Source organism: Falco cherrug, chromosome 5 (genome assembly GCF_023634085.1).
Source record: "Falco cherrug isolate bFalChe1 chromosome 5, bFalChe1.pri, whole genome shotgun sequence".
In the NCBI taxonomy this organism is placed as follows: Eukaryota; Metazoa; Chordata; class Aves; order Falconiformes; family Falconidae; genus Falco; species Falco cherrug.
The window spans coordinates 35,177,990-35,307,247 of record NC_073701.1 but is presented as its reverse complement, the minus strand read 5'-3'; the positions used below and the strand labels follow the sequence as shown (position 1 = coordinate 35,307,247).

General features: G+C 51.9%; 7 protein-coding genes and 1 long non-coding RNA gene across 16 annotated transcripts; 6 read left to right on the top strand and 2 right to left on the bottom strand.

Moving 5' to 3' along the window:
- The first annotated feature begins 20,730 nt into the window (after positions 1–20,730).
- On the top strand, positions 20,731–37,246 carry CBX7 (chromobox 7). 3 transcript variants are annotated; one of them, XM_055711359.1, is made up of 6 exons: positions 20,731–21,053; positions 22,437–22,480; positions 26,509–26,574; positions 27,087–27,153; positions 27,762–28,101; positions 30,803–37,246. In XM_055711359.1, exons 1-6 carry the CDS (start codon positions 20,985–20,987, stop codon positions 30,835–30,837), a joined length of 621 nt encoding a protein of 206 aa, XP_055567334.1. In that variant the 5' UTR covers positions 20,731–20,984; the 3' UTR covers positions 30,838–37,246. The 3 variants fall into 3 exon arrangements, with proteins under 3 accessions (XP_055567334.1, XP_055567332.1, XP_055567333.1); XM_055711357.1 differs by having other exon boundaries at positions 20,735–21,053; positions 30,154–37,246; XM_055711358.1 differs by having other exon boundaries at positions 20,737–21,053; positions 30,157–37,246.
- Positions 37,247–42,165: 4,919 nt separating this feature from the next.
- CBX6 (chromobox 6) lies at positions 42,166–56,792 on the top strand. 2 transcript variants are annotated; one of them, XM_055711710.1, is made up of 5 exons: positions 42,166–42,257; positions 42,410–42,453; positions 42,626–42,691; positions 42,885–42,951; positions 50,917–56,792. In XM_055711710.1, the coding sequence occupies exons 1-5, from the start codon at positions 42,189–42,191 to the stop codon at positions 51,832–51,834; spliced, it is 1,164 nt and encodes a 387-aa protein (XP_055567685.1). In that variant the 5' UTR covers positions 42,166–42,188; the 3' UTR covers positions 51,835–56,792. The 2 variants fall into 2 exon arrangements, with proteins under 2 accessions (XP_055567685.1, XP_055567684.1); XM_055711709.1 differs by having other exon boundaries at positions 50,863–56,792.
- Positions 56,793–63,467: 6,675 nt separating this feature from the next.
- NPTXR (neuronal pentraxin receptor) lies at positions 63,468–74,372 on the top strand. The gene is given in 6 exon segments (XM_055711708.1): positions 63,468–64,164; positions 64,166–64,289; positions 71,073–71,295; positions 71,438–71,682; positions 72,033–72,212; positions 72,629–74,372. Coding segments are annotated over 6 exon segments (1,440 nt in total). The 5' UTR covers positions 63,468–63,721; the 3' UTR covers positions 72,854–74,372.
- A 6,174-nt stretch (positions 74,373–80,546) lies between these two features.
- Positions 80,547–85,430, top strand: DNAL4 (dynein axonemal light chain 4). Of its 2 annotated transcripts, none has more exons than XM_005446746.3 (4): positions 80,547–80,618; positions 81,967–82,188; positions 83,050–83,133; positions 84,270–85,430. In XM_005446746.3, the coding sequence occupies exons 2-4, from the start codon at positions 82,117–82,119 to the stop codon at positions 84,432–84,434; spliced, it is 321 nt and encodes a 106-aa protein (XP_005446803.1). In that variant the 5' UTR covers positions 80,547–80,618; positions 81,967–82,116; the 3' UTR covers positions 84,435–85,430. The 2 variants fall into 2 exon arrangements, with proteins under 2 accessions (XP_005446803.1, XP_027671877.1); XM_027816076.2 differs by having other exon boundaries at positions 81,964–82,188.
- Positions 85,431–89,872: 4,442 nt separating this feature from the next.
- On the top strand, positions 89,873–95,281 carry LOC102055520 (extracellular serine/threonine protein kinase FAM20C-like). The gene is made up of 10 exons (XM_055712036.1): positions 89,873–90,394; positions 91,848–92,023; positions 92,109–92,187; positions 92,688–92,780; positions 92,964–93,079; positions 93,383–93,563; positions 93,687–93,796; positions 94,475–94,556; positions 94,701–94,760; positions 94,846–95,281. The coding sequence occupies exons 1-10, from the start codon at positions 89,925–89,927 to the stop codon at positions 95,078–95,080; spliced, it is 1,602 nt and encodes a 533-aa protein (XP_055568011.1). The 5' UTR covers positions 89,873–89,924; the 3' UTR covers positions 95,081–95,281.
- Positions 95,282–97,226: 1,945 nt separating this feature from the next.
- SUN2 (Sad1 and UNC84 domain containing 2) lies at positions 97,227–107,724 on the top strand. 2 transcript variants are annotated; one of them, XM_055711018.1, is made up of 18 exons: positions 97,228–97,337; positions 97,674–97,839; positions 98,359–98,531; positions 98,694–98,828; positions 99,030–99,125; positions 99,322–99,415; positions 99,627–99,697; positions 99,959–100,083; positions 100,407–100,637; positions 100,722–100,799; positions 100,888–100,931; positions 101,383–101,548; positions 101,635–101,862; positions 102,925–103,009; positions 103,119–103,234; positions 103,420–103,587; positions 104,033–104,125; positions 104,242–107,724. In XM_055711018.1, the coding sequence occupies exons 2-18, from the start codon at positions 97,712–97,714 to the stop codon at positions 104,353–104,355; spliced, it is 2,145 nt and encodes a 714-aa protein (XP_055566993.1). In that variant the 5' UTR covers positions 97,228–97,337; positions 97,674–97,711; the 3' UTR covers positions 104,356–107,724. The 2 variants fall into 2 exon arrangements, 1 of the variants encoding a protein (XP_055566993.1); XR_008732350.1 differs by lacking the exon at positions 104,242–107,724 and having other exon boundaries at positions 97,227–97,337; positions 103,424–103,587.
- Positions 107,725–108,528: 804 nt separating this feature from the next.
- On the bottom strand, positions 108,529–128,278 carry GTPBP1 (GTP binding protein 1). Of its 4 annotated transcripts, none has more exons than XM_055711023.1 (14): positions 128,072–128,212; positions 126,585–126,748; positions 122,400–122,511; positions 119,724–119,904; positions 118,314–118,662; positions 117,760–117,883; positions 115,719–115,833; positions 115,120–115,264; positions 114,807–114,989; positions 113,867–114,002; positions 113,109–113,287; positions 112,397–112,594; positions 111,227–111,268; positions 108,529–110,788 (listed from the first exon to the last, which is right to left on the bottom strand). In XM_055711023.1, the coding sequence occupies exons 3-14, from the start codon at positions 122,503–122,505 to the stop codon at positions 110,696–110,698; spliced, it is 1,851 nt and encodes a 616-aa protein (XP_055566998.1). In that variant the 5' UTR covers positions 122,506–122,511; positions 126,585–126,748; positions 128,072–128,212; the 3' UTR covers positions 108,529–110,695. The 4 variants fall into 4 exon arrangements, with proteins under 4 accessions (XP_055566998.1, XP_055566996.1, XP_055566994.1 ...); XM_055711021.1 differs by having other exon boundaries at positions 126,585–127,044; positions 128,072–128,191; XM_055711019.1 differs by lacking the exon at positions 126,585–126,748 and having other exon boundaries at positions 128,072–128,278.
- LOC129736139 (uncharacterized) lies at positions 123,068–126,578 on the bottom strand. Its single transcript, XR_008732351.1, has 2 exons — positions 126,409–126,578; positions 123,068–125,394 (listed from the first exon to the last, which is right to left on the bottom strand). It is a non-coding gene; the product is annotated as an uncharacterized LOC129736139 (long non-coding RNA).
- Positions 128,279–129,258: the final 980 nt, after the last annotated feature.

Genomic DNA, 129,258 nt, shown 5'->3' with positions numbered 1-129,258 from the left:
AGGCAGACGGGAGAACGAGTTTGTGAGCTATTCAGGCATAAAAAGCAAATCCCTGTATTTTAAAACCAGGCTTCAGGCTTTTTCGCGCCGACAATTTGCAATGCTAAAGCTGTTGCATGGCTAAATGAAGTGAAAAATCAGTTTGCAAGAGTTTCCTTGCCAGGCCCAGGAAAACCCTTGACGGTTAGCTTATTTTATTGGCATTCAGGAATACAAACAGCTTCAGCTCACACCCATACCTGGCTGCAGATCGAAGGAAAAAACCTTCTTCAGCCCAGCCATGTGGAGCGAAGCCCACACAGGCGTTGTCCCCTCTGTGCTCAGCTCGTGCCTCCCTGCCATAAGCCATGCCCTCCGTGACAGCCGCCCTGTCCTGCTGCCTGACCTGCCCACACTCCAGATGCAGCTGGAGAGGGCTCAGTGGGAGCTATTGCCATCCTGCTGGATCCCCGGGTGGGACAGGAATGTGTCAGAGGTGGCCCCATCTCACTGTCCAGGCACCTGTGCTTGGTGGGCCCTAGGGGCGGAGAAGCCAGCTGCACCAAGGGAAAAGCAGGGTACAAAGAGGGAGGAAAATACAAAGAATTTAAAGCTATTTAGGAAAAACCAACAACAAAACCTCCCTTGGCCTCAGCATGCAGCTGTTCCCCACTTGCCTTCACGCAGCCCGTGACCAAATGGTGCCGCCCCCCCCGAGCCATGATCTGCCCGTGACCAAGTGAACTCGATGCAGGCTTGGGAATTTCCCATCTTAAAAGAGATTGTGAGGAAGCCAGGCAGCCTCAGCTGTTTTCAGCTTTCATCACAGGGTTAAAGGAACAAAAGAGACCCCCCAAAAAAAATAAGCAGGAAGAGGGTGGGAGTTGGAAGGAATCCCAAATCTGGGGCCTCCCTCCAGGTAGTGTCAGCACAGGGTTAGTGCGAGAGCCCCGGTCACAGCGGTGGGTCTGTGGGTCTGCTCCCAGCAGAGGAGCCAGGGGAGTGAAGAGACCAAAATACACAATTATGGCAGGGCTCACCTACCATTTTTCCTCCCCAGCCGGGCAGATAACAAACTGTACTCTCCAGCACGATGGGCGGCCTTAGTTTCACAGCAAAGGCTGTAGCAAAACCGGGAGGAAAGCAGCCTCAAGGGAAACTACCCCCTTGTAATTACTAACTCAATAAAAGAAGCTGTTTGCAAGCAATTAAGCAGCAACCCCAACACGGTGGGGACCCGGGCAGCAGGGAGGTTTGTGGTTTGACAATCGATGTATGTTTCAAAATGTTTGTTGTGATTATTTTTGGCATGTGCTGCAAAAACAAATGGTGGATGGTGCAGAGATGCCAGGCAAGCAGCTCTGCTCAAGGTCTTGCTCCAGCAGCTTTGGAAACTCCCAAGTTCCCAAAAGCCTTGACCTTTGGTCCTGGCCACTGCTGGTCAATGCAGTCAGTGAAGTGAAGTGAAGCTCTCCAAACCTGGGCCCTGCCAGGGTGTTTTCTGCATGAAGAGAAACTATTTCTCAGTACAAATCTTGGCACAGACCCAGACAAGAGCAGAGGAGATGGTATTGGCTACTGCTGGTCTCCGAGGCGCAGAGCTGGCTGTGAGAGATGACATCGGAGGCAGAAGTAAACGAGGTCAGCACAGGAAAAGTGGTGATTAATGAACCAAGATGTGCTCCCAGAAAGAAGCCCTTTTTCAGACATGCATGCCTGGTGGCAGCCCAGGGCACCAAGGAGGTGGCTGGCCAGAGGTCCCTGGATGTCCCATAGGTGACCATCTTCTCCCTCGGTCACATCAGATGTTGCCCCATGAGGATCCAGCACATGGACAACCCAGTGTACATGCATGGGGTCACATGTGAACAGCACCACGCACCCGCATGAGTGCTCTTGCTGCCCAGATTAGGCAGGCAGCTGTAAGGAGGCACTCAGCAGCACATTTCTTCTCCAGCGGGCAGGGGCTGGGGTCCCCCAGCAGAGGCAGGGCTGCACAGGAGGCAGCAGAGCTCAGCCAGACGTACACAGCTGGGCGCAGAGGAGAGCCTGGGGACAGCCACATCCCTGGAGGGGATTTCACCACTCCCCAGGCCTTGGCTGGGGATGCCAGCAGGCTCCGTGGGCATTGGTGGGTTGGCAGAGCACTCAGGAAAGCTGACATTTCCGCATGACGGGGTGTTAGCTGCTCCCAGAAAGGAAGGCAGGGAGGTTTGCAGGGAGGTTTGCTGTGATCCTGCACACACTGGCTTGATGTCTGCAAGGAAAAGCCCTGGGAGGTGCCTGTGTTCCTGCAAGGTGCCTGCAGTGCCCCAAGCTCTGGGCTGGCTGCACATGTCTGGGTAAAGTAGGATGGGGAACAGCCACCCCCCTCCTGCTCTGGTGTGACCCCGGGAGGGCATCTCTCGGGGAGGGGCGGGGGGGGGGGAGTCGGGCAATGCTGTGCAAAGGGGCCTTCCCCTTTAAAGCCTGCAGAGGTGTTATTTAGCTGGAAAAAATGGTTCACCGTGATGATGGAAATTGTATTTCACTAATTGTCCGTGGAGAGAGAGAAAGAGCGAGAGAAAAAGACCTTCCTTCCCTCTGACAGGTTCAGGAATTTTTTCCACTAATCAAGAAGAAAAACAAAACGCTTGCACTGGGAGGGGGATGGGAGGAAAAGGGGGGTCTCCCTGGTGTCCCATAAACCTGGTGGCTATGGACAAAACACCGCATTTGCAGCATAGCCTTGCCCTGGAAAGTTTGAAGCAGTGCTGGCCAGCCAGCAGAATGAATAGGGAGCACACCTCTCACTCACAGAGAACCCCACTTCGGAGCATCCCAGGATTTACCCAGGGGCAGCTCCCTCCCAGAAGGATGAACAAATCCAGATGAGGCTCTTGGTCTACAAAGGGCAGGACCAGCACCTGCTACAGCGAGGCAGACAGCTAGTGGTGCAAGTTTGTCCCCAGGGAGGAATGGGGGATGCTCTATTCATCAGAGCATCCCACTGGATTCATCAGCTGGTTGTAAAAGGACTGAAATGGGTGCTCTCCACATTCGAGTTTGGCTGGCTCTCCTGGCTCCACCAAGGCAGGTGTGAACAGCCTGGTAATCAAATAAAACTTCCCCAGCACAGCCACCTTCAAGTGCATTAAATGAAACAGAAAGGAGCAGTTGAACAGGATTTGCAGTTTTTTCCCCATGATACATATTTTCCCTTTTCCATGGATAGTCCCACCGGGTACGCTGCAACCTATTGTTGTAAGTATTTATTTACTCAGGTTTTGTAGATAGTTTCAAAGCTCATGGCCAGGAAGGAGCAACCAGATGCTGTTACCATGTCCCCAGTTTCCCACTCTGAACACAGATGCAGAGCCAGGCACAACCCCCAGACCCAGAGCTGAACCCCGTTCCCTTCCCTCCCTGCTGTAACCCAGCCATTAAAAAGCAGGATATTTGATTGTACGTTCATCCTGTGTGTTTTTTTCCCAAGCAAGAGGTTAGCTAGTTGGAGTGGTTTGGATTAAGGAACTGCTGCTCCTTTTGGAGAGAAGGTTGGGTTGGGTGGATGGGTGTAGGAGAAGCCCTGGGAGCTTGAAAGGTTCCCACTGCCATGGGGAGGAAGAGCAGGGGCTGATACACCACTGGTCTCCAAGGAAGGCCAGCCAGCAACAGGGGATTTTTTCTAGCTGGAAAACAATTCTAAAAACCCTCTAAGGAACCTGGATGCATGTGAACACCCATCCAGGAAGCGGGAGCCCTCGGGCAGCAAACAGCAGGAGCTGGTGCAGTGCTGCTGAGCCCACTGTGGTGCTCCACCTGCGCCATGGGTGTAGCTGGGGAAGGACATCATCGCTGCTGGCAGCATTTCTGGCATTTGGGCCATCTATGGCTACAAAGCCAAAGTGTCACAAGCTTGGCCGGCAGCCACCTTGCAGCTCGCAGCCCAGGGTCCCTTTCCTGGGTCGTGCCAGTTGAGTGTGGCAGAGACAGCCATTTTAGTCAGACAAGGCACAAACACTAGGATCTGGAGGAGACCTAGTGGTTGGGTTTTTCAGAAGCAGGAACATACATGTGTAGGTGACTCTACCTACACATCCAGGACTAGAAGCACCCAGCTGGGTCTACAGCATCCAGGAAAGACATTCCACTGCTCCCCACCTGTGTTCAATGAGCTGTCAGGTCCCGTGGAGACCAGGATATGACAACTTCCCTGCCAGGCCTCCTGCTGGGCCACGGGTAGGGCAGGTGGGCCCTCAGCCTCAAATGTAACAAGTCCTTATTGAATTGGAGTGGAGGGAAGCAAGAGCCTGGTGATACCTGAATGTCTATGCTCAGCTGGAGCAGGTACCATCTGGGACTTACTGCTGACTAAGGGCAGTGTTCACTGCAGTGCTTGAATGTGGGAAAGCAGCAAGCTCTGCTGCTCCCCAGGACTGGTAGGACCTGGATCCCTGGGGTGTCACTGAATGGGAGATGTCACAGTGCCAGGTTTTGGCTGTATCAGAGGTGCTTTGGATATGGGTGTCTGTATCTCAGGCCTCCATCTCTAGTATGGAGTGCCGGTAGTTCTCATTCACAGGTTTGAAAAAGGACCTGAGACGTTTGTCAGGAGCTGCAAGAACCAGCTACTGGGAGACAGAGTGAACTTGCAAAGGAGTAGGAAGATAAAGCTAAGCCCAAGAAAGGAAGGAGTTTCTTTTTGGGAACTTTTTCTTTCACTCCTTTCCACCCCTCACCCAAAGACCCCTCCTACTTGCCAGGAAACTTGGTGGGGGCAAGCATTTTGCCACCTGGCTTATGCACGCACCAGTCAAGGAAACAATTCTGCAATTGAAAGAGGAAATCTCTGTCCCGGCTATTTCCAACCTCTATTGTTTGTTACTCAACTCATGCATTACACAGACCAGTAAGCAAGGCAGCAAGATTGCAACACTATGCATGTGCTTTCAGACATTTAATTTTAGCACTGAAAGAAGGATTTGTGGTAGCGAGAAAGCCCAGTTCTAAGGAAAGAGGAAATCTGTGATTCTGACACTTGATTTTGACCATAAAAGGAGGCAGATCATGAGTGACCTAACAGGTTTAGTCATTTAGGCTGTAATCCTCAGGGAGTCCAGAGGATCCCTGGTGGGGTTTTCCCATCCTGAAGGAACCAGGTCGCTTGGGAGCCCGGGGCAGGGCTGAAGTCCTCGAGTGACTAGAGCTTTGTGCTTTAGATTAAGCTCCTGATCTTTGGACTTTTTCTCTGGGCAGCACGGGTCTCACACACACCCCTTTCCAAGCGGAAAGCACTGGACCTCGACACCATTCCTCCTACAGACCCAGATGTGTTTATAAAGGCACTTGTCAACGTGTTGTCCAAAATCTTCCCACCTTTTCCCAATACCAGGGTTCTCTTCAGCTGCAGGCATAAAAGGCAGTTTGAAAAGAAGTTGAATTTAAGGAATTTAGGAATAAATGATGCTCCAGAGGGAGATCCTGTGCAGCACTGGGGGCTGAGTTCAAAATGCAGAAGCCCCCTTTGCCTTGTCCTGCACCAGGTTGCCTTCTGCGGTGTGGCTTAGTCCCCTGCCAGTGGGGGCTTAAAAGGCAAAAGCTCTCTGCACTGGGAAGAAAATTGGGACTGATGCATGGCAGCTTTTCTCTGCAGAGACACATCCTGAGACAGCGAGACCTGCCTCCATGCTGAGCAAAGGCAGCTTGTCTGGTGTTGGCTGCAGTCCCACAGATACCCTGACTCTGTGTTGCAGGGGTTCTCCTACTAGAAATACAGCAAAGAAATACACAAATCTACCAAAATCCCTGTGGCTTAGGGGTAAGTCCATCCGTCTATCTGTCCCTGCCCCCACCCCCCACCTCCCCTAAACTGGTAAGCACAAAGCAAACCCCAAACCTCAACTGCTCCTCACCCTGCTGCTGCCAGGGCAAAGGCACCAGGTGTGGGGATGAGGCCGAGGTCCTTGCTGCATGCCCAGCTGTGGGTAAAACCTACACCCAGCATATCCCAGTTTTCTCCCCAGTGGCTGCAGGGAGGGTTAGTGCTGGGACTCCCTTGAGAGACTTCTGCAAGCCTGCCCAGGCCTCAGGAGCATGGTTGTACTAGTAGCTTCCTAAAATGCAGAAGCACCCTTGTGTTTTTTTGGAAATCTTGCAGATATAACATGCTTTCGATTCCTCAAAAATGGGGTTCTGCATGTGACCAGAGGCACTGTCCTCTTTCCTCCTGGTCCCTTCCCCTTCCACAAACACACGTGTGCACAGCTTGTGATGGGAGACAGGGAGTCTCCTCCTTCTTTTTAGTGGTCAGCAGGGCTACGTTTCATTCATCAACAGGTCAGCTATGCTTGTTTCATTCAGAAAGTTGCCAAATCCTGGCAGGTTGTGAAAGGGGAAGGCAGGAAGCTGGAGAAGGTGAAACAGGGGTGTGTTTTAAAAAAAGAAAGAAACCTTTCTTTTTTCTGAGTACCTGGTTGTGCAAGACCCCAAGGATCTTGCTTTGACTGTGAAACAAAACCATCATGATGTAGCTCTGGCCGAGGGTCAACATTGGCTGTGTTTGGTTTGTCATATCAATGAAAAAAAAAGGAAAGAAAAGAAAGAAAAAGAGCTCTTCTTGCTGCATCTCTTGAAATAGCTGGATTGCAGATCCTGGCTCACCTCTGCAAGGGTGGAGGGGATGGGAGCAGGTCCAGGCAGCTGGCTGAGGGGCAGCCTTGGGCTCTGTGCTTTTTTTGAGCTGTGGGTGCTTTTCTGCACCTCCAAGAGCTAAAGCAGTACCGACATCAGGAGGGTGTCCCATGGGCTCCTCCATCACTATGCTGGTTCCTGGTGGCAGCTTGGGAGCGGGAGAAGTGCCAAGCATTCTTTGCTTGTCTGGACCCAGCAAGAAGCCCAGTCTGGCTGACGGGTCAGGGTTTATGGAAGAGGAAGGAGAAGGAGAAACATACATATTGAGAGCTAAATTCAACTGTGCAGACCAGGGTAACTTTTACTCCTGTACATATCTGTCCTCCCCATGTACGACACCCCAGTGGGGAAGAGAGCAAGGCTTTCTCATCCAGTGAAATCCCGGACTGCAAGACCTGGGTGCATAGTCCTTGCAGTATATCTTTGCCAGCTGGCCAGGGTGGCCAAGAGCAGGACGCAGGGACTCAGCGAGGCCCCTCAGCCTTTCACCCTGCAGCAGATGCCCCCGACCCCAAATGGGTCCACGCAGAGTGCCCTGCTGCTGGGCTAGAGCATGGGAGCTGGGCTGGAAAAGGCACTCCTAGGACACAGCAGAGGTCAAACCGAGGGACAGGTGCTGGAAAAGCTGCCAAGACCATCATGGAAAGAGGAGACACTGAGGGGAGAAGGCTGCTTCCATCTGAGGACCTAGTGGCTGCAGAGGGGCAGCCTGGGCTGACCCCTTGCCCTGATGCCACAGGCAGGCTCACCGGGGAAGCAGTGATGGAGGTAAAGCGTGGGTGAGCAGGTGGCTGGGGTGACCACCCATGGGTGCCCCATCCTCCCCGCTGGGCTGTTTTGCAGTCACCAGCCAAGGCAGGAATGTCAGGAATGCAAAGTCCCGGCATGCTGCCCTGTCATCCACCACACACCCCCCCTCGGCTGCCCCCCACTTCTCTAGCAGTAAGAACAGGATATTCACTCGAATGAGGAGCGACATACACTCACACACATCTTGTTATCAGGAAAAAACACTCAGTCAGCGTCTGGAATGGGCTCTGATTAACCATGTGGCCACCAGGGCTTCCTTGTGGGGCCACAGGGAAAGTGCCCACTCATGATGGGGTACGGGCAAGCAGGCAGCAGTGGGTCGGAGCTGATGGGGCCACCGGCACGGCGAGGGCTGGAGGTGAGCATTGAATGCTGGCACAGCCCTGCCATGACCCAGTGGTCCCTTGCCCCCTGTCCTCCCTCCTGGCAGAGCTGCAAGGTAGCAGGGTGAGCCCCTACAGAGGGGAGCATCCAGCCTGTGGCCAGCGTTCCCCCCTCTTTGCTGTGGTGATGCCGGGACACCCAGGCTGAGTGGTGCCCCCAGCCCCCTCTGCCTGCGTTGGCCACCCTGAGTCATGTCAACACATCCCCGCTTCCAGCACCGGCTCTGCAAAGACGTCCTGTCTCAGGTAAACAGGATCTCGCCGCACTGCGTGACCTTGTTTACCTCCCTGAAAGAATTTGGCTGGAATTTTTTTTTATTATTTTTTTTCTTCCTAAAGGCTGGTGAGTCACCCTACAGAAATGCGCGCTGCCTTTCCATACTGACTCACCCGGCTGCCCGCACTCCCGCCTCTCCCTCCTGCCCCCCGGCTCCAGGGCAGGAGAGAAGCCCCCTCTCACCCGATGATACAACCCGTGTGCCAGTGCCGGTGGCCATGGTGGCGGTGGTGACAGTGGTGTCTCTGCCACAGGAAGCGTGGCTCAACACTTGGGCAGCCCCTGTGCCAAAACACAGGAAGAGCACCAAGAAATTACCCCGTGCATTGTCAACTCCAAAAACACCAAAGAAAACAAAACAAAGCAAAAAAACCAAACCAAAACAAAAAACAAAATTGGCCTCACTAGAACAATTGCCCAGGAGAAAAGAAAAGAAAAAAAAAAAAAGAGGCCAATGGACCTGGCCCAGTGCCAGAACCCTTGTTTTCCTTTCCCAACACAATGCACGTTAAATAATACTTCCTTCTTGCAACAAGGCCCTCCTGGGCCGGTTTTTGTTTTTCTCCCCTGCTGCACGGGTGTCGGTCATGGCAGCTGGCTTCTGTCATGGGAGCTTCAGCACTTCAGGGCTGCTGCTTCTCCCCACTGCCATGGATTGCCTGTTCCCAGCACTGTGGAGAAGCAAGGGCCTCGCGGCTGTGTTGCCCAGCTCCCCCCAGCTTTCCTGCGGGGACAGTGGGGCTCTTCAGTGCTTCTAATGACCTCCCCCACCCACCGGCATTATCCACGTTTAGCTGCTTTGCAGGATAATATCTCTTTAAGGTAAGCTAGGTTGCCATCCCAAGCCACCTCCATGTAGCCATACCCAAGTTACCAAGACATCCATACAAGCTAATCATGGCAGTCATATCATATATGTCAATTTATTGCCAGATTAAATAAAACAGAGTAATGAAACAAGATACATCGCATGTGGGATGAATGGTTTCATGACATTTCTGGTCAGGCTTCCAGGCTGGGATAAGGGGAACCCCTGTTACTTGCACCTTGTCTCTTCAGTTCCCATTCGGCTTGCACTCAGATTTCTTTTCTTTGGGATTTCTCTTCCCAATAACAGTGTCACTGGCACCCGACCGACTGTATTTAGACGTCTGTGTTACAGAGGAATCCACATAAAACTGTTTTTGTTTATTCTAACTTATTTCCTGAGAAATTTAGCATCTAAGACATCATGCCTCTCATTTGTTGGCAGTATCAATCAAGAGTCTTCAAGGGGCTGATCAGATCCATGTCTCTTAGAGGATTATTGGGTTTTCTGATTAAATGGCAGGTGCAAGAAGGAAAGGAGTTGCCCTTTTTTTTAAATCAAAATGGGGTCTTTGCACACGAAATGGCATTACTTCAGCTGTATGTATGTTTCCCCAGATTTCTGCTTGCTTACCTGAGGACACAGGATGCTGGATAAGATGGACCCAGTGGTTCTTGCTCAGAGATGTGGCACATCTCCATTACCGGCAAGTCTCGGAGCTCAGTCAATGGCATGCACAGCTGGCCAGCCTTGTCCTGGTACAAGGAAAGAGGGCCAGACTGCGGTGGAGGAGCAGATGGCAGGTCTACGTTGGCATTAGACATAAATGTCCACTGACACCCTGAGCTGAGCAAACTTGTTTCCAAGATTGACTTTGTGCACTGACATTCCTGAGGCAATCCAGAGAAGCCAGATCCAAGGTCCCGCCTACCTGCATTGTCTGAGCTTAAACTTCAGGTCCTGCCTCTGGGTGATGGATTTGTGTTCTGGGTAATAATAAATACCTTGTGAAGGTGACATCTTCTTGGCACTGTTTTAATCTGTTCTTCTCCCACCCAGAAAATAAGCCTGTCCCCTGCTACAGGGCGCACGTGGTCAGTCACAACAGTAGTCAGGTAACCTCTTGGTCAGCAAAAGCTGGCTTCTGAGCAATCACTAGCCATGTCAAAGAGGTTTTGGAGATGGATTAGTGGGAGGTCTTTAGGAAGGAAACTGAGGCAGAGCTGGGATGCAGCACGCAGCCTGGCAGAAGGCTGGGTGTTTGTACTTCCCCTGTGTTTGCTGTGCTCTCTGTGCATTCCCAAACCTGTCCATGTGTGGTAGTAACTCTGGTCACTCACCGGGGCAGAAAGCTCACCTTCTTGGCCAACGGTGGGATTTACCTCACAGCAGACATCTAAACATTGGCTCTGAACTCTCAGCCAGCTGTCTCAGCTCCCTCTATAGCCAACAGAGCAAGACAGGCAAGTCCAGAAATCAACTCCCTGGCTTAATTTTTTTAAGGTTGGGATGAATCATGTTGTGGCAGTGCTCAACGCTCTCCTTTGTCTAGAGAAGGAGACAAGAGCTGCTAGTGTTTGACTGCTTCATTTTCAGTCAGCTCAATTTAAGGTGCTTAATTTTTAGCTGGCAAACACCAAGCACAGTGAATCCCACCTCAGGAGAACAATGTGCGAGTGTATGACAAGCAGCAGCAAGTCCAGGAGCATAGCTCCCGTCTTGATTTAGTTAACTATAGTTAGTGCTAAAATTTGACCATGGGAACCACTGCTTCAGCAAAAACCTGCTTGGTCAACATGCAGAACACACCTGGTCTTCCAGAATGTGTCCCCTGGGGACCTTGAAAGATGTAGGAAAGAGTTGTTGGGGCTAGCAACTTGCTTCTGAGCATGGGGTTTTCCTTGGATCTGGCACAGCACTTGTTTTTATTAGCTACTAAACCTTTGGCAATTCATCAGCCCCTGATAACACAAGTAAAAACCTGGAATAGCCAATCCCAAACATTTAGCCCAAATCACTGTGTATATGTGTCCTCACACCTGGTGGGAGTAACCAGGTTGGCCATATTTGCTTCTATGTCCAGGTCAACCCCTATGAAGAAGTCTCAGTGATGGAGAGCAACACTGCTGGCAGATCTACCTTCCACTAGTGAGAACTTGGTGGAAACTTTCACCCAGCAAAATGTTTGTTGCTTGGCCTCCTCTGCTAAGGGAGCAGGTGCTGGAGGTTGTTTGGCTAGCTGATTAAACAAATCCCAGCATTCCTGCCAGACCAGGTGAAACCAAGGCTTTTCAGCTGTGTCGTCCCTACAAGCTCATCAAGCAGCAATCAGCAGCTCAGTTAGTGCTGAATACTTAGCTTAGAGACACAGAGTGTCATTCTGGTCATAGCCCTAATGGCAACCACGAGTTCAGCTTTGAAATGGCTCTCCAAAACACCGCACAACTAGGATAAATAAAGGACAATATTCACATCAAGATAGTCCAGGTTGTCTCAATATTGCTGTGAGCGTGCTCTTCAAACCATTTTTAATGTTCTTCAGGACTCAGGCTTGGAGGTCTATGTAGACAAGTGGTAGGCTCAGCTGGTTGTGGGACATCTCATATGCGAGCCTGTTGAAAACTTGTCAGTGTCATGCCAACTCACCAGTCTGAGGTATTTTCAAGGTGACTGTCAGCATGATCACTTCCCATAGCAACCTGCCACAGGGAATATATGCTATTTTAACTGGGAAAGTCCATCTCTAGCTCTATTTTCTCTGCACCTCATTTGTGGCTGCTCCACTAACTACAATGGCAAGTCCAGCAAGATCCCATTTTGATTATGGAGGCAGGTACACGTCTGGGATGTGTAAAACCCTCCAGGCTGATCTGTATCACAGAAAGTGGGAAGCAATGATGGTGACATCAGCCATGGCTGAGTGATGAAAAGTCATGCGAACATTTTTAAAAGGAATAAGACACTACCCCATTTATTTGGTATCCCCCAGCTCACTCAGGTATAAACATCCTGCAGATGATGGTAACCCTACATTGAATGAAAGATTGCTAGTTCAACAATCCACTGGTGCATGACCCATTCTCATCTTCTGTGAACAGAGGTTTTACCGGAGATACGTTTTTACATTCCTTGTGCAATATGTGGCTTTACTTAGTGTTTACACTACCATTTCTTTTGTACATCCTCTTTTCACAAATACCCACTTCTAAAACCACTGGCCGTGGACATGCAGAGCTGCAGCAGGTACATTGATAGTGACAGCTTTATGGTGACACCTATAACATTGATTGTCTATTTTTCCTCATGTTTAAATTATTTACATGTTTATTCTACAAAACAGTTCTATTGATTAGCAATTTCCTTTGCATGAACTTCGAGGTGTTATGATGACTAGTGACTTAGAGTCCTACATCTTTTAGGGGGGTTCAATTACCCATTTGACCAAATTGTACCAAGAACCATCCTTCAGTTGGGTTTTGCAAGTAGATGGTGCTGTATCTATCAATCAGGCTGAACGAACCTCAGCAACAAATCTGACTGTGCTGCGATTTCAGGCTCTTCCTAAGAAAACTTTCTGAAATGCAATCTAGGGCTGTACAATTTCAGATGGGAAGCGTAACTGCCTACTGAGAAAAATGAGAACATACACTCCATTTTAAGCCCATTACAGAAAGGAATTACTTAGACAGTCACGCGGACGCAAAGCTAATATCATCCCCTAGATAGTAACTGCTGCATCTAGTACTGCTCAGCAATGTGCAGAAATAGAAGTGGACAGAAATCCACCCAGACAAAAGCCAAGATTTTTTTTTCTGATGTCTTCGGGTGCCCAGACATGGCTCCTGAGCTGTGAACATCCTGTTGGGCTGCCTGTGTCCCTGTGCTCCCTCTTTGCCCCCATTCTCCCAGACACCTGCAGTTTTCTTTGAAGCAGGGACAAGGCGAACATTTCCCAGAGACATGTCAGGACGCAGAGAGAAAAGCAGAGAGATGGATTCTATCTGTCAACTTGCGATGAAATACAGTGACACCCCCCTCCCCCCCAGCCCCAAAAGAAAGCTTAATTTTCTCTCGTTAAAAAAAGTGTTTGGCTCAATCCCTAGACCAGCTGCTTCCTACATAAATAAGAGGCATGAACGGTGTACAGAAAAGAATATTTGACATTCCTAATCAATTAGATAAGGGGAAAAAACAGCCCATTTTCCTGTTCAAAATAAAATTATCATGGTTACTTCAGATTTCAAGGGCGTTTATCTTTCAGCTTCAGACAGAGGGGCACTCAGTAGGCTGCAGGTTGCTGACCCTGGGCTGAAGAATGACTAAGCTGCCAGCTGGGATGGAGAAGCCCAGACCTGGCTCTAGCAGGGTGCTGAGATGGGAATAGCCATGGCAGTTGCAAGCCAGGTCAAGTGTGTTTTGGTAGAGCCGGGCTTTTGCAAGCACTGTGTCAGACCGGGAATAACTGGCAGAATGGGGGGAAGGAGTTAAACCACCTCAAACCAGATTGTTCAAGAGAATCTTGCCTGTGCACTCCCTGGCTTTGAAAACTTGTATAAACATTTAACCAAGGAAATGCCAAGGAAATCAAGGTGAGGAAGAAGGTGGCTGGGAGGGCTGTAAGAGAACGCAGGCGCCTTCCCTACCCCAGTTCAGCTCAGGACGCTTCAGTGAAAGAGGCACAACCTGAGACATGTAGGGTATGTTCAACCCAAAAGCACAGAAGGCTCCAGAACCTGGGGCAGATGCTGGGCATTGGTGCCAGCCCCACAGCAGAGGCAGGAGGCACAGGCGCAGGGGCACGGTGCCCTCTCCTCGAAGAGCACATGTCTCTGCATCACCAGCATCCTTTGAGGCCTCTCCACAGACCGCTGGAGAAAGGACAAGATTTTTGAGATGACTGGCTCTGCTGTCTCCCAGTTCAGGGAAAAGCAGCAGCCCCACAGTGCTGCCCTTTGCAGTGCCTTGGTGCAGCCAAGGTTGGCGGGTGGACTGCAGGCACTTTGCATGTTTTTTTACCCCAAGCAGCTCCAGGTCCCCATGTGCAGTTCCTGGAAACTTCAGGCTGGGTGTCTGTATCGGAAGTCTTGATTGCTGCTGCTTTGCTTTTGCAATAATAATTCTCTGTTCTTCCAGGATTTGTCAGGACAGCATGTTTCTCCAGGAAAAAAAATACACAAATAGGGCAACAAAACGTCTGAGCCTGCAAACCCCTGCGCAGACCTAGAGGAGCCCTCTGGAGACTGCGCTCACCATGAAATCCTGGGCCTGTGGTGCCACCTAATGAACAAGCGCCGTGCAAAGTACGCGTGCATGCTGCTGTGCACTGGGGAATCAGGCGAAGGTGGTGGAAGGCTTCCTTACCACACTTCATTCCACTCTCATGCCGTTCGTCCCTCTCCCAGTGCTTAATTTATTCGATCCCTGCAATCCAGCCGTTAGGCAGCAGATAATACTAACCCTCTTCTGTGGACGAGTCACAGAGCAACTTTTTGCCAAGCCCAAATACACCAGACAAGTCAGCAGTAGTTGAGTAACAAATTAGAGTTAACTCCATTCTCTGCATCAGTGCTGGAAATACTGCTTCCAAGGGACAGGGCAGAGGGGTGACATGGTGCGGTGTTGTGACCTGCACCTTTGCCCTGGGCTAACTGGCTCGTTCCCCGTGCAGCAACAGCACCCTCCTGAGTGACAAGCCATGAACTTCCATTTTTTAGGAGGCAGAAGTTGGGCTTCATTTCATTGGTGAGGACATTGGTCAGGCAGAGGATCAGGAATGGCTCTAAAGGGCCTGAGGACATTCCTTCAGAGAGAAACCAGCTGGTGTTTGGGTTTTACACAGAAAATCATCAAAGAGAAGGAGAACAAATGCTCCACATGAAGTGCAAGCTTTGTGCTGGTCACAACAACCGCCTTATACTCACAGACCAAGACACTGAGGTGCTTCCCAGGACTGCACTCAGGTTTCTGGCCTCTGCTGATACAAGGAGGCATCCCAAAGGACAAACCATCTCCAGGGGCACGGAGCTGCCTAGAAGCAGCAGGCAGAAAATGTGTGAGAACTCAGTCCCTCCTCGGAGCTTAGAAGTTAGGGTTGTGCGTTCCTCCTGCTCCATTTACCTTCTCTGCCGTGATCTCAGGCCAGGCACCCATCAGAGCAGAGGCCTCTTGTAAAGGTGTTGTCACAGAGCACATCATGCATTAAATGGTAGCTGTGTGGTCAGAGCCTTCTCCCAGAAAGTGGGAGGTCTGAGCTAAGTGTTCTCCTCAGCCTGTAGGGACTGTAATTCACTCTTCCCACCAGCCTGGTCTGCTCTACCTTGCACAGCATGGCACGGCGGGGCATGGTTTGGTATGGTATGTCTGCAACATGGGTGAAGATCACCTCCTAGCTTCTGGACCCCAAGGGCATCACCCAGACGCGCCCTGCCGTGAAGGTTGGGTGCCAGCTTCTGGCACCAAAGCAGGAGATCTGAACACAAATGCCAATCACATCATGGATGGTGCAGATGTTGAAACCTTAGCTAAGTGTGAAACAGACTCTGGCCCCGTACCTGGTTTTTAAGTCTTTCAGAATTTTCAGACTGCTTCAGGCAGGAGGAAAGTGAACACTGCAACTCTGGCCCCTTCACAGTGGAAAGAATGGGAGACATGGACTGTCTCATGGAAATAGTCCTCTGTGGAAAGACACATTTTTAGGGCTGGGTGCTCTTGCTCTACAGGCAGGAGGTGCTATGAAAGGATCATACATGAGAGTGGGAGTCTTTGGAAGTTTTAAGCCATGAACAGCTGAAGAAGTTTCTATAGAGCATGTGGCAGCCAAGGCTTTTCAAAGACATATCATATGTCCACAGATAGGCAGGCTTTCACTAAAACAACAAAACTCAAATTAATTGAAACAACAAAACACAATTTAATTGAAACCACAAAAATATTTTTTTAAAAAACAAACCCACAAAAGCACTTATTTTCCCTTGCCCACCTACACTTCAAGCTAGGCTTGAAGTGTGAGCATTGAAAATGCTACTACAGTTTCCCATAGAGGAATTTATCTGAACTGTACTTTGTGTACCAAACCAGCGTACGTCACTCTTGCCGTGACAGAGACGAAGTACTCAGTACTCAGCACCCAGCAGCCAAAGAGAAGAAAGACTGTTCACTAGCCAAGTGTTTATCTTGGAAAGCAGAGACTGGCATTTCAGCACCTTCACTAGGACCTGTTTATGTATTTTGCATGAGTCAGGCACTGGATAACATGTACAGTCAGGGATCAGGATCAGGACACAGATCTCCTCTTGCCCAGGAAAATGACCATGAGGTGAGATGTGACACACCTGTTCCCTGGCCCAGGGAACTCTGAATTCTTCTTGCACCAAGTGAGACAACTTCTGTAAGTGAATGTGTATTGCTCTGGAGATAGACTATAGTCTGGTGTTTGGGGCAGTCTCCCAGAAGATGGGATTTCATGGCCCTGAAAGACAGAGGAAGGACTGGACCTTGATCACCCGCACTGCTGGGTGTGTGCTATAACTGTTGAGCTACTGTTTAACACGTAGGAAAACAACAAGACCTCTTCCAGTGGCATTTTAAAAGAAAATTTTCGTCACTGAATCTGCTCTGGGCAGTAGCTGAGCTTTTCAAGAAAGTCTGGGATGAAACACCTACCTGATGGTTCCCAGTCACACCTGAGTGTAAGCCAAGCTGTAGAGGAACACCGAGCTGCCCACCAAGTTGAGGTGCACTAAGGGACAAGTGCCAGTGGTGTGGTGTTTAGACAATCACCATCTGGGACTCAGTGGTTACCATCCCATTTAGTTGGTACTCCAGGTGCCTCAGATCTGCACCCAAGGCATGGCCACAATGAGACAGAAATGTGGGTGCTCTGATCTAAAGAGGATGAAAGGCTGAAGTAGAAAACTGTCATGTATGCCTTGTAAGGGGTAAAGAAACCCCAGGCGAGGAAAAAAGAGGTTAAGGATGAAAGAAAAATGGCATTGAAGCCACAGAAGGTATTTTTCTTCATGACAGACCCCAACCAGAGCTCTCAGCATGACTTAAGCTTGGGCCGGATGATCTTTACCGCCTAGGACTAGCTCCATCGGCCAAGGCAAGGTGACTTCCATGTTTGTTTTCCCTGTGTGTGTCGGCAGGAGGCGGAGCACTGCTTTGCACTGGGGCTGGGGCTCACTGGCCATCTACTGTCAGGAAATCCCTGTGCTGGGAGCAGTAGATCAGAGCCAGGTGAGGAACGCACAGCAGAAGTACAGCTTGAAACATACTGTTCACTGGCTGCTGTCACAAGGGTTCCGGGTAAAGCGAGATGCTGCCAACTCAGCAGGGGACAGCTGCTTGCTTTCCATGGGTTTTAAGGAACTAACATTAGTAATTGATGTGCACATACCAAGAGGTCAGTTTTTCTGGTGCCCTTGGGCTTAATGGCACCGGTACCCCGTGCACCCTGCCTGTGCTTTGCTGTGCTTCCAGCCAGCTTAGGGGTCTGGGCGTGCTGCTCTCCTGGGCCCGGGCAGCGCTGCCCGTGCCCGTTCACTGTCTTGAATTTCTGTGATGTGTTAGGAGGCTGCCTGCAGAAACCATGATCTGCGTGTGAAACGGACCTGCGCTTGCAGAGCAGCATGATGAGTGCCACCTACTGAGAATTAAACATACAGCACCACGGGGAGAGGCCGGTCCCCCCACCAAGCCAGCGGTACATCGCAAACGGCGTCGGCAGTGTGGCTCTCCATGGCTGCCAGCTCCCGTGACATTACGGAGTCATGGCAGCACCGTGCTCGCAGGCTGCCAAGGCTGCTTCTGCTGCAAGGTCGTTTCTTGAAGCTTCATCAAGCAACATTTCTTCAGGGATGTGCTGGGTTGTTTTGGAGCTATACTGGTCTTTGCTGCAGTATTCTGGGGGGGGGAAATCCCTGGCAGGATTAGGCTTTGTAAAATATAAATGACCATTAATAAATTTTTAGTGTTAATGTAAATGCTTGTATCAACTGGAAGCTAAATCGCTTAATCAGGCTAGTAGCAATTAAAATGGTAATTTTTTCTGTACTAGATTCTGCTTGCAATTTTTACCCAAGTAAAACCCTTTGAAGTTAATTGGAAATTTGATTAAAGACTCCGGGATCTGGGTCTTTAAATTTGTACTAAGGAAAGTTCAATATTTGCTTTGGTTTTCTGCACATTGAGTTCACTTCTATATGTTAGTGCAACTGTACAATTAGCCATAACGAGAACAACTCCAATAAAGATTTCTGTAATCTAGTTCTTGATATACTTTAAAAAAGGTCTTGTATCACAGAATGGCTTTTAAAGTACTGCTAAAACAAGCTAAAAGATCTGAAAAAAAAACCTTGATTGCTTAAATTGTTTAATTATTTCTAGTCCCTATAAATGGCTTAGTAATATTCACTTAATGGTAATTCAGAACTCGGGATGGCATGAAAGGAAGGGAGATGTTCTTACTCTTACCCTTTAGGCTCATTTTTCGGTTGCCGGGGGGGGTGGTGGGGTGGTGGAAACCAAACAAAAACACACTGCCAAAAAACCTACTCAAATTATATTATAACCATTAGTAGAACAAAAAGAAACTGTGGTGTGACAGCTTGAAAAAGTTACATTTTTGTCCAGAATGTTGCAAAAAAAACCCAAACAAACAAACCCTCTGAGACAAAAAAGTGACCAGACTATGGTGAGACACTTAGTAGCATTTTCTGAAAAGTAAAAGGAGCCACAGGCAGCCTGTTGTGGTACTGAAGACACTCGAAGAACCATGGTCGGTGTAGCAGTCCAGACTCACACAGGTTTCACTCCAGCCAGTACAACCACAGGTGAGAATAAAGTCCCTGCGAAGGAAGGAGGACTTGCACGGAAAAATCCCCCAGCAAACAAGGAATAGATATTTTTGTTATGTCGTGGGATTTGCCTGGAACTTTATTGCATGCTGATGTCATCTTGTGGACAGATCATCCTTCCAGGCAAAAGAGTGCTCTTTCGAAAGCTGCAACATAACTGATGCAAATATTGTTTAAACTTCACTTGGGTCAGTTGCTGGTGTGAGAAAAGGGAAAAGCAGAAAGAAAGAAGGGAATAATTGTGCAGAAATTACACCGATGATGCAGAGCATATGGGTTCTTGTTGCATACCTCTGTTTATAAGAAGAGTATTGTAGCTTGCCATCAACATGCAGGTTGATTCACTTTGAGAAATCCTTTAATATTCATTAATAAAGTTTCTTTAATTTTGAAATATACATATTCTTGACCTTAAAAAGATACATATTAAATAACAGATTATAAATATCCTATACTAAGAAGTGCAACAGTTTATCAATAGTGGACTATTCTGCAAGTTTGTTGTGACTGTAGGATTTATTTATTTATTTTATTTTATCCTAAAGTGGTCATTGGAGCACAGTTTCTTCCATTTTGAAGTTTGGCACTGCAGTAATTGGATTCAAGTGCAAGGAAAGGGGTTATAAACAGGTCGCTGCAGTTCAGGGAAATGTTCTGCTCTTCTTTTGTCTCTGCTTTTTCTGAAGATCTTAATTTTGAGAAACAAAGTAGTTTATCTTAAATATTTTTCTCTATTCCCTCTAAGAAATAGAAGCATAATATGAGAAAGGAAGAGTTCAGAAGAAGGTCAAAGATTCATTATTATTATTATCATTATTTTTACTATTATTTTGCAATATGGTACAAAAACCTTGAATATTCAATGGCTATACTGTTACAGAACCAATTCTACATTACAGACTGCTAGGTCTGCATAATGGTTAGCCCAACAGCCACAAGTCCCTGACAGCGCGCTTTGAGCTCTTAAATGGCTGCAGAAAAAATAAGCAACCTGCCAGTTACTGCATCCACAGGTATGGATTGTGTATGTTGTGTGAAAACGAATGCTTTCAAAGTGAATGATGAACATTAACTTGCTCTCAGCATAGACTTCCTTTTGCATAATATTTGCAATTTGAACAGTAAGGCTCATCCCATCACAAACTTTGCATATGAACAGCATCCAGTGACACGCAGTCACAGCGGAGGAGCGACCGAGCATGTTTGTGGGAGAAAAGGTAGCCACACATGTTGAAAAAAGCACCTGCTCTGATGCAAAAACATCCGAGGAGACTTTTAAAACACAGCCTGTTGTTTAATGCAGTGGTCGGGAAGAAAAAGCACAATTCTGCACACCAGATTGGTGCACAAAGGAGCCTGGACACCTCGGTGCTGAATGCCTGTTCACAACGCTCCTGTTTGCTCGTGCCTTACCCTAGAAAGCCTTGGCCACCTTGAAGAGGTGGCCGTAGGTCCTGCCTGTTTCAAGATGTCAAACACCTACGTGTGTGCTCTGTCCTTAAAACCCCTCAGCACTTCACCACAAGGCACTTGAAGCGGGTGCCCGGACAACCGAGCCGCACCGGGTCTCTTCTGCATCGGCCCGTGCCGCCACCTCTCCCTGCCTCAGCACTTTGTCACCTGGTGTTTTCCCACCCGCCGCCGACGCCACGAGATCGCTGAGGGCCGTTCCTGTGGAACACACTCGTAAATATCACCGCTTTGCGGCGGCCGACCGTTTTCCTCACGGCGCTCGCTCCGCAGCCGCCGGGGCGTTGGAAACCGGCGGCCCTTCCCGTGAGGAAAGCGGGGTGCCGGCGGGAGCCCGGCTCCCAGGGAAAGGCGGGGAGGCCGGCTGCCGGCCACGGGCTGCGGCGGGCGGCGGCGGGAGCGGGGGCTGAGGCGGGGAGGCGGGAGCGGCCCCTCAGGCGGTTCCCGCCCAACCCGCGCCGCGCCGCGCCCCGCCCCCCCCCGCGCGAGCCGGGGAAAACGTTGCGCAGGTTCTAAAGCGGGGCGGGGGGAGGGGAGGGGGCGCGGCCGCGCGCGAGGGGGCGTGTGAGGGGGAGCGGTGGGTAACGGCCGCCAGCGGGCAACGGCCGCCGCCACCGGGCCAGCCGCGACCGCCGCCGCCGCGGGAGGCAGCCCCCGCCCGCGCCCTCCGCCGTGCGACAGCCGGCTCCGCCGGTGTCCGGCGCCAGCGCCGCTGCCCCGCCCGCCGCATGGAGCTGTCGGCCATCGGGGAGCAGGTGTTCGCGGTGGAGAGCATCCGCAAGAAGCGCGTGCGGAAGGTGGGCAGCGGCGGGGCGCGCGCCGGGGCACCCCTCGCCTCTCCTGCCTCGCACGAGCGCGGGGGGCGTGGTGGGCGCGCGCGTGGCCGCCCTGCCTTCGCCTCCCCCCCCCCCCCCCCCATGCCCGCGCGGAGTAACGGGCAGCCGCGCGCTGCCGGCGGGGCGGTACCGGCACCTGCCCGCGGGGCGGCGGGGCGGGGGGGGCGGGAGTGCCTCGTGAGGGGTGTGTGCTTCGGGGGGCTCCGCGGGGGGGCCGGCCGGGCTGAGGGGGGGGGCGGTGTCACCGCCGGGGGCTTCCGCTTCCAAAAATCCGTGCTGGTGGCAGCGGAGCTGGCGGCGGGAGGGGCTTCGGGAGGGCCCGGTGGGCAGCTGCGTGACTCAGTTTCCCCATCAGTGGACACACGCGCTGTCCCGGCAGGGCGCTACGAGGCCTAGCCCGTAAGCACGCAGCCTGCGGGGACCCTCCGGCGGGAAGTTCCTCACAGGGCAGTGTTTCCAAGCGCTGGGGAGCCCATGAGCCCCCCGTGAGGAAGACAAAACCGGCTCCCTGGCCCGAGGATCCAGGTGCTGTGCTGTTGTGTAAAGGTGCTTGCGGCTGCAGCAGCGGCACTTCAAGGGATGGGCATCCCGCGCGTGCGAGGGCCTCTGCCACGCTTTGGGAAGTCCTTAACAAGCTCCTCAGTATAATATTAAAGATCTTAATAGTTGTACACATTGCTCATGGAGCCCTTGAACATGGTTTCCAATTGCTATGCTTTTTTTTTTTTTTTTTGCTTGGGTTGTTGGATTTTTTTTTCTTTTTACATCTTGTGCTTGGACTGAACGAATAAATGGATAACTCTGAACTTCAGCTGTGCGCTGCTGTTTGCTTGGGTGGAAAGGTTGAGTGACTGTGATGATGGGACAGCGTTTGAGTAGAGTGTGTAGCAACTGGAAGGGAAGTTGAAGAGATATATCATAGGTTCTGAAATACTGTATTTCTTCTCTGCTTGAACAAAATTCCTTTGACACTTGCTTCTGGCATACATCTCCTTCTCGCATTTATGCATGCTGCCTTCTTGTAGGATTGTCTGTAAATGTGGGAATGATTGCAGTCTTGCTCTCCAGTTGGCTTTTGGGGTCCTGCCTGCAAGGCTTCTGCAAAGGTATGACCCCAGGTTGATGGTAGTTCAAGCATGCTTAAATACCCCTGCGTTACTATTTTCTGGGGAAAAAGTTATAGCGAGCATATTTGAATGAGGAAGTGGCTTTGTTTTGAAAATAAAGGGATGGGAAACGAGATTTTCAGTTGCAGAGTTTAGGCCTGTTCATTGGTTGCATCTCTTGCTGTAGCCCATATTTGGTTGCAGACTTCACCTGTTTTCTTCCCTTTTCTGCCTTTAGGGTAAAGTAGAATACCTGGTGAAATGGAAAGGATGGCCCCCAAAGTAAGTTGTTTTACTTGGTTTTTACGCCTTTAATATTTGGTAATAGCTTACATTGTATCGCTACAACTGAGTATCCCGCTCTTAACAGGTAACCTTTTGTCCCTGGTTCCAACAACAATAAACAAAAACAAAGAGCTATAAACCAAAACCAAATCTATTTCTGGACCAGCAGCTGAGGGATGCAAACTGTGTGCCAGTCTATTCTGACTGGGTTTTGCCACCACTGAAATATTCCATTGAGATGCTTTCTAGATACAAATGGTTTTAAATTCATTACGAGTTTAACAGGGAACCCTGATTCTTCTGAACTTGGAATGGCTCCTGCTTTCCTGAGTCAGCACTGAGAGGACCCCACTTTATTTTTAGAGCTATATGCGGTTTTTTAAAATAGAAAACAAGTTGATGGTCTTGTCTTGTTGTTCTACTACTTCCCCTCTGCTATTCACAAACGGAAAGGGGCAATGTTTCAGATTTATTGATTGTAGCCAAATGCAGGTGATCTTTGTCCCTTGAAAATTACTGCCATGTCTTCATTTCCTTGTCTGAAACCTTCTGTTATTTTGAGTGTCTCTTCTGCTTTTGCTTTGGTTGCTATGTTGCAAAAAGGGAAAAAAAAATTTTTTTTGCGGCATTGCTGTACATTGTTTGTAGATATTTTTCTTATTAAAATGCAGCTGCCTCTGAAGAAGAGTGATTGCTCTGGGTCTAAACAGTCTGTAAAAGGCTTTAAGATTAAAAGGATTAGGTAACTGGAGAATATTACTATGTTAGCTAGCGGTCTAGTAGAACAGCCCCCTGACCAGCCTGTATGGGGCCCTGTCTTTGCTTTTCTGTTTGCAGCTCTGTGTGGGTACAATTACATTACACATGCAGTTGCGCTGTGTGTTGCTAAGCAAAGGGGGCTGCTTTTACGGCTTCATCCTTGCAGTTGCAAAGCAGGGCCCACTAGGATGGTCCTAACAGATTGTACCTGGTGTCTAAGAAGTTGAAATGTGTTCCTACGTGCCATAATCCTCGTGCCTAATCCTTGTGCTTATAGGGCATGTGTGAATACAAGCAGCTTCCCCTCTCTGGTGGTGGTGGGAGAGGGTGACTTTGTTCTTGACTGTAAGTTCTGCTGTCAAAGCGTAACCTTGTGCACTTGTTGAGCGCCAGTTGCCATGTAGTTTGGGTCAGTTCTTGGACTGCTTCAGCCTTCTAAGTAGCCAAGCCTTGTTTAATCACTGTTAGAAGTTGGGAAATGTGTTTGTAGTCTGTGAGGCACCATCCCCTTTTGGCCAGAATACTGATGTTTATCCCATTCTCCTTTCAACAAGTGCATTGAGGTCCTTCCTTTGTAAAGTCACTTGCCAAGAAGGTGGGTTGAGGCATGGCGTAGTTTTCCTCGGACAGAACAGCCCTTATTCTTACTGCTGCCTTTCCTTGCCATGTGCCTTGGAACTCTGGGAGAGCTAGAAGCTCTCTTTTGGGAATTAAAAGCACAGCTTTCTGCCCAGGGAGCAAGGGGATGCCAGAGTTCCCTTCTTCTGATGCTGTGACATGTCCAAACATCTTCGCTCTTTCCCCAAACGCCAAATCTGAGAAACACTGAATTTTTTTTTCTTCGCCCATGCTCCCACCCTCCCCTAAACTGTTCACCTGTTGGTTTGAGTTGCTTAAAACCAAGATGCTTTGAGCATTGAAGTCGCTTTCATCCTAGTAGGCTCTGTTCCGTGTTTCTGAACATGCATATGTCTGTGATAGCATGCAGCACCACAAGCTGTTTGCGTCTTTATTTTCCAGCATACTCAGTTTCCCCATCCCACATCGTGTTTCTCTTCATTCCCCTCCCAAACTTTGTCTTAATGCTCTTTGTAATCTCTGTACAAGTTGTCCCATCATTCCCATCAGAGGCTTCATGGAAGGGAGTAAGGATAGGTCAGCAGTTTGATGCTTTCCCACATAATTGACTTTTCACTTTTTTTCCTTTCGTTTTAATAATAAATTCTTGTTAATGTCCTGCACCTCAGATTTCTGGATTGTACTCCTGGAGTCAGGGAATGGAGGAGTTACTATCTGATTCTAGTTACAAGCTTGTTTACAACTTGTATTGGAGTTTAGAGGGGAGGGGGAAGAGGAGGAGTAGAAGGAGGGGGAAGGAACATCATATGATCTATGTTTTCCAGAGTGCCTCTCTGCGGTTCTGCTGCAGCCTGGGCTGTGTGTACCCGTATATATAGCTCTCTGTGTGTATGCGCATGCGCATGGCAAACTGAGCCATGTTTTTTTTTTTATATGCAGTGTTTTGCCACTGCAGAGAAGCCAGAAACTGAACTGCAGAGAAAAAGGCAACACCCACCAGGGTTGTTTTTTTTTTAAAGCAAATCCCCTTTCCTCTCCTGCCTATGCAAAGCAATCCAATGTTTTGCCCTCCCTGTGTTATTATTTTTCTTAAATTTGTAGAATGAATGACAGAATCCCCGCAGCTGGGAGGAAACCTTCCTCTGTTCAAACAGTAACTTGGCTTTGACAGCTCACAGTCAGGTTGCTGCAGGAGGTTCGAGCAAAGGAGGGAGGGAGGGATCAGCTGGTTAGGAAGAAGTGTCTGTTCTTAACTCTCTGATGTACAGTGCACCTTGGGATATCTGAATTTCATATTTTTGTTTCTCCATTTTGCAAAAGAATTGTACTTTTATTTCTAGACCCATTCTCCATGAATGCTATCCATACCTGTCTTCCATCTAATGGAGAGATGAAAGGGAAAAGCATTCCCACACCACCTCCCCTGTGTACATATATGCATGTACCATGTGCCCTTGTGTGTAGCCTAGACTTCATCCTGAAATGTAAAAATCCTAATTGGCTTTTCCCCTGTTTCAAGGCACTGATATCAGTGCCCCCTTGCCCACCTGCATGTGGCTTGTCTCTTGCTCTCCTCCCCAAGGGCTGGGGAGGTGCTTTGTCTCCAGGCCCTGGACCTCACATTCCAGGAAAATTAACAATTTGAGCATTTGGGGTTTCAGACTTGCTTTCTTGCCTTTGAGTTTCTATGGTAGGGACATGCCACCCACCTTTTCTGGGCACACATGACCCCTTAGAAGCAAACTTGACATGAGGACTACCCTGTGATTCTTTCACCTTCCACAATGGGAGTTTTTGCTGCTTCTGCTTGGTATGAAGTGCAGCAGTGCCCTTTGGGAACCAGTTTTGGTGTTGCCTGCTGGGTAGGTTCAGTCCTTTCCTGAACATCTGACTCCTGTCACAGCTGTCTCAAAATCGAGGCAGGAGATGGGGCAGTGAGTGACACTGTTCACAGGCTACTTTCAGAGCATCAAGCTTATTTTGAGTAGTTTTGGTAGCCCTGACCACAATGCAGATGTGTTCCTCCTGCACCGGTACAGAAACACTGGTGACCTCTGCTAGATAAAAATAACCCGCAGGGGCAGTTGAGCAAGAGGAGGAACAGTTGGAAAATCGCTGTCAACTTGCCTCAGGGCCCAGGTCTAAACATGTTTAGTTTAATAGCATCAGTGGAGAAAAATTAAACTCTTCTTAAATGAATACTTTCAGCTCCGGTTATTAGAGGTAATTAATAATGCAGGTGAGAAAGCATACTTACTCTTTCAGCAACCTAAATTAAGAGAGACCTATTTTTCAGAAAGCTGTATTGGATTGCATCTCATTGTTCCATGGGGTTTGTTGGATTTGAGGGAGTGCTGTAAATGAGACCTGTTTAGGCACTGACTTAAAATCAGTTTTAAGTGTCTGCAGAGTCTTTGCAAATAGTGTGAAGGGGGCCCTGGGGAGGAAAGTCTTCCCTGTTCTCCTTTAAAGAGCTGCCTGACACTTGGCCCTGCCTGTTTTGGGAAGGGGAGGTGGTGTCTGCTGGAAGTTGGGGGTGCAGAAAGGCTGAGATTCCTCAGAGCTCTTGCAGTGTTGTGGCAGGCCCCACCAACTCTTGTGAAGGCAGTATCCAGGGCCACAGCACATTGGTAGCAGGCCTGCAAAAAAAGTATTGTTTACTTTATATTCCTTATGTTTTTCTTCAGATACAGCACATGGGAGCCAGAGGATCATATCTTGGACCCTCGCCTGGTAGTGGCTTACGAAGAAAAGTAAGGCACATGTTCTTTCTCTCCCTGGACACAGGAAAAGGAAATAGTGTCTTTATTTCACAGCATGTACAAAGTGCCCCTGTTGTCCCTGCTTCAATCAAAGATGACATGTATAGCAATGAATCCTGCTTGATCTCTGTATCCTGGTGTTGGCTGAGGCAGACAAGATGGGGTTAAAGCAGCTTTGATTGGCACTGTTCAGTAAATGAGGCCAAGAACAAGCAGCACTGAGCCAAAGAGCAATCAGTCTTAGGTTTTGATCAGGTCCAGGGCTCGACTGATGTGAGGTGGTAAGTTTCCCTAACCCATCCTTGATCAGCAGTCAAAGAAATTCCCTTATTGTAAGGCTTTCACTCCTACAAGAAGCAATTCCAGGACATTCTTCAAGCCCACACTGGTCATCATTGGATTTTAATGCGGGAAATGAGGGAGCTGTGCTGCAAAAGGTAGATGTCCTGACTAGGTTTTGTGCTGTGGTATTTAGTACTCTGATTTGTGTTCCTCTTTCACAGGGAAGAGCGAGACCGTGCATCAGGGTACAGGAAAAGAGGCCCCAAACCAAAGCGCCTCCTACTGCAGGTAGCCTCTTGCTCTTCTGTGTATTTCTAACTCATTAGCTGCTCTGCTGCTCCTCTGCTCACAGGGAGGTGGAAACTATCAGTTTGCTGTTTTATGGACAAAACTGGAGGTAACAAGCTTACACAACAACATGAAATCAGTGGGTAGGCAGATACTTTTAACCTGTTAGCTGAAGAGCCAGCTAACTTGTCTTTAAAAAAAGCTAAACAAAACAAAACAATCAACAACAGTTCTTGCTGTCTGAACTAGGATTTTCTAAACTTTGGGCTTGGGTGGTTGCAGGTTACCTGGTTTGTGTGCTCTTTCAATTTCACGTTGGGCTTGGACTTTACATCATATTAAAGGTAGACACTGGTTGGAAGCAGAGTTCCAGCATGCCTTGACTGCTGCCAAGCAAAGCAGCCAATCCTAGGAAGCACATATTAGGAAGAGCTTAGATGGCAGTTGAAGAGGCGAGAGAAACAGTGTTGTAGAAGCAGCACAACTTATCCTAGCTCATCTAGGTGTTCGGGGACTGAACAGAGAGTAGTTTCCTGGCTCCCAGGTGGGAGCCCTGACTGTATTATCTGATTTCCTCTCTGACCCTTGCTGCATTGATGTCTTGGCAGCGACTCTATGGCATGGACTTGAGGAGTGCCCACAAGGGAAAGGAGAAGCTCTGTTTCTCTCTTGCACGGAGGTTTGGAGGAGGAGACAGTAGCATGCCAGGGGCCAAGCCAGGGCAGGCAGAGTTCTCAGAGAAGACTGGGGGAACGGTCCTGCCATTCTCTCTCCGGAAGCAACGCAAAAACCAGAAGTACCTGCGACTGTCAAGGAAGAAGTTCCCCCGCATGGCAAGCCTGGAAAGCCGAAACTGCAGGCATGAGTTCTTCCTGAATGATGCAGTGGGCCTAGAGGCCAGGCAGGGCCCTGAGGACTGGGAGGCCATGCAGCACACCAGCAAGGAAGGTAAGGCCAGACACCTCGGCTGTGAAGTTCTGGGGTAGCAAAGGATGCTCTGCATGCTTCCTCCTTGCTTGCCTCATCCTGGGATTGTGGTTTGGGTCAGGTCCTCAGAGCAGCTCTCGCTGGCTGACATTGTGGCCCTCTTGTTTGGATGAATAGCACGGATTAATCTGCTTTTTTGGTGCTGTTGCCTCCCTGTAGGCTTTGTATCAGTAATGCCCCTCCCAGCAGAAGATACTGCATGTGGAAGGTGCTGCAAGTTACTCCCCTCTTACAGTTTCCTCCTAGCAGAGGCGACGTGCAGGTGTGATAGGGATGAACTCTGCCTCTGTCCACATATCCACATGTGTTCAGCCTGCTGCTCTGCTAAAAGGAGCTCGGCTGGCAGTGGGCAAGCTTGGGCATGAGAGCTGCTCTCCTAGTGCTGCTCTGATAAGCGTACAGGAATGCCGTTAGGAACCCATAGTGCATTCCTCTGCCCCCTCCTTCCCTATTCTCTCCACACCCCACATCCTGTAAAGTCTCTTGCTCTAGAGCTATGTGAGAGGGGGATGAGAGATGAAGTGAGGATGGTAACTCCTGCCTGATCCACTGAATAGGCAGCGTGGGTGTAGGCATGGGAGTTGTCCAGGCATATTTGGCATTTTGGGGAGGGATACCAGCACCTTGTGCAGATGGGCTGTGGGAAGGGTGTGTTTTCTGAGTTACGAAGAAAACTCTATCCCTGCATTATTAGAGCTTCTGAAGGCACAGCTTTGCTAAGGAGTGGAAAGCCAGGACTTGTGCTGCTTGTAGTAGCTAAGGGAATCCTGTTACTCCTTGCTAGGGGTAGCTGTTAGCCAGGCTGGATTAGGCAGCATTTTGAGGAGAGAGCTGTGTTCTGGCAATCAACGTTATCCCCTCCTTTCTGAGAGGGACTCAAAGAGTGCCCAAAATACAGGGAGGCTTCAACGGTGGTAGCACAGACGAACCCAGCTCTGCGTCCTGCCAATGGGCAAATATGTGAGGCTCTTCCCCCCTGGAAGTGGTGGGTTCTAAAGCACTTGGGGATCAGAAGAATGAATGGTTCTACAGAAATGTAAAACTGTTTTTGTTATCCCTTTGACACGTGGCTTGCATGGAATTCCAATTATTGTTAGGTGGGTTAGACTCTTTCTGAGGTGAAAGTAGGCACCCCAGGTATTTGAGACAGAGGCCAGGAAATACACTTTTAAGGGGCCCTCATTCCTTGCCTGGTTTGGGACAACAAGGTGTATAGTATAGGTCTAGTGACAGGGAGAGGGTACGTTTTCCTTCCTCTCTCTGTATTTTTGTGGCTGTCTCTGGGGCTTGGGGGAAGTGAGGCTTAGGGTGGCAGAGAGACTGATAATTATTACTGCAGTGAAAAAGTGCAGGGATGCTTGGGTTTCTTGTATGTAGCTATCCAGGAGCACAGAAAGGATAGAAGAAAGGGAGAACAACCTCTCTGTGAAGCAGTATTGACAGATTTTTTTGGAGAGAATCACACCCAGGCTGCATTACAGGTGCAGTACAAGGAACACTCTCCATTTTGGATCCCTTTGACTCCCCCAGGAGTATCTGAAGAGCATGTGTAAGAGTTTGTGATTTTTTACTTTTCAACGGGATAGGACATTTATAAGCAGGTGAGCTCACTCCTGGATGAGTGTGCTTTGCTGACACAGCCAAATTAGGGGCTGAGATGAGGTGAGAGGTATCAGGGAATTGTGGATGGTTAGATGAGCCGAGTGGTGTTACAGGGTCTTTTGACCTCTGCGTAGCCTGCTCCAATGCTGGCGTGTGTCTGGACACCTTCGCTATTCTTTCCTTTTCCCATTATATCCTGCAGGGATCCTCTATTTTCCCATAGCCTCTGAGGGGAGGGCTTGCCCATGCTCTTTCTTGCCTTTGTGCAGATTCAGTACAGGCTGTTTTCACCCACCGTTTGTCAGAAAGGAGGCCTCTCTTTCCATCCTTCCCTTCCCTCTCTTCTTCCTCCTTTCCTTCTCCCTCACCTCTCTCTTGCTAACCTACTCTTATCTGCCTCTCCTTCTGCAGCAGATGTGGATGGCAGTCTCCCTTGGATTCCCACTGTGCCCCCCAGCGAAGTGACAGTGACAGACATCACAGCAAACTCCATTACCGTCACTTTCAGAGAAGCACAAGTGGCTGAGGGCTTCTTCCGAGACCGGAGCGTGCAGTTCTGAATCTCCATTTTCAGTGCTCCCCAAAACCAGTGCTTTTAGGGTGGGGCTAGGGAAGGGTTGTTTTATCCCTTAAGAAAAAAAAAAATATCCAAAATGTGTCCTCTTAAAATGTTTACAGATACCTTTTTTTTTTTAAAAAAAAAAACAACGAACCAACCAACCACCAACCACCCTCTCTCTTTTCTCCTTTTTCCCCTTTCAGATACGCAAAAAAGGGCAGTGTAGGGGGTGTGTGTTTGTCATTGCTTTGTCCATCTGAAAAACTGACAGCCCTTTCCCTGGCAAAGACTCCCCTCCTAGATGTGAAAGCAGCAAGCTGAACAATTTGCCTTTTATCCTGTTAAGTGGTGGCAGCTGCATTTGTGGGGAGAGGGCATGTGAAGGTGGAAAGAGAGCTGGGTCTCTAGTCTGCTGCCTTGTTTTGCAATTGATATCCCTTGGATAAAGATACTTCTCTGTGCATTGCTCTTCCTACCTTCCTCCTCCCTCTCTTCCTGCAGCAGTGAGAGGCAATGGATCCTACCTGTGTAGATAACTCCAGTCTTAACAGACTTCCTCTCCAGTGCTGTTTCCCCTGTGGCCTGCTGTCAGGACTTCAGATCCATGTTTGCCTGTCTGTGGTAAGTCAGTCTTTGCAGCGTGGGTCCATATAGACAGCAGAGGTTTCTCCGTTTGATAGTTGATCATGTGGAAAGACTGAAATGCGTCTCTGAAATCTAGATTGGCAACATAAATTCAATTTGCACTCACTAAAAGCTCAGAAACCCAGTGCAGACATACTGTTCTGTATATGCTGAAGAGGATTTCCGGGCTTGGCTCTGCTGTGTGAGGAATGCATTATGGGGAGTGGGGTATTTTTACCCTTTGCCAAATTCAGTATTAATAACAAATGCTACCCTGAATCTGTGGTAATAAGTTGGTTGAAAACCGGCTCCTCTCCCCTGGGAGGAGGGGCCAGTAGGACAACTAAAGCATTGCCTGGCACTGCAAAGATATCCAAGATACTGGCACAGGCCCAGGACACAGGAATTGGAGAGAACTGAGCTAGAAACGGACCTTGATTAGCAGCAAATTCTGTTCTTGGATCCCATTGAGAGATCCAAGGTAAACAACATGTGGGGAAGGCGTGTATTAGATTTGAGGAAGGGGTTAAAAAAAAAAAGTCTTAATTCTTAGCAATGAGAATTCTTGGATTGTACTGCCTGAGTAATATTCTTCTGTGACTCTGGTCTCCTCACAGTATCTGTGATCCTGTACTACTTTACTGATAGGAACTTCCCCTTGGAAGGCTTAAAAAAATCTTTGCCAAGGAAAGCGGTCTGCGTTTCAATAGACCCTGCCTGATCTTGCACTTAAAAATGCCTTGTGCTGGACTGCCTGTGACACTTTAAGGTTTTGGAAAAATTGATGTATTTTGAGTTAGTAGTTTAGCATAGCATCTGTTCTTGCACATGCATGTTCTCTTCCATTTTTTTAAAAGCAAATTTTATTTAACTTAAAATTTAAAATACAGACCTTTTCCTACGGAAAGCAAGAAAAGTAAGTTAGAGTCTAAAATGGGAACTGCGGGACAGAGTGCTGCAGGGTAACATTGGCTACTGTCATGATTACTGTTCTTAAATCCTTTGTTTCCTCTGCCCACCCCACCTGAAGCATCTCTTACCTGCTGTATTTATTCTACAAGCCTTCTGAGCTCTAAAGACCCTGTGGAAATCCTCAATGTGTTCCTTTGAAGGGCTTGGCTGCTAGCCTGCAGAATTTGGGAGCTCTGGGACTTCTGGTCCTCCAAACATCTACCTTTTGCGAAATGCTTGGACTGCCCCTGTGGTTTTTATTAAAAGAAGGTTTTACCTCAAGATAGGATGTGGCGGCTCAGTATAGACTTAGGATTTCCCCTTCCATCTCAGAGCTGTTTGAGTAGGCCTATCTTCCACTGTGTCACAGCAGTGTAAGGACCACTGGGAAGATCTTGAATTACTGGACTAACCTTTTGTCTCTCAAGGTAAGTGACATGGGAGTTTCATTATGGGGAAATCTGAGAGGGTGAGAAGTGGAAGCTGGGGGATGGAGAAGTTATGTGGTGGGAGGAAGAGTGAGTGGGAAAGCAATAGCTAGCAAGGGCAAATTGATGAGGTAAGCATACAGGCTCAGGATGTTTGTTAAACGTGGGTGTCCAGAGCGAGGCTTCTGTGTCTGGAGCTGCACCCTCTTTTGCAGGATGTGGGGTCAGACAGTATTGTCATCGTCACCCCACACACACCCCCACACACTTACTCTCCCCAACACTTGCCAAATGTGCTGATTACCTGCATCTCTTTCTTGTTGTGACCAGCGGATGCACCACATGGCTGAGTCCACTCTTGAAGGTTGTAGAGGGTCAAGTAGTTAGAGCTGCAGAAGCATAATATTTTAGCTTATTTTATAAAAAGTCTTGAACTCCAGCTCTTCCTGCTAAATCTTCGTGGCGTTTATGGGATCTGGTTTCTTTATTCTAATGCAGCTACTGCTGCCTTTGTCCTGTCTTCCATCTCAGTGTACAAATACACCAGAAAAGCTTCCTAAGGTTCCTGGCTTTGGCTGACATTGGAAGCAATACCAATCCTGCGGCAGGAAAGAGCTTGTCCTAATAAACTGGATTTCCATCCTCTGCTTTTCTCTCCACTCATCAGCTGAGACTTCTCAATGTTTTGTTTTGGCATTTCTCTTTAAACATCTTTGCTTCCTCCTGCAGTGGAGTTTTCAAAGACCTGTGGTGGTCTTTCAAAGAGGGTCCACCCACAGCTTCATATCTTAATCACTTCTTGGATCAGGCTTGCTTGTGTTCTGCTGGTGACTAATCTCACTACACAAAGTGTTGAACAAAGTACTTTGCTATCATGCTGCTTTGTGTACAGGTCAGAGGAGTTAACCCTTATCAGGTTAAGATGCAACAAGTTGCATGTGTGTGGGTTTGGTTTGTGTGTGTGAGGAGGAGTTTGTGCTAGGAAACTAAGCAGTTACTGTGTTGGGGTGGACTTTTTTTTTATTTTACATTCATGAATTCTTTCTTGTCTTAAAGATCTGTTTGAGAAGATTTTTCTCTTGATATTTTAAAAATCTGGCTCTGTTCCATATTGTCTGGTGACATATTGTTGTAAACTTCCTTGGTAGAGCTGGTCTTGAGGGACTTTAAAATTAGTGTTATTCCACTTCTGCAGGTGTAGACGTGTAGGGGTTTTTCATTTGTGATGGAATGAGAGGTTGTCTGGGTTGTCTTGTCTCTTCTCCCCAGTGCTGTTCATCTGCCAGTTCAGCCCAAAATTTGAAAACTGAATTGGGACCTCTTGGGCTAACATACCATGAAAATCAGATGCTGTACTCAGAGCTTCGTTAAGCATTCCGTTTGATTAGAAGAGCCAGAATAGCATCCAGCTGAAGCTGAGTTTAATAATTCTATTTGAAGCACAAGCTGAGAATAGAAATGGGCTAACTCTCCCATACCTCGTTTGGCTCCATGGCTGTAAACAAGAAAAACTTCAGCCAGTGGAAATTACTGAACTGTATGCAAGAAACAAACTTCTCGAAGAAGAACGGTTCTTTCCTACGGTCATTCTTAGAACTCTTCCCATGTGAGAATTTACCAGCCACAATCGGGGGATGGAAGTTTGGAATTTTTTATTTCATAGATCTTCTAACAGTGAACTCGCTGTATATATGACAGAACTGAGGGGTTTCATGAGACTGGAAAACCTTTATTGTTAACACTGTGTTTGAAACAAACAAAAAACCACCCCAGACCTGTGGAAAGGACTGTCTCTGTTCCTGGATAGTTATAAATGAAATGTTATTGCTCTGATACATGTGATGCCTTGGAACAGCAAGTTTTAACACATAAAATAGTGGCATTAAGTAGCCTTGTAGCTCCTGCATGCTCCTTAGTGTCTTGCATTTGCTTGGGCACCCTTCTGCTTGTGAAGTCAGACCAAGGTGGGGGTTTTTTTGTGGATTATTTTTTTTTCTTTTTTAAGCAAGAACAGGATATTATTGTGAGAAAACTCAAAAGCAGTTCCATTTGCCAAAATAAGCCCAAATTTGTTAGTGAATCGACCCTTGCTTATGTTAGAGCCTCAGAGAGAAAGAAGCTTATTGAGAAATGAATGGCTTTTTTTGTTGTTGTTAGTGTTGTGAAACTGTCCAGAATTGTTCTTCTGGTGTTTTGTGACTGAATGTATAAAATTGTTTGTTCACCTCACAGGGGGGCCCTTGGCCCCAGTACTGTTTCCTGCTGTACACCAGCTAGCGCTGTTTAATTTTACTGGAACAGAGAAGGGAGGCCTCACACAGGTCAAAAAAATAGGCAGGGTAGCTCGTGCAAGACCCTCGGTGGTACCCACAACAGAGGCTGGGGTGTGGAAGACAGCAGCGAGGGCTGTCAGCCAGCCACATCTATCTGAGCAAAGCTAAATCTGCCACCACCTCTCCACGCCTTCCTCTCCTCTCAAGCTTTAAGCTTGTCCTTTGTGAAGTAGGGAAAGTGTAAAAATCTCATTTTCTAAAGCTAGTTGGTATCTACCCATCTTCTGTTCCTCCCTTGCTTACCTGTGGCCTAGGAAGAAGGCAGTGGGCCTTTCTAGGAAGATAGTAGGGGCAGCTGCTTGTCCGGGAAGGGAGGGAAGGAGCTGCCTCAGAGTCGCTCTTGCTAGGCAGTTGAGGACAGGCCTTTGGGTGAGCTGGCAGCTGAGAGAGAAGGTATGTTAGAAGTGCAAAGAACTTGTAGTGAAGCCGATCCCTTGCATCAGTGGGTGGATGCCCCCTGGAGTTCTGAGTGGGCCCTATGGAGAGGAGATGGTCAGTGCTTCATTTATGTATGTTTTACCATTTGGGAAAGCAAGGGAGATGTCTATGTTAACAGCTTGCATAGGGTAACTTCTACGTGGGAATGTATAGCATTGCCACATACAGGTAAAGGGAGCATGTTGCTTTTGCTGTGCTTGTTGTAAAATTATTTTCCCCAAGGGCATCGTAAACTTGTTTTGAGACAATAGCTTATGATCGAGAGACCATGTTGTCCTATGCCAGCTCAACTTATCATCCTTACAGAGAAACCATGAACCTTCTGGGTGTCAAATCACCTCAATACCCCCAAAGCAGCTGGTGAAGATGGGAGGGCCCACCAGACATCCCCAGGACACTTGGAAGGAGAGAGAAGCAGTCACTTAAAATTGAATTCAGGCCCTTCAAATCCTTTCCTGTAACAAGCAACTTCCCAGAGCGATGACCCCTTTTTCTTTTCCACCTCTTTTTCCCTTGCACCCTTAATTTCTCAGAGTATGGTGGCTCAGCAGGGAGCAGGTGGCAGATGATCCCTAGTTAACTGGGAGTAGTAGCAGAGCTCAGTGGGAGAGCTTAATGGCCAACAGGGTGGAGATGGATTGCTATCGAGTCGGGACGGGATGGAAGCTTTGCTGCTGTGATTGTTTCCATCTGTCATGGGCTGCTCTGCAAAAATGCTAGGGAAAAGGGAGAGCTCATAAGGCTGTTTGGAACCTCCATCGCAGCTTATCTTGTTACTGGGGTACCAGAGTTTTGACTGGGAGGGGGATTTTGGAGGAGGGGGTGGAAAGCCTTTTTAAGTATTATTATTTTTTAACCAGAAAATGTAGTGTCAGCACAAAGAAGCTTTTTGCAAATCTGTTTAAATGTTAAGTAGCTTTTTTTGCTTTTAAATCTGAAGTATATTTTGAAGCACTTTGGAAATGCAAAGCACTAGGAGTGCTACATACTCCTTACCGTCTGTCTAAAAGTGGCATTTGAAAAGCAAAAGATGTATGTTTCAGGCCACTGGCTGCTCCTTATCATTTTTCCAGAGCTGCCACCCAACCCTTTGCCTCCCTCCCATGGCAGAAAGGGGAGTGCGGTCCAGGGTGCCAACTAACACGAGGGCTCCCTGGACGGGGAGAGGAGACACACAAAGTCTTGCTCGTCTTCAGGGTGCAGGCTGGCTTCCTCCCTCCCCCACCTTCTTTGTCGAAAGAAAGGGGAAAATGAAGCTGAGTTTCGGTTTGAGCGGTCCTAGTCTGGAACTTTGCTTCTTCTGACTCTGGAGACATCTTATAGCGTTTTCTGTCTGAAAAATTGCACCTTATTAGCTTAGTTGAGGAACAGGAAGGTATCTGTCCTTCTGCAGGGAGTGGGGAGAGGAAGGGAGGGTGAACCAGGAGCTGTCTTCAGTAGCTACTGGATTTTTCCAGACGCCATTTCCTCACTCATCACCAACAGAACGGCAACAAAAGACCTAAAATCTCTTAGATTAAGCTTTTGTTCTGTGCGTCTCAAGAACCTTTTGAGCAGGCTAAGATGAGAGAATCTTTTTCTCCCCCCTCACTTAGCCAGCTCTACAGCTGAGGGAACCCCAGGCCTCTGGCTGGGTTTTCAGCACCAACTCTTTCCCTCATCGTACACACATTGTTCGGGCTGTTTTGCACACTGATTCACCTAATGTGGTGTTCTTCCTTTCTGGTGGGGGGAGGTGGGAGATGGGGTCAGTTAGTGGGGAGGGCCCCGGATTATTTCTGTTCTTGTCTCTTCAGTTGTTGCTGTTGCTCCTGTCAGCTCGCTAGAGTATCTGAGTCTTTGCACACAGAAAGCTTCCTTTTGCACAGAATGAGCTTCTAGCTTTTGTACAGACTAATTGAATGTATTTGGGGAGGGGGGGAAATAGGGAGTAAACCAATTCCAAACAAACCAATTGGAGTTTAATGCCTTTTCTGAGCGAGTACGTGCTGTAAAAGGAGATTGTAATAGCAAAGGGAGGGCAGGCTCGAGTATAATTTGACACAAAGTGTGGTTTTATTTTTGTACTGATATGGATAAGAGACTGTACAGCATCTATTTATTTAGATGATTTATGTGGTAAATGTTGCAAACAAAATTATTAAAATATTAAATATGAGAACTGACATTTACCTAATGGTCTGTTTGTGTGGTCATTTACCTCCCCTTGCTCTAACTCTACAGCTGAATTATTTTCCACCAGTCACTTCTGCTGGTATAAACACACGGCGTGGCTGGAAAAGGAATGGAAAATGTGTGTGTATGCATGAGAAAGATCAGTAAAGAAGGATCGATGAAGAACGGAGCCTGCAGAAGGCTGTTTCTGACATTACTCATTACTTTGATTCAAGGAGGTCAGGTTTTTATTAATTTTTAACCCACTGGGTAAGTTAGAGCTGTACAGAGGTGACCTGGGACAGCTGGTTGTTGGTGGATTAGAATTTGAAGAGGAAAATGCTGATGGCAGGGTGATTGCTGCTATGGGTTTAGGGAGTTCTTGACATCCTCACGCAACACTGCAGTGCCAGGAGAACTGCCAGCACTGGGAGAGTGCTGGTGTGCCCTGTATCCTGTGTCTCTTCTGGGAACAGAGAAACTGAGGCAAGGCCTGGGCTGCCAAACGTGCTCCACACAGGTTGCCAGCAGGGAAGCCCCTCTCCTCCAAGCTGAGTCCTCTGGTGGGTTGGCCTGCAGGGCTTTCAAGGAGCTCCCCGGCAGCACAGCAGCTGCTGGGTAGAGTTTGGCCCCAGGTTCACTGCAGGTAACAAAGGGCTCAGTTAGGGAGCCCAAGTCCTGGAACTGCTGCTTCTGACTTGCTCCCTCAAAGGCATGTGCCTCGCCATCCTCTGTGGAGGGGGAGGCTAGCTGTTAATTGAGGTACCTCAGCAAGCAGATGGGGCTGCCCAAGATGTCTTTAGTAGCTCTAACGTGGGGGTGAGCCCTGCATCCGAATACAGCTATGACATCAATCGCTAAAGCACGCGGAGCAAAAGCAGAGGGGGATGGGGTGCACTTCCTGAGTCGGTCATGGCTCAAGGCGGTGTGGTTAGGTCTTGCCTGTGCTACCAAAGCACAGTCAGCATGCTTGACCTGAGCCAGGGAAGCTGGATTTGAGTGATGGCATCAGAGCAGGACTCCAGCCAGCTACTTAATTTCTGGCAGCAGCTAGGGAGTCAGGTGAAGTTGTAAGAAACTGCAGGGCAGAGTTATGGGAAAGCCGGCTCGGGAGAAGGCTTCTTCCTGCCCCTGCCAACGCTGCAGAGGCTGGCTGGCACTAGGAACTCAAAACAGCTTGTCCTTTCTGATGCATGTGTTGGTTGGATTAAAGGTTAATCTGGATAGTACTTTTTTTTTCAAATAATCTGTTGCTATGCTGCCCCTCTGATCCATGCAGTGCAGCCAACTCTCCCGATCTGGTGACTTGAGAACAAGAACACTCATCTGCACCACAGGAGGTACCCCCCAGGCCCCTGCGATGGTAGGCAGCACCTGAAAGGGGAAACTGCACGGTGTGAGCAGCTAGGTGTTCTCCGAGAAGCATGAAGTGAAGAAATGCAGCATCTGTGGCCCCTACAGTGTCAAGTGCTGTCAGCAAGCTGGCCATCACCTCCTGTCTGTTCAGTGCCGCTTGTCTTCCCTGCTCTTGGTCATTCTCTTCACAGCATTTTGCTTGTTAAGTGACTGTTTTTGAAGCAAGGATGCAAGAAACCTGAGGGAGTTGTGTCATCACCCCAATCTAGTGGCAGCCTGGGTAGCTGGGCCTGCTTTGGGAACTCATAGGCTGGCCAAGGGATTTCTTAGCACCCCGGTGGTGTGGGCACTACGTGACACCCATGGGCCTTCTCCTCTCTCTCCTATGTCAAAAAGCTGGAGGGGTGGTTGTTGTGCCCACTGCTTGGGCCACACTGAGCCACCTGTAACGGCTGCACAGGGAAGCACATGGTCAGCTCTGAGGGGTCTGCCTTTGTCTTGTGTGCTTCAGAGCTGCAGCTGGCAAATCTCACCACGTTTTGATGCAGATAACCATAATGCCAAGGGTTCACTTTAAAACCTGTGCAGCGTTTGCTTGAAGGGCTGGGGTGTGCGCAGCTGCACCAGCTCCCAGTGTAGGCGAGGGAATGACCATTTCTTTACAGAAATCCACCACTCCTGACAGCGACCTCCCTGGAGCAAACAGCAACGGAGTCAGTTGATCAACCCTTGGAGTTGTTCTAATGGAAGTAAGTGCTGCTACTCCTGGCGAGTCACCAGTTTGCAAAAAATGAGCCCCGAGGCAACAACCAGCTTTGAGCAGGTGAGTTTCCCATTATCAAGTGCCATTTAAAAAATAAATAAAAATGGCCTTGCATCTGCTGCTCTCCTCCCATGCTCGTACACTGCTTGCCAGTGATTTTAGTGAGAAAGATCATCTTGTTCCCCCAAAGTTTACTGCTTACCTGCACTGGCTTCTCAGCTGTAGCAAGAAGTGCTATGGTATATCCTACGGCACCAGTCTTGCTGGCAGTGAGGCATCAAAAACATGTTTTATTTCAGTGTCTGTAGTGAACGATAGCTGTTCTGGGAGAGCCATCTTCCCAGGTTGCTGGGCGTTTGGTTGTTGGGTTTTTTTTTCCTGAAGTGTTTTACTGGGAATGTGAATGAAACAAAGGAAATAGCCAACAATACTCAGAACAGCTGGATATTCTGCTGCTATTTTGCTTTGTGAAAGTAAAAGTTAGATGAAAGAGCCTGGGACTGGGCAATACCTATACAATGGCTGCTTGCAGTGATTTGAGCAGTCGCTGTGGCTGGAAAGAAGGTCCTGCTGACAGGTGGAAGGAGAAAATAACTAGAAAGAGCACAGAGAACTGTCTGAAACGCTGCTGCCCCTTCTGGTCCATGGATCGGGGGTGCCTTGTGCCCCTGCCCCAGGGTGAGGTGTGCTGTTCTTGACCCATTCGTCTGCCTGGGGACAAGGCCATCAGTCACAGCTGCTGCACGTGTATTTGTGTATCTGTGTGAGGACCCTTCCTCCTTCTGATTTAGCAGTGCCTGCTTTTTAGGGTGGATGATATTGACGGTTAGAAGTTCAATTGTTTGACACTCAGCCACAAGTGTAAAAGCAGTTGTTTAAACAAAGCAAACAGTATCAAATACACTAATTTAAATGTGGATGGTGTTAATGAACACTCGATGTGCAAAGTTCAAAGCAGTTAAAAAAGTGAAAAACAAAGTGTGATGGGTGTGATCAGCTTGTTCTTTTGAAGTTGCCTTCAAAATATATATAATATTTTGAATTAAGAATTAAGATTTTTTTAAATGGTGTCTAGAAAGATAGGCCAGTCCAGAAGGACTTGTCCTATTCTAGATGAGTCTTGAATGATCTGTCTGGGGTTTTGTTCTCGGTTGGCCTGTGATAGTAAATACCTGAGAAAGGGCCTCTTAAAGCCTGTTCTCAAAGCAAGTGATATTGCCACTGATAATTCTGCATTTAGGTCAAGTTCGCTGTGGTTCAGTCCCTGACCACAGAAACACCTTGTTCTCCGAATTGTTCGCATCTCCTGAACCAGGGTCCATGTGACTGTCCATTTGCTGTCTCTGTCAGCATTCAGCAACCCCTCCACCCACGCCCCTTCAAATGAGACAAGGTGGTGGGGAACGCGTCCTCTCTTGAGTCACTTTTCCTCTGGTCAGACAGCTTGTGGTGGCTGCAACATTTCAGTTGCTAAGGTGAAAAAGAACAAAACACTATGACAGATCTTGCCTGAATCACAGGCAGCAAGGAAGACGCTTGTTCTCCTGCCTGCCTACCTTGATTTTGGGAAATCCATCCCTACTACTACTACTGATAAAGATAGCCATTTCCAGAATATCCTCCTCCTGGGTGAAACTCCTGAGCCAGAGGTAGAAAGGGGAGACGAATGCAAATAAAGAGTTAGCAAAGGCCACAGGGGCTGTGAGTGCTCCCTGCCAGGCTGGCTGAAGAGGTCACTGAGGGATGCCAGTGCCCTGCAGGTGGCTGGTGCAGTCAAGGTGGGCTGAGAAAGAGCAGCAAAAGCAAGTTGGCCATTGCCTACAACCCTCATCACAGCTCCCCCTTTTTCCAGAGGGTACCATTCTGGAATGCACCCCCTCCTCACCCTAAAATGGAGCTAAAGCAGGAGAGTATGCTGTTCTGCTGTGCCAGGTGGTATCTCCAGGCAATGAGGGACCCTGAGCTCCACACGAAGGCAGCTGCAGGGCTGCGAGCTTCCATTTTGAATCAGCGAATGATTTTTGACTGAGGCTTTTTTTTCTTTGTCTTTTTAGCACCTAGAAGAGAGTGTAAAGCACGCTGCGAATTAAATAGGATTTTGCAAGTAATGCTCAGGGCAGGGAATTCCTCTAAGTGACTTAACATTTTTCTATTTCATTTTTTTAAAGGTTTACGTAGCATGCTTGGCCCATTTACCTTGCGGTACCTTATACTGGCTCAAAAAATGAGGGCACATAAAAGTGCCAGCCAAAAGGGAAAAAAAAAAGGAAAAAAGGATTTAGTCACCTTTACCGCTGGTTTTTGCCTCAGTAGGTACTTCAAGGCTGCCTGCTTCCCCGCGTACCCCCCGGCGCCACCCCGCTGGCTGGAGGCGGACGGTGCGGGGAGACGGTGCATCTGCGTGTGCGGGAGGAGCGGAGGCTGCGCGGCCCCGCTGCCGCCATTGTTTTAAGTGAAATACAGGCCCCGCTCGGGCGGGAAGGGGCTGAGGCGGCCGAGAGGCAGCGCGGCACCACCGCCGTGCCCGGGGGCCGCCCGGCGCTGCCCACAGGACCCCTCGGAAGGGGCCGGGGCCGCGCCGCCGCCCTCGCACCCCCCGCCGGGCGGCCTCTTTAAGGGCCGGCGCCTGCGCGCGACCCCCTTCCCTTAGCAACCGCCCCCCCGCCCACACACGGGTGGGGGGAGGGTCACGCGCGGCCGCGGCGGGAGGGGGCGCGCGGGCGTGCGCGAGCCGGCGGCGGCACGAGGAGGGCGGGGCGGGTGGCAGGGGGCGGGGCGGGGCGGCGCGGGCGGGCGGGCGGGATTATTATGGGCTGTGGGCGCCGCCGCCGAGGAGCAAGATGGAGCTGTCTGCAGTGGGGGAGCGCGTCTTCGCCGCCGAGTCCATCATCAAGCGGCGCATCCGAAAGGTGAGGGGCCGACCGGCGCGGGGGTGGGGGGGCGGCCGCGGGACCGCCCCCCGGCTCCCCCCCGGTTCTCGCTGCCGCACTCTGGCCGCGCCGCTCGCCGGCCCGCCGGGCCCCCGCCTCACCCCCCACCCCCCCTCTCCCGTGTGTTGCAGGGGCGCATCGAGTACCTGGTGAAATGGAAAGGCTGGGCCATCAAGTGAGTGCATCCCGCCGCGGGGGGGCCGCGCCCCCGGTGGGGGCCGCCCCCGGGGCCGCGGGGTTTGTGGGCACGGGATGGGACGGGGCGGGGTGTGTGGTCCGTGCGGGCGGCTGTGGGGGGCTCTGGGCTCTGACGCCTTGGTTGTCTCTCCCGCCGCCGCGCCCGGCAGGTACAGCACCTGGGAGCCTGAGGAGAACATCCTGGACTCCCGCCTCATCGCCGCCTTCGAGCAGAAGTGAGTGTTCGCCACGCACCCTGGGCTGGGGGGGTGGCGGCGGGCCTGGCGTGGGGAGGGGGTGAGCGGGAAAGGGCATCCAGGCTCTTCTTTATTTATTTTTTATTTTCTAATATTTTTTTTTAAACTTGTATGCTTGTGTTTCGCCCTTTGGGAAAAGTTTTAACATCTCCACAAATTTGACTCCCTAAAGGGAACGAGAGCGTGAGCTGTATGGGCCCAAGAAGAGAGGACCTAAGCCTAAAACTTTTCTCCTGAAGGTAACTCTTATTTAAAGAACTTAGGCCTAGCCAAATGTCTCTCAAACCTCGCTGGTGCATGCCTTTGGAAGGACTGGGCTTTCAAATGACTTGTGCCTGCCGCCTACTCTGCAAACACTGGGACAGCCCGACAGGAAAGTGGGTGGGGGGCAGGGACGCAGGAGCATGCGAGGGGAAAGCGTGTGTGCATGCGACGGGTGCCCCAGCAGGACGGTCGGTACGCACGGATGTGCACGGTGAGGCTGCAGTCTCTTTCCAAGATCCTCTCTCTTTACGGCCTTCTGCTGCCGCAGTGGAGAGCTAGCCAGCCCTGCTCCTTCTTCCTTCAGCAGTCATTCCATCCAGCCTGTACCCTGCAACTTAGCAGCCTGCTGAGCAATCGGGCAGCTGTGCTGGGAATCCCGGGGCCGCTTGTGCTCCTCCGGTTGTGTTTCAGGATGTAGGTGCTCTACAGGAGTTTCACGAAGGGTTCATGTTTTGATCTGTAAACTGCAGGCTTGTTTTGCACTTCTTTTTTGGGGGGTGGGGAGAGTGTTTCACCACTGCGTAGGATAGCAGCCAAAGTTTCTAGTTCCCCTCTGATAGACCCAGTGGCTCTGCAAGGTGTTGTAGCATCTCTCCTTGCTCACAGTGAAGAACGACGAAGGTAGTCCCTAGTGCACACACCACATGCACACACACCCCACCCCCCACCCTGGTTTTTTGCTTTCTTCTTTTAATTAAGAAATCTGGTACCTTGTAGAAACAGCATACTTTTGTGTGATTAAGACAAATGAGTGAGTTCACAGCTTCCCCGGTCTTGATCTGGTATAAAGCCCTGGAACAGCCAGGGCAGACCCTGTGGTAAGGCATCACTATCACTAAGTCATCCTATGGCTTTGGGCAAGTTATTTAGCCTTTGTGCATGTTTCCCCATCTGTGAAACAGGTTAATACTTTCCTTTGCCTGACAGTGGTAGGAGCTTTACTCAAGTTAGCGCAGCACTTTAACTGTATGAGCACTGGAAAGAGTGGTGAGGGTCAGGGTGTCACCTCTGCTTTAAAAGGACATAAAGAAGCACACAGATGAAATGCAGGAACAGGCGTATTCTGATGCCCCAAGTAGAACCCAGGGGCCTGTGGTAATCCTCGGAAAGGCCTTGCGATGGAACTGTCCTCCCTCGTTGCTTGTTTTTCTGCTAACAGTTTTCTGTATCTGCAGACTGAGAACTACAAACATAACTGATATGTACTACCTCTTACACTTTATTCAGGGAAACTAGACTAGTTGGTTTTTCTCTTTCTGGCAGTCATGCATTAAATGAAACCCTTGTGTTTAGGTTTCCAACAATGCAGGGGAACGCTTAAAGGGAAACCACCAGCTTAAAATAGTTCTCTGCTTGAATTGAAAAATACTGGTATTTGTAACACCTGACATTTTTCAGAGTGGTAAATAAGTGTTTGTGCTGTGCTTTTAATGTTACTGTGTGTAATTGGTGTCTTTTTGATTTGCAATGTGACATGGCAAAATCCATTGCAAATTTTTCACTTGCTTAAAAAAACAAAACCAACCCCCAAACTCAAAAATAAAGCCCATTCATTCCTTCACTTCTCCCCTTGCCCTTTAACCCCCCCCCCCCCCCCCCAACTTGGAACCTGAGTAATTCAACAGCATCCTTTGAATCACATCCCTGACACATTTCTGTGGCGCATCTTCCTTCTGCCAGCTTCTCAAATGCTGCTGAAAACCTGTGGGTTTGCAGAGCTGGCTTGGTATGTTGTAGAAGGTGAATCGCGATAGGGAGTGAAATGGGCTCTCCTGAAAGCTGGTGCCACATTGTGGGAGAGGCTGGCAGGGCAGAGTGCTACCACTGCTGCTTGGTTTGCTGCTCTGGGAAACGGAGCTGGTGAAACTGTTAGTGCTCCGACTTGCCATTTTTCTGTGACTTCGAATCCTACCCTAAAAATAACACCCCAGGCTAGGCAGCAAGAAGTAACTCTATCTCAGCTAGCCCTATCTGAACTTGTTTGAGCTCTGTTCAGGCAAACCACTAGCAGTGCAACTGTGACTAGAAACATGACAGAGACCAGCATGATAGTTTGTGTTGTGTGCATCTCTGTCATTTTTTTTCTGACCTGCTAAAGACGTGCATTTGACCTCTGCTAGACCTGCAGCACTGGTGCTGCTGCGGGAGGGGTGGGATATAGTTCTGCCTTGTGCATCGCTAACGATGTTTTCAGTTCTTTCAGCTGCAGAATCTCTTGCCAGTGAGAATTTCAGCAGCAGGGAAGAAATTTGATTCTTGCATCCCAGAGGGAGTCTTTGGAGTTGGCAGTTAGAACAATATTCTTTTTGATCTGTTAACTGAACAGATTAGGCCTGGATGCAACGATGTTTAAGCAGGAGTCTGGCCTAGGACTGCTTTGGTAGACTAGTCTGCCCTTGACTTGGTGGCTTGCTGGGATTTTTCTTGTGTATCAGTGCTTAAACTTAGGTTTCAGAGTCTCCAGTAAGGCATCGAAATAAGTGTTCTGATACACCGCTCAGTCCCCTGGCTTGTGTGGGTGTTCCAGTTTGCAGCTGGGGCTACGTTTATCCTGGGATTAGTTCTGAAAAGCTGCAGATAGGCACCCAGGGGGATTTGCAGAAAGCATTCCAGCAGGTTAGTGGCCCACGCCTTTGGAAAAGCTTTGAAAAGCTGCATCTTCGGCCACCTGCTGCCTTTATAAGCCAGGCTGCTGTAGCTGAGAGCTGTCTAACACTTGCCCTTTCGATCAGACCACAAAGGGAAATTACAGTCTGGGCTTTGTAATATTGCTATCAAGATGGCCGGTATTGAAAGTGACCCCTGCAAACTTCAACTGAAAAGTTTTGGGCAGGAAACGGGTCTTTATCCTCTGCATACTAGGGGCAAACTTTCCCACAGCTGAGATCAAGCTTGGCGGGAGGTTGTAATTCTTGGGAGGCTGCTGGTATGCTGCAAGCTTTGTGCTGAGTGTTCAGGAAGCAGAGTCCTTGGTCTGAAATGGGCAGCGCTGTACATAAGGCTCTTACCTTGCCACTTAAGTGTCTGGCAGGAGTCATCCTCGAGGACAGGCCCTTCAGCTGTTAGACAGAGACCTAGCGTTTGCTATAGTGATCTTCCTCTTTCCCCTGCACCGTTTGCTCTTTTTATTTTGCTTTTCTCGCAGCACTCCGCTGTGTGGAATGCAAAACTCGCCAACTAATCTAATAAAGTCTAGCAAGTGCTATTAAGAGACAGAGCCTGGTCTGCAAGCTCAGTGGGTGGCTAGCAAAGACCCCCTGGTCAGGGTGGCTGTAAATACTAAGGTGAAAAGGTTGGAGAAGGTTAGTGGGAAGAAAGAGGTAAAGGAGAACCAGGGGGGCAGCAGGAAGCAGAGGGGGAGAAGGGGGTGAGCAGCATGGTGCTCTGTCATTTTGCCCTTCCTTGAACTCTAAAGTTGGAGTTGGGTTTCTTTTGATGTCCTCCCCGTTCATAAATTATCCCTGAGCGGTTTGAAAACAGACTGTTCCCCATCCAGTAGGGAAACTAGTTTATGGCAGTGTTGCTTGGGAGAACTGTGCTATGAACTGGCTTGCTGTTGCCTTGTCACTTGGAAGACCGCAGAAGAAAGAGGGTGATAAAAAGGCAGAATGGCAGCCAAAAAGGGGAAAGAAGAGCTCTTGCGAATGCTGTTTGGACTAAGGACTGTGGGAATGCAGGTGGAGAATAAAAAGCGAAGCAGAGCCAGTAATTTATGAGAGAGTAGCACTACTATGGTGCAGCAGCACTACTGGAAATTACTTGATTTTGAAATAATTAAGTAGAAATTCGTAGCCCTACAAGGTCCTTTTTTTGTCTTTTTTTTTTTTTTTTTCTTCCGGATTGCGGAGATTTTGATACAAATCAGGTAAGAGAGGCTTTTCTAAGCACGTGTCCGTGTACGTGCTTGTGTGCCTCAGTGCGTTAAGGGAATGAATGAACAAATATGCTTGCTGGGCCTCAAGGGACAGTTATTCAGAAATAGTAGGGAACAGGGGAGATATACTTGTTCCCATGGGCAGTGAGGGAGAGCTGTACAAGCTAAATAAAGGTGATACATATCCCAAAAGGGAAGAGGGGGAAGGGAAGCAATTGGCTTGTTCTCGTGACAGAGCACTGCAGCAAGCCTCCAGAAGCTGCAACCTGATGTAGGCTGAGCTGTAAGCAGGGTGAATTACTTTGTATACATGCTGAGTACCTCTTTAGCAGTGAGCAAATCTTGCAGGTGAAAACAGCAAAATCCAGAGAGGTGGTTTCCATTTGGAAAACTTCTGAGTTAAGTAGCAAACTGTGGTGATGCAGCTGAAAGGACTAAATGGGTTTGTTTTTCAAAGACCTTATACGGCTCATGAGTGTGGTTAAATAACGGATCCGTAGCAGGGAGATGTGCATTTCTAACGGATAAAACTGAACACAGAGTCTTCTCCAAACCAGAGGTGGCAAGTTACTTGGTGTGAAGTTGGAAGCAGGAGAAGGAGAGCCCAGGAAATGTGCTGTCCTTTGCAGGGAAGAGACTTGAGTTTGTATAGTTGATGCCTGAGTAAACCTGATCCTGTAGTAGGAATACTGAGCTTTGCAAGTGAGAGGGCTTTGGGGGCTGGCCTTAGATAAAGCACCTGATACTGTTTTTCTTGAAACCTTACCTGGAAAAACAAGCTCAAAGTAAGCTGAATATTTTGCATATTGCTCTTCGGAACTTGCATTGAAGACTGTCACTGGGGATAGCAGTGTAGTACCAGGGGAGGACTGTTGGCTCCCAGCTTACCCTCTATTTTAATAATCTGGCCAAGGAGATCAATGCTGCTTGTCTACCTGGAGACTACTGAAACTGCAATTTAGTAAATGCAGAGAGCTGAAACATCTTCAGCCTTGAGGAAGTGCCCCAGATGTGACTGGAAATGCAGACATGTAGCAAGTGAAGGAGACCCAGTATCTGGCATACCGGAGAAGCCCTAGCCGTGGACCAGAGCTCTGTGCTAGCTGCTGTATAAGCACAAAACCAAGACAGGTGTCTGTCAAAAAGGGACAGGAGCCAATTCATGTGCATAGGCTGAGAAAGTAAAATCAGCAGGATTATGGAAGTGGCCAGGCAGTGACCATCCCAGCACTATTGCTTTTCTTTTAATGTCGTTGATGGGAAGCTTTGCTGAGGAACTTTGGGGTGTATAAGGCAACTGTGGATGTTTGTGACTGCTTCCCCCAGGCTTGGGGGAGGCTGCCTTCTTTCTCATGGGTGATCTGAGCAGTGTGGCACGGGAGGGGCAGAACTCCTCACTCTGAGGCATGATTACAGGGTAGGGAATTAATCTAGAATGTGCAGTGTTGGCAGCAGGAGAGGCCCTGAAGGATGCCTGTGTCTCTCTGCTGAAGCTGTGGATCAAGGATTTTTACTGCACATCTGTCTGTACCCTCTGCCTGGCTTCCCTGTCCTGCGTTTTGGAACGGGACGTAGTGTTGCAGTTTGCTCTCAGCTGAGCAGCGGTAAATTGGCAGGAAGCCCAAAGCACAAGAGCAGCAATGCTGGGAAGGCTGGCTATGATGGGGCAGGGGAGGGAAAGGAATAATAAAGTCATTAATCCAGGCTGTGCTAGTATGTAATGGCAGAAAACAAACTGTAGCTTGTCCTGGTGTCTTGCCATCTGCTTCAGAGGGACCTGTGAAGAGAGGGAGCAAGCGCAGCCCTAGATGTGCATCTGTCTGTGCTTGTGGTCTCCTGGCAGGGTCTGCAGGCGGGTCTCGAAGTAGTGCTTCATTGGGATGGGGAGAGTTGATACATGGTGCAGGGAGTTTGTGTGGTGCTGCTGGTGTGCTCCAGCCCGTAGGATGCCTGGGACAGAAACTGTATGTAACCATTTTCTGAACAGTCTGAGGCATGGAGTAACATGTGAGGCTGAGCAATGAGAAACTAGCTGGACACTGGGATGCTTCCTGCTGCAGCGTGACATGTTGGGGTTTGTCTTTGCTGGGGACACTTCCCTATAGCTAGGTGAAACAGCCCTGTACAGCCCAGGCTTAGTGTGCGGAGTGGCTGTGCTTGCCTTGGCAGTCGTGTTAGTCATCTGTGTTTCTTTGTCAGTTGGCTAATACAAAGTCTAGATTCCCTGGTTCAGATGAGCTTTTGGTCTATCTTTCCACATACAGCCAGGGAAGGAGGCTTCGTTTTTGCGGTCCTTTTAAAGCCAGTGTACCAGTAGTACTGAAGAGCAGCACGATCATCTGGCATTAGCCAGAGAGGAATGAAATGTCTTCACGTCTCTGTTCTGTGCTAGTTCAGGATCTTCTGCGGTTCCCATGGGGATCTCTGTGGGAGAAGAGGGGCACTGGGTAACAGCAAAACTCTGGGGATGTAGAGCCAGGGGGTTGAGCTTATTGTGCAAGAGCTGGCCTGGGCCCCTCGCTTAGATATGTTAGATCCCTGCCTTTACACGCACACTTTTTTTCCTCAGGCGTTTCTCTGGTAGGAGGCGCAGCCTGCAGGGTGACAAAGGAGATGGTGTTGGAATGCTTAAGCTCTTAGCTGGCAAGAAGCCATCCCGATCTTGGCGTGTACTAGGGGGCAACACGGGATGGAAAAGTTGGGGAGGAAAAGCAGCCGTCTTCTAGCCCTGCAGTTCTTGTTGTGCCCAGCAGGTGGGGGAAGCTGCTCACTAGATGGGCCGGCAGAGGGGCTCGCCTGTCGCCTCCAGGCCTGGGTGACTTGTGCCTGTAAACCACTGCTGAGGAAGGAATAAGGACGGGGGTTTGTTTGGGCAGGGAGTAGGGTGCAGGTGAGAGGCTGTGCTCTACGAGCAGCTTCCTCTGACAAGGTATTATTTAAGAATACACTAGGGTTTTGTGCCCATAGAGTCTTCAGGTCAGACTGCCTCAACTTACCAATGAAACTGTTGTTCCTGCTGCCAGAAAATGCTCCTGTTCCTGGTGCATGAACCAGGACAGGTTTTGGCACTATCTCCAAGCACCAGAAGAGTTTAAAACTCTTGTTCCTCTGCCCTGGTTCTCGGGCAGGGCTGGCACCAAGCAGTTGAACCAGTGCTGTTTCTGCTGTGTTCCAGTAGTAGGTTTCAAACAAGCGTGGTGTTCAAAAGGACAAGGCAGTCTCTTCTTTGGAGATGCAGCTAAACTTGAATTCCAGCTGACTTAGTCTCTGGCTTTAAACACTGGACCTTGCTTCCACAGCAGAGTAAGGATAAACAACTTGCTTGTGGTTTTTAGTTAAAATTAAGCTTCAAATCTCCACATTTCTTGTGTTTAGCTAAGAAAGTTCCATTAGACCACCCTCACCCACCTCCATTTGTGCTCCTTAAGACCCCCTTCTACCATGCTTTCCAGAGCAGTTGAGTCTGGTTGCGGGAGGGGAAGAGCAAACTGGATGCATTACTCTTCCTGTCTGCTTTGTCTTGCTCTCATTTTGTAGAGGACCTGATGCAGTCCCCTGTCTGGGGACTAGTATGTAATTTTGGATGCTAACCCAACACTAACAGCCCCAGTACCTAGGAGGATGCTTGGTTGGCCAACGGTGGAGGGTTGTGCGCTTCGGCTGATAATGATGACTGAGGTGGGCCTTGGAAGCCATTAACTGTAACCCTGGAAGATGGCTGGAGGGTGGCAGTTTCCTCCTGGGGAAAGCACCTGTCAGCAGGGCCACAGCCTTGGGAGTAATTAGCTGCCCAAAAAGGACATAGACAGTGCCCTGTGCTCGTATGGGGGCTGTGCCATAGCTATCAGTAGTATATCACGTGTACGTGTGCTTGTCATTAATGTGGGTATAAATGTGACACAGCATTGCTGGTAAGCACTTGTCCTGAGGTGAGCAATGCCTGACTTAAGATATGGCTGCGTCTAGGCTGCCTCTCTGACCCTGTTTTTTTTCTCTCTCCCCACCACCGCAGGCTCGGGCCCAAGCGGAGGCCCTCCACATTGGGGATGTACACTTTTCTGTCAAGCCTGGTTCTAGCACCTCCTCTCCCAAGCTCCACTCCAGTGCTGCAGTGCATCGGCTCAAGAAAGACATCCGGCGATGCCACCGCATGTCCCGGCGCCCCCTGCCCCGTCCAGACCCCCAGAACAGCGGGAGTGTGGGTGGTGGGGCTGGCATCCGTCCTCCCGTCTCACCCTTCTCGGAGACCGTCCGCATCATCAATCGTAAGGTGAAACCCCGCGAGCCAAAGCGCAGTCGCATCATCCTCAACCTCAAAGTCATTGACAAAGGTGGGAAGCCAGCCAATGGGGCCGGGGGCCTTGCTCGGCCCAAGATCCCGTCCCGAAATCGTGTCATTGGCAAGAGCAAAAAGTTCAGCGAAAGCGTTCTCCGCACCCAGATCCGCCACATGAAGTTCGGCGCCTTTTCACTCTACAATAAGCCGTCCGCTGCACCTGCCCCCTCTCTGGAGGGCAAAGGGGAGGCTGAAGGCTCCCAGGCAGCCTCCTGTGGGCTCATTATGGGCTCCACCCCCTATGATGCCCCCAGTTCCAGTTCCTCTGGGTGCCCATCACCTGCCCCCCACTCCTCTTCTGACCCAGATGATTCACCTCCAAAGCTGCTTCCTGAGACCCTCAGCCCAGCCATCCCCGACTGGCGTGAGTCAGAGGTCCTCGACCTCTCGATCCCACCAGAGTCAGCTGCCACCAGCAAGCGCTCTCCCCCAGGAGGGTGCAGTGGAGGGCAGACGCCCTCCTTGTCGCTCTCCTCTTCTGACCCGGAGCAGGAGGCTGGCGACTGGCGTCCTGAGATGTCCCCTTGCTCTAACGTGGTGGTCACAGATGTCACCAGCAACCTTCTCACTGTCACCATCAAGGAGTTCTGCAATGCGGAGGATTTTGAGAAGGTGGCGGCAGGTGGCGGTGGAGGAAGCAGCAAGTGAGCAGCTGGGTCCCCCTGCTCCAGGGGTGTGGGGGGAGCTCTACCTGCGAGAAGTCATGGTGCGAATGGCTGTCCTTAGTTCTCTCCTTCTCCCCTTGGCTGTCCCTCTTGCCCTCACTGCCACTCTTCCTCCTCCTTTCCCTCTGCCCACTCCTGCTTGCCTAGAGGCTGGAGTGTGTCAGTGGAGGGGAGTGGGGGCACCCACCGTTCCTGGGTGTCGCTGCTACTGGGAGGAGGCTGGGAGGGTTGTGGTGGGGCTGGGCAGTGGTTGGTTGTCCTTGAATGTGGTGTTGTCCAACAGGCGGCGGAGCCTTTGGGAATGAGGGATGGGTGAGCGTGTCTGTGTGCCTGTGGGGGTGGTGGGGAAGGTGCTCTTCCTCCTCCTCCCCCTTCTGTCTTTGATGAAAACTGAAGAGGAGCTCCAGACCCTTGAGGGGAGCATGTAAGAGGATTGAAGCCCTCGCCCACATCCTCCAAGCCTTCTCCCACAATGTGCATGCAGTCTCTTCCATTCTTGTGTTTCCCCCTTGCCATGACTCCGATCCTGTCATCCCTCCCCTTCTTGGCCTGGATCTGCCCTGTCCTCTGCTGTCCTCATGGCAGCTGCAGATCCAGATGCCCCTAGAGCAAGGGGGAGAGGGGCAGGTAACGTGTGCTTGAGACAAAGCTGGGGTGGTGTGGGGTGCCCCATGCAGCATACGCCCTATATTGGCTTCCCCTTTCCTTTGACTATTGGTGCTACCTTGGCAGTTGTATGGGCGCTTTCAGGTGTCCTGGTCCCTCCTCTTCCCCTGCATCTTCCAACTTGTTCAGCTCTGCAGGGGGAAGGAAAGAAAAGGGGAATCTGCTTCTGGCCCAGATCTTCCTCCTGGTGTTCATCAATTGCACTTGCTTGAGGGTGAGGGCATGAAATGCCCTTCCCTGCCCTTTCTGTGGTGGAAGTGGAAGTGGGCTGTGTGTCCATCCTTTAATTTGGGGGAAGATACGCTGACAGCGTGTTGCTGCCCCAGCCGGGTGAGGCTGGTCTCATGCCCTGCGTGTAAGCTTCCCTGATCCCGTTTGCTTCCCCCCACTCCCTCAGAAGGAGGGAGGGAGGGATGCTAAGGTGGGTCATTTGCTCTTCTTGCTTCCTTTTGTCTTTCCTGCTCTCCTTCCCTGTGGTTGATGGCCTAGAAGAGGGTTCCCCTCTGTCTTTTCATCATCTGAAACAGCCCTTACAACTGTCAACCAAAGGTGCTAATAAGAAATAACTGTCTCTCTCACATCGTATGCATGTACGCTGGATCTCTTCCCCCAGAGCTCCTGTGAGCTGATACAGAAATTCCTTCTCTTTGCCCCTAGCAAGTAGGAGCAAGCAAGGCTACGCTTGCTGTTGCTCCCTCTTTCCCTGACCACTCTTGTTCACATGCAAAATAAGCTCTCTTTTGCATGCCGCTTCTGGCTTGCTCTGTTTCTGTGTGGGTCCTAAGCTTCCCAGTGAGATGCCATTCCTTTGCTCTCCCTTCTCCCCCTACTTGCACAGGACCCAGCCTGTAGGGGCAAGGAAAAGAGGTGCTGATCAATCTGTGGGAGAGCCTCACCCTCTCAGCCCTGTCCCTGGTATTCAGGATGGGGCAAAGGGGTGTCACTTCTACATAACATGCTGCAGAGGTGAAAAGGGTGGAAAAAATTCCCCGTATCAGGGCATACCTACTTGCAGACCTGCCCTGTGTGGGAGAACATGAGTGGAATCAGCCCCTCTGGTGCTTCTGCATGAGGGTGCTCAGGAGCTTCCAGCTCCAAGGAGTGCTCTCACGTGGAGTAGTGATTTTGTGGTTGCAGTGGTCTGAGGGTAGAAGGGAGGCGGTTTGTGGGAGAGAGGTAATATTTGTCTGCCCAAGAGGCGTCATTGGGGTGGTGGAGGAATAGACCAGCTTCTGACCTTAATTAGGGCTTCTGTGCCCAGAGCTTGTCTTTTCCCTGCCTCCAGTGCCTGGGTTGGTGTAATAAAATCTGCTACCCTCCCTAAAAGTCTTGCCTCACAGTGGGTGGCATTCAGAGCCGTGGGGCACTGCGAATTCGCACTAGTTGTGGTGGAGTGTCTGTGCAGACAGTTCGAGGGGGATTCCAGGTGCTGTTAGCACCACCCTTTGTACACCTCTTTCTTTCCTTGGTTAAAGACCTTAGTGGACTCCTTGGGGATGCAGTTGCATTAACAGCTGAAGCTAGGGGCAGGGAGAAAGAGACTTCCCTGATCCATTCACCAGGCTAAGGCTTCCTATAACTTGTTGGACTTGTGTGTGTCTATATTGATACTTGCCTGTATTTTTCGTGTCTCTTTTTTTTTTTTTTTTTTTTTTTTTGGCATCTTTCCTGTGCCTGGCACACCCGGGGATCCCTTATTTTAGCATAGCCTATCCATTTGACTGCAGCTTCAAAGGTGAGCAGTTTGTAGGCATAGGGAACAGCTCTTTCTTAGGGAAATAGTGAGGAGATTGTCTTCTTCCACCCCTGCCCCCCCTTCTCAACAAGAACTATTCTGTGGCTGTGAGATAAGAGGAGCTTTTGTGGGGTGAATGCAAACTGGCCAGTCACTTTAGGTTGTTAAGTTACTGTTTGGTGTGTATGTGGCGATGTGTTTTGTTTTGTGGTGTCGAGGTTCTGCAAAAAAAAAATAATGATGCGTTTAAGTGGGAGATAAAAGGGAACTTTAATAGGAAACTCTTGATGTGTTTTGGCCAAGATGTGTTTGCTTGGCAGAATTCTTTTCCCCAGTGTCTCTTGTATGGTGTTCTTTGGGGGCAGGGGGCAGGAATTGTTTAATCGAAGGGGTTTTGCCTTTCTCCAGAGTGACAAGCAAGGGGACTGTCTGTGAAGAGCAAAACAGTGGGTCATTGTAGGGATACTCCATGAGGACCTTCTTTCTGTGGTGAGGAGATGAGGGGACTTGTTGCAGCAGAGGAACTCATGCAGTAGAACTTTGTGGAGGAAGAAAGGAGTATGATCCGGCTTGCAGACACAGCTCAACTGCTTGTGTGACAAATCTCTCCCTGGGTGGGTCACCAGGTGGGAACCAAACCCTGAACCTCTTGGATCCAAATTGAGGATCCTGTGCTGTTTTGAGTTAGAGGTTTGCTAACTTGAATGCAGCAGCAGCCTCAAGTCCCCTCAGGTGGATGAGCCGCTTGAGGCTGACTAACCTACCTTCGTATTCACGTGGGTTACACTCCTCCTTCTGAATTTTTTGCCCTTGCTTCTTAATGGAGATGGGAAAGAAGATCCACCCATGCCCTTTGAAAAGGGCGTGGGATTGAGGGAGGAGTTTATTTGAAAGTATCCCCTTCCCTTCCCTGTAACTCCTAGAAAAAAGAAAAAAAAACAAAACAAAAAACAGGGAAATATTCTCTGTGTCTGTGCCATGTTTGTTCTCTTGTTGTCGTGTTTTTAGAGGAGATTTTATGATGGAGTGGAAAAAGTGAAATGATTAGTTTTGCATAAAAAAAGAAAAGTTTAAAAAAAATTTCTACAGGGAGAGAGCGAGAGAGAGTTTAAAAATGAATAATAAATGCAGTGATTGCACAAACTAGTGGTATTAGATGGTCCTTAGAGAAAAGAGTATTTTGTAGTATCGAAGCATGTGTGTCTGGGATGTTGTTTGGCTTGGTTGAACTGGAGGCAAAGGCATTCTGGGACTAAGCAGCGATCTCTGAGCTGAAAAGGCAAGTTGCATGTTGGAGGAACCCTGTCTACAAACCCTTCCCGTCCTTGCCTCCCAAGTGTTGGAGTGAGTTCCCTTCCCTCCCATACCTCTCCTGTGAGCTAAGGTGGAGTCTCTTAAGTGGTTTTTTGGCCGAGTGGCCCTCAGAAATGGCTGGTCATGTTCTGCTAGAATGTGGATCAGGCCACCCACATGAAAACAGTTGACTTAACTTTGCATGCACAGCAAGCTGCTAAGGTTTGGGGTTGGTGTGTACCTTTCCTGCCAAGTCACTGTCTCTTCTCTTTTCCCTCCCCCATATCCAAGCAGGATTAAACGTGGTGGGCTTATCTCCTGGGAAGCAGACATGCCTCCCCTCTGTAGGGTCTCTTAGCTTCTTCCAGCAACAGGTGGGGGGTGGCATTTTTCCATATAAGATTCACCACATCAGGACAGAGAACAGAGTCCCATCTGTATGCAGTCTGCCATCCTGGCGGTAGCCGGATCTTCAGAGGCAGGTGGGAGAACTGCCTTGTGTGCTGTGAAGGTTGTGCTGAGCAATGTGTACCCCCTCCTCAAGGCCAGCAACTGCTGGAGGTTTTGGGGTGGGGGGGAGGGAGAGGAACACCCCAACAGGCCTGAGTAGGGCTGCTGCCTTCTATTCCAGCTTCCTGCAGCGTGGCAGGGAAGAGTTGCTCAAACATTTCTTCAAAGCAAGGAGGCAGCTCTTGTGTGCTTGCTTCCCCATCCAAGATGTCTCCGCTGGGCATTCATCTGGTGCATGGGAGTGACTGCAGGGAAGAGGGAAGCCACCAGATGTTGGTGTCTGAACAGAAGGTGGCAGGCAGGGGACGCTAGGACAGCTTTTCCTGTCTGGACTTCTCTGGTGCCCTTGGCTTTGCAGTGGCAGGTGACAGATGTCTCAATGCCTCCCATAGCCTGGGCTGCTCTTGGGAACTTCTTCTCTCTCTGCCCATCGAGCTCTGTCAGTGCTTCCCACGGCCTTCAGCTTGGAGTGGCAGCCTCCTCTCTTGTGCTCTCTTTTTCTCCTCGGTGAGCAGAGTGGGACTGGGGGGGTGTGAAGCTAATGAGATGCAAGCTCCTTTTGGCATGGAAAACAGAGAAATAGCGTGGTAAGCAGGCTCAGCTGTGGTAAGCCACTGCTTAATTTCTGTTTTCAAAAAGGAAAGAGAGCTTTTCTCTGCATCTCCCCTTACTGAAGTTCCCAGGGAGATTTTTATGAAATAAACAAAAGAAAAAGAAAAAAAAAAAAACACAACCAACCCCACCCACAATCCTGCTTTTAACCAGGTGGGAGCTGTCTCTGAGCTGAGTCTTCCTAGGGATTTCAGTCCCTTTCCCAGCCCCTCTTTGTAGAGGAGGTTTTGGCAGCTCCTAGTGTTCGGGGATGATCACCTTCCTGGGGACCTCCTGGCAGAAAGAGGCTGCCATGCTGAAGGATGGTGCTCCAAGACCCCCGTGCTTCTGCCTACCCCAGGTTGTGGCATGAGTGGGGCTGCTTGGGAGAGCAGGTCCTTCTTCCCTCGGAGGTGTAACAAACCTGGAGTGCGTGTCTAGCTAAGTGCTTTTTTTCCTCTTGCCTCCTTCCCCACTTTCTGACAAGACCTTTTCCTCCTTGCCTGGCGCATCCTTTTACTCCAATGTCGCTTGCTTTTGCTGCATTTTTCAATCGCCCAATAATCGTGCAAGAGCTGGGATCTTATTTACTTTTTATATATAAATATGAAACAAACCTTTTCCCCTCCCCTTTTCCCCCCTGTCTCACCCACCACCTTGTGTGTAGCCTTCCTGAACTCTGCTCTGAAGGCAGTGTGCTGTAGAAGATTAATTTGGGGCCAGGGATTTGGTGCCTCTTGGGTTCTGTTCCTTCTTGGTTTGCCATGGCCTTTGTGCCAGTTGTGTTGCTGCCCCGTGCCTCAGTCTCCCTTGTGTGAAGGGGGTGGGGGGTGGAGGGGACCATCCTGCTGAGGGTGCTGGCAGCCTGACTCCCACGACATTTGCATGGAGCCAGAGGAGTGCCGAGTATCGCTTTAGAAATCCCCCTCTCCATGCTTCCTTCCCTAGGTAACACCAGGAGGTACCTTCGTTTCATCAATGCTTTGGGGTTGAGCAAATAAGTGGCTTTATTTTTTCTTCTATTTTTTAGGTCCTTCCCCAGAGTGCAATGTGTGTAGTTTCTTTTTGAGGGTGTAGGTGGGAGATGTTGGAGTCTTATCTCCATCCTCATCTTTGCCCTTCCGTTCTCTACTTCTCTCCTTTTGATGTGCCCTGTGTCAGGCTAATGTGGCTAGTAGTGGGGTTTGCACCCTTCTCTGTGCAGGGTCAGCAGCCTCGGCACCAGCAGCTTTGCATGTGTTCTGCATCTGAGGTACCCTGTTGTCCCACCTGCCTCATTTGTATGGATATCACAAGGCCCTGAGCTCTTCTTTCTTCCTTTCCTTCTGGGAAAAATTTCTCCTTCTTGGAATAAAGGGAGGTTTAGGCAGCGTGCCCTTCCTGTGGTGGTGGGCTGCCTCTGGCAGTTCTTCTGTCCCTTCAAGCTTCTCTGTGGTGGTAAACAAAACGTCTCCAGGACGGTCCAAAAGCACAGTCCCTGGGGTGAGAGTCACTCCACCTCAGGTGAAGGCTGTGCTTTGAGCCCTCTCCCTCCAGGTGTCCATCCAAGAGCACAGGCAGAGATGGTGCTGGGGGGTGGACCGGTGGGGATGCCCTCTGCGCCCGGGCTGAGCGGAGCTGGGAGGTGGGCAGCAAGCAGCGTGCTGCTGCATAGGGAAGCAGTAAGGCGGCAGAAGGGCCGCTAGATGCGGACATGGTGATGCCAGCTCCAGCAGCGACTCAGAAAGTACACCTGGCAGGGACGAAGGGCCAGGACAAGCAGCTGAAGGGTTAATTGCCATTGCAGGGCTGGTTCTTGACTTTGTTCAGCTGAGCACTTAAAGCTTGCACTAAGCCGAAGGAGTGTGGCTGGGTGTGTCAAAGCACTTTGTGGGACTTTGGGGTCTTGTAGGACTAGTGGGCTCTTCTGTGCTCCTGAGCAGCTCCCTGGCTGCGCCCCGCTATCCAGGGGTGCCGATGGGTTCCCTCTGGGCAGGGCAGCATGTAGGTGGTTCGTTAGCTGTGTTGGAGGGAGCCTGCTGCTTCCAGCTCCCCACCTGCAAAGGGGGACGTAGTCTTAGGTCAAGTTCTTAGACAGAACAAAAAAAAAATTGTGATGACTTTTTTTAGGAGAAAAGTTGTCGTGCCTGTGCCTCCCCCAAGCTGATAAACTTGGTGTGCTGTCCTCCCCTCCTCTTCTTGTCTCCCCTGCCATTAAGCCTTGTACACTCCTTAAGAATAGAGGAGACTCTATTTTGGGATATTTTTTCTCTCATTTGTTTTCCTTTTGGATAGAAAGTTGTCCGCTGGTGGTGGAGGACGGGGGCCTGCCTCATCTGTTCCTTCCTTTCACCTTCCCCAGTGCCAAGCTTAGGCTTAAATCCTGCAGATTCCTGCAAATACTGAACTTAGAGCAGGCGAGTTACCCCACTGAGCTCTGTGGTACTTGAGTGCTTCAGATCCTGCCTGTGCTTGAGTTTTGGCAGCATCAGAGCCTTATCCTTTCTCCTAGAGAAGGTCAGACCTAACTCTAGAGTGCTCATGGTTCTGGTGCAACCCATCTGTGTCTATTTCCCCTTACTTGGCATACAGAGTGAAGGTGGTAATTTTTTTTTTTTTATTTAAAATAAACCTAAATATGTATCTTGTAATTTTTTTATTTTGAAAAAAATGCATTTAAGGATTGTGCACGGATGAATTGTATATCTATATTTTTTTTTGTCTTGCAATTTTCATTTTAAATATAGTGTTTGTTCAGTTTTTTGTTTTGTTTTTTTAATCCAGTTCCCAGCTGGCTAAACTCTGTCTAGAGCGGATGGGTGGGAGGCATAGCCACTGGAGGGGTGATTGAATCGCCCTTTCCCCTGGTGCTTCCCACAAGAAAATGGTTTGCTCCAGGTTTGGGGGTGGGGGTTGTGCTAATTACTCTTGTATTCTTGTACATTTTGTTCTTTCTGCTGCTCTTGAATATTGTATCAATGCCAGAAATGGGGAGTTAAAAATAATAAAAAAAAAAATTAACCCCAATAAATTGTTACATTCCAAAACCTGTTGTCTTCTCTTCCTTGGGTGGGCTGTGACCTGCTCTCGGTGTGAGTGACCTGTGGAGCTGACAGCAGGGATGCTGAAACACCTGCTCTAAGCCAGCAGTCAAGTACAAACACACTTAGTACCTTCTCATGCACCTGTGTTGGTTCTGCTTTGGGTCTTCAGAACTTTCTGGACACAGAAGCTCTGACAAAGGAAGAGGGAGACTTGTGTAGCACTGAAGTCAGAGTGCTTGCATATATAGCAAGTGGAACTGAGCATGTTCCTCCAGTGTGCTCTGGAGAACCTCCCCTGGGTCTCCCACATCCTTTTCTTTTAAAAATGAAATTAGATCTAGGCACAACCTAGCACTTGGTGGCTGAAAAATGCATTGGGCTTTTCTCAGCTCCAAAATGTGTGCCTAAGTGCACTTTATAACATACTAATCTAAGAAATATGGTGAAAAATACTCTTAATGTGTGTAATCAAAGCCCCAGATAGACTCCGTTAGCCTCTAGCCCATAGAAACTGTATAGAAAGGTTACAGCAACATTTCTGGTGGGAAAGGGCTGTTGGTGTGATATGTGGTGGGGAAAGCGAATGGGTTTTGGGTGAAAGGGTTCTTCAGTCAGGTGGGGGAGAAGAGCAGGAGGTCAGTACTTCGGGTGTCACCATCAAGCTGGCTCTGACCAAAACACCCTCAGGGCTGCCCTCCTCCTGCAGGGTGATCTGGGTGTTCCCGGGAAGGGTTGCTGCTTCACTAGCCAAGGCTGCACATGCTTTGAGATGCCTCCCTAGTGTCGGAGGCCTAGAAAGCCACAAGAGAGCCCTCTCCAGCAGTGGCATCTCTTGGCTGGCCTGGAGCAGGGAACACTGCCCACTGAAGCTGAGCACAGCCAAGGCGTTAACGCTACTGGCGTTGTGCCGTCAGGCTCACCTTGGATCTGCTGTGCTGAAACACCAGCGAGGCCAGCACTCTTGCCCTGTGCCCTGGGTTTCCTCAGAAGCCGGTGAGCTTTTGGCTGGATCTGAGTACAGCAAGTGAAGCCACCTCTGACCCATGCTTTCTGGAGCTGGAGGAAGGTGGGAGAGGCAGATGCCAGCCTTCACTGGACACATCCTAAGAGGTCCTGCACAAGCAGGGTGAGGTGACACAAGCTGCATCTGCAGGGCCTAGAGACCTGGAAATAAACCAGGATTTCCATGCTATGTGGAGTCTGTGGATCCCCAAGTGAAATGGACTCAGGGTCCCTAGTCTAAGGAGAAGGTGGAGCTGGGTCCATGGGGTGGCAGCTGCAAAGGAGCCCTTTTGCCCCATTAGGGTGGCTCTGGGTGTGCACCTGGGCTGGGCAATAATCCTGGGGGTAATCCCCCACCCCAGAGGCCCCAGGTTACCCTCCCCTGGGAAAAGGCTCTTCCCTTTCCTCACTCCCACCACCCTGCTGGCTTGAGCATCATGAATGGGCCAGGCTTTCCTCCTGGCTGGCAAGGGGCTGGCTGCCTTGCTCCCACAGGGAGGGTCGGATGGGGAGCACTTGGCTCAGAGCAGGGGGTGTCCTTCCCCTTGTGCCAGCAGCCCATCCCAAATGTCTCTCTCGCTTGGGAGCCACAGCAGGGCAGGGCAGATCCTTGGCCCACCTTGCCAGCCCGAGGCACTGTCTGGGTGTTAAGTAGATGGAAGAAAATCCTTAATTGCTTGCTGCCTGTCCCTCTGGGCTGAATCCATGAGTTTTTGCTAAAACCAGTTTCTGTCACTAATCCTGTTCAAAACAGGGTTCCCCAAAGCCCCCCCGTCACCTGCCCTCACCCCACCACCTGCAGGAGGGCACGGTTTCGGCATCACTGCATCCATGTGGAGCCAGCTGCCCACTGAGCATCTTTGAATCATTATTCATGGGACAGGGAAGCTGCTCTGGCTACTCACCAGTCTGAGTCATCACCCCCTGCGAACATCTATTTTTGCCACTTCTTTGTCTCCGGGAAGAAGTTGTGGTCCCTGCCGAGGGAGAGGTCAGGACCCCAGGAGTGGTCAGCCCTGCCCTGTTGCAGCACCCAACTCTTCCACCTCCCAGCTTAGGCGAGTGGGTCAGGGCTGGTGTAGAGGGGCTCACCCACCCTGCGCGCTGCCACAGTGGCATCAGCCAGAGGGATAAACCTTGCCACCAATATCCTGGAGCCTCTGGCAATAAAATCTGGATGGCTGAGCCAGTGTGAATTTCCTAGCACAGTGTCACTTCCCCCAGCCTGGGACCTGAAGAGCCTCATGGAAGCATATGGCATTTTTGTCACAAGGTTGCAGGTGAAGAACACCCTATCACACCCTGGAAGAACACCCTATCCCACCCTGATCTGCAGGCTATGGGGTAGGGTAGGCTGCTCCAGCACCCACATGGGTTCATTTCCAATCCATTCCTGCCTGGCTCACAGGGGTGAGCATGCTGCAGGCAGGGGGTGATGCAGCGGGGGTGCAATCCCCTGCCACCGCTAGGAAGGGGCAGGTTGGAGGCAGGTGGCCTCCCTTTGTTCCACGGGGTGCAGGCTTCCATTTTCCTTGCATCCTGCACCTGCATCTGCACCCACATCCCTGCACACCAAGCACTCACCTGCCTGCAGTGTTGACTGGCCTCACCCCCACAGCGTGATGCCTGTCACTGATCTTTCTCCACATCTGCCTTTCTTGCCCCGGTCCATGCCCACCTCCATTTTCTCTCTCATGGTTCCCTTCATATCTCTCTCTTCCTTAAACCACCCCATCCAACTTCCTCCTGTCCTCCCTGTAGCCACCTAGCACCAAGTCAGGGAAGGACTCTTGCTGGCTCCAAGGTGAGGATTTTGGGGGGCTGGGGTGCAATGCAGTTTGTGGGGAGAGAGGGTGCCCATGCCCCACCGGCATCCTGCTCCCTGCTTGTGGGAAGCTGAGTTTGAGGAGCCTTTGTAGCTTTGGCTCCCTCGCTAGAATACTCAAATGTGCCTGGCGGGGAGAAGATGTAATCTTTACTGGTGTTTCATATCCAGCACTGGAGCTGTTTTTAAACACACATGCCACTGCTTCCCTGCTGGCTAGGATGGATTTCCTGCCATTTCGGAGCAGAGCTTCAAATCAGTTTTGTTTGCTCTTCCTCCACTGCTCCTCTTTGCTGGGCTGGCCGGGATAGCTGAGCCCCCGGCGTGCCCGGGGCACGGAGAGCGCACGGCTCGGCTCGTGGTGGATGGGCGAGCACACTGTTGGAGCAAGGAGAGAGTGGGTGTCTGAAGTATCATCTTTATGAGTGGTTTAGGGTAAAGCATTGGTAGGGGAAGATTCGGTTTAGGTATGTATTTCCCAAATGGATGGCGTGGGCTTGCAGGGCAGAGGGTGAGGCATCCACTCTGTGCAACAGTCGAGTCTGGGGTGGGAGAGCAAGACAGCCGCCCGGCCGCCCTCCCGGAGGAGGCATTTCCAAGAGCCGTAAGGCTGCCGGTTGGATTTTTAGGAGAAGGTCAAGGAGGGAAAGGCCCGCCAGCAGCCTGAAAGCCACTCCCGAGGGACACCTGATTGCGGGGTGTTGACCCTCAGGGTAACTAGGGGATCCTGAGGAATTCCAGCCTGAGCATCTCGCAGGGGAAGGTCCTCCCTTGGGCTGTCCCGGCGGAGCATCCCCTGGCTGGAGGCTCCCGCCGGGCCGATTTCAGCGAGCCCCGGGTTCAGGCTGCCCCCGCCTCCGGTGCTCCCGAGCCGCCCCCGCTCCGCCCGGCCCCTCGCACCTGCGGCCCGGGCCGAGCCGCGCAGGGGTCGCTGCGAGGGGCCGGGCCGGGGCCGCGCGGCCGAGCCGGGGCCGGGGCGGGGGCGGCGGCGGCGGCGGGGGCGGTGCGGGGAGCGCGGCGCCGCCCGGCACATATAAGCGCGGCGCGCCGGGGCCCCGGCGCCGGTGTTGCTGCCGGTACCGTTCTTCCTCGCCGGCTCCCTCCGGGCCGCCGCCCGCCATCCCTCCGTCCCTCCCCGCCCGCTTTGTTTTCTCGCCGTCCGCGGGCTCGGGCCCCCCACGCCGCTGCCACCCTGAAGTTTCTGGCGGTGCTGCTGGCGGCGGGCATGCTGGCTTTCCTGGGGGCCATCATCTGCATCATCGCCAGCGTCCACCCGGCCGGTACCGCCGCGCCCGCCGCCGCTGCCGCCGACAATGACTCGGCCGCCGCCGCCCTCCTGCCCGCCGCCGACAAGGGGCTGGGAGCGCTGCACGGCCCCGCCGAGGCTCTGGCCAGCGCCGGGCCGCGTCTGCCGGGGGGGCCGCCGCCGCCGCTCTTCAGCCGCTTCGTCTGCACGCCGCTGAGCGCCGAGTGCCCGGCCACCGGCACCGGCCCCGCCGCCGGCCCCGAGGAGCTGCTGGCGCTCCGCAGCGCGGCGGCCCAGCTGCGCCGCACGGCGCTGGAGCAGAAGGAGCGGATCCGCATGGACCAGGAGACCATCCGGGAGCTCACCGGCAAGCTCAGCCGCTGCGAGGGCGGCCTGCGGACCCCTCCCGCCGCCGCCCCCCCCCGCCGCCGGGCTCCGCGCCGCCCCGCGTCCCGGTACCATGGGCCACCCCCCTGCCGAGCCGCCCGCCGTGCGGGAGCTGGAGGAGGCCGTCCGCACCCTCCAGGACCGCATCGACCGGATCGAGGTGCGAGGGCTGCTCCCGGGGCTCGGGGAGGGGTGCTCCGGGGGGAGGATGCTCCCGGGACTGGCGGGGGGATGCTCCCACGCGTGCCGTTCCCCGGGCCTGCAGCCACACACACCCTGGACCAGCTCATCCCCCCTGCGAGGCTTGGGGAAGGCTGTCCTTGTCCCACTCCTCCTGGAGGTCTCGGCCCCGTTCTCTTCCCTCTGTGCAGGGTGGTCCCAAGGAGCAGGGCTGCCCTGCTTCACACACACCCCCTCCCCACCCCGTCCGCACCCATGTAGGGCACCCCGCTTGCCTCCCAGCACCTGCCAAGGCCCCCACTGGAGCAGGCCGTCAGCTCTGAGCCAGGTCCTGCCCTTTAGCAGAAAGGCAAACCCCATCCGATGCCGTGATGCCATCGCAGGTTTGAGTGGGACTTCTCACAAACTGAAGCGCAGTGTCACCCGCTGCAAGCCAGCACCCCTTCCCTGCACGGTTCATAGGAGCTGTGGAGAGAAGGGGGCAGCTGGAGCCGCTTGCTGTGCCCGCCTCTGTGGCATCGGGCTGTTGGTACTTGGGCTGCGGACCCCTTGTCCCCACTCTGTAGCAGCTGTGCAGTGTGTGCCCAGCAGGCTCGGCCCTGGCCCGGCTGCAAGCTAGAAGCGCTGTCGGCTCTGCCGCGGTGCCTGTGATGGGGCCGATGACAGTATGTGTGTGTGTCCGTTTATTTGGGTTGATGTGGGCTCAGCGGTTGCACAGACCTTGGCAGACGTTGCAGGACACAGCCAGGGCAATAGTTTGGGGACATGATTGCTGCCAGAGGGGTTGTCTGGTTTCCTTAGGGGAGATGCTCCAGATGCCCCATTTTTTCTGGGGGTTATGTTATCCCCTGAGGTCTGCTGGGGGCCAGAGCCACCTGTAAGGAGCCTCCAGCAAGTTCTCAACCTCCCGTTTGGGTCCCTGTTGCCCTCTCCACTCCTCCCCAGAGTGCAGAACTGGGAGCAGGGGGTCAGGCAGCACCCCATGGGCGTCCCTTTCCCCAGCTTTGCCCTTCTGCCCTCCTCACTACAGCCACATGGGTGCAGTAGCAGCAGGTCACAGGTGGATAATTCAGAGCCACTAAGGTCACGGGCTCAGAAATGAGACTGGGAGAGAATTATTGTAGAGGATGGAGATATGGGCAGGGACAGAAAGATGAGGAAAGGCAAGTAAACACACACACGGGAGGGAAAAGAGCTGGAGACCAGCTACAGAGGATGCACCTGTGAGCTGCCAGGGTAATACACACATGCACAAAAACAAACACAGAAGGATACCAGATGTGTGCAGAGAGAGGGGGACATGCAGCTCAGCTGAGCATGATGCCCAGAGCCCAATGCAGCCAAAGGGAGGGACAGAGGCACCCTGAACCCCCCCTGCAGCCCCAAACAAATGGATTCCCACAAGTGGGATAACACAACCGGGCTAAGACATGCACATGCAGACAGCAGATAGGCTCACCCAGAAATAAAGGGGGAAAAAATAAGCCCCTGTACATGCATACTTGTGTGTGCATGAGGACCAGGCAATACTCAGCGGGACAGTACCCAAGCACATCAGTTTGAATCTTGGGGAGCATCAGTCCTTTAGCTGCTCTCTGGCCATGTTCTCCCCCTTCTCCAAGGGGCAGCATCACCCATGAGCTGCCCTGGCCCCTCTCCTGGGTTTTCTGGCAATGGCAGGAGGTTTGGGGTAGGGAATGGTGAAGCTCACAAGACCCAGAGCAGGCTCTCACGTGTGCCCAGGGAGCCTGAAGCAATGCTGGGTCAAGGCTTAGGCTCACGCACATGCTTACTGATGAGGAAGCCAAGTGGCACATTGCCAGAAATGTTTCCTTTTGCACTGCCAGTGTCTCAAGGGTACCCAGCAGGGCGGGCTGAGCCGCAGGGCACTGTATCTCCTCTGCGAACTGAGGAAATAAGGCAGCATGTCGCAGGTGGGCTGGACTTTGGCTGACCTGGCTCCAGGCAGCTCTAACGTATCACCTGGGATGGCCTGGTGAGAGCCACAGCCCAGCCAGCCGAGCCCTAGTGTCACACCTTGGCTGTGCGGTGATGGTTGCCTGTGGCCTCCCTCCCCGGCTTGCTTTGCTTTTTGTACTCTGGGAGGTACCTGTGCCTCTCCATCCTGCATAGCTCCATCCATTGGCCCCAGGAACCTTCCTGGGGTACCACATGGCACGGTGGGCACCCCCAGCCCCTGCAGCTCTCCTAAAGGGTGACAGTGATCACCCCGAAAGGTGACCTGGTTGGGGACAGTCCCAGGGTGGCCACCGGTGTGCCAGAGGCTCTGCAAAACCCAGAGGGAGGAAAGGAGAGAAAATGCTGATGAAGCCCAGGGTGACCTAGTCTTGGGAGAGAGATGACACAAAGTGCTGTGGGCCCCCTCCCCAGGAAGGCTGGGTCCCAGGGCATCTCCCAGCAGATCTGCCAGCAGGGGTTACCACGGGAGGCTCTGGAGCCGGGATTGCGGGGAGGGGGCTGGTGGAAGATGGCTGATCTAATCCAATGATGTGCCAAAAACCCTATTAAATCATTTCATTCTTAATTTTGGTGGTGTGGTGGCAGGGTTTCCCAGGGAAGGGGGACACAGGGAGGGCCCCCACAGGCTCACTCTTTGTGCCCTGCCATTTCGGTGGGGACAGGCTAGTGCTGGCACAGCATTCACACCGGGTACCTTCCCTCACCTCCTCCTAGCCCCCTCAAGGCATCACTCGTCCTCCCCTTGTGTGCAGCAGCCTGGCTGGGCTTTTTCCTCCCAGTTTTGAAGGGTCTAGCCTGGCTCTCTACACATACGTCTGTACACTTGGGTGCATCTTGGTGAGCAGAGCCCGGGCCCCCAGGTGCTCCTTTTCCATACTTTCAATTACTGCTGCAAATGGAAATGGAGCAGTTTTGGAGCAGGGGGGGAATCACCTGGGCTGTGCCAGGTTGCACATGCCCCGCTCCTCCCCGTCATCCCTTGGAAGGGAGCGGGAGAGGGGACAGCCCAACAGGCTTTATGGGGGACCTGGCCCCAGCTGAATGTAACAGCCCGTTGGCTCCTTAGCCAGCATGTGGCTGTGCCGTTGTGACTGGCGACCCAGCTTCTGGCAGGAAACCTGCAGGTATGGGCATGGGAGTGGGAGCAAGCTGGTTGTCTCCCTCACACCTCCATCTCCGGCAGAGCAGGGATGGAGAGCCCCAAACTGTGGCAGCCCTGGGCTGCTAATAACATCTGAGGGGGACGGAATCAGCAGCGAGCTCTTCTCTCACGAGGAAGAGGAGGGAAAGGCTGACGCATGCCTGCTCATCCCCTGCCCTGGGCAGTCCTTCTGGGGGTTTAATGACCCCCAAAGCTCCTGCCTGGATCCAAAAGTGTCTGAAAAGGTGGCAGGGTCTGAAAAACCCCGGTGTGGTAGGTGTGCCATCCTGTGGCAGTGGCCATGGGAGAGCTGTGGGCAAGCTGGGACGATTTGAGGTTCCAGGAAAGGAAATGGGAATGCTATGTGCACGTGCTCAGCTCAGCATCATGATCTGTGGGATGTGCTGGGGCATCAACATGTGGTCCTGGCCACCCCATCTGAGCAGCTAAGGTGGGCACTTGCGTGCTGATGGCTGAGGGGGAGCATCGGGGCCCAGATTTGCTGGTGCATTAGTAAATGAGGCTCTGATCTCCTTACATAAATCAAAGTGCATTTGCTGACTGAGGGCTACAGCCTGAGTGAGCACACGCTGACGTGGCTGCCCCGGCCCTGCAGCCCCCTGCCCCCGCCTCCCCCTTTCCGCTCCCTTCCCCCACCGCCCCACCCGCTGACATTTAATGTGATTAATATTACCTGGCATCTTTCAATCTTTTTTTTTGGTGGCTGTGGTGGCCAAAAAGCATTGAGCGAGCCTCCCCCGCACCCACTGCCCACTCCCCTGCTGCCTGCACGGCAGCAGATGGGAAGCCGGGTGCCTGCTGAACAACCAGGGAGAAGGCGCTTCCCCTCCTCTCCCCTCCCCAAAGGTCACTGGTAGACAGCAGCTGCACATCTAGCAATAATTTTGCAAATAATTTGATTTGGGAGAAAGATACTCGAGTGGCAGCTCAGAGATGCGGAGGATGGTTAAGGGATGCAGCCCATCCCAGCACTGGGAGGATCACCTAGCACATCCCAGCGACATGGGTTTGTATGGGGAGGTCTGGTCTCCTGCCAGCCGTGGTCTGGCTCCTGGGGTGGGGATGGTGTCTGCTGGGACAATGCGGTGGCCCTCAAACTGCTGGAGGAGGGTACCAGCTGCATCCCTCGCCAGGAGGAACATGGAGCTGGCAGTGGTTCAGCCGACCACATGGGTCCAACTATCAGTGGCCTGGCTGCTGGGCTGGAAGGGCCAGGGAGAGCTGGAGAGAGAGATGGAGGGGGAAAAAGGAAGGGGGAAGGAACTGTCCAAAAGGGGAGAGAGCATGTATGTGTGTGGAGGGGAGCAACCAGAGGAGATGCTTCGAAGCCAGAGAAATGAAAAAGCCATAGGGAAAAAAGTTACAGAGGGAAGAAAATAGCAGCAGGGAGAAAAGCAGGAGGAAGGAGAGGAAAAAAACCGCTCAGTCACTACTAAATAATGTAGTGCAGGCTATCAGGGGCTAGCGAGAGCGACAAAAGCTCCCAGCCTTTTCTTTTTTCGTCATTAACAGATGGAGCCGTGCATGAAAGCAGGGACGTAGGCTCCAAACCCGCAGCTCGAGCAATCAAAGCGTGCGGCAGACAGAAGCAAAGCGTGCCAGCCTCCACCACAGCCAGGCAGCCTGATGGGATGAGAAAAGCTCTCGGAGCCTGCAGGATGCAGACAAAGAGGCAAAGGCGACCCTATCCTACCTGCACTGCCCCCTGCCAACACAGCCAGCTCTGCTTGGATGTGAGCATGGGCAGCCCCGGGTGGGAATTATCCCTGCTGGGAGGATGAGAGTTAACCTTTCCACTCACCTTTCCTTCCTGCCATCCCTGCCCTGCCTTTCAGCCAGCTGCACCAGTGGGTCTCCAAGACCCACTCCCCCAAAAGTGCTCAAGCCCCTTCCCCGTTGTCTAAGCCCTCCCTGTTTTACAGAGACCAAAGGTAGGATGCCCTTTGCCAGGTGCTTTTCCCTTCCCAGAGAGGTTTTGTTCTCAGCGAGAGCATACTCAGCGGCACCGGAGCAAGCTGGCAGCGAGAGATGGTGTTTGATGAGGGCTGGCAGATGTCCCCTGTGCCACCTCACTTTCCTTGCTGAGTTTTGGTTGTCCACATTGATTTTCCTCACGTAACCCGTGGGTTTGCCCCAGCAGACCCCACTGGAGGCTCTTTCAGACCCTAGAGCATCACAGCCTCCCTCTTATTTGCAGCCTGAGTGTGTCGCTGCCCAGTGCGGGGCTGTTTGTGCTCACACTAACACCATCTCACTTTCCCTCTCGCTGCTAGCTTCTCCCTGCTGTTCCCATCTGCCAAGGTTGCATACTGCCTGGCCGAACCCAGCTTTCCTTCAGACTTCTTCTTTCCCCTGTGGTTCATGATGGATAGCAAAGATAGGTGGTGACATCGGTGGGCTTTCTCCCCTTCACCTTTGTATGCATGATCATCAGGTCCTGTCCATCCTGGAAAAATGGGATATAGGGAAGAAGAAAAAGTTGTAAGCCACAACCACAGATGAGCATGGTCACCTCCTCCAGGCCAGCTCCGAGGCTGGGAGGAGGCTTAGCCTGATCAGCAGGGATGGCATCACCCCATGTCCCACCAGCATAAGCTGTGTGAATGTCCAGGGCTGAAGCAGCTATGCAGACCCCCCTGGGTGCTGGAGCAGCCATGGTAAGCCCTGCCTTGGCCTTCGGTCTGTCAGAGGCTAAGGCAGGTTCACCATGGCCACTCTGGTACCTTCAGGAAGGTCTGGCAGCATGGAGAAGGTGGTCACCATCTTTCCAAGCTCATGGCAAAGAGCCTAACATCCCAAGGATATGGGGAAGGGAGAGGGCTTTTATTTCCGGAGAAACCCCAGAAGCATGGCAAAGGGCCACCTGCTCCCTTCCAGCCTGGTTTTCTTCCAGCTGGGATGGGATCTGGGATCTTTGCAGGATGCTGTAGCAGCTGGAAGCATCTTCATGAGGCGCTGGGGTTTGGATCAGCCAAGAAAAGAGTTTTGGTCTGTGTTTTAACCCTGATGGGACAAGACATGCTTGATGTCCCCAGGTGATGGGTCATGTCTCGAGGACCAGAGACATGACACCCTGGCCACTGGCCCCACTTCTCCGTGGCATCCTGATGGCCTGGGAAAGGCTGGCTTATGGAGAGCTACCTGGCCGACCTGGCATGTGTGCACACACCCCCGCACACCGGCTGAGCTGGGCTAAGAGGATTAAAGCCCCGTTATGTGATGTTAATGCACCGGCAGTGCGGAAGCAGCCTCACCAGCAGTGGGGAGGGGAGCTCCAAGCTCCTTTCCACATTGTTCCCACCTTGTGCGAGGCTGCCTGCAGGAGCAGAGCCAAGAGATGACCCAAGTGCTCCTGTGTCCCATCACTGTTCTGTCTCTGAAGTGGCAGAAAGTCATTAAGAACAACCAAGCTTCATTTTGCAGTAACAAACTCAGGGGAGGCTCTGAGAGGGGAGAGTCAAAGTCACATGGAGGCTCTTGGAGATATGGGGTTGTGGTTGATGCACTCCCTGTGGTAGTGCAAGCTGGATGTGTCCTTATTAAACCTCTTACAGTGACACTGTGCTGATTTTTCTCTTTCCTCCCTCCTTTCCCTTTTGTCATGCCTGCTGCTGAGTGCAGCAGGAGCTGCCACCCCGCACCAACGGCTCGGCACCCACTGCCCCAGCGCTCACTCGCGATGCCCTCCACACCAAGATGGAGCAGCTGGAGGAGCAGCTCCTCTCCAAGATCCTGACTTTGCAGAAGGAGCGCCAGGCTGCCAGCACTGACCGCAGCCAGCAGCAGCATGACATCGAGAAGGAACTGAATTCCCTCCAGAACCGGGTGACAGAGCTGGAGCACGGTGAGTCCTGCCCGGTGGAGATGGAGGTGGTGCAGGGGGTCCCTACCCCCAGGTGCATCTCCAGGAGAGCCCCAGGACAGGCTGCCCTCATCCCAATGATGGGTGCTGACCCTCCTCTCTCCTCCCTATCCTTGGCATGTAGGACCACCAGGCTACAGCCCTCCCGATGCCTTCAAGGTGACCATCCCAGTGCAGAATAACTACATGTATGCCCGCATGAAGAAGAGCCTGCCTGAGCTCTACGCCTTCACCATCTGCATGTGGCTGAAGTCCAAGGCCCTGGCAGGGCTTGGCACCCCTTTCTCCTACTCTGTCCCAAGCCAAGCCAATGAGATCGTGCTGCTGGAGTGGGGCAGCAACCCCCTGGAGCTGCTCATCAATGACAAGGTCAGCCCAGCCACAGGAGGGGCAAGAGGGAAGCCCCTGCCCTCATCTCCCCTGCTTCAGCCCCCCATGGAAATGATGCTCCTGGGGGTACTGATGTAGGGGAGCTGGGAGGAAGGGATTGGGAGGGAAGGGGGAGGCAGGAGGATGGGGAGGATGGCACGTTGTGGTGGGATTTGAGAGGGAGAAGCAGCACATTGGGATGTCTGTAGAATTTGGGGTGCCACTGCTTTGGGGGCACACTTCTTGCTCTGCAAGGGGCTGGAGAGACACTGGGGTCCCCCAGCGCTGGAGAGACACTGGGGTCCCCCAGCATTTGCACCGAGTGCCGGGCTCTTGCTCTTCTTTCCAAGGTTGCCCAGCTGCCACTGAGCCTGAAGGACAAGGCCTGGCACCATGTCTGTGTGGCATGGACCACCCGGGATGGCAAGTGGTCAGCGTACCAGGACGGTGAGCAGCGAGGTGCTGGTGAGAACCTGGCCTCCTGGCATGCCATCAAGCCCCAGGGTGTCGTCATCCTGGGCCAGGAGCAGGTAAGTGCCAGCACAACATTGAGAGCTGCTAGTTTGCATCGCTCCGTCATGAAGCCAGCTGGGGAGCAGGGGGCAGCCCCCAAATGGGGCAAGGGCTGGGGGTGGCATTGGCAGGACCATTCAGCATGGCGCATTGGCATCTTGGGCAAGGGGCAATCCTGCCTGCTCATCCCACCTCTGGGCAGGCCACGGACACTCACTGTCTTTTCCTCTTCCCTCTCCCTGTCCCTCTGTCCTCCATTTGCTCCCCGCCTTGTCATCTTGCATCTCCTCCATGCATCCATCCCCTCCAATCCTTGCTATTGGGCATCTTGCTCTGCTTCTCCCGATACTTCTCCCTCTCCCCTTGCCCACTGGATGCATGTTCCTTCTCCTGTCCCCATCCCCGTTCCATCACCTCTCTTGCTCTTTGCCAGGACACGCTGGGTGGCCGCTTTGATGCCACCCAGGCCTTCGTGGGGGAGCTGGCGCAGTTCAGTGTGTGGGACCACATGCTGGCACCAGCAGAGATCCTGGGCTTGGCCAACTGCACCTCCCACCTCCAAGGCAACGTGATCCAGTGGGACGACCAGGCGGTGGAGGTCTTTGGGGGTGCCAGCAAGGGGGACTTCGCTGCCTGTGAGGAAGGGAGGAAGGCATGAGCAGCCCCTCACCCGCTCTGCAGCGCCAAGGAGCCCAGTGGCAGCCCCGAAGCAGGGAGCCCCTTTCTCCCCTCCCAGACTACCAAGCCTCATCAGGGCGATGCTCAAGCCCCCCGCGCTGGTGTCCTGGGAGGGAGGGGTTCCCCTGGCATCCTCCTTCTTGTCCCCACGCTGGTGGCGCGGCTTGTCCCCCGTCCTGGCATGCCTTCCCCTGGGTGTTACCCTGCGACGCTTCTGTTTCAGGAGGACACCACCATACCCACAGGTGTCTCTGGTACAGCGAGGCTCCCCACTTTGTCAGCCCCAATGAGTGGGAAGGAGACCTCCGTCTGCCCCAAGCACGGTCCAGCCTTAGCGGGATGCCAGCGTGTGCCCCTCCCCCTCCTCTCCCAAGCACATCCCCTTTCCCCGTTTATTTCTAGTGCCCCACTATCTGGTCTTGTGAGTCTGTACTCCAAATGAGCCCAAAGACTCGGCTGGGAGCATCTTCCCCTCTGGCCCCATTCCTTCTTCTCCTGTCACCCTGGTTTTCCCAGCACAGCCCCGAGGAGGCTGAGGGAAGATGGCAGAGGGTTGGCGAGACATTGCTCACCCTCCCTGTGCCCCTTCCCCTGCCTCTACTGCCTGTTTGGGCAGGACTGCCTAAGGGGAGACAGGCTTTCAAGGCAGAGGCAAGCAGAGCAAGCCCTCCCCTCCCAAGCTGGGGGGGTCGGTTGGCCACCAAGGGAATGGGGAGAAGGGGCAAAGCATCTCGTCCATCCCTGGCTGAGGGGGAAAGAGTGCAGCACTGCCATTAAAGGGAACAAAATCAAGCAAAAAAAAAAAAAAAAAAAAAGAGACAGAGGATGATGGTGGCCAGAGGAGCCTTGCTGCCCATCCCTGGCCTTTTGCATGCTGGGTTGGGCTGCTGCCCTTGCCTCCACCTGGCTCCCCTGCTTTGAGCTGCTCCTGGCCAAGGACAGGGCTGCTGCCAGCCTTGGAACTGGAGGGGTGATGGAGTGGGCTAGTATTTTCCCCATGGAGTGCCTGAGAATACACTGTTTCCATGCCGCATGGTCACCAATGTCTCAATACATGTGTGTGTGCACACGTGTATGTGTCCAGGGGGGAGAGGGTTATTTCGGGGGTTTCATGGTTGCTCAGCCCAGTGTCCAGCTTCCAGTGCTCCCCTGCGACCCCAAGTCCTACTTCGTGCTTTCAGCAACAGCTGCTCCTGCACCAGGGGGAGGTGAAGCAGGCAGAGGGGACAGCCCTGCCACCCGCATCACCCCCCCGCAGGGTCCCCGCCGGCAGTGGGGCAGCTCAGCCCACTGCGGGGGGATGCGTGGGGGCAGGGCGCAGCCCTCGTGCCAAGTGGGAAACACTGTGACCTTCATGCACCCCGCCGAGTTGTCCCCTCTTCCTTGCTCGCTCACGCGCTTTCTCTAATGCACGTTTGTGAAAGGAGCCCCTGATGCGCACCCATGTTGGGGCATTTCTTTTGTAAAGTTGATCGTGAACAATAAACGTGACATTTTCTGTTCAAGCCTCCTGTGGGGTGTGAGGTCACTGCAGGGACAGAGGGGACCAGCCAGCCCAAGCCGAGGTGTCCTTCCCCGGGATGCTTAGGGTGGCATCCCTGGAGGGAGGTGGACAGGCCCGCAGCTGCATAGCTGGCATTACAGAAATATCATCGCGAGAGGCTGGGTAGCATTGCCCTGGGGGGGTCATGGTGGTGTCACAGTCACAGTTTGGGCACCTCTCATCTGCCCTGTGGTGGAGCAGCATGGGGTACAGGCTGCTGCTGCGGGAAGCAACTCCCCATGGAAGAAGAACCCCCATCCCGACAACAGGGAAGCAAAACCCAGGAGAAAACCACAGCCTCCAAGTCAGGCTGTGATGGCAAGGAGTTCATGCCCAGTCTAAGTTTATACCAGTAATGAGTTCCTGACCTAGCTAGGCACAAGCTGGTTCACCCTTGGCACGGCTGTTGGAGCCACCTATTCTAGAGCAAGTGTGGCCAGGTCTGCACAATGCTTTTGCCCCTCAGTGAGTCCTGGCCCTCCTAGGAAAGATATAACCTCACCAATATTTGGGGAAAATAGAGCATAAAGCCAGAAGACTCAGTTTACCCCAGGGCCCTGCCATTGCTGGTGTGCCAGTAGGGTCTCCTTACTGAGTCAGAACCATCCCCCCAGCTCCCACTTCTCCTTCTGGAGGGTATTTAATGCTGTAAAACAAAGTCTGGAGCTCTCATCTTCAGCCCGTCTCTTCAAAGTTGAGGGTTTTTTTGAAGAAGACATTAACTCTGAGTACGTACTTCAGCTGGAGCATATGCTCAAGGGCTTTGCTGAGCTGGAGGCTCACCCCCACATCACTAACAGGAGGCGGTTCAACAGGTGACCTCTGCCTGCATGCCCAAACAGCAGCAGCATAATTAGGAAAGACAGCACTTTTTAGAGGAGGAAATAAATGTCCAAAACCATTTCTGGGGTCACAAACTTAGGAGGAGGTGAAATAGGGGCAAGACTGGTTCAGAAGACCCTCCTATTAAAACTCCAGGAGCCCTGCAAGGGGTTTTTTGGGTCTGCTGGCCAACGCAGAAGACATGCAGGAGGATAAACAAGGATGGAAACAGTCTAGCCGCTGATGTAGGCTATTGGCATAAAACCAGTCTCCTCCGGAGTCTGGAAACACAGCCCACACCAAAACCTGTGTAAACCCCTCAGAAAAAGCAGAACCAAAGGGGACACCAGGAGACGCTCAGGCAGGGACTTCTATGCTGCCCTCTGGCTCCCCACCAGATGATGCTGGTGTGATCCCAACCCCAGCTGTGTCCCCAGGATGCCTGGATCTGTCATGTCTGGGATGAGAGAAAGGGGGGAGCCCGGTGGCACAGCTTCTGCAGGGTAACCTCCTCTCCCCACAGAGGTTCACAGCCAGCTGGGCAGATCAGGAGGGACACAAGAAAAATTGATGTAATTTATCTGGACATTTTAAAAGCTTACAGTAAACACCTCCATATAAAGCTCTTCAGGAACCGAAGGTATTACGGAGAGATTGGAACCTGGTTAGGAGACAGAAGATCAAGAGTAGGAATAAATATTTTATTTCCATCCTGCACTGACTCTGTGGGGGAAGCAGTGGCTGCTTCTCACCCATCTGGGGAGAAGAGCAAGACGGGACCATTTATTTTTGGTAAGCCAAGCCTTGCAAGAGCTGCAAACCTGCGACAGGGCTTAAAAGGTGGAGACAACAAATCAATGGCATTGCTGGCTGGAAGACGCAATTACAATGACTTAAACATATTGCTTGCTTCTAAATTAACCAGGAGCACTCAGGAGAAGTCCTGCGCCTCTCTAAGGGCAGCTGGCTGGAAAACAACACATCACATGAAGAACAGAGGAGGAACAACAAAGTTACTATTGGGGGTGTAAAGAAGGAACTTTTTAACGACCACCCAGAGAAGGTTCTGTGGTCTGGGTAGGTCTGCTCAGCTGGGATGCTGCGTTGTGTCCGGATACCTAAGATGGGGTGGGAAAGAAACGGAGGAAACCCAAGAGGTGGGCAAAGCAGAGGCAGGGGACACATGGCGGTTCAGCGGGCGCTGGCACCAGAGGAGGTGGCGGGGGAAACAGGTGGATGCAATGGATACCACCGGCATGGTCTCTATCTCCCCACCAAAGGGCTGTTAACACGCTTTGAGGGGAGGAACGGGACTACCATTTCCCTTCCTAACCTCCAGGACTCACCGCTGCTTTCTGCAGGCCAAGGACTTAGCCAGACTCAACCACCCTGCCCTGGAAGGGCTTTGGCCTGCAGTGGCGATAACCAGGTCAAACATGGGAATGGGAAACCTTCAGGTCTGATGGCTACTAATTATCAGGTTTGAAAAGAAAATGCTGCAGTTCCTGAACTCCTTCAGCCGTTGCCTGGCTTTCCAGAGGGCACCATCAGCCATGTAGGCTCTGCCTCCCTGGGGACATGGGCAGCCCTGGGACCCCCACCTTGGAGTGGGCTTCGGGGAGCTCTTGTGCTCCCTGACACCTGCAGCCTCAGCTTTGGGCTCACAAGTCACAGGTCCCTGTGACATGTCAACCTCCCAGTCCCCTCAAACAAGGTCAAGCCAGCCCATACTTTGTTGCCAGGAGGTGACACTTTCAAAGACCCCATTACCTGCACTGCCCTAGCAATGGGGGGCTGCCTTAATTGCCTTCTTGTGCTCCCCCATCCTGTCGGGAGCCTCCTGCACTCCCTCCCGGAGCCAGGAAGGCTCATTAAGACTCGTGCAGCGCCTTGCACGGGGAATACGCTGTGCTTCCAGAGCATCTGGTGCGGGAACGGCCCCCGCATGGCTGCTAATGCTTCAGCAGCAGACCTTACCAGAGGTAGCAGCTGTTACTAGAGGTAGTAGCTATAGGACCACACATGGGGCGCTGGCTTGTCCAGCAGACCAGGGGATCCACCTGTCTCAAAACAGGTTGCTTTCTCCTCTGGAGCAGAGGGCTGGGCTGCTTTCAGCAGCTGTTTCTGCACACCAGTGTCCTCATCCCTGCCTTCCCTCAGCTCAACGCAAGACATTGGGGCTCTGATCCAGTGAAATACGGCATCAGCATCCTCCTGGGACCTCCTGAGCACGTCTGCCTCCAGAGACCTGCAACCATCTTAACGCACCCTGGTACAGCTGTAGGGCGGACCTCAGTGTGTCCCATGTCCCCAGCCCGGGCCCTCTGGTACTACCCAAGGCTGTGTAGAGCAGTGCCCAGCCTCCAGGTTGCAGCCGAGAGGCAGGACAGCAATCTCTAGCCCCCTGCTTTATTGCAGAGAGGAGATGGGGCACAGCAGGGCCTGTGCCCATGGGGATGATAGGGAGGTCTCAAAACCTGACCAGAAGCAGCCACGAAAAGAGAGAGTCTGTGGGTGCCCTCCACCTGATGAAAAGTCAGCCTGCTGTCCAGTCTCTTCCTACCATTAATGATGGAGATAGCTAAAAAAAAGGTGGGGCAGTGTATATATATATATAGTGTGTGTATATGTATATACATATATATACATATTGCAGACAGCAGCTACATTTCTGTTTCTCAGCCAAGGAGTACTACACAATCTAACGTCAGGTGGCAAATGGCACTTCTTTTTTTTAATGCACTTCACCGTGGCTGCCAAAGGCAAAGGGCTGGAAGAGTTTTCATCTGCGATTAGTGGCAAATAAGAAAGGACCACCCAGAGCAGAGCAATGGTCAGAGGTCCCTACAGATCCAGAGAGGTGAATCAGGCCCTTGCTCTGAATTTACCTTCACCTACAGATGGGCACATGGTTGCTCAGTATGGAAACTAAAGATGGGGTGACATGAAGCCAGCCATGTATCTGCCTTTTGTACTAGCAGCTAAGGGACCAGTACATTACCTGTGTCAGCCTAACAAGGCTTTGAACAGTTTGCAGCGTTGTAGAGAGGCAGCCTGCAGAAACCCCGCACTTGAGGGTCTAGAAATTAACAGCTCGCATTTTGCTAAGCCACAGCAGATGGAGACAGGCCAGTAGGATGCTCCCCTTTGTCAGGAGGCTTCTCTACCTTGCAGCCCTGCTGTATAACCCACCACATTCACAAAGAACACAGCAACATGGTGTTCCTATCTTTGGACCCTCTACAGTTTTGGGTTTGGCCATTTTCCCTTAGCTTTTCACCTAGGAACCACTGATGAATAATCCTTTCAACCAGCCCCACATTTCCCAAGGAAAACACTCCCTGGGGGACACACTGATCAAAACCAAAGCACATTTAATTGAACCCAGAATCACATATGCATGCACACTCCCTCCCCCAAACAGAGGCATATCATATGCACACAAACACACCAGCTCGTTCCGTCTTGCTGCTTAGTAGCAAAAGTGGGTGAACTACACAGGGATTAAAGCGTTAAAAAAAACACAGCAAGAATACGATGCTTGAAAGCACTGTGTCCCTGGAGAGATTAGAGTAGCTGCCTGGAGATAAAGTAATGATGATGGAAAGATCTTCCTTGCAGAGATTCTATTCCTAATTATCTCCTCTGCAAAAGAAAAAAAAAAATGATCTCCCAGCTTTTATCTGTCTCCTGACAATTTTAGCTCTGTGCCTGCCTCGTTGCAAGAGGCCGATGCTTGCAGAAAGGAGGAAGGAGAAGGAATCGGCACAGGAGGCAGGAGCGGTAGGAGAATGAGAGGGACAAGAGGCAGCGCTTCATTTCTGTCACAACCAGCAGAAAAGGCAGAGGGACAGATGAACGATCACCGCAGCATTGTCTTTCCGAACCCAAACTCAGCTTTGCTGCGTTTTGTCAGGCAAACAACAACCAGGTCTGATTCACTGTTACACGAGCAAAAGAGACAATAAGATGTCTTCCGGGGGGGCGGGGGGGGAAGGGGGCTTTGAGGTTATGGTGAGGGAAGAGGACTTTTTCCACAAGCTGGCAGGGGCAGGAAAATGCCCAGCTTGTTCCTCCCCCTCTTTTTCCCTTCTCAAGACATCTAGAAAGCAATTATTCTTTCAGCAGCCAGCCGGCAATGAGGACATTTCAAACGTACACCAGCCAAAAGACCACACAAAAGATCAGGCCCACAAGCCACTCTGCAAGACAAGGATGGGCCCTGACGGAAACCTGGGCATCACGCCCAGCAGCTAGGGCTTTGCACAGGAAGTATTATTCTGTAGCTTGCTGCTTCTCCACCTGTATTAATTTCAGATGAATATGTTCCTAGACTCCCAGGAAACTGTTTTAAGCCCTGTTTTATAGGGAATTGGTGTTTGGCTAGCAAACACAGGCTTCCTAGGGAGCCCAGAATAAAGGAAAGCCTCAAAGCAAACAGGCATTACAGATAAAAAGGCCACGGAGGGAGGCGATGAGCTCAGTAGGGATGGGGGTCAGTATTACAGGAGCTGTTTGCAAACTCATGACCCATCCTCGCTTTCTCCTTCTTTCCAGTTGCATCAAACTTTCCAGATGCACCCAGTTGCATCGCAAACACAAGCGGCTGCCTTTCCCATGCAATGAAAACACATGAACTGCCCCAAACCACTCCAGTATTTATCCCTGTTTAAAACAAAAGGTAGAACTAGGCCTCAAAGGGGTTTTAAGTCAGAAAAATGCAAAGTCTCCAGATACCTGGCGATCCGGCAGCGGGTGCAGCTCAGAGCCCACCCCTGCAGCCTGCCCTGCCAAAACCCACCCCGGAGCCTTGGAAAAGGCGGGAAGGCCGAGAGTCCCCTGGAAGCCCCTTTGCCAAGCCCGGCCAAGGGAGGAGACAAGGCTCCTCGTCGCCGCCGGCAGACGGCCCCCCCCTCCCAGCAGCTCCTGACCGGCGCCGGCGGCGGCCCACGAAGGGGGTGGGCACAGGGCCCGCCCCGCCACTCGCGGAGCACAGCTGTGGCTCCTGCGGCCACGCAGGACCGGGGTCCCGGACCCTTTCCACTCGCTATGGCCGGGCTGTTTCACGAGGCCCCCCGCGGTGCCGCCACCGCAGCCCCGGGCCCTCCCGCACTGCTGCCACAGGCACCGGGCCGCGGGGCGGGGGGCGGGGCGGCGCAGGACAGGCGCCCCACGGCCACCCTGCCGTCCCCGCCGCCGCCCCAAGCCCCCGCGCCGTCACCCGCAAGGCAGACAGCCAATCAGACACGCCGGGCGGCCCCCTCGCATCCAATGGACGGCGAGGTGGGTGGGACTTCCTGCGCCCGTTGCTACGACAAGTCACGGGTCTTCCTTAGCAACCGGTGCTTGGGCGGCGGCGCGGGCCGCGGTGGCGGCGCAGGTGAGGCCAGGCCCGGAGCCCCCTCGTCCTCTTCCCCCTGCTCTGCCCGGGGCTGCTCGCTGAGCCTTTTCCCTCCTCGTTCCCTCTCCTGGGGCTGAGGGCAGCGGGCTGGCGTAAGGGGGCCGCTGAGGGTGTGCGGCCCGCTCAGGCCGTGTTCCGGCGCTCCCCCGTCCCGTCCCGCAGCCCTTGGTTGTGCCGCGGAGGGAGCTTGGCCTTGCCGTGCCCGGTGGCTCCGATCCTTGCCCCCCACCTCCGGCCGGGGCTGTGGCGTGGCCTTCCGGGCCCACGGCTGGCGGGCTGCCCCCCTCTTCTAACCGGCGCAACCGTCTGTCAGCGGCTTCTGCCCAGGGAAACCGCCGCTGGCCCGTGGGGGCACCCCCGGCGGCCTACGGCCCTGAGCACCTGCCGGCGGCAGGCTGGGTGTTGAAGTAGCTCCCGGGGTTTGCCCCGCTGCGGGAGGCCGGTGCCAGTCAGGTGGAGGTTCTGTCCTGTGGAGGCTGTTGTGGGGTCATCTACAGGTCCCGTGGTCCCTGTGTGAAAGCTGGTCATCTTTTAGACTCTGCTTTAGCCAGCAGCTGTACACACTCTGCATAAATGCTTGGTCTGTGTGGCGTTGCCTGGCACCGTGTTCTGTTTTCCCCTTACTGTGAGATCACCCTTGCTTCCTTTAGGTGGGAGAGGAAGGTGGTTTGTTCTGGATGAAAGAACCAGAGGGAAGACTGTGGTGAAATGTTCTGAACCTGCCAGTCAGATGGTGCTGTGCCTCTGCATTGCCCAAGATGAGGCTGGCTGGTAATTAGGCCCAGAAGCACAGTCCAGCATTTTCCCATATGGTCCTCCCCAGCTGACAAATGTTCAGGGATATAAGGAGCAAATGTACAAACCAGACCAAGATGTTCCTGTTAAGCATTTCCGTCCAGACATGTACACTGATCCTGTTCCTAAAATACTCTTACTCTTTGCTTGTCATACGCAGTTTGAAAGTCTCGCAGATAATAGTGTCCTGGGAGAACCTTTTTGGAATTAATCAATAGACATAATGGCTGATGTATTGTTCTCCCTTCCCTTGTTGGAAGCTGTACCGTTACTTGGCTTTTTCCTCCGTGTCGATTGGTGCTTCTGGGAAGTGCTGTGCTCTTGAAGCCTTGTTTGTGGAAAATGATAAGTTTTTAAAATTTGTTTGCATTAATGGTCTGTAAGATAACGCTCTTAAGTGCATGGCTTGTGAAGATGGTACTGAGAAACAGCAAGTAAGCAGGATAGGACAATATTCTCATAATAATTTTATTGGCCTTCCATTTTAATTCAAAGCTTTCTTTCTCTTTCATGTTTGTTTTTGTTCAAGCAGTGTCCTCTGAGCTGGAAATTTTCCCCTCCTGCTGAAGCTGCTCTGCCTGTGTTCACAGAGCTGTGTTCCTCTCAGCTGCCTGTGCCGCAGCACCTTGCTGAGCTCCAGGCCATCCCCACTGCCCCTTCCCGGGGTCACTGTGGAAGTACCATGGCAGACACCGGGGAGGGGAAAAAGGAGGAAGCTGACTATAAAAGACTTCACAGCTTTCCACTGATTAGGGTAAGAAGAGGGATGGATTACGCATTTACCAGTGTTACAGACAAGAAATTCTACATTCATTCTTACCAACCTTCCAAACTAGAATTTCTCCCACTGAGTAGCTGCTGTGAGAATGTACCGGTGGTCCTGTGGAGGGATCCTGGTCATCACTGCTGCTTTCTCCCTGTCCTTGACCTCTGTCAGAGAAATTGATTAGCACCATTGTGTCCCCTGTCTGTTCTGTGTACTGTGCTGCCCCGTCCCTCTCCCCTCAAGTTAGCCAGGGGAAGCCTGGGGCAAAGTGGTTGTCTAATAGAATGAACATGCTGCCTTTGGAGCCTTCTCCTGTGTTGTGGATGCAGCTTGCTTTTTATCCTAGAGGAGCTGGAGTAAGAGACCTTGCCAGCCAGCCAGCCGAACAGAAAGAAAAGTCCGTGTAATTTAGACTTTATGCTTACAGCAATAATTAAGGACTGTGATTGGAGCAGCATTAACATGCTTTCCCTTCATCTTCAGAAAAACCGACAGATGTATCTATCTTCTCCTTTAAGCTGTGCTTACTTAGTGCTAGTCTTAATGTTAGGTAGAGAAGAATTCTGCATTGCTGGTGCAAAGGGGCACTTGTAATGCAGTAAGCCATTTTCCTATTTACTGTTCTCTGAAACAGTGGAAATGCTTGGTGTATGGACAGGCCCCTGTTGTTGGTGATGCCCCCCACCTTGAAGCAAGCATTAAAAGTTGCAGGGACTAGCTGCCTTTTGCCCATACCCAGCAGTCTAGACCCCTGCTATAGTCTGTGCAAAAGTAATAGCTACTTACTGTTGTCTTGTGTCTAGCTCTTATTTTTCTGCTTAGTTCCTCTTGTTTGTTTGCTCTTTCCAGCACACTGACATGCCAGAGGAGATGCGTGTAGAGGCCATGGAGCTGTGCGTTACGGCATGTGAGAAATACGCCACCAACAACGAGGTACTAGCCAAATCCCAAAATGGCCAGCCTTCAGTTGCTGTGGCTCAGGAAACCTGCAGGAGCAGGGCTAAGGGTGCAGGGCAGAGTAGAGTCAAATCCTGACATCCTATTACTCTCTGCACTGAACAAGGGTAGGAGGCAGCAAAGAGCTCGGCTAGATGTTGGATTCGGTTCCTTTTGTCAGCAAGATCCGTACTAGCACTTTGCTTTCCTGCAGGAAGCAGAGATTAGTAGCGATGCTGCCTCCCAGACTGTTACGCCTTCCTGATCCTGCCTTGCCTGTGACATGCTTCTAAATGTTCATAAAATGTTCTGTGTCCTGAGGGCTTGGTTCAGCACTGTGTGGAGACTCCTGTTTTGGGGATGAGTACAGGAAAGTCTTTGAACCTTTAGGTACAGTCTGTTAAAGTCTTCCCTCTCAGCTTTCAGCCTCTTGAATGAAATTACTTGAGACCATATAAATGGGGGAGTGATGTAAAAGTTACAGTCTTTAGAAATGTTGCCCTTAACTTTGAGAACCAACGATAAAGAAAAACACACCTTGCTTCTTGGGCAGGGCACGGGCTGCCTGTTGCCAGAGCAGTTTTGTGTTGGAGCAAGGCAAAGATACAAAGCCAGAGATTCCTTCTGTCCCATCCTACCTGAGACGCTGCATGTCACTGCAAAATCTTCCTCTCCTTTTTTTAGATCAAGCAGGGTGTGATCTGGGAGAAGCAAGCCTTTTAAAAGTTAGCCTAGTTTCAGTGTTTTGGTAATTAGCTGGAGTAAAAGAAAATATGGACTCCTGTAAAAATAGTCACAGCTTAGTGACCTGAATCTTCTCTCATGCTCACTACACCCAGCATAACTCAATCAGCATCTAAATCAGAATTCTTGCTTCAGACTGTGATTGCTAGATGCAGTTCTTTATAATTTCTCCTAGCTGCTGTGTCAGAGGCTGATGAAAACACAAAGACCTGTTTTACCCTTGGGTGTAGCTCTGGGGAGGTCCCAGTTCCTGAAGTGCAGCTGCTATAGCCTGTTGCCCATGACTTGAGTAGTTGTATTAAAGGGAGAAGATGACTAGGGGGATGTTTGCATAAAAACTCACTCCTTGCTCTGTCTCACCCTATGCTCTCCTCCTTAACATTCTGCAGAGTGCTGCCAAGATGATCAAAGAGATGATGGACAAGAAATTTGGGTCCTCCTGGCATGTGGTGATTGGGGAAGGTTTTGGCTTTGAGATCACTCACGAGGTGAAGAATCTGCTGTACATGTTCTTTGGTGGCAGCCTGGCTGTGTGTGTCTGGAAGTGCTCCTGACGTCTGGCGGGGTCCCATACAAGAGATTTCTTGTACGCTGCATTCAAGAGATTTCTTCCTTCTCTTGACAGTTTTGTACAATCTGGAGGTGGGGCTTTTTTTTTTTTAATAGTTAAACATCAAGATTTTTTTTTCATACTGACTTAACAGTTCCATGGGATACATATAGTTGGTGCATGTGTATGTATAAACTTGCTAAGCTGTCCTGTCCTTGCTTATAGGATTTCTCATCTGTCTGTGGCTCTTTCTGGGGTGGTTGAGCCGAAGCAGGAAGGAGATGGGGTGTAGGTATCTCACGACACGCTGCAGAGCCGTGTAGCAACGCTAGGAGGGGGAAGCAAAAGAGAAAAGGTGCTATCTAACCCTACGGGGGTTTTTGTCCTCCCACTTGTTCCACGTCGTGCCCTCTCTTCTCTGCCTTCCCTGCTACCCTGTGGTATGGCTCTGACCGGCACCTGTTTCTCCTCTCTCTGAATGCTGAGCATATCTTCTTTCCCCCTCGCTTTTAAGATGTCCGTACAGAACTGGCAGTGCCAAGGGTCCCCATGGAGGCAGACTGAGCTCGCCCTTCCCCATTTCTTTTGGGAGGGCACAACAGCTGAGCTGCCTGGGTGTAGGAGGTTGCTATGCAAACTGCCCCCTCCTTTCTCACCCACCACACACTGAGATAGCATGAAAACACAGGCAGCTGACGACGCCTGGGGAGTGGGTGAGAACTCTTCATAAGGCTCGAATGCCTCCCTGTCAGTTCTTGGGGGTGTTGTAAGTGCTGTGTACTTTCAGCATCTTGTTTGGAGGCTGGTAGAGGCTCCATGTGAGATATCACTTGGTCATCACAAACCTAACGTCTTTTTGGACTTGCATTCTTTTAGTCTGTTTCATTTTTTAAAGCTGTCAGTGTTGGAGGATGGAATGAACGTAATTGTATGTTACGTATATGGCTTATTTATATAAATCTGGGGAACTGTTTTTACAATAAAAATTTAGTAAAATGTCCTTTTCTGTGTGTTCTAAAATGAAAATCTCAAAGTGGAGCACAAGAAGGAAAAGTAGTTCAGGAAACACAGAAGTAAGTAAGCAATGGTATCGCTCAGGTGGGGGACACTGACAAGTCTCCATCCTGCATGTTGTGTGACCAGGTGACTCATAGGTACCAGAGACGTGGTCATCCTCCCTATTCAGTTCCTTTCACCAGTGCAAGCCGTGACGCTGAGGAAGGTTGCCAGGCCCTCAGTGCTGCTGACCAAAGTCATCAGTCCACACAGCTGTCTAAGCAGTAGCAGCAAGGGAGTGTTCCTGTGTCCTCTGCCCAGCCAGTATGCCCCTGCTCTGACCTTTGGGGTCTCATATGTGTGGCTTCCTTGATTTTCAGACTTTCTTAGCACCTCACCAGCAGTACTGCTGGCACCTCATGTTTTGTGAGAGGCCACACTCTGGCCCATAGTTCAAGTCTGAAGGACCTTTCTGCGTTAGTGCCTGTGGTGGATCAGAATGGTGGAGGGTCTTACAAATCCTTTTGTCCCTTCTCTGAACCTCAGTGTGATGCTAGAGATGTCCTGCCTCCGTTTTATCTTCATCAGGAGCTCTTGTGTAAGCCAGGAATTAGAGTAATACGAAGACAACCAGAAATTATTTCAAATTTGGACCATCTGTGCTGGCTAGGCCTGATGTCCTCTCATATAATTCCTTATTGATCAGGTGGAAAGGAATTGCAGGGTAGGGGGAACACAACTGGTATCATAAGGTAGTTGGTATCACGATACCTGCTCTGTGTGGCAGACCACAGTGGCAGGATTGCTGTGCAGTGTAGAAGAGTCCAAATCCTTTGAGCTTGGTGTGGTTGCTCTGCTTGCTCCAGCTGGCTGCCTTTACATGAAGATAGCACTGTTGACTGGCAGTTTCTGCAGGTGGAAAAGATTATTTTTCTCTTCCACAGCTTTCTGTCTCCTCTGGGTTCGGAGGAAAAGGTAAAGCCAGTGTCTTTGCAGTGCTCTGCATTGGAGCATGATGATACCTTCAGCCATACTATAGTTGTTGTAGTTGTGCCTCTTTAACACTAATGAATAATTAACTGCTGTGTGCATATGCACAGATGTGCTGGTCATGGGCATCTCTGCAGGGTCGTGGTGACCTGCAGATGATCACAGGGAGCTGCTTACCTCAACACACAATCTTTTGGCCTCGCTGCCAGTTTGTTATCTCTCTGGCTGCCAGCTGACCAAAGCTGATGTCTCCATGACCTGCATGGGCAATAAGTGAACACTGACTGCTCCTCAACCTTCTCGAAGCATCAGTGTGCATGTGCAGAGTGAGGCGAGAGCTAGGTGTGAATTTGCAGCAAGTCAGGTCCCGCACTGTAACTCCCCCAAGGTAAGTGCAAGGTAGCTTACAGGGCAGCAGCAGGCTGGTTTTGTTTCCAAATGTCACAGCTTTCCTTCAAGAAGTTACCACGAAGGAGCCGACCCATTTTAGCTGGTGTGCATACCCGTCATTGGCACTGTATGCAAAACCACAAACCTCAACCTCCCAAAATTCAGCTGGATGTGAAGGCCCCTGCTCCAAGGCAAGAGTTCAATAAGATCAATTTTCCTGCCCGTTGCAAGTGGAGCCATGCTGTGCTGGCCCTTGTGTGTTAGGAGAAAGACTTCCGCCCCCTTTTTGCTGTGGAACTGGCACATTTTTGGGCATGCCTGTAATTTTGCGGGGACTACAGTTCATGGATCAGAGATGGCCCCTTGTCCTGTGTTTTCTTGCCAGAGACCCCTCTGTGGATGATGCTTTGGAGCCTCTAGGGCCTAGATGCTTTTGGCTATAAAGCTGCAGTCTCTTGCTGAAGGATTTCTACTTTACAAATTTTCAGCAGAAAGCTGGGGAAGCTGGCAACAGGTGGCTTGCTATTGTGTTCTCCTCTCCCTCTCATCTCCTGTCCCCTGCATCTTGCTGCCATTACCCATCAAAGCATCAGGCTGAGTCAGATGTAGAAAATGAGATGAAAAACACAGGGTGATGCATCGGTGCCAGCCAGTGACCCTTCCTATCCGCCCATCTCAGAGGGCTGTGCTTCGTGACTTCATCCCTCCCCACTGAGGGGAGATGGGCAGCATCATTATCAGCTGCCGGGGAGTCCTGACTTGGTGCCAGCAGTGGAAATGTCTCCGGATGTACGGCTCCTCCTCCACCCCAAGGGTGACTCGAACCTGCTGTGACGCAGGGGGAAGGCGCTGGGAAGATGGAGGAAGAGCTGGAGGGGGGAGATGGGAAGAAAGAGGTGCAAACTCAACTGCTTCTCTGAGATGATGTCATGGCAACAAAGCAAGTCGACGTGCTGTCAGGCGATCGGGGCAGGCTTTGAAGCTCTCCAGCTCTTCCCTGTTGCTGTGGGCTCATGTCTGACTCGCTGAAAAATCTTTTGGTAAATATTTAATGTCAGCATTGAAGTCCTAAGTGGGCAAGTGCCCCACCTAATGCCCCTGCCTCCACTTTCCAATGGGATGCTAAATCAGGGCAGGGGTAGGATTGCAAGTTCCCCCAGCCTGGGGAGGGACTGCCCGTCAGTAGGGTGGCTTCAGCCCCTAGGGTCCCTGTCCCTGTCTGCCTCTAGGATGTGGAGGTATCTATCCCCCTCAACCCAGTTTGGAGCTGGTTTGGGGCACTGAAAGGAGGAGGGTGTCTCCCTCTCCCCTCAGTCTCCCAGGGCTGGCTCTGGAATAAAGAAATCTGTGGCCCTGCTCTGGGAGCCGAGCCCAGCTCCTTTGATGAGAGTGGTTAGCACGTGGGTTTTGTTGGTGTATTTTTTCACTAAGCAATGACCTAACGATCCTGTGTTCCAGCTACAGCTCCTCCTAGGCGCCTTCTTTCCAAACCGTACATCCAGACTGGATCCAGCAAACCTCCCGGAGCAGTGTGTTCCCTTCCCTGGGGAAGCCATCTGCTCCTCTCCGCCCGGCTCCTTCTGCAGGGCTTCAAGCTCGCCAACCAGGCTGGAAAGCTGTCCTCCTCCTCCTCCCTGTTCGCCCTGGCTTCCATCAGCCATCTTGTTAGCGCAAGGCACGGGAAGGGAACGCAGGGCTGAATCTGGGGTGGCTGATGGTGTCAGCCGAAGGCGGTTTCCAGGCAACTGTAGTGCTGTGGGACACGGTGAGCCAAGAACATCAGGAGCACCGCGTTCTTGCTGTACCACCTGGGAGGGGGCCGAGCCCGGGACTGACAGAGCTGGCACGGGATGGTGCAGAGAGGCCAGCGCGAGTGAGAGGGTAGTGCAGGGATGCCAGCAGGGGAGACGGTCTCCAGCGTACCCCCTTATGTCTGCCACTCATCTTACCCTCCCTGGCTTGGAGCAAGGATGTCCAAGCTGGCTGCTGGTACATTACACAGCGAGGAAGGACCGTGTGATGTATGGGATTTCACACGCCCTCTGCATCCTTTGGGAAATAGAAAAGAGGAAAAACATCACTCTAGACTCTGTATCCAAGCCACCAACCTTGTTGCAGGTGGTCCTGTGCTTCTCTGTCCCTTAACAAATCCAAAGGTCTCCCCCTACAAGTCATCAACTGGTTCTGCCCATGCAGCTCAGCTCTGTGTCCATGGATGTCACTGGAAAAGTGAATTTCTTGTGAAAATGGGCTGTCCTGCCCTTCCATAAGCTGCTAGTTCTTCCCCAACACTTGGTGGGTCCTTCTGTCCCTTTGTGCTGATGCCCGAGGCAGCAGGCAGCATCCTCACTCCTGCCTGCTTGCCTCCCCTGCCTGCTTCAGAGGCCCTGGGAGCATCCCTGCCCATGAACCTCACCTGCCCGGCATCCCTTCCGTACACTGCCAGCCCGTATTTTTCCCTCCTATTAATGCTGATACTCACCTCTCCTTCGTTTTACCTAATTTGAGTGGTTTTTGAAGGGGGGGTTGAGTACAAGTGATTTTGAATAGATGGGGGAGTGTGGTAAAATTGCTCTAGCGGAGCAGCAGGAGAAAAACTCTCCTGGGCTATGAGTGTGTGGATGTGATGGACATGGGGAACTGGGCTGAGTGGTGCTGGGCAGGGTGGGTGCTGCAGGAGAGCAGAACCGCCTTAATGCCCTGTATACAAAGAAATGTTCTGCAGCCCTGTGCAGGTGACAGCATAGAGAGATGGGACAGCGTGGGGGTTATCTGCAGTCATTGTTGTCTCCAAGCCAGCCTTGTGGCTATTGATTTGGAACTTGCCCTGTCGTTCACGCTAACCTTGGTGGTGCTAGCTTGCTCCTTATCAGCACTGATAAATCCCATTGCAACCTCCTGCCCCGTCCTGCTGTCAGCCCAGTGGTGTCACCCCTTGAGGTGCCGTGGTGACAGATCTTTCCTGCAACTCTGCCCTTGCACTGGTTGCTCTTTTGCTGCAATGCTCTAAATCCAGGACGCCTCACTCCTATTTTTGCACAGAGGCTGTGGCTGCACCAACTGTCTTTTAGCCCTGGGTGGGTGCCCACCTCTCGCTGAGCATCTCGGCCAAGGAAGGATGCGTTGCCGGCTGCAAACGCTTTTCCAAAGGAAATTTAAAGTCAGCCTCCTCTTTCTCCTGCTCTTGGCCCTCCTGGTACACCTGGCGATGGACTTGGCTCTCCCTGCAGCCCACAAGGCCTGCGGCTGCAACGCAAAAGCACCAAAAGCCTCGGGTGTCCTATCAGGCAGCCCCATGCTGGCCAGCCCCAAAAAGCTGAGCCTGCGAATCCTTCAGGATTTCAGTGGCAGCAACGGCTCCTTGGAGAAAAGCTCCCAGCCACAGGGAGCAGGACTGCATGCAAGGGCTGGAGGGCCAGGGGTCCCACACCAGCACAGAGAGGGACAGACCAAGGGATCAAAGCTGGCGGCACTCTTTGAGCACCCTCTTTACAACATCCCAATCCCGAAGGTGACAGAGAAAGACAAGCTTTTCGTTGTCAACTCCATGGAGAAGTTCAGCCTGCACAGCAGCGGGAGCGACGAATGGTGAGGAGTGAGCTCAGCCCTGGCTTGCTTTTGAGGGGTATGTGGGTTTGAGGGGACAAGTGGCAGCAACCAAACACATCATTTCCCTGCGTAGATCAGCACCCTACCCGAGAGGGGCCCCAATTGCTGAGCACGCTCTTCTTGTGCCTCAAATCCTCTCTTAGCCCAGAATTTCTAGGCTGCTCCCTGGGAGCCTGTAGCACATGGTGAAGTCAAAGGAGACTTGAATTATTCATAGAATTATGCAGGGTATCTTTTAGTTGATCTCCTCGTCTCCTTTCCTTCCCCAATGCAGACTAGCCTTTGGTTTGCCTTTATGTATATGAGGAAGTCCCCACTCCAGACTGCTAACCGGTTTTATTCCCCTCTCCTGACACGGTTGGAGATGCAAAGCCTGCAATATAGGTTACCTCTAACCATGAGACCGTTCCCATCCTGCATTTCGCAGGACATTGTCTGACCTCTTTAGTTTCAGCTTTATGGTGAGCTCACTGTTGCTGGCTGCCTATTTTTATCACTGGACTACTAACCTCTAATTAGGAGGGAAGATATTAAAAGCTTTAGTGTTGATACCCATAGCAGCTTCCTTACGGAAAGCACACCTTCCAAACACGGTGGCTGCTAAAGCTGGGAGAGAATAAAAGCTGGTTTAAGAGCTGGTTACCACAGATGGGCATTTGCCTCTGAGGACCACCTCACCTGTTGGGTAGCCATGGGAGATGGGTCTGGTTTGATGTAATTGGGGCACAGTCTGCATTTTCCTAGAGAGACATATGAATTTGCATTATAGATGCCCTGGGCTGGACTGTCCCATTGCAGTGCCTGTGGGTGCTGGTACAGAGGAGTGGAAGATACCCCCAGGACCCCCACCCTGAATGCCAGCAAAATGCAAATTTGCAGGATGCACAGAGGCAGGGATAGTGCTAGCCCAAACTCATCCTTCCAGGGAAGTCAGGGGTGCACAATAAACCCATCCAAGGGGAACTGGATGGTGAGGGTGGGCGTTCAGGTCAGTGCTGGCGATGGCTTGGAAGCCCTTGCTCCCCCACCCCTGTTTTATGGATGTGTGTGTGTATTCCTGGGAGCTAATCTCTTGGGCAAAATCCATGAGATGAGCTGCTCCAGCAGGGAAATAAAGGCACGGATGAGAGAAACAGGATCAGCTGGGGGATTTTCCATGGGGGATGCAGGGGAAGACACTGAGCCCCCTCTGGCTCTGCTAGCGGGTCTTCCCAGCCACCAGCCATGGGTGGGATCTGCCCAGGTGCCAGGAGCCCCAAGGAGGACACTCAGGGCAGGGGTTTTCACCACCACCCAGGGCTTGTGCTGGGCCTTTCCCCTGCCTCACCCTCCATGAGCCGGCTCCCAGGAAGGGCCTGAGGACGTGGGGCCTGTCCAGTCCCGACTAAACACTGTCGTTGTTGTTGGGGTGGTGGTGGCTGTCGGGCTGCAGGGTCAGCAGCAGTAAAGCCGAGACGCTCCTCCCGACAGGGAAGACGGCCTACGACACCTATCCTACCTGGCTGAAATTCCACGTTGGCATCAACCGCTATGAGCTGTACCCTCGCCAGGACCCCCTGATGCCCACCCTCCTCCAGGATTTGGCCACAAAGAGGATCGTCAGCTCGGGTACCACTTCCCTGCCTGCACCCCTGCCCACACCCCTGCCCCTGCCTGCTGCCTGTCTCCCTCATACCAATGTGGCACCTTTCAGTCCAGAAGTCCGGCGGGACCCAGCTCAAGCTCATCATGACATTCCCAAATTATGGGCAGGCCCTCTTCAAGCCAATGAAGTAAGTAGAGTGGGGGACAACCCCCTACCTCCCACACGTGGTCCCATTAGGCGGCGAGGAGCGGCTGGAGGAGACCATGAGGGAAAAAATGGAGATGTGCTTCATTTGCTACCTCGCTTGAGCCCCCTTACCCCAAAACCTAGGGGAGCGGGATGGTCCCCTTCCCCTCTCCTTCCTTGATGGTGCTTGCAGCAGGCTGGGCGCAGCTTGTGATGGGGTAGTGACCTCCAGTGGTGGAAAGAAGAAGACGGTCCATGAGGACTATCGAGGACTCTCCAGTTAATGAGGGCTTCCCAGCCCTTGGGTTGGGAGCAGGGGGTGCATGGGGGCCTGGCTGGGGGGTTCGGTGCCGCACCCGGCAGGGAGTGACTGGAGGAGACTGGGTCTGGCTGTGTCTCCAGTAGCACTGGGGGCATAAGGTGAGGGGTGGTTTGGAGCCAAACCAGCCTTGGGGTGACCCTGTCTATGGGCATTGCCACCACCCTCCCCTCTTTTCCCAGGCAGACCCGGGACCAGGAGACCCCCATGGATGTCTTCTACTTCTCAGACTTTGAGCGGCACAATGCAGAGATTGCAGCCTTCCACCTGGACAGGTGAGCACAAGCTTTGCATCCAAATTTTCCCTCCCAGGACAGCAAAGTGGCAGAGAAATTCCTCCTTCATCCCACCTCTTCCCTTCTGTTGCAAGGGATACGTGCATCTCATGGTGATTTTAATAACTTGCTGTGAAAAACATCCAGGATCGGCAAGAAATGGTTCTGAGTTCTGTGTTTCAGGATCCTGGATTTCCGGCGAATCCCCCCAGTTTCTGGCCGTTTGGTCAATATAACAAAAGAGATTCGTGACATCACCACGGACAAGAAACTGGCCAAGACTTTCTTCATCTCCCCAGGTGAGTTTTCATGCCATCCATCCTCTCCTGCAGCCACCCGCATGGAGCTCACCTGGAGCTGGCTGCTCCTGCCCTGTCTCCCCCTGCATCAGGGCAAACCATCCCTTTGTAGACTGCTCCAGCTCCCAACGGGTCCCCTGCCACGGAGCTCTGCTCCTCAAGGCCTTCCTTGCCATTGCTTTGCTGGTGGCACGTGGCCACAGCACATGGGGCATCCTCACCCAGCTGGACCACCCTGTATGGGAGTAGAGGGCTCGTTACCTTCCTGCTGTTCGTCAACCTTTGCTTTGTCCCCATGGCCAGCGGGCAACGTCTGCTTCTACGGGGAGTGCTCCTACTACTGCTCCACTGAGCACGCCCTCTGCGGTAAGCCGGACCTTCTGGAGGGTTCCATGGCCGCCCTGCTGCCTGACAAGACCTTGGCCAAGCGCCGCTCCTGGCGCAGCCCCTGGCGCCGCTCCTACCACAAGAGCAAGAAGGCTGAGTGAGCCGGGGCACGGGGAGCACAGGGGGCAGCGGGCATGGAGCAGCAGAGCCATGGGGTGGGAGCAGACCACCCTACAGCTTTCCTCACAGCCCTGTCCCCCACCCTGGCCTCTGCCTGCAGGTGGGAGCTGAACCCCAACTACTGCACTCAGGTGCGAGAGACGCCGCCCTACAACAGGGGCCATCGCCTCCTTGACCTCATCGACATGACAGTCCTCGATTTCCTTATGGGTGAGCCCTGCCGTGCCGGCGCTGGGGGCTGGGGGGGGAACCTCGGGACCAAGAGGCCCAAATGGCTCCATGTCCCATGGCTCTACATCCCATGAAGTTTGTTGGCCAAACCGTTGCTTGGGCTGCAGAGAGCTGCGCTCTTACCCAGAGTGAAAGCAAAGGGCTGTGCTGTTAGGGCATATCCCAGGCAGAAGCTCAAAGACAAGAGATGCCAGGGAGATCCCAGCTGAACAGCCCAGGCACAGGAAACACCTCCTGGCAAGCTCCCATGTGCAGCCCCTGGAGAGCTGGGGCTGGCAGTGATGCTCCCAGGGGCTCGTGCTGCCTCTCCCATCCTTGGGGCAGCTCCTTCTCCCCTGTGCTGTCCCCTGCCATTATCTGACTTGGAGAGCTTCCCGCCTTGTCCCTGGCCACCCAGCCATGTCTTTGCAGTTACTTCTGCTCCATTTGCTGCTGTTGTCCCTCCATGGGGCTGTTGGGTTGAAAAGGGGCCTGGAGGCCCTGGAGGCTCTGCTTGTGTCCCCCCTATGGCCATGGCCACGGGACAGGCACCTCAGAGCTGCCCTCAGACCTTGTCACCAGCCCCTGAGTATCAGTCTTGCACCAGGAGGGTGCTCTGTGTCCCTGCTCCCACCTCCCAGCCCACCAGTCGACGGCAAATGTTTTGCTTCGCTGCAGGCAACATGGACCGGCACCACTACGAGACCTTTGAGAAATTTGGGAACGACACTTTTCTGCTGCACCTGGACAACGGCCGTGGGTAAAGCAGGGGGAGAGGGGGAGGCTGCAATCCTGTCAAAGGGGCCGGGGGAGACCATGAGTCTTGCCAAAATGCACCCCAAGCTGGGCTCTGAACCATGGGGTGATGCCACCCTGACACCGACCGGTGGGCTTCTCCCCCCAGCTTTGGCACACACTCGCGTGATGAACTGTCCATCCTGGCTCCCCTCCAGCAATGCTGCAGGTAAGGGGCTGCTGCTGCCCACCCCAGAGCTGCCATTGGGGTGGGGGTCCCCAGGTTGAAACCTCTCCCTTCTTGTCTTTGTCAGCATCAAGAAGTCAACCTACCTGCGGCTGCAGCTGCTGGCCACTCAGCCCTACCGCCTGAGTGACCTGCTGCAGGAGGCGCTGGCCACTGACCCCCTGGCCCCCATCCTGGCCGAGCCCCACCTGCAGGCGCTGGACCGTCGCCTGGGGAAGGTGCTGGTGGTGGTGGGACGCTGCCTGGCCAGGGCAGCCCACCCAGACGAGGTGCTGGTGGATGACGTGGGGTCCCGGCTGTGATGGAGGGCTTGGTGCCCCACTAAGTTGGGGTGTCTTGGTGCACTGTCGAGGGTGTTGTGGGGACTGGCATGCAGCTCTTGATTCTGTGTAGCTTTGGCTTTCAGCAGCGCCAGAGCCGGCGGTGCCATGTGCTAGGAAAGCGGGCTGTAAGGATAGCCAGTATAGGGAGGGTATTTGAATAAAAAAGGTTGGCCTAGTGGAGAAGACACAAGCTGAGATTTCCCCCACCTGGCTTGTCCTTGTGTGCCTGGACGTGTTGCTTCAGCTCTCCAAAGCCTTTTAGGAAAGGGTAGGGATTTCTCCTGGTTTTGTCCAGCAAGAGCTGCCAAACTCAAGGAGCTGGCAAGCTCCTGCTGCCCCAGCCCTCCCCAGCACGGCAATGCCCTGCTGATCCCCAAAAAGAGAGCTGAGGCTCCCCACTGCCAATGTGGGGAACCTGAGGCACAAGCTCCCAGCCACCTGCCACTTGTCCCTGCCCCGCTCCTCCCACACCCACCTGAAAACCTCCACAGCTCCGGCATCGCCACCTCTGCTGCAGCACTGGGGTTGCAGCAAGGGGACACAAACCCCACTTCCACCCACAGCATCCCCCCAAATCCCCTGGGAACCGCTGCTGGCTCCCTCCCTGCCCAAAAAAGTGGCTCTCAGGAGGGGACGGATTGACCCAGAGCCACGCACCCTATTTAGTGCCTGGTGGCTCAGCACCCAGCTTATCCCCTGAGCCTCCCAGGGAGGTTAATCCACAGCAGGGTTACGTCAGCTGGGGCAGGTGCCATTGCTAAGGCTACCGCCAGTGTCCCCAGGATGGGGCACAGGGCTGGCATCTGCATGGCCAGAGATAAAGGAGCCACCGGGGAGATGTCCTCTGGCCCAGCCAGTCACCCACAGAGCGATGGGAAGCCGCAGGAAAGAGTGAAAAAGGGCGGCTGGCGCAGCGGGAGACAGGGCTGCCCTGGAAAAGCCAGGCGGAGATTTAGGCCGGAACAAAAAATGGGCTCGAAAGGGAGAGAGAAAAAAACCAAAAGCGAGACAAAGAGGATCTGTCCACGTTACACAACAGGACTGGGGACTCTGAATTGGGGTTTGTTGTGACGTGCCCCCCCCGCCCCCGACGCTGGCAGCATGTCCTGCTGCTGCCCTGGCTGCTGCACCAAACCCCGGCACAGGGAGGAAAAGGTTTCAGGGCTGTTCTGCAACAGGTTACTCCCCTTCTGCCAGCTCCATGTTGTTTGACTCTCGCCACGAGTGCCTTTTTGCCTTCACAGCGCTGGCTGGCGAGGCTGTTCCTGCCCTGTGCCCCACAGACACAGCCCCACAACTGCGTCCGGACACGGGTGGCCGGTTCCCCTCTCCTCGCTGAGCCCCCCCGGGAAAATCCCTTTCCAGGGCGCTGTCAGGCTCGGGCCGGGCCGTGGGTGGGCGGCTGTTTTCTCAGCCTGGTGAGTTTGCACAAGGTCCCGGCTGCGCCGCTGCAAGTTCAAGGTCCCACGGGAGCCGCCGGGTTTGGCTCGCACCCCGCTGCCGAGCCGGCCCGGCCGCCTGCGGGGGGAGCGGGATGGTACCGGGGTGCCCGAGGAGCAGCAGAACCCGCCGGCCCGGTCGCGGCGGCGCTGGTAGCGCGTGGGCACCGGGGCGTCGAGCGGCGCTGCCCGTGCCGCGGGGACGGGTTCGGCCCTGCTGCCGCCCCGGGGGCGCGGGGGGGACACGGCTATTTACCAACCCACCGGGGCTGGCAAACCGTCTGTCCCACCAAAACCCAGAGGGGGCCGGGGCCGGGGCGCAGCTCTGCAGCTGGGAGCCCCCATTTTGGCCCTGCATCACCCGTGGGACCAGCCCGGGGGCTGCCCTTGGCCCTGGGGTGGCGGGGAACACACCTCCCGGGCTCAGGCGTTCGGCTCCCCGTGGGCAACCGGGAGGTGGGGGTGGGCTCTCCCCGTCGGCCGCCCCCAGGGGGGATGATAAAAATGAGATAAATAAAGCAAAATAAAATAAAATATGAAAATGACAGTAATAACAATAACAATAACAACAACAATAATAATAATAATAATAATAATAATAATGGCATATCGAGGAGGCCCCTAGAGGCCCGGGGGGTAGCGGCCCCCCCGCCGGCGCGCGCGCGGTGCCGCGAGGCGGGGCGGGCGGGGGGCGGGGCCGGGGCCGCTTCCCCTGCACAACAAAAGGGAGCGCAGCGGCGGCGGCGGCGGCCGGGAGCGGCGTTGCGGGCGGCCGCCCTACGCTGCGTGGCTCGCCGGTGGGTTGGCGTGGGGCGGTGGCGCGGGCGCGGCGGGTTTGCGGGGGGCGGGAGCTGCGGGAGGCACGGCTCGCGCCGGGCGGGGGCTCGGTGGGGCAGGGGCCCTGCCGTCGGGCGGGTGCCGGCGCAGCGGAGGCGGCTGTGACCCTATAAGGGGAGGCGGCGGCGCTGGCTCCGCGGCGGTGGGGGGATGGCCCGGGCCGGCAGACGCCCCTCGGCGGGCTCGTAGCGCCCCCGGCCGCACCGGGCACGCCACGGCCGCCTGCGCGGGAGGGGTTTTCGGTGCGTGCTGGGGTCTCCTTGCACTGACACTTCCCTCTGTTCCCGGCTCCCCAGGTGTACCGTGATACCCGCCCCCCCCTGCCGCCGCCGCCATGTCCCGCCGCAGCCAGCGTCTCATCACCACGCGCTATTACCCCGGGGACGACGATGCCACGACCAGCAGCAGCGGCAGCTCTCTGCTGGGGGGCCAACAGCTCCCCTTCAAGGAGAGCACCGGCAGGTCGGTGGGTTGGGGGGCCGGGTGGGACCCCCTCGTCCCGAGCGCGGCCGGGGCGCTCCATCCCGCGCCGCGGACCGGCCGCCTTCCGGGGGGAACGGGGGGGGGGGGGGGGCGGCAGGGAGTGTGACAGCAAACTCGGTAACTCGCTGCGTGTGGGCACAGCCACCCTGGCACTGGCTGCGACCCCGCCCCGGTAAAGGCGCCGTCTCCCCCCCCCCCGCGCCCTCCCGCCCCGGTGCAGGCGGCCGCCACCGGGTACCGCCGGCGGGAGCTGCGCTGCGAGCGCGGGCCGGAAAACCGCAGCAGCGCGAGCGGAAGCGGCGGCAGCAGCCCCGGCAGGGGCGGGGGGGCCTTTCGCAAGCGGTGGTTGCACCCTGAAACCTGCTGCCATCTGGTACGGGGGAGGGGGGCGGCAAGGGGAAGTGATGCGGCCGAGGGGTGGTTGTGAATTCCCCGGGTGCTCTGTGACCCCACCCCGTAACCGCCCGGGGCCGATGGGGCCGTTCTCGCCCTCGGCAGGACGATCAGGAGGAAATCGAGCAGCACCAAGCGCCTCTCTCCCTCCCCGGGCACCCAAACCTCCTACTACAGCGAGTCCCTGGTGAGCGAGTCCTACCTGGGGGGCAGCCGGGGCCTCGCCGCCCTGGGCAGCTCTGTGCTGGATGATGCCCTGGACAGCAGCACATACTGGGGTGAGCCCGTCCTCCTTCCCACGGCAGCTGGGGACCCCCCTGGGCATCGGGGGGGGGTGGGGGGGTGGCGTTGGGGCAGGCCCCCCAGGCTAGCCGATGAGGTTGTCCCCTGTGAGGGGTGGTGGTGAGTGGTTTCTCAGGGGGATGCTGTTTTGGGGCCAGGTGGGGAGCTTTCCAGCAGGAGGAGAAGAGGCGTAGGGGACGCAGAGTCCAGCAAGATCAATGGGCTGTTGGAGAGCAAGATGTATGACACCTACGCCTCTTCGTCTGGGTACTCCTCGGAAGACGACTACGCAGGTAGGGATGCACCAGCCTCTCTGCAGTGGCAGCGGTGCTGGAGGAGATGTCCTCAAGGGGACCAGCCCAGGACATGGCTGTGCCCAGGGTGCTGCCAGCCGCCTTTGCATGCCACCCCCTGTGCAAAGCTTTTGCCCTGGGCAATGCACAGGGGCACAGACTCTCTTTTAGTGACTTACTGCCCCGCTTCTTCCTTTCCAGGTCAACTCTACTCTGGCCAGAGTAGCTCTGGGTCGGGGCTGAGGACCGCAGCCTCTCGAGTAGGCTCCTTCCTCTGGCAGGTGCTCACCTCCCCAGGTGAGTGGAGGACTGGGGGTGGGGGTGGGGGTGCTCTAGCAGCACCTTTCTCCCATCAGCATCTCTGTTCTCCGTGTGCCATGTGTGCTGCTCCTTGCTTGGGTAGAGGGGTTTTATCCCCCTCTGTGGGAGCATCCTCTGGGATGGAGGGATCCTCTGTTGGACTCTGCCTGAGGCTTGGTTTCTCTCCTGGCAGTCCGGTTCGTGGGGTGGCTGTTCTCAGGACTGGCAGCTGCCTGGCACCGCCTCACCGGCACAGCTCCCCACACGGGTGGCGTCCCCTTCTCTAGGTGAGTGTGGTGGCAGGACAGCAGGGTGGGGGAGGCCTGGGGAAAACCTGCAGGATCTCAGAGAGGGGCTGCCCCACAGAGCCCAGCATGGTGGGGTGGGCGTCTTGTGCCAGAGCCCGGTTGGGCTTTGCTTTCCCTCTGCCCCCATCCAGAGGAGCACTGCAGTGGGGGAACGTGGCTGCAGTCCTACAGGCACCTCTTTGTGCTCCAGGCGCTACCCATGGCTGAAGAGGTCCCTGCTTCTGCTGCTGCTCCTCCTGCTCCTTGCTGTTGCTGCCTACGGTGAGTTGGCCTGGCTCAATCTGTTGCCCTGATGTCTGGGGCAGTGCAGAGCATCCCACTGCTGTATGTGGGGGATGGGATGGCCCTAAGCTCAGTGCTTATAGCTCCTTGTACCCTGGTGCATCTGCACCCTTGTGCTGGGGCTTCCTGGTAACCCCAGGTGATGCTGATATGGCTGTGCCTCTGCATGTCCGCCCTGTCCCCTGCTGTGGCCCATCACTGGCTTGCCTTTTTAACCATCTCATCCCCCCGATTGCTCAGGAGCTTGGTACTTCTACCCATACGGGCTGTCGACATTCAGCCTCCCCACCTTCTCGTGGTGGGGAGCTGGAAAGCTTTCCTCCTCTGATGTGCCTGGAGCAGGGGACCTGACCGCACTGGACCAGGTAAGGCATAGCGGTGGCCCAGGTGACTTGCAGTGAGAGCTGGGACAGTGTGTTCTGTGTCTGAAAGAACCCTTCCAGGGGATGGGGAGGTGCTGGGGGTTGGTGGAGATGTCTCCCCCAGCTTGTCGCCATCTCACTCTGGGGGTGTCCCAGGAATGGAGCAGGACCAATATCTGCTGGCTGCTGGGAAGCAGCAGATGAATAAAGTGCCACTGACGCTGGGGACCAGGTGGCCTAGGTCCTCTTTCACTGGGATCCCTGTGGAGCAGGTGGTCCCCAGCTCCCTGTGGGGGCTGCATTGTGCCCTGCCTTTGCCACTGCAGGGGCTTCGGGGGGAGCACCGGCTCCTGGCTCGCTTCCAGGCCCTGGAGAAGCGCTTTGAGGCACTGGAGGCTGAGGTGTCACGGTGGGAGCTGCAGCGGGGGGCAGCAGCGGTGGCAGCAGGGGGAGAGCCGCCCTCAGGGGACATCTTGGCATTGCTGGAGGGACTGATGAGCCGCCGGGATACAGGGCTGAAGGAGCATCTCCGCACTGACATGACCAGCCACCTCCAGGTGAGGGGCGTGAGGGGCACATGGGGACTTGGGTGCGTGTGGGTTTGGACTCTGATGTTCCCCCATGTTCCCCTCACCCTGCAGGGTGAGCTGGATGCCCTCCGAACTCAGGTGCAGAGGGATTTAGACGAGCGCCTGGGGAAGATGGCACAAGCCTCTTTGGTAAGGGGGTGAGCGTGTGGTGGTACCTGGGCAGGGACATCCTCACCACTGGCATCATAGGTCTCACAGCTTCCCCTTCTCCTGGCAGGAGATGGAGGCACGCTTGATGGAGCTGAACTCGAAGTGGCGGAGGTAACGCTGGCTGCCAGGGCAGAGATGCTGCTGCTCTGTTAGGGGCAGGCAGGTAGCAGGGTGAAATCCCCACGGCGAGGCTTAGGAGGGGTTTCCAGGTCTAGTCTGTTTGAGGCAAAGGAGAGGTTGAGTGCTATGGTCTTGGCGGGGGAGGGGAGGGATGGATATGCAAGTATGTCGGCAAGAAAGTGCTCTGGTGGGTGGCAGGGCTCAAAAGGCAGTTGCAGCAAATGACCTTTGCCACCATCATTTTGCATCGCTGTGAGGACTGTGGCCCTTCAGCCAAGGAGCAAGCTGGGGATGCTTTCCCGCAGGATGCAGTAGAAAAGGTCACTGCCACAGGAATTGAAACAGTTTGGAGCAGGTGATGGGGGATGAACCTCCTCCCCCAAATTGCAGAGGGGAGTTGGGACTGTCAGCGTGAGGTTTTGTTGCCTTTCTCCCGGCACAGCTCAGCGCAGGAGAGCCTGCAAGGGAGCTTCCAGCAGGAGGTGGGTGAGCTGGAGCAGGAGGTGGCAGCGCTGAGGAGGGAGCTGGCAGGTCTCAAGTCGGACCAGGAGGTGATGGGGAAGAACGTGGAGGGGATGCTGGAGCAACTGAAGGCGGTGCGGGCTGATGTGAGTCCTCCAATCCTCACCCTGTTTGGCAGAGGGAGGCATGAGGATGCCTGCCCCAGGGCTGAGCTCTGTCCCCACTGTTTCAGGTGGAAACGCAGTTCCCGGCGTGGGTCAGTCAGTTCCTGTCACAGTCCCGGCGGGATGGTGCCGCTGGCCTCATTCTCCAGCGTGAAGACTTGCAAGCGGAGCTCCAGGCCCTGGAACACAAGATCCTGGCCAAAGTCTTGGAAGACCGGAGGCTGTCGGCACGGGATGCTCAGGCTGGTATTGGAGTGGCCCTGCAGCAAGCGGGGACTGCGGGGGTGACAGAGGAGGTGAGTGCTGGCCTGAGCCCCAGGGACATGATGGTGACCACAGGTGTGGAACTGGGGGCTGTGCCCCACTGTGTGTGTGCTGGGGTGGGGCTGGCATACATGCCTGGCAGATGGCAGAGCTGTAAGGACAGCCATTACAGCTGGGACATCGATCTTGGCCCCAATCACAGCTGGCAAGAGCATCCCTGAAACTCCTTCATCCCTTCTCTGTTGCCAGCCTGTCCTGGGCTGTGCCTGCACCCTGCCCCAGAAGAGGTCGCAGGTGGCCAAATCCCCATGCCTGTGAGACTGTGGCTGTCTCAAAATCCAAGTTCCTGCTCAAGCATCAGAAGGTGGGGCAGGTGCTAGTGAGGTTTCCATGGGTTGAGCATCTTGCTTACCCTTGTCCTCCAGCAGTGCTGCAGAGTCATTTGGGACAAAGCATTTCAGCAAAATGACACCAAGGGAAAAAATGAGCCTGCTTGCTTTGGAAGAAGTTGCTGGCAATTCCCTGCGGAGGTAGTGGAGGGAGGGATCAAGCTGGGATTAGCAGGCCCTACAGTCTGTGCAAGCTTCATGCATGCCATAAAGTTTAGATCCACAGTGGTGTTGCAGGGTCCCAGCTCCTGGGGCTGGGTTTGGCTCCAGAAGCATGCTCTGGCCTGCTCTCCCTTTTCCAGATGCGCAGAGCTCTCATCGATCCTGCAGGTTGGGGCAGGAGGAGCCAGCAGATGATGCTGGGGAGGACTGGGTGGGCTGTCAGGTTGCCTGGTACCCACTGGGGGAATACCCCTCCTCCCCTGGGGCCAACCCCTCTTTCCGGATGGGGATGAGGGAGCCCAGCCTGCCTGGGTGCTGCCCTTTCATTGCACAGCTCCTCTCGTCTGGAGTATTTTTAGCAACCTCTGATGAGGCTTCCCAGCCAAATGCGTGTCCTCTCATTTTTGCCACGGTGATTCATCCCCTGGCTGTTCTGTGGGAAGGTCCTTGCGCCCTCTCTGTCCCTGCAGGGTGGAGGCGGGTGGGGAGCAGGATGCCTGCCCTGGCCCTTCACCCGTCTTGTGCCCTCTGCTCCTGCTGCAGCAAGTGCATCTTATCGTGGACCAGGCCCTGAAGCGCTACAGTGAGGACCGCGTGGGGATGGTTGACTACGCCCTGGAGTCAGCAGGTGGGTGGTGGGGGAGACTTGCCCACCCTGGATGAGCCAGCCATCCTGGGGAGGGGACCACAGGGTGCTGGCACCCAGCTTATCTGCTGTCCTCCCCTCTCCATGCCAGGGGCCAGCGTCATCAACACCCGCTGCTCAGAGACCTATGAGACACAGACGGCACTGCTGAGCTTGTTTGGCATCCCCCTGTGGTTCCACTCACAGTCCCCCCGTGTCATCCTGCAGGTGGGCACCGGCGGGGCGAGACCCCACTGACAGGGAGGACCAGCCAGGCTGGTTCTCACGTGGGCTTGGTGGGTTTTATTGGGCTCTTGCTGTCACTCTAAGCAAGCGGCCAGGCTGATGTTGGGATGGAGGAGAATGTCACTGATGGTGATAACATTGCTGGTGTCTTGCTTCTGTGTTCGTAGCCAGATGTCAACCCTGGGAACTGCTGGGCATTTCGTGGGTCTCAGGGCTTTGCTGTCATCCGCCTCTCCAGCATCATCCGCCCCACAGCCGTGACACTGGAGCACATCCCGAAAGCCCTCTCGCCCCAGGGGACCATTCCCAGTGCCCCCAAGGATTTCGCTGTTTATGTGAGTGCCCTTGCCCAGACTGGAGGGAGGACTGGGGGGATGTGGTGGGAGGGTGCCATGGTGGAGAAGGGCATGGGGGGAGAGGGCTGGTGAGCCCCACACCTGGCTGTGAAGTACTCTGGGGGGCTGCTCTTATCCTGAAGAGGAGGAAGAAGCAGTACTGGGGGGGGTAGGAGAGGGAGAGCACTGGGCTTTCAGGAAGCATTTTGGGTGACACTGGGAGAGAGGCAATCGAGTAGGTGTAACTTTTGGTCTTCTCCCCCTGCCCCATCCCGCCCCACTGGCCCCTGGCCCTGTTTGTCTCTTTTGGCCTGGAAGAGCAGGAGCAGGGGCCAAGCGTGCCTGCTTCTCTGTCTCCTGCTTCTGCCCTGGGTGCAGTCATTGTCTCTGGTCTCCCTGTCTGATCGCCCCGGTTTTCCCTTTCTGCTTCCCTGTCCCTCTGTAGGGCTTGAAGGAGGAGGGAGAGGATGAGGGTCTTCTCCTTGGGCAGTTCACCTACAACCATGATGGTGACCCCATCCAAACGTTTTACTTGGAGGTAAGTGCTTTGCTGTCAGAGCACCTGACCCCAAGAAGAAAATGGGGCTTGTGGGGTCTTTGAGCCTGTGAGAGTTCTCAAAGGCTCAGGTGTTTTTCCTTCCTCCTCTCCCCAAGGGCAATGCTGTGGGCACATACCAGCTGGTGGAGCTCCGGGTGCTGAGCAATTGGGGCCACCCCAAATACACCTGCATCTACCGCTTCCGCGTGCACGGGGAGCCAGCGCACTGACCCCCAGCTCCTGCGAGGGACGAGGATGCTGCCGGGCTGACAGCAGGAGGGGATGCGTCTGGTTCGCTGCTTTGCACGTAGAAATCCTGGGATGTGCCAGCAGCTGCCCTGGGGAGCTGCTCCCCTCGGGGGAGGAGAAGAGCTGGCGTTTAAGGGGTGAAGCTTTCACTCGTCCAAGGACTGGGGTGGCGAGGCAAGAGCATCCCACGTGGGTCCTAGCGCAGCCTGGCTTGTTTTCTGTGCGTACTGGACGTTTTAACTTTTTAAGCTAATTTTTTTATCGGGTCTGCGCAGCCCCTCATCCCTGTTTGTCTGCTCCTTTCTGATGGTGTGCGGAGCGTCGCTGGGGCTTGGGGAAAGGGGTACGTAACTTTGCAACGTGCTTCATGCAGGCTTGGGCGTGATGGGGTATATGGGACTGCGCTGACCAGCTCAGTGCCACGGGAGTAGGTAGGAGCCACCAGTCATGGCCACCGAGTGGCCCCCCTCCACGTGGGGCCACTCCTCCTGCCTCGGTGATGGTTCAAGTGAAAATCTTCAGACCTCCAATGCTGGGCTGGCAGAGGGGAAATAAGGCAGTATTAACGAAGTATTAATGTAAAACTAACGGTTTAGGACAGCAGGAGGGGAGAAATTCAGCGTGTGTTGGTGGCGGAGCCTGCCCTGGTGCCGCTGCCCATCTGCTTGAGCGCTCCCGCTGCCAGCGGCTGTGGTGGGTCTCGGCAATGCCATTGGGCCCCCGTCTCCATGGTATTAGGGTTGATGATGCTATTGAAAACTCCTGTTGCCTGCTTCCCTTTTGAGTTTTTTTTTTTGTCTTTTTAAGTGGGGGGAAGGTGGGGGGGTGGGAAGGAGTTATTTTCCAGTTGGGGTGTTTGGGATTATTTTTTTGTAGTAACAAAGGGGGGTGGGGTGAGGGGGAGACTTTTTCCATGCAGTTTCTACTTAACCAGAGAATGTTACATGGTGCCACTTGGGCGAGTGGCTTAGATGCAGAGGGCTAGAGCTTTGTTTAGTAGGCGAATAGTGCACACAGTAGGATAAGCTAGAATAAGATGAGCAGAGCTGTTTAAAATATGGGCCTAGAGTTGTTGGTGGCTTAGTAGCTAGACCTGGGAGGCAAGGTCCTCTGGACCTTGGACTGCTGCTTGGCAGGGTGCCAGAGGCATTCCTGCCTTCCCTTGCTCTGGAGATGCCCTCCGAGACTGCAACGCATGGCTGTGGCCCCTTGCCTGCGGCTGCATCTGTACATAGGCGACTTTGCAGCGAGCAGGAGCTGCTGCCCCAGTGCTTGGCATGAATCCCTCTGTGCCTCAGTGGTCTCTTGGGTGGGAGATGGGGCAATCCCCAGGGCCTGCAGGTGCCAGCATGCTTCTGCACCTTGGGGAGCAACAGGGCCTCCCCCTACCTGCAGTGCTCAGGGCCGTCTCCGACACCTCCCGGTCCCTGATGGCAGATGGCTGGCACAGGCTGACCTCCTTTCTCTTGGAAGGGTTCCCTTTCCCTCCTGCCTTCTCCTCCCTGGCATAGCTTGGTTCCCTGAGCCCTGGGCTGCAGAGGACTGTGCCAGAGCAGGATGGGGCGTTCTGCCTGCAGCGGGCGCGTAGATCCTGCCAGTACCGCTGGGGGGGAGCCGTGGCAGGGCACTGCAGGCGGGATGCACAGGGACCTTCCCCAGGCTGAGGAGTGCCAGGGCCATCTGGCTGCCTCACCTCCTGGCTGCCTGCATCATGCTCTAGTTTGGCTTATGTCCTTGGGTGGCATTATACAGCCTCCACACTTGTGTTTTGTTGAAAGAAAAGCTAAAGGGCTCATCTTTAGCATTTCAGCCCTGTCTGATGCTGGCATCATCCTTTCCCTGGGACTGTCCTTTCCTGGGCACAGGCGGGGCACCATGAATTGATGCCCATTCTGTTCTTCCCTGCTTGAAGCACTGTAGGGCAAGGGACATAGAGAAAAGGGGCTGAAGAAGTGTCTCCCTTCATCGTGCCCTGATGTGTGCTGAGCCCTGAGCTCCTCAGTACCAGCCCCAGGGGATGAGTATGATGGCAGCGTGCCCTTTCTGGAGGGGTCTGCTTACTCCAAGCAAGGAAAGCAAGCCCAAAGGATGCAGCCCCCTCTCTAACAAGTTAAGTTACTCCATGTAACCCTCTGCAGAGCTGGGAGGCCCTGCTCCTGGGAAAAAGCAGTCCTGCTGCCAGATCCAGTGATGATAAATTCTCTCCTATACTGAGTGTAGTCTTAATTCTTGGCAGCAATAGCCAAAGTTATTTTAAACTTGTCTACAGCTGTGTGCTTGCCTTGGAGTCATGTCCATGAGTACCCTGTGCACATAGAGTTCTGCTTTTGTGTATGTCTGGACCTGTCCCAGGCTCAGCAGAGTAGCTCCTGTATTTAATTGAATGATAAAGAGAGAGCAGTGATTAAGCTCTCCCCCTTCCCCAGGGGTTCTCTGGCTGCTGGAGCAAATGCCATAACCATGAGGCTGGAAAACCTCCTTTTTTAATGTCCTTTCTGGCTCCCTGGCTGCCAGGGTAGATGGGGTCTTTGCCCAAGAAAAAATGTTTTTTATAGTACATCAGGCACACTGGTGAGAGGTGGGAAAGAGTGACCTCTTTTCCTGAGAATGGAGTTGGAGCAGGGTCTCTGCCCCTTCCGAGGGGGTGTTAACTTGCTGGCTGTGGGGTGGGGAGCATCTGGCTTTACAAGACAAGCTTGCCCTGTCCCTGGGAGATGAAAGTTTCTGCTGTTCTGAGGCAAAAACTCCTGGAGATACCAGTGAGAGGAGGTCACCCTGGGGGCTTATGCCCTTCTCTAAGGGATAGTGCTGGTTTTGGAGGCCTCACCGTGCTGACTGCTGAGGATCCCGGAAAGGCATGCTGAGGCTATGTGCAGTTTCTCAGCCCCCAAATGCTGCACTGGTGCAGGGCTGCAGCCTGAGCGCCCGCATGGAAGCGCCTGGCCAGCTGCCTCTCCCGCAGCAGCTTGCAGGATTTCTGCAACACTTATCTGAGCTGCCAAGAAAAAGAGGGCACATTAAACTGCTGCTTCAGCATGTGTGCCCAGGGGTACTTAATCCTAGTGCTGATGCAGATGAGCCTGGTGAGGCAGGAGAAACATGAAACAGCTGTCAGAGCAGACTTCCCTTATTTACTCCCATTTCCCTCCTCAGTTTGCCCTACACATGTGTTATGAATTAGCCCTGCAGAAACAGATGGTTACAGGCAGGAGATGAGTTTGTGTTTGATGCTGTAGCCTGTTGCAAATGCTGCACTGTTTTGTTCATTCTATTTTTTAATCAACAGATTGTAATTTATGCCTATGCAAAGAAAAAAAAAGACCAAGACAAATAAATTATATCAAAACTGCTGTGACTGTTTTGAGTGTTTTGCAGGTGAATTTGCTGGTGGGCAAGGCCGAAGGCTGCAAAAAGGAAATTGGATTACTAGGGCTTGGGCTTGAGGAAGGTCATGCTGTTATCTTAATATCCAGGATGGTCTGGAGGCAGGCTTCTGTTGAGTGCCCATGCAGCTCCTTCCAGAAGACCACCCTAGAGAAAAGCTTGTTCTCTGCTGGCCCTGGACCAGCCATCTGCAGGAGGAGGGGGGCTGCATGGGCCTTTGCTCCAGCTACCAGCCCAACAGTTACCTGTGAGAGGGCTGTGCAGGGCAGGAAAGAGCCTTTGTGAATGTCTGAGATTAGGAGGAGGCAAGAAAAGGCCCATTCCAAGCCCTGGAGAGTCCCTCTGTGTTTACAAAAATGGGTAAGGTGCAAGTCATAGTGAGGGCCCAGGGAGCACAAACGTACACAGGCAGTGGAAGTGCTGCACTAAACCTGCATCCTCCCGTGGAGCTGGCCCCAAATGATTTGCCATAGCAGCTCTTAGACACATATGTACACACCTAACAGCATAGCTCACGCCATGCAAGTGTTCTGATTTCACTACTCTGCCACTGAGAAGCACTAAATCTTAGAGTAAAAGCTGTCAGGGGCTATGCAGAGGCTCAGCGGCAGCTCTCCTACAGCATGGCATGCCCTCCCCTGCCATCACGATGAATGCAGCCTCATAGCCAGCAAAGGAGCCCGGTGCCAGGCAAACCCACTTGGTCTGGCTTCTGGCATTAAAGCGGCAAGCATTGATTTTCCAGAGGGACAAAAAGCAACAAGACACACTTTAACTTGGAACAAACTTGTTTAAAATTTATTTTATAGATCACACCAGCCTGAGTGATCTTTGAATGCTGGTCACAAAAGAGAGATCACACCACCTCCTTTGCACAAACTAAAGTAAACCTTCTTCCAGTCTCAGCAGTCTCCTTCACTTAGAGCACAAGGAATGGAGAAAGAGAATACTGCCCGGAGCTCGCTGCTCCCCTCAGAAATAGAGGGCAGTGAAATCAGATGCAGTCCGATGCTGCTACAGGGCCAGAAGACAAACCAACCAGGCCCTTGTGCCCTGCTTAGCCACACTTCACACCCCCTCACAATGCGGGTGCTATTAGTGTTGTAGCCGCCTATAATTCCTCCCTCACCAGAAGAGTGCTGGTATTTAGGCACATAGCTTGGAAAGGACTGTCTGACCTCCCCCTTCCACCCACACTCAGGCCACTGCAGTCTCTAAGGCAAAGTACCCTCGCCCCCCAAACCACATTTCTCCCCTCTCCCATGCCACTTAATGCTCTTGGAGTGCTGGTGCTGGCATCGGGAGATGCGCTCTCCCCACTAAGCCTGCTGTCGCTCTGTCAGCTTGAAAGCCTACCTTGAATCACAAGGTGAACTGAAATGAACTGCACACAGGTGCCACAGAGTGAGAAACAGGAACAACCCGCTAAGGAGGGACAGAAACTTTACAGTCTCCCTCTAATTAAAGTCCTTCATTGGAGGAGGAAGCCCTCAAAGAAACCGAGGCCGACCACACCTGCTGGGGAGAGCAACGATTTGCTGAGGATACCACCTCCTCCCTCAAAGTGCTCCCACAGCTCACCACAAGCTGGCAGAGGATCACTCCTGTCCTCATGAGAGCCAAGAGGCAGTGTTAGAAGGAGACATCAAAATCAGCACGGAGTTGATCACTTGCACAAAGCAGAGTTAAAAAGCATGGTAACAATACAGTTAATTTACACACCGTCCTTGCAGGGCCTTCCTGGAGAAGCCAGAATTTGTCATAAAAAACCCCACAATATTAAAAAAAATTAAATGCAAGTCAGAAAAATTACCACGTACTTCCAAACCTGAAAGTACTTCTATAATTTTAGTACTAATTCATCCTTGGCCTCTTCATCCAAGAGGGAAGAAGACAAATCTTGCCTCTGCCATGGCAAAGTTTGGCCAGTGAGTTCCAGAAAAGATTTGGGAAATCTTGGAAGTAAACAAAATCAAGTGGAGGTCACGTTTCCCTGGTGTCTCTGTTTCAGAAGTATATTACCACCTGTGATCTCTGTCCATCGAGGTGAGGCTTTCCCTGGCTCAAGGGATGGACCGAGTGCTCCTGCACTATATTCTTAATACTGTCAATTGAGCTGCTGCAGCCTTCAGAGGCAGGTTAGATTTGCTCCACTGCGCACTGAACAAACAATAGAAAAAGCAGCATGATGGGAAGTGGAACAGGATGGGCAAATGACTGCCCATTTCATTCTGTCTCTAATTAAAATCTTAAGTGCTATCAACGTATTTGAGAAGGATATTCAGTATAGGATTCCTCAACATCAAGAACTGCTTTCCTATTTGTTTCTCTCTTAGATTTCCAACTAATGAAATTTCTTACTATCTCTATCAAACTTCAGTCACTAAATTAAACCCACTCAGGAACAGTTTAAGATGGAGGGAATCCAGAAACATATTTGGCACAGGGCTGCAGTGGTGAGGAAACAATGCCCTATGGAGCCATCCTAACAACATGTTTTAACCTTTGCAAGTCTGAAATTTCAGGCATTTGCTAATCCCTGGATCTGAGACAGCAAATAGGAGGAGAGCAGCAAGTCCTGTGGACAGAAAGGGGTGAGGGAGGAGGGAGGCAGCTAACTGGCTCTTTGCAGTTCTATCCAGACTCTCATCTTCATGCACACAAAATATAATAAAAACTAAGAATAAAAACTAAGCCCATGATGTACAAAAATGTGTCGATGGGGGGAGGAGGAAGGTGTCAGTTACTCAGTTCTGTGTGTCTTATCACCTTCATTAGCTTATAAATTATGCTCTTCATCGCTTTCTTCAGCGAGGAGAGACGATTCTTCTGCAGCCAATCAGCTGGGATGGGTTTTGGTTTAAGCTGCTCTGGATCTTTTGAATAAGAAATGAAGGGAAGGGGAGGAATTCCTCAGAGGGAGGAGGAGTAAGAAATTCAGCAGCCACTGGCAGGAGTCACACAGGCTCCCTGAGACTTCACTTTATGGCGCTGACCCCCACGTCGCCGGCCTCCTCCTCCGACTTTTGACTGAAAACAAGAAGAGACACTTTAGTGTGCAGTGACCTCTGAATCAGAGTATCAACACAGCAGGAGTTCGGATGGATTACATACACACCCAGACAGCAGGACAGCAGTTGTGACTGAGCAACCTCCTACCACTGCAGGGAGGAGAGAAGGCAGACAGACACACCATGAAGGAAGGAGGAGTCAGATATACCATGAAGTTCAGCCCTTCAAGCTGGAAAGGACCTGATTTCCCAATTTTCTGAACATTTCACTCCCATGAGAGTCAGCAAGTGCCATGGGGCTCAGCATCTGAGAAACCAAGGCCTCAGGCTCCCTTGGCTTTGTGCAGAATGGAAGGAAAGCCCCCCACCCCCCTACCAGGGCTCCCTTGCTAACGTAACTGTTCCCAGCCTCAAGCCAGCAAGCCCACCACCGTTCTCCTTTAAAGCAGCCAAATACCTTATTGCCCTCACGGATGTGGGGCTCTTCATCCAGTGCAGGCTGAGGGGAGACAGCAAGGAGAGAGAGGCAGAGGTAAGCAAGAACAAAAGCAACACAAACTCTCAGGGGGAGGGACAAAACAAAGAGCAAGCTGGGAGCACTACCTGCAACCACAGTGACGCTACAACAAGACAAGGAGGAGATGGGGGATCATTAAGAAGCCACAGGCACATGCAAAGGCAGAGGACCCCTGCCAGAGGGCCCTCTTTCAGCAGCCAGCCTGGCTCAAGAGGACAAGACTTGACCAGTGGCAACGAAGATAGCTAGAACTAAGAGGGGGGAACACTGACCACGTCTCTTGACAGAATCACTTCCTGAACCTTTCACTTACTAGCTAAGTACACTAAAAGGAGAAGACCTTTCTTCTATCAGTAATAAAGCTGAGAAATAGCTCCCAAAGCCTGCAGTTAGAATTGCCTTTCCATTCCTTTCAGATCCAGAAAAGCTAGGTACCTTTCTTGGACAAACTGAGCTGAGAAGTCCTAACCAACAAAACCACCTGGATAAATTTCTCTAGAAAGAGATAAGCCTTTCTTTCTCCTTGGACATCTCCATCCTCCCTCCTTGACAAGGCAGACGACCTGTGCCTAATACTACTACTTAGGTTGTCATTTCCCTAGAGCAGGGATGTTCTACTTCTGATTCAGACAGTAGAAACCCATTCTGTGACTGGTTGTTAGATGCTTCAGTAGTTCAGCTTCTGGGTATATGTAGAGACTTCTTCACTATAAGCACAGTCAAGCAGTGAAACGGGTTGCTGAGGGAGGTTGTGCAGTCTTCCACCTTGGAGGTTTTCAAGACATGACTGGATAAAACCCTGAGCAACCTGGTCTGACCTCACAGTTAATCCCACTTAGAGCAGGAGGTTAGACTAGACACTTCCTGAGGTCCAACCTGAATTGTCCCAGAACCCTAAGCTGCTAGCTGCTGAAAGGTCAGCCATGAGCATCAGAGAATTCTGGTTTCTGCTGTGACACTACTGATGCTTCTATTTGTTTCTGTCACACATTGAGGCCCAAGGTGAGTTCAAGGGTATGAGGGGATAATGCTTGTGCTTTAGAGTGCCCTTCCTCCAACAGATGAAACCAAGATGCAAACAGCTAGGACAGACGTATTTTCCTCACTTACCAATGGTTGCAGGGCAGTAGGTGTCAGTGGTGCTGCAGCTGTTGAGGGGGCCTCATCTCCAGCTGGTGGGCCTCCACCTGCCGTCCCAGCTGGAGGAACACCATCCTCTCGTTTCGTAACAGCTCCCTTCTTGGTTGACTGCATCTTGATCTGCTGTGGCTTGGAGTTCATTGGTGAGTTATTGGTGGTCTGAAGTAACTGCAGATTACAAAGGGAGAGGCCAAAATGAGCACTAAAATAGCTAGGCCAATCTGGCAAGGTTCAATGCTGCTTTTTAACAAAAAGCCTCAAGAGATTTGATACCAATAGCCATCACGAGAAGAATGCAGCAACAGTTGTTCAAAGAAACCTAGGCCTCTGAGCTGCCCTCAAGAACCCTTACAGGGTGGAAAGGGTCACTCGGCTGAGGTGACACTCAACCTTCCACAACATGACTCAGAGACCAGCTACAAGCTGTCAGAAAGAGACTGAGCCTGAAGAACCAGGAGGCAGCTGGCTCATCCCCCACCTTCACATTCTCTCATTCACACCAGCTGAAGACCCACCACACAACAAAGCACACTGGTCATCCACAACCCATGTCAGGGCTGACATTTGTGATCGAAGGACGGTCTCTTCTCTCAATTTTCCACAGCTATCTGGATTCTCCTGCTGGCTTCTCAGTGCCGAAAGTAGCTAATGGGCAAAAAAAAGTCAAGACTTCAGCCTTTACCTTAGTGATGGTACCCACAGCTTTGGTGCGGCCTTCACGGAAGACCAGCCGCTGGTCTATATGCAAATATTCTGGGGTTTTGATGAAGCGAAAGTGCACTGTGGCTTTGTCCCCCGTCCGCAGGCAGTCCTTGTCCATGCTGAGAATCGTGGCCGTCTGACGGATGCTGCCACAATGCACTGCAAATACAAATGTAAAAGGATTTCAACAGCCAGTACCATCAGCGGAGTAAGCTTCAGAGAGACATGTAAGGCAGCTCTTGCTACCCTACAGCTAACAGCACTGAGTCAGCAATGTAAAAATCTACTGTGTACCAAAGACTATGCGGGTCACACAGCTCCTTTTGTTCAATCCTCAAAAAGAAAACACAATCAAACTAGAACAGCTGCCTTCAAATGGAAACTTTCCTGAAGCACCCCCAACAGAATCCTACACACCAAGCAGCTGGGCTAGAGGGCAGGACCCAAAACACATCTTTACATCAGCATTTGAAGCTGAAGAATCTTTGCACCACAGAGCTCTGGCTCAGGCAGGCTACAAGTACACTTGGAGTCACACATCTTTTTACCTACAGCCTCCCTATTCCCTCCGTCAGCTCCTTCCCCTCTCTCTAACACATTGCTGGGAAAGGAAAAACCAGGAACTATAGCTTATATTCAGTTTGACAGAGCCACAAGGGAGCAAAATTATCTCAGGCTAGAGCTGATACAAACTGTTACCACCGGGAAATAAAGACGAGGCAATGCTGAGACACATACCCATGGCCTGATATCGTGGGCTGATGGTGGTGGGGTGATGAAGCACCAGAATCTCTGCTTCAAACTCCCACGATGCTTGTGGATTCAGGCGGGGTGACACCATTACCATGCCTTTCCGGATGGAAGAACGCTTGATCTAAAAAGCAGCGACACAAAAAACCTTAGCGTGATTCTCCAGGGAATAAATTTGCTTCTCTGGCTGACTGCATCCAGAAGGATCCTAAGGGATTTCAGAGATACTAACTTATGCTCACCAAAAGGCAAAGCAGAAGCTGTTTAGCAGTATGTAACAATGTTATGCAAAGGTTTCAAAATCCCAACTTCAGCTGAAGTTTCTAAGGAAGCTTTAGTTAAAGTGGTGGGAATGCTGGACACCAACAGAGAAGTTTTAACTCACTCATCCTTTAAATCAAAACATACATCCTAGTTGCACATTATCCAAGCAGATGATCTCTCCAAAATCACGATGTCTGTTAACACAATGTGATAAGCCTGACCACATGAATTTTGGTGTAGCTTAAACTATATCCCCTTAAAATCAGTGCAGCTTCTATTGACAGAAAGCTTTTGTGGGAGGAATCACATCAGATTTGGTAATTTTTAAATCCCAAATCATGCTGCTGGTCCTACAAGCTGAGAGGAACAGCATCCATATACTGCCCAGGATACTAATGCAGTTCCAGCACAAAAGGAGACCAATGCTTCCATTTTGTTATGTCTGCAACACTCGTCATTACCTTGGGTCCCACCGCTATCACTAGCAGCTGTCAGGTGGAATAACCAGGGTATAGGACCCACAGAGGTTCTATGGGATTTTATTCCACTGCAAAATGAGGTAGCTGGGCTTTGCAAAAGCAGTCTCACTGCAGCTGAACTCCAAGAGCACTCTAAAATTAGGAGGGTGGTTTCTGTTCTGTGGGCCTGGAGCAGATTATCTCACCTTTTTCAAAGCGAAAGAGGCAGTCTGGCCTCCCCGCACTTCTTTGACGGGCATTCTCTTGCGGTGGATGGACTTGACAGCAATAGGGAGGAAGTTGCCAAGGGGATCTGGCCCCAGCAGCAGGGTGTCATTGAGCTTGATTAGGCCCCTCAGTGTTGTCCCAGACACAACTGTTCCTACACCCTATGCCAAAAAAGAAAAAACAGTAAGACCATGCTAGCAGAAGAGCTCTAGAACTCCCCTCGGTAGGGAAGATACCTTCTTCAAACTAAAAGGAGGAACAGAAAATTCTGCCAAATAATAGGCCACTTACTGGGACAGAATAAGTATCATCTATCTGGAATTCTGCTGGCTCTTCTTCCCTGTAACTGGTCCGTGGAGACAAGAGATTAAGAAACATCTTCAGCAAATCTAGGTTCTCCCCAGTGACATTTGAAATCTGGAAAATCGGGCACATTCTGTAAAGGAAAATTGATGAAAACGGAGTTAGTTCACCTCCCTGCCTGGGATTCTACATGTAGGGAGACATCCAAAATTTTGGGACTGAATTCAATACTGCTAGGAAGGGAGAGCCTGGCAAGCTGTCAGATGAACAACACCCCATGTTTGAAAACCTGCAACACTGCCTCTGCCTTCTAATGACATTCAGGAAAAGGTGTAAGGTTCCAGGATGGAAGGAAGCCGAACACCCTGCCATCTTCTGCAGACTGCCCAGAAGCAGCCTCTCATTTCTGTCTCAGAGAGGGGAACACAAGCAGGTCAAGCTCAGAATCAACACATTCTTATGGAATCAACACACCACATGGCAAATGCAACCTTCACATATCTAGACAATGGACTCTCCTTCTGAATCTTCTCACCCAGTCTCCAAATAGGATCGAAAGAGAAATGACTCTCCTCTACTCCCGTTACCTCTCTGAGCTGAAGTTGGAGGCTGTTACAATGACATCATCCTTGCTCTGAACCAGCACGGGAATCTTCCTGCACCCTGGGGACTTCAGCAGTCGCTGTAACAGCTTCAGGGTTTCTTAAAGGGTGAAATGAATATTGTTAGGGCAGCATCTCCCGTCTTTACAAATCGCTTTTGTGGGGTCTCTCCCTGAAGGGAGACTGGTGTTCTTGTCACAAATAGACAGGAGAAGATGGCTAAAGGTGCGTGAATGAGACTATGAGTTTGCTGCAGCCCAGGTAGGACTTTGGAGCCATTCCATCTTCCATTTCATGCCAGCTAGCCTGCTGCCAAGCGACATCATACACGAACAGACATAAGTGTTTGCATCTGCAAGTGCAATGCTGTGAAGTAGACATTTTATAGCTGTCCATTAAGTAGCTTTAAGGAGTTATAAGGTATTTCCTCTTCCTATAAAGGATTTTTCATGTTGAATTCAAAGAAAACCAGCAGCACTCAGGAACTGAAATATTTGAGAACATGTGAATTAGAAATCAATTTTGACCAAACAAACCTCAACAGACATTCCCTGGCAATCAACCTGCCCTAGAATGTTAGAGAAGCATGTAAGAGGTAAAGGTCACCATCACAGTCTAGGACAGTGTAGGTGGACCAGATCCAGAAATAAATATTTTGGGACGAATCTCATGGCTTCCAGCTTTAATCTTTTGCCTCTCTTCAATTTATTTTCTAAGCCTGATATCTATCAACTAGCAGGGGCATTACCTGATGTACTAGCATCAGCCTCCTGCAAAGTGCCTTACAGTGAGAAAAAAAAAAAAAAAAGGCCAATATGGGCTTAAAAGAGCAAATCATTTATATGCTATGATTGTCATCCAATTAGATGTTTTTTGTGAACAAATTGTTGCCTATGGGGAAAGTAATGTTTTTGGATAAAGAAACACAAACATCTAATCATGCCATCTGCTCTTCAAAGACACACGAGTCAAAGCTTGTGTCTATTTAATACAAACAGAAGAGGACATGGGAGTGGCTTCTCCCACAAGCAGCTCTTCTCTCCTCACCCAGAGCCAAAGACTCTCCTTCCTTCCCAGTTATTATCTTACAGTCAGGCCTCAGTTTATCTGCCGAACATCTATTACAGACACATTTAGATAATCTTCTGATCATATGCGTCTGTTTACCTGAAACATAATGAACTAACCACGGACAGTACCAGGAGCATTCACTTTCCTGATTCTTAGGACTGATTATCGAAAAAAAACATTGCTCTCATTAACCACAGCATGTTCCTGAAGGTGTGAGAAACACATCAAGAGAATGTTAAAGGTGAGAGTTGATCACAGCCTGAAAAAACATCAAGCGTAGGTTAAAGGGACACTGCTGGGGTTAGAGGTGCTGCTTTAACTGCTGCTGAGCAAAAATGTTGCTAGCCCCTGCTGCTCACTGCCATCCCCGCCTGTGTCTAGTCCAGTCCTGCTACCATAGCCCACAAGCAGCTGCTTTGAACCATGGTTTATTATGCACTGGTTGTTCAGACACAGAACGGAGCTGCTGTAGTTATACCAGTGTATCTTGAGAAGTGCCCAGGTGAGCAGGATGTAAAAAGCAGCTGCCCTTTCACCTAACAGCTGCTGGACAATAAGTTTGATTGAAGCTTAAGATCACACTCAAACCATGGGCGAGGAGGAAAGCAGCTTTCAAGAGAACTTCCAGGCTTTCCCTCCAGGTTTAAATACCCAGAAAGAAAGCAAAGGCACAAACCCAACTATACGCTTCTCCCCTTAGAGCTCAGCTAAGCAAAACCCTGTAGCAAACACTTTACTGGTTACCCAGGTGAGTCCTCCAATTCAGGGAATTTTGAAATGGTGACTATGAGTGAACTGCCTACAAAACAGGCAAGGGAAAAAAGAGATTTCTGGAAGATGTTTAAGATGCAGTCAAAAGCAGATAAAGCCGCTTTTCTCCAGCAGTAATTCCTCAACTCAAGCAGAGGACATACAGAGGTAAGAAACAGCCCTGGAGAGAGCTGGTTGGACTCACCTTGCAGGATGTTGGCAGGGCACATGTCGATCTTGGTCACCACAACAAAGACAGGAACATTAAGTGCAAGCGCCAGGCCCAAGTGCTCCTTGGTCATTCCAACAATCCCAGCATTACTGCCAACCTACACCAGGGATACAAGATACAGGGATGTAAATGTTCCTCCTGCTGGGCTACAGAGAAGGTCTTGTGTCAGACATGCAGTAGGCTGTGATTAGATTGTAGATATGTCACTGGGACTGTATGAGCAGACCCAGTGCATTTCAAATGCTGTTGGACACTAACTAAGGACTCATTTCTCCTTGGTTTAAATAGGTTTTCTGGAATTTAGAAATCTTTCAGTTTTCAAAAATCATACAGCTTAGGCCTGTCTGGGAGTGTCAGTCCCAGGGCACTTGCCTCAAGAGTCCTGGTGAGATACAGTGACTTCTGCTCTCCACCCCTGGGACATGCTGCTTCCCTCCACCACCCCACAGGGACTTTGCAATACGAAAGAAGTCGAGGCTGTTAAAGCTGTGAACAGCCCCGTACAGTACGTCTTTCTTGCTACCTACCATAAGCATGCAGAAGTCAGGTAAATGGCCAGTCATGCCAAAGACGGTGGTTTTCAAGTACTTTTCATGACCTGCCAGGTCAATGAAAGTAATGACCTTGGTGGATTTCTCACAGATCTTTGTCCATTCCAAGCTGCCACCATGGCTGTCAGGCTTGTTCACCACATTGCCCTCACTGTCGAAGCCCAGAATGTCATTGCCCACGCTGCTGGTGCGACCGGACTCAATCTCATGTTTATGGCGGAAGAGCTTTTGCCGAGCAAAGCCTCGGCCATTGTCTAGTTCACCATGTGTCAAGACACCCAGCAACGTGCTCTTTCCTGCGTCCACATTGCCAACCACTGCTACCCTGGAGGGGAAAGGTAAAAGGAACCTGGTAAAATATGGTAACTGAAGAAACAAACAAGTGATCAAAAAAAAACCCCAAATGCCAAACACCATTGCTCCTGCAAATAACTAGCTTTTTCTCCCTAACATTCAAACAGAGATTAAAAAATGTTAGACCTTCACAAGCAGAGCAGAGATTCTGTCACAGTCATTAGTTAACAGCAGAGATCTCAGACTCTGAGAACTGGGATGTGGAAGACTGTGGAAACATGTCAGTGGTGCCCAGAACACAGTCAGCTGAACCTGACATTGCTTGATGCCATACAGAATCTCTCTCTTCCAACTGCTAGTCTCTGCAATCCAACATATACACTGTGGCAGTTTAAAAGAAAGACTAAATCCCAACTTGGTCTAGAATACCTCTGCTTTTCTATACTCTTCATGTTGCAATAGCACCAGGTCCTAGGGAGAGCACAGAAATTGAAATTGCTGTTCCCAGAAAAGTAAAAGCTCAAACAACAATAAAACATTTTAGGGGAAAACCCTCTCAGGCAGCAATCTCCTTCCTTGCCTCTGATAAAGGTGGCTATTATAGCTGTTGGGAAATGTTGGAAATCCATTATATCCAGGTCTGGACAGACTCTCAAGTCATGCTACACAAGCTATTTCATGTGCATTAAAAGGTGACTTGGATCACCACAGTCTTGGAATAGAACTGAACCCTTCATCAAAATTACTGTGTCCCAGCAGTGTGCATATATGCACACACACAGACACACATGCACATATGTGACTCCCTACTGGGATTCAGCACACAAAAGATCCCCAAACTGTGAAGCTGTCACCCAGACAGCTTCACAGTTCTCAGCTAAACACAGGCAAATGTCCACAAACACAAAAGAGACAGCAACAACAACAAAAAGGCCATTTCATTAGCAAGGAGTGGTCAAGCTCAATTCCCTTTGTTGGGTAGCTACAACACCCAGATTCGAATCAGCGTTGCTGGCTCAGCATCATGGACCGCTCACACGGTAAAAATGCAGCTGGGCTGCTGACTAACTTTGTCTCCACCTGGCTCCTCACCTGACCTCCAGGAAGTCGTTGTCACCCACACGTTTCCGAACAAGGTAGTCGCGCACCTTGCCCCCTGCCTCCTGGTGCTCCCGCAGGAGGATCACATCTGCCTCTATCTGCTCTGCCATGCTCTTCAACGTGGCATAGGATGCTTCCATGTCTGCTTCACTCAGACCGTATTCAGTTCCATCTAGCGTGATGTTGAAGAGACAAAGGACAGTCAGTGAGCACCACCTTGCAATGGTCAGCAGCAGCAGCATTCTGCCTGGATTTTCACACTGATCAGAACTTTATGCAGACTGGAGACGTCAGCCATGTAAACAGAATAAGCACCCTTTGCCCAAAATAAAAAGGGACAGTCTTTAAGCCTTTAGCCCATAGAGGACTTAAAAGACACTAGAAAAGCACCATCTTTAATCTAGAGGAGTTTACTTCACAATTTCTACAAGCAAATACTTATGGATTGGCAAAAAAGACTGTCTAATTCCCTTATTTCACATGCTGAAAGTACTTTTCGTGCGATTTCGTTCAGTCAGATAAAACATCTCCTCTTGCATTGCAATAAAGGGAAAAGCATTAACAAAAGGAAAGCTCTGACTGAAGTATCACCGCAATTAACCAGTAAACATGGGACCAATTTAAACAATCAGCTTATTTTATAAAACCACATCCTAGGTACACAATTTCTGCAAGTCTGGCCTGCACAGCAATTTCTTTAGCCCCTACATACTCCAGTTAAAACAGTGGTTTTGGCATGTCTCACTGCCTTCGTCCTGGCACTTTGAAAGAAATGCTGACAGCACGAGGCCTGAAAACAGCAAGAAGGCACGCTGCCTCTGAACAGCTCACCCAAGCAAAGAGCTGACAGTCAGAGCAAGCCAGTGGCAACTATCTACGCAGTTCCAAGGCCACCTCAGCTCTCAGCTTCTCTCCTAACCCAGGTGCTGAGAAGCTGCACAGACTTCAGGACAGAATCTCCTCTGTGGATTAAAAAAAACCCCAACAAACCAAGGTACAGAGCCACACACACCTGGATGTCCAAAGCTATTGCTGTGTGTGCATGCATATGCACAGCTGACTCATCAGCTGGAAGGCAGTAACTGCAGTTTGCATGAACTAAGCAGCATTTTAACTACTGCACATCTCTACAACAAGTAGATTTGCTGGATGGTTTCCAGCCCAACTCATAAGCTGGCTGAGAAGCTGTTGAGATGGTGGGGAAAGCAAAAAGCACCACAGCTGGGGTCTTGGGTCATAGAAGGGGAATGAGAAGTAGGGGACAGGAGAGGTGTAAAGGCCAAGTGAGAAAGAGAAGGATCACTACTGATGAAGCAGTGAGCTTCCTGGCAGTCTTCACTAGCTTCTCAGTCATCTGAGTTGGGTATCCATGATGATCAAAATCATAGACACTTGAAGTGAATGAGAAGGAGCAACTGGGACAGCATTATAAAGATTTTTTTTCTGGTTCCAATTCACAGAAAAGATCCCCATCTTCCTTGACTATGCAGCAATCCAAAATGAAGTCAGAAGTCTTAGCTCATACTTGTAAGAAAGAAATGCCTATATCCAAGTACATCACTGCAACAACCACCAGTTAACACCCTCACAGGGTATCCTAGAAGACAAAGCAGTTACTAGCCCAGCTTGTTAGTTCTCTGCTGCAGATGTGGTTATCCCAAATACCAAGAAATTGGACTACATGTGGGAAGCTCACTGGGAGGCAAGAGCATTATCTCTGCGATACTGGCTGCACGACCACTGGCCATCTAATCCTGTCCTCTCTTCTATGTTGGCTGCTTTGCAAGACACCAGGAAAGCCCCAAAAGCACACTGTTCTGAGGTAACGCAGCTCCCTCCCTACATTATCTCAGCCAACCTTGGCAGTGATGACTAGGGTTTTGTATTCTTCCTTAAACATAGTAACTAGTAGAATGGTTGATTGTAACAACTTGATATCCAGCAGATAGCTAATATATTTGAAACATGCCTTCAGCTTTATGATAGCCATAGACAATTTTTTTGCATTCAGAAAAGAAACTGAAATTTCAAAAGCAAGGCCATGTTCAATATTACTATACCAGCATCAGATGCATATATTCAAATTGTGAAAAAGAGGTAATCGATGCTAGCTGCTAAAATCTGCAAAGGCGAATGACTGCAGTCATACCCAAGTTAACATAAAAATAAAGGCCTCATGCTGAGGAAAGGAAAACCTTTCTCTCCATAGTACAAATGCACACTAACAAAGAAAGTCAGCAGCAGGTATTTCAGCTATCTGAAGTATCTCAAATACATTCCTGTACAGTACAAATACTGTTACTTACAATGGAGAATTTAATGAAACCAGACAGAAAAAGACCTCCCTCAGACATCGAGGACGTCTGTACTAAAACTGTTACTATAATTTCATATCCTTCATCGTTTCCTGGTGTGCCTAGACAACTTATGCCTTACTTCCAAAAAGGAACTTGGATGATTTTATACAAAAAATATGTTACATAAGACAGCTGCTGGCAGGAATAAAATAAAAGAATTTGTCCTACATGTTCTGCTATACTTTGTGGAGGTTTCCAAGTTATTCTGGAGAAGTAAGCACTACCTTCAGCAGCAGTCCAGTTAGATGAACTAGGTTTTTCTAATCATTTTAATGTTTTTTGGTTTTTTTCCTGAGGAATCTATACTCACCTGATCCTTGACCAATGACATAGATGGTCTCCCCACATCCCTCATCAATTCTCTCTGACATCTGCCGGAGCAAACTGTCATACTGCTCTGAAGTTGGACTCACCATCACTAGCTGGAAAAAAGATTAAATATCCATTTGCAGATGTCAAGCAATTTCAAAACCAGCTTCAGTTATAAGGACAATCAATCCGTGTGCTTTATTGAGAAAGAAGGGCTCTTTTTCAAGGACTGCTTTCTGGTGGTTTGGGTTTGTTTGTTGTTTTTTTAAAACCAGCTTTGCTGACAGCTGTTTCCTTGTGACACTACACAAGGTTATTTGCTCAGAGTTCATTTATGTTGCAAGGTACACTTCAAAGCAAATATGAATAACCAAGCACCTCATTTTGAAGTAACCAAAGTTTAAAAGACACATTTAAGTGAACATCCCGCTTCTACTTCTGTGTAATACATGTTGCCATGCAAGGATAACTGAAAGGGGAAGAGATATCTTCTCCAAAGTAATTTCTTAGCTGGGTACTCCACAGTCTGTGCTGCACAGAGTGCTGCTGCTCCCCCAAAGCATGACGGGACAGCCAGACCTCACCACAGAGCACACCTAGAGCATCTCATAAGTCTTTCACACACTCGGTGTTCCCTTTTGTTTTCTGAGGGGGCAGAGGGGAAGGAAAGAACATGAATAAGCTTTATTTTTAAACTCCTAACAAAACTTCAGGTACTTTACATTACAGTGCTTAGAGGCAGAAATACAAAGCAGTTTGTACGAGCATATCTGGACATTTCACCAGTGGAGAGCTGCAGTTTTGCAAGCCCGCTGCTGCATTGCCAACAAGTTTTAACTGCAGTTATTGCAACAAACACAACTTCCTTTGCCCTTCCCTACAGAGACATCAAAAGAAAGAAAAAGTGGACAGAAACAAAGCAACAAATGAGGACAACGAGACAGTGCTCTTGGAAGGAAGGATTCTTCTTAGAACAGAATGGTGTAGCACCATTTCTGGCAAAAACCTGTGTTGCTCATACAATACAGCTGAGGACACTCACACAGAGTGGCTACAACGGTGGCAGGACAGTGGCAGAACAAGGAAACCTTATCACCCATTCAGGACTGATGGGCTACCTGCTCTCTGGCTGCCTCCATGGTAACAAGTCTGTTGGTGGCTGAGCAACCTGGTACCATAGCTTAATAGTTGCTGCAACCAAGATATGCGTTTCTGTTAAAAAGGCACTTTTAGTAGGAGTTGTAAAGGCTACCACCTACTGATAGCCCTATGGGTAGGCACACCTGTGCCCCTCTACAACACTCAGTGAAATCCATACTTCCACTAGCTGTCCTAACATACACGTTCCAAAATCATGCCCAGAAAGATGTACTTCCCTTCACTATGCGCTACAGCTAGTCTGAAATCTGTGTTAGATTTGCCTAACACATATGGCTTACAGCAGCTCACAATGACTAAATCTTCAAACCCGCCCAACATTCCCTACTAACACAGCCTGACTTGCTAGCACAGCTAACATAATACGTATTCAAGGAGGAACTACCTTTACCACCTACTACTACTACATGGTTGATGAAGACCTTTATTAGAATTCTGGAGTGTAAGGGAGTGCAAAACCCTATAAATAATGCTTAAGCAGCTTTCAAAACTATAGTGATGCATGCATCTGGAAAACTGCAGCACAGACAGCAAGTGCTGGTTAGAAGGTTTAAGGCAGCCAAAGCAACATTTTCCTCAAAAGTTAAGGGTCACACAAAGCATGTAGGTATCTGCAAGGGCCGGAGAGCTACAAGAGACAATCATCTTCACCTGCCTCTTTTAGACACATGCCCTACCTAAGCCTTTTAAATGCTTGGCATGGTCTGCAAAGGGTAGCAAAGCACGCTGATGTGGAAGGCCACATAATCTTTCTATTTCATGCGACAGAGGACTGAGTTTTGCCTTTATTAGTTTTTCTTGTGGTTTTGTTTTCTTCTTAAAGGAGACAACTGGATGTAAATGTATTGAGGAGGAGATCAGCAACTGTTCAGAGGCTTGATCAGGACAGGAATGGAAGGCTGTGCGTTGATGTGTAGGGCTTGTTTTGGCCAGCAAGCACTTTCAGGATTTCCTGGAAACACAGCAGACAGGCTCACAGTTTAGGCTAGTGCACCAGCACAGGTCAGGGACTCGGGAAGATCTATTAAATAGGCTGTCATACGCATAAAGATCAATAAAACATCAGGGGCCACCAGTGTAGAGGCACACTAACTTCAGTTTCTTCAAGTCTCATCACCAGCTTTATTTTTCTGAGTTCAAATGTTTCAGCAGTGTGAGTAGGCAGGGTGTTGTCTAAAGTACCAGGGGTCATTTCAGCCGAGCAGCTTGCAGTAGCCTTTCTTCATGGTACCAGGCAGGAGACCTGGGGGCTCAAACAGCATAGTACCTACACACATCAGCTCAAAACACTGCTTCTTTCACTGCCATGCAAAGGTGCTGCTGAAGGGTGTTCCAGTGGTAGACTGCTCCAAAGCCTGCCCTGGGGCTGATGAAGCTTACAGTTGATATTGATAAAGTGAGACATCAAGAGAAGGATGTGTAGAACAAATAGCAGCTTTCATGGATCACACCTTCCAATGCCATTCAGTATTTCTAGCGACTGCTTCTGCAGCCTGCAGCCCCCAGCCAGTTCTGCAGTTTCCTAGGTCACTGTAAGACTTTACTTGCTGTTTTGAAGATCTCTTTAGCTAGCTTCCTGGACAGAGGGAGCCTGTTCTTTGCCATCTCCTTGGTCAAAAAGAGGCCCTCCGTCTTGGCCTCTCTGCTTTTTTTTTTTCTTTTTTTTTTTTTTTTTTTTGCTTTTCACCTTTGAACAATCCCCTCCATGCTTGCACTAGGTATTCATGTTTTTCAGAATTTTTCACAAAGTCAAAAATTTTCACTTTTGTTCCTTCCACTTTGCCAGGCACTGAGCAGTTAACAGTAGGAGCCATGTGGGTCTAGCAACCTCAGATTTCCTATAGGGCAAAAAAGTAACAACCAGTTATTGTTTTATACTCCTGACAGCAGAAGGAAATATATCTCACAAGTTTGAGATGCCATCTCTGAAGTCCTTTCCCAGTCTCTGGGGAGAGGTGGCTTTTCCCACCTTTCCTCAGTTTTGGGCTTAACTTAACAGAGGTGGGTAATAGCTACAGCTGTCTGAGTTTACTCCAGGGGGACAAGTTGGACTGTGCCATTCTGCCCTGCCCAACAGCAAGCAAGAGGCCATAGTATTAATTAACAGCAGTTTCAAGACACCGGTGAGATTGAGCTCAGGTTATATCAGCACTGCTACAGACAGTCCTCATAAAAGAAGCATCCCATATCCCTGAGGCAGCAAACTATAAAGATTAAGGGCAAACCAAATACTACATGGTATGTAGTGCTGCTCTTTATTGGAATAACATAGCCTGATATTTTGGATGGCTGGAAGGCCACTACCAGCCATTGGGAAGTTGGGGGAAAGACCTCTTCTGTAACATCGTATTTAGCTTTCAGTGTCCTGTGGACATACATAGTTCAAGTGCTATTAATGTTCTGTTGCCAATGTAGATCTAATATAAGTATCAACTTCACTAATAGCCTTGTGTGATATGGTTTTGACCTGAAAGATGATTACTACTGCAGTGTGTTAGTACTGAAAGGAAAATAAACACCCATTAAGATCAACACGATAAATGAGTTTGTGCTGATGAATAGAACTGTTTGCTTGACCAGCAGACAGGTGCACTTGACAACTGAATCCCAAAGTGGTCCTCTCTAAAAAGAGCACGCCTTACAATGAACACACTGGGGGAGGACTGGGAGAAAAGTATGTAACACAGCAAGGGGCTGGGTCAGACCAGGACAGAAGCAGCAACTAGCAAACAAATTGACTGCGCTGCAAATCATCACCTGAAGCAGGAACTGGACGGCAGCAATTCAACTGGGAAGACAGAAAAGATGGAGGTATCAGGGAAGGCAGGGGCAATTAGCTACTGCATTCTCACCATATGCAATTGCTGTTTTGAGTGCACAGTGGGACAGTAATTTGGAGAGATGGGGCAGAGCTCATAGACTTAGTTCTCACCCAAGACGGAGACAAATGAAAGGTCTAGGGAAAAGATAGCAGGTGTACACTGCTATATGGGAAAATAACTTGTAATAAACATAAAAAAAGGCTTACCTATCACCTCTGTAGTGCCTGCAGATTTCTAGGAATGGAAGACAGGTTGACTACACAAATGGAGGTTGTGGGAGAAAAGCATTTCTCTCTCTTCGTCAGAGTTTTGGTCAGGTTCCTCGCTGTCAAGAATCAGTGACACAGCCCTTGGCATCATCCTGGGCCCTCTTCCACATCAGCCACGTCCAAGACAAAGCACAGATCAATATTGGCATCCTGTACCAAAATCTTGTCCAGCTCATTAAGGCACGAACAGGTGGCTCAATAGATAGTGCAGGTGTGATTTCTGTTCTTTATCATCTTGTAAGACATCTTCATAACATTTGTTTTAATACAGTACCACACTGTATAATATCCAGTCACCCCCTCAAAAACAAATGTTTCCACATCCACACACCACAATTCCTCTCTCTTCATTTCTCCACAGAGGGCAAGAAAATCCAGGACTTTGGAACAACTCCAGCTGGAAGCATGAAGAGGAGGGATGGCAGAAAAACAGGAGGAAACACCAGCTATGCTGACTTCTACATCATACAATTACAAGTGGACCGAACCAAGTTTTCAGGAGACTTTAGAGTGGGAGATGGCATCTCAATACATCAAACCCTTGGCAGCAAAAGGTATAAAGTTAAAAAGATCAGCCAACTGGGAAAAAGTAGAAGACAGCATGGAAAGGCAGCTAATGTAGTCTGTGGCGGGCTCTGGCATGCACGTATTACTACAATGTACCTTCCTGCAAGATGGAAGTCAGAATGGATTCTGACAGAAATAATACCACCACAAAGTTTTGCCACTTAGATCCTAGAAAGAAACTGCACAAGGCGAACAAACCTTTTGGTGTTGATTTAACCCGGTTTCCAAGAGCGAAGCACCCTTGTCACTGAGCCCTCGTGCTCAAGTTATGAGCTCTGACCTGCTTTTAAGAATGTGAACAAAGCCCCAGGAACTAGTACAACTGGCAGCAGGTAACTACAGAGAACGAGCACAGAGGAAAAACGTGAGCGAGACGTTAAAGCAACTGTCAGCTTCAAACCCGGCGCTTGCTGAGAAGATGCAACACCCGCCGCCGGCGCTTCCCGGGCCGCCGAGGGGAAGGAGCCGGGCGGGCAGGCAGGCCAGCGCCGCCGCCCCCGGCCAGGGCACAGCCCGCTGTCAGCTCCTCGTAGCTCGACCTTACTGCTCCCCTCCCGGCTGCCCCCCACGGCACGGCGGGCTCTGCCGCCCGGCCCAGCGATGGCGGGGCCACCGGAGAGCGCCCAGGACCCCAGCCCAGCCCGCGGGGAAGCCCCCGGGGGACCCCCCCACGCCGGCGGGCCCCCCAGCTCCTCGCTCTCCTGAAACGAGGTCGGCGGCCAGAAGCGGGGCTGGTCCCGGCTGTCGGCCCGGGCCCGGTAGCAGCCCCACGGGCAAAGCGGCCGCCAGGGAGAGGGCGGCGCGGGGCCCGGTAGGGTGACGGCGCTGGCCGCCGCCCGCCCCCCCGCTGGGCCTACCTTACTGGTGAGGTCGATCTCGGGCTCGCCGTTGAGCGCCTCGCCGTCCTCGGCGTCGAAGGCAGCGCGGAGGGGACAAGCAGCCGCCGCTACGCGAGGGCCCCCGCCCGGGGAGCCGGGCTCCGGGGCGAACATGCAGGCCGGCACCGGGGAGCCCCCCATCGGGGATCGGCTCCGTTCCGCCGCCGCCATCTTCCCTGCCCCGGCCCGCCCCTCCGCCCCGGGGGGTGCGGCGGCCCCGCCCCCAGCCCGCCAAGGCGGTGCCAGCCAACCACTGGCGGAGGAACGGAGCGATTAGCCTGTAGCCATGGCGACAGCGGGCGGAGTAGCTGTTAATCATGAGGGACGGCCACGCCCCCGAGAAGCGCGCGAAGCCAATGGGGAAACCACTGCCAGCTCGACTTACTTTCTATATATACGCACACAACAGAGCCAGCTCGGCCCGCCCGGTGCTTCCTATCCAATAGAAGAGCTGGTCCTTATGACAAACATCTCTAAAGGCCAATCGGATAAGAAGACTTCAGCGACTGTGTGGGCCCAAGCCGCGGCGGCAGGTGGGCAGGGCCCGCCCTGGTGGGTGGGTATTCTCTCGGGTTAGCCAATGAGAAAGAGGAAATTTTTCACGGACAGTCGTGTAAACCAATGGAATGGGGGGGAGCGCCACGGGTGTCCCTTCAAACCGCGGGTCGGGCTATGCCAGCTGGGCGCTCTGCTGAGGTGGTGGGTGTTGTCCAGCAGCTCGGACGTCACGGCCCCGGCTGCTCTCACGCCTTGCTCAGAAGGCCGGCAGCTGCCGGAATCCGTTGGAGGGTTTGGCAAGGGGCCCGCCGCCCGCGGTACGCAGAGGAACGGCCGCGCCGGCCCCTCAGGCCCTGGGCTCCTGACAGAAAGCCCCTGGACCGCCCCGCCTGCTCGCCGTGCGAGCCTACGGTGCTCAGCCCGTGAGGGGCAGGGCACCCGGGCCCAGGAGAAAGTCCCACCCGCTGAGGGGTTGTGCAGGCTGAAAGGTGACCCCGAAGCAGCGGGCAGGCCGGCGGGGAAGTTGTCCGTCCTGTTCCTCCGCTAGGTCACGCATCCACTTCTCAGCCGCCACAAGCCCCGGCTTGGCGCAAAGCGAAGTGGGGGAGGATTTATGTTTGTTTACCAGGCGGTAAACCACTTCAGTCGTCTCGGCTTATTTATCACGG

Bases quoted from the DNA above. Each gene is read 5' to 3' on its own strand.
- CBX7 (XM_055711357.1), top strand. From the start codon at position 20,985: ATGGAGCTGTCGGCCATCGGGGAGCAGGTGTTCGCGGTGGAGAGCATC. The intron at 21,054-22,436 runs GTGGGCAGCGGC...TTCTGCCTTTAG, and splicing joins GCAAGAAGCGCGTGCGGAAG to GGTAAAGTAGAATACCTGGT. The intron at 28,102-30,153 runs GTAAGGCCAGAC...CTCCTTCTGCAG, and splicing joins GCAGCACACCAGCAAGGAAG to CAGATGTGGATGGCAGTCTC.
- CBX6 (XM_055711709.1), top strand. From the start codon at position 42,189: ATGGAGCTGTCTGCAGTGGGGGAGCGCGTCTTCGCCGCCGAGTCCATC. The intron at 42,258-42,409 runs GTGAGGGGCCGA...CGTGTGTTGCAG, and splicing joins TCAAGCGGCGCATCCGAAAG to GGGCGCATCGAGTACCTGGT. The intron at 42,454-42,625 runs GTGAGTGCATCC...CGCGCCCGGCAG, and splicing joins TGGAAAGGCTGGGCCATCAA to GTACAGCACCTGGGAGCCTG.
- DNAL4 (XM_005446746.3), top strand. From the start codon at position 82,117: ATGGCAGACACCGGGGAGGGGAAAAAGGAGGAAGCTGACTATAAAAGA. The intron at 82,189-83,049 runs GTAAGAAGAGGG...TGCTCTTTCCAG, and splicing joins ACAGCTTTCCACTGATTAGG to CACACTGACATGCCAGAGGA. The intron at 83,134-84,269 runs GTACTAGCCAAA...AACATTCTGCAG, and splicing joins AATACGCCACCAACAACGAG to AGTGCTGCCAAGATGATCAA.
- LOC102055520 (XM_055712036.1), top strand. From the start codon at position 89,925: ATGCGTTGCCGGCTGCAAACGCTTTTCCAAAGGAAATTTAAAGTCAGC. The intron at 92,781-92,963 runs GTGAGCACAAGC...TCTGTGTTTCAG, and splicing joins GCAGCCTTCCACCTGGACAG to GATCCTGGATTTCCGGCGAA. The intron at 94,761-94,845 runs GTAAGGGGCTGC...TGTCTTTGTCAG, and splicing joins CCCCTCCAGCAATGCTGCAG to CATCAAGAAGTCAACCTACC.
- SUN2 (XM_055711018.1), top strand. From the start codon at position 97,712: ATGTCCCGCCGCAGCCAGCGTCTCATCACCACGCGCTATTACCCCGGG. The intron at 98,829-99,029 runs GTAGGGATGCAC...CTTCCTTTCCAG, and splicing joins CTCGGAAGACGACTACGCAG to GTCAACTCTACTCTGGCCAG. The intron at 101,863-102,924 runs GTGAGTGCTGGC...CTCCTGCTGCAG, and splicing joins CTGCGGGGGTGACAGAGGAG to CAAGTGCATCTTATCGTGGA.
- GTPBP1 (XM_055711019.1), bottom strand. From the start codon at position 128,263: ATGGCGGCGGCGGAACGGAGCCGATCCCCGATGGGGGGCTCCCCGGTG. The intron at 114,003-114,806 runs GTGAGATAATCT...GCTGCTTTTTAG, and splicing joins CCTCTTTCGCTTTGAAAAAG to ATCAAGCGTTCTTCCATCCG. The intron at 110,789-111,226 runs GTATTTGGCTGC...TCTTGTTTTCAG, and splicing joins ACATCCGTGAGGGCAATAAG to TCAAAAGTCGGAGGAGGAGG.